Source organism: Panthera tigris, chromosome D1 (genome assembly GCF_018350195.1).
Source record: "Panthera tigris isolate Pti1 chromosome D1, P.tigris_Pti1_mat1.1, whole genome shotgun sequence".
Classification (NCBI taxonomy): Eukaryota; Metazoa; Chordata; class Mammalia; order Carnivora; family Felidae; genus Panthera; species Panthera tigris.
In genome coordinates this window covers 114,346,278-114,481,893 of record NC_056669.1, presented here as the reverse complement: position 1 = coordinate 114,481,893, position 135,616 = coordinate 114,346,278, and the positions used below count along the sequence as shown (strand labels likewise).

The 135,616-nt window shown below is 58.2% G+C and overlaps 7 protein-coding genes and 1 long non-coding RNA gene across 26 annotated transcripts; 4 read left to right on the top strand and 4 right to left on the bottom strand.

The window, feature by feature from the left end:
- Window positions 1-21,916: 21,916 nt before the first annotated feature.
- B4GALNT4 (beta-1,4-N-acetyl-galactosaminyltransferase 4) lies at window positions 21,917-34,750 on the top strand. The gene is made up of 20 exons (XM_042958122.1): window positions 21,917-22,067; window positions 25,097-25,200; window positions 25,583-25,678; window positions 25,770-25,865; window positions 25,955-26,045; window positions 26,128-26,228; window positions 26,409-26,476; window positions 26,689-26,767; window positions 27,859-27,925; window positions 28,069-28,203; window positions 28,277-28,386; window positions 28,467-28,567; window positions 28,648-28,748; window positions 28,889-29,780; window positions 32,373-32,662; window positions 32,808-32,961; window positions 33,101-33,173; window positions 33,286-33,439; window positions 33,762-33,888; window positions 34,297-34,750. Exons 1-20 carry the CDS (start codon window positions 21,917-21,919, stop codon window positions 34,418-34,420), a joined length of 3,114 nt encoding a protein of 1,037 aa, XP_042814056.1. The 3' UTR covers window positions 34,421-34,750.
- Window positions 34,751-41,752: 7,002 nt separating this feature from the next.
- On the top strand, window positions 41,753-51,675 carry PKP3 (plakophilin 3). Of its 2 annotated transcripts, XM_042958419.1 has the most exons (14): window positions 41,753-42,029; window positions 43,612-43,807; window positions 45,911-45,990; window positions 46,130-46,755; window positions 46,849-46,972; window positions 47,371-47,575; window positions 47,915-48,089; window positions 48,523-48,640; window positions 48,712-48,882; window positions 48,958-49,143; window positions 49,865-50,018; window positions 50,226-50,418; window positions 50,496-50,583; window positions 50,793-51,675. In XM_042958419.1, the coding sequence occupies exons 1-14, from the start codon at window positions 41,949-41,951 to the stop codon at window positions 50,826-50,828; spliced, it is 2,433 nt and encodes an 810-aa protein (XP_042814353.1). In that variant the 5' UTR covers window positions 41,753-41,948; the 3' UTR covers window positions 50,829-51,675. The 2 variants fall into 2 exon arrangements, with proteins under 2 accessions (XP_042814353.1, XP_042814352.1); XM_042958418.1 differs by lacking the exon at window positions 41,753-42,029 and having other exon boundaries at window positions 43,223-43,807.
- A 238-nt stretch (window positions 51,676-51,913) lies between these two features.
- Window positions 51,914-60,598, bottom strand: SIGIRR (single Ig and TIR domain containing). Of its 7 annotated transcripts, none has more exons than XM_042958424.1 (10): window positions 57,967-58,182; window positions 56,149-56,297; window positions 55,029-55,227; window positions 54,478-54,611; window positions 54,207-54,347; window positions 53,686-53,829; window positions 53,213-53,315; window positions 52,996-53,146; window positions 52,557-52,746; window positions 51,914-52,240 (listed from the first exon to the last, which is right to left on the bottom strand). In XM_042958424.1, the coding sequence occupies exons 3-10, from the start codon at window positions 55,214-55,216 to the stop codon at window positions 52,077-52,079; spliced, it is 1,215 nt and encodes a 404-aa protein (XP_042814358.1). In that variant the 5' UTR covers window positions 55,217-55,227; window positions 56,149-56,297; window positions 57,967-58,182; the 3' UTR covers window positions 51,914-52,076. The 7 variants fall into 7 exon arrangements, 6 of the variants coding, with proteins under 6 accessions (XP_042814358.1, XP_042814356.1, XP_042814357.1 ...); XM_042958422.1 differs by lacking the exon at window positions 57,967-58,182 and adding an exon at window positions 60,528-60,598 and having other exon boundaries at window positions 51,915-52,240; window positions 56,145-56,297; XM_042958423.1 differs by lacking the exon at window positions 57,967-58,182 and adding an exon at window positions 60,528-60,564 and having other exon boundaries at window positions 51,915-52,240; window positions 56,145-56,294.
- Window positions 60,599-61,279: 681 nt separating this feature from the next.
- On the bottom strand, window positions 61,280-70,918 carry ANO9 (anoctamin 9). Its single transcript, XM_042958426.1, has 23 exons — window positions 70,787-70,918; window positions 70,579-70,704; window positions 70,253-70,398; window positions 69,356-69,402; window positions 69,170-69,228; window positions 69,013-69,086; window positions 68,601-68,735; window positions 68,395-68,491; window positions 68,176-68,236; window positions 67,984-68,066; window positions 67,759-67,863; window positions 67,525-67,686; window positions 67,400-67,436; window positions 67,071-67,182; window positions 64,528-64,585; window positions 64,209-64,306; window positions 63,918-64,057; window positions 63,625-63,777; window positions 62,722-62,869; window positions 62,063-62,164; window positions 61,888-61,981; window positions 61,659-61,771; window positions 61,280-61,543 (listed from the first exon to the last, which is right to left on the bottom strand). The coding sequence occupies exons 1-23, from the start codon at window positions 70,886-70,888 to the stop codon at window positions 61,516-61,518; spliced, it is 2,280 nt and encodes a 759-aa protein (XP_042814360.1). The 5' UTR covers window positions 70,889-70,918; the 3' UTR covers window positions 61,280-61,515.
- Window positions 68,165-69,110, top strand: LOC122231163. The gene is made up of 3 exons (XR_006208335.1): window positions 68,165-68,227; window positions 68,624-68,677; window positions 69,075-69,110. It is a non-coding gene; the product is annotated as an uncharacterized LOC122231163 (long non-coding RNA).
- Window positions 70,919-80,200: 9,282 nt separating the features above from the next.
- On the bottom strand, window positions 80,201-81,686 carry LOC122231141 (dnaJ homolog subfamily A member 1-like). The gene has a single exon (XM_042958331.1). The coding sequence runs from the start codon at window positions 81,075-81,077 to the stop codon at window positions 80,355-80,357; it is 723 nt and encodes a 240-aa protein (XP_042814265.1). The 5' UTR covers window positions 81,078-81,686; the 3' UTR covers window positions 80,201-80,354.
- Window positions 81,687-92,222: 10,536 nt separating this feature from the next.
- Window positions 92,223-115,980, top strand: PTDSS2 (phosphatidylserine synthase 2). Its single transcript, XM_042957720.1, has 12 exons — window positions 92,223-92,578; window positions 99,346-99,447; window positions 106,924-107,006; window positions 110,676-110,743; window positions 112,623-112,757; window positions 113,192-113,242; window positions 113,543-113,656; window positions 113,746-113,864; window positions 114,102-114,216; window positions 114,290-114,435; window positions 114,528-114,713; window positions 114,871-115,980. Exons 1-12 carry the CDS (start codon window positions 92,397-92,399, stop codon window positions 115,028-115,030), a joined length of 1,461 nt encoding a protein of 486 aa, XP_042813654.1. The 5' UTR covers window positions 92,223-92,396; the 3' UTR covers window positions 115,031-115,980.
- On the bottom strand, window positions 115,942-126,866 carry RNH1 (ribonuclease/angiogenin inhibitor 1). 12 transcript variants are annotated; one of them, XM_042957725.1, is made up of 11 exons: window positions 122,222-122,287; window positions 122,028-122,125; window positions 120,852-120,957; window positions 119,815-119,985; window positions 119,189-119,359; window positions 118,510-118,680; window positions 118,266-118,436; window positions 117,971-118,141; window positions 117,540-117,710; window positions 116,240-116,410; window positions 115,942-116,146 (listed from the first exon to the last, which is right to left on the bottom strand). In XM_042957725.1, the coding sequence occupies exons 3-11, from the start codon at window positions 120,935-120,937 to the stop codon at window positions 116,059-116,061; spliced, it is 1,371 nt and encodes a 456-aa protein (XP_042813659.1). In that variant the 5' UTR covers window positions 120,938-120,957; window positions 122,028-122,125; window positions 122,222-122,287; the 3' UTR covers window positions 115,942-116,058. The 12 variants fall into 12 exon arrangements, with proteins under 12 accessions (XP_042813659.1, XP_042813655.1, XP_042813660.1 ...); XM_042957721.1 differs by having other exon boundaries at window positions 122,260-122,274; XM_042957726.1 differs by having other exon boundaries at window positions 120,852-120,954; window positions 122,260-122,274.
- Between the last annotated feature and the right edge of the window lie 8,750 nt (window positions 126,867-135,616).

Sequence of the window (135,616 nt, the reverse complement as noted above, 5' to 3'; positions counted from 1 at the left end):
TCTTCCAACAGCCCCTCTTTGGTTTTGTCTGTGGCTTGGGGCACTCCTTCTCGCCTGCCCTTCAATCAGCCATTTCTCCAGGATCCCTGGTTCCTTCGGGAGGATGGTTCCATCCCTGGTCTTGGGAACCAAAAAGTCCCCATCCTGCCCCAGCTGCTCTGTTTTCAAATGGATTATCTCCTGAGAGAAGTGGATTGATAAAAGGACCAAAAGTCGGGAGGGAGGCCACCTGCCTGACTGGACGTGTGGCCAGAGCTGAGCGCTTGGAAAGGACTTGGGAACAAGACTGAAAACAGAAGTCCATCAAACTTTCAGCCCTACAGCTGCAGCAGCTCCAAGGCCAGAAACCCCAACAACACCTGCGCCTCCCAGGGCGCCTTCTGGGGCTCCACCGTCAAAATGCTGGCCCAGAAATCGATGTCTGCTTGGTAATCAGCTGGGACGCTGGAAAACAGATCCTCAAAGGGTTTCTGAAAACATTTCAACACCAACACCAACTCCTACTTTTGAAGGAGGGCCCCTGCCCAAGCCGTGTAGAGCAAGGCCAACAGGCCCACAGCCACCACTGAGCTCAAAGCACACAGGCTCATTAAGTGACCATCAGCCCTATTACATCGGACCCATTACAGCCAAGCACAGTTCTTAAGATTACCATACAAGGGAGCATTCCATAGGCCCTCACAGTCCTTCACTCTGCCCCTATAACTATGTCTAGGCCATGTCTTTGAAATATAAACCTCAAGGAGATCATTATTATCAGAAGGGGAACAAAAGGAGGAAACTTTATTTGGAACTTGGGCAAATTAAAAATGTTAAGTGTTTTTTCCAAAATATTAATAAAAGGCTTTAGCCATCTGAGCAGGTGACCATAACTTATTCCATCTGCCAGAAACACAATTTGCATAAAAAATGTATTATAGCCAGTGAGTTTTGTATTACTGTACCTGATCGATGGCTACGAATTTGGAATGGAGGGGCGCTCAGGTGGCTCAGTCTGTTAAGTGTCTGATTCTTGATTTGGGCTCAGGTCATGATCTCACAGTTCATGAGTCGGAGCCTCATGTCGGGCTCTGCGCTGACAGTGTGGAGCTGGTTTGGGATTCTCTCTCTCCCTCTCTCTCTCTCTCACTCAAAATAAATAAATAAGCGATAAGATGAGAAAAGATGAGATGAGATGAGATGAGATGAGATGAGACGAGACGAGACAAGATAAGAAACTTTCGGAACGGAAGCTGTCAAGTCCTGTATGTATCTGTCTTTATACGTGTATGTTGCAGTTGCCTGGTATTTTTTTACCTCTAGATGATATCGCCAAGATTAATTTAAAAGAGATCTATTTAATTGGCTTAAAGAAAATTAAGTACTTATATAAATTAAGTATTCCTAAAATTCTCAGGTATATAATAGAAACTAACCCAAACGCTTTTCAGGTTCATGATCTGGAAAAATACTCAGTAGTGAAGCTAACTGAAGTTTGTTGGAGGCTGGCTGGTCCCGTGGACCCAGAGGGGGTCCACGGGACCAGCCAGGAGGGTCTTCGGCCTCTCTCAGGATGGAAATTAAACATGAGCCAAGAGGAAGTGAGAGCACAGTTTATTAAAGACACAAAAGAGTCTGGGAGACTCAGAAAGGAGAGGAGAGGGAGTCTCACCTTTGCTTGGGGCCTGGGGCACATGTCTTCTCAGTAACCCAGGAACAAAGATGAGCATCTAGGCATACTCCATAAGTCACTGGTGCCCTGGAGCCAGGGCTCTGGGTGCGTCGGTGGTCTTGGGAGAACGTTCCTGACACCTGCCCGGTCCCTCCTTGAGTGTTACCTGTTGTGCTGGAAGACTCCAAGGAGGTCACTACCTCCCTGACCTTCACGAGGATGTACGTTACCTGTACGAGAAGTCGTGTGTAGGGCCGGGGTACAGGTCCTAGAAGGAATAAAAGGGGGAAAGGGAGCAAAAATGAAGTTTTTCATGGGGTCCCTTCAGCTCCCCTGTGTCAGACATGTCTTCTGAACGATCAGCACTGAACGTGATGTAGACACACAACTTTCACTCCACCTGGGCTCGTTGGTCCCTAAGTGCAGGGAAGCTCTGTTACATTTGTCAGCAAGAAAAATAACTCAGGATGATGAAATTTTTGTAGGTAATCTGAACATAATTGTTGAGAACCCATGGATTAAATAGATGTAAGCGGGATAAAAGTTTTAAATAATTTCCCCAAAGCTTTTGGTAACCGGAAACCTTAAAGTTTTGCTAAGTTAAGTTAAATGATGGATAGTGACTGAATATCTAGATCATTTCCAAATAAAATAAAATATTGAAACGTTAGTTACTGAATATAGGTTTGTCCAATTTGGGTTCCTGTTACAGAGAATCTAACGATATTGGGTCTGTTAGTGCGCGTGTTTGCGCCACACTGGAAATAACACCAATGCAGGACTGTCCTCTTGAAAACATGCCCACAAACTCGCCCATCTGCAGAACCCTCGCGTCGCAATCGCTGGTTCCTTGTTTTCACCAAAAATTAGGGCTCCTAAGGGTTCAACATTCTAATTAACATCTGTGATTAAAACTGCTACAAATAAGGGAAACATCTCCATATGCAGGGAAAGTGGGATGTGCATTTTTGGTAAAAGAACACATGAGGAGGGGCGCCTGGGGAGCTCAGCCAGCTGAGTGCCTGACTTCGGCTCAGGTCGTGGTCTCACGGTTCATGGGTTTAACCCCCACAGGCTCTGTGCTGACAGTGTGGAGCCTGCTTGGGATTCTCTGTCTCCCTCCCTCTCCCTCTGCCCCTCCGCAGCCCCAACGCTCTCTCTCTCTCAAAGATAAATAAATAAATATTTAAAAATAATGATAATAATAAGTGAAATGGACAGAAAGTTGTAAAAGGTCTGTTGAAAAGGAATTTTGCGAGAGGAATTTTATGTGTGATGAACTGGAAGAGATTGAATGACTTTGTCCTCAGGGTTTGAAAAACAGCTTTAAGATCCATAGTATACTTCTGTAATTATGTAAACCTGGGACATAATTTTCTTTCATCTGCCAAAAGGCATCAGTCTGCTCCTCATAAGAGATTGTGAAATGGTTCCCTCTAATTTTCCAAATTATTTGCAGAGAAAACAAGGATTCTATCTTTTGCCAAAATAATGTCCTATGTGTCAGCCCTTTGCTCACTAGAGGAGACCTAGTCCTCTGGATATTGAGAGGGCTAAGTCTTGGGGCACCTGGGTGGCTCAGTCGGTTGGGCGTCTGACTTTGGTTCGGGTCATGATTTCACGGTTCATGAGTTCAAGCCCCGTGACAGGCTCTGCCGACAGCTCGGAGCCTCGAGCCTGCTTTGGATTCTGGGTCTCCCTCTCTCTCTGCGCCTCCCCTGCTCATGCTCTATTTCTCAAAACTTTTTCAACGTTAAGGGAGCTAAGTCTTGCTCAGGACCACGGAAGGTTCTGTGCTTGCCTGCGAAGCCTTACTCACTTTGGTTAGAGGGACAGCTAAATACTGTTTCACAGCGACCTGTGATTTTATTTGACTGTTTGAAGATCTTTTGATCTTTCTGACAAACTTTCCCAAATGCAAATTCTACGTGATGTCTTTTCGACCTTGAACTAACTTTGAGTTTTACCAGAGGGTCCCGGAAATATCTTAAGATGTGTTTTCTTTCCTTATAAAAGGGAGATCTTAAACTGATTCAGCTCATCTGATACGTTAAAATCCACAGGAAGCATTGTCAAATAAATCCTAAACCTTCTTTACGTTATGTCTGTGTAGGTACACGTTACAAATGTTCCAGAAATTATGTGAAATTTCCGGAAACCTGACCTGTCCCGATTTAATGCCATCAGTCATAATTTTAAAATGTTATGTCACAGAAATAGGCCCCCTTGTCAGCTCCACCACAGCGAGCTCCCGCCAGATATTACCAATGGGCGTTTAAGCCGTTCATCACCTGCAGACAGCTGCTGCTTTACTGCCATGCTTTTGCAACCGCAGGATCTAGAAGAAAGTCACAGAACAGACTCTGGCAAGTGCTCTGGAGTACGTGTCCCCGAGGACTCCAGGATCGCACGGCTGAACTGGCTTTCAGCACGCTATTTCTCTGGAGCTACCTATGATTATAGCAATTCAGCAAAATCTTTGTGAACAAAGCTAAAACAGTGACTTTTTCTCCCTACGCAATCCCTCCAGAATTCCGACGCTCTCGACTACTTTTCCTTGTGGCAATACACGTGCTTAGTTGCATACGTGCAATAGCCCTCTGTTGTCCTTGTAGACGTCCCGCTGCCTCCGTGGCTAAGGTCCTACTGGAAAGGGTCATTCCTTCCTGCCCCCGCCCGTTGAACTTGGTTCCCAGGGAGCCCACTCTGCTAGTTGGATTCTCTGACCAGTTTGTGCTGCTTGTTCACCCTTACAACACCCTCACTGTGCACACCACCCTCATCCTCAGGGCTAATCAAACACACTAATGACACCATTTAGACTCAGTTGGCAAAATTCATAGAGAGCCTCCAAATATCCTGGCCAGAGGCACGATCACTCGTCCTGAATGTCAGGGTTATCCCTTTTGGAACTCAGAGTCTCTCACCCTTTGAGATACCCCAGGACACCCAGTGCACCTGGTTCCTGCTTCTTCAGACCCACAGCTAATAAAGGGGGATATGCTTTAACATTGGACGGTCTCAATTGCTTCTATTAGAAATAACCATGTTTTTTTTTAATGTTTGTTTATTTTTGACAGACAGAGAGACAGAGCATGAGCAGGGGAGGGGGAGAGAGAGAGAGAGAGAGAGAGAGAGAGACCCAGAATCCAAAGCAGGCTCCAGGCTCCAAGCTGTCAGCACAGAGCCCGACGCAGGGCTCGAACTCACAGACCGTGAGATCATGAGCTGAGCCGAATTTGGATGCTCAACCGACTGAGCCACCCAGACGCCCCAAAATAATCATGTTTTGAGAGAGCAATCTTTTTACAGAGATGAAGACCTTAAGCCTCACATCTTACAACCCAGAGATTCTTCTACCAGAAAACACACCTGCTAGAAGACTCTCCAACCTCACTGGAAAGGCCCCTGTCAGGCACCACCTGCCAAATGCCAGGCAATAGACCCCCCGGGCCCACATGACGCACCGAAGACAGCACCGAACCCCGACTGGCCCTGCACACCACCTGGTGGGCTGCCAGTGAAGACTTCCCGGATTTGAAGCAGGCAACACCTCATGACACGCTTCCCCCAGGTGACCCACCAGGCCTGTGTACCCTTTCTTGCTTTGGCTCCTTGTTTTATTTTCTCTCTCTTTTGGGGGCAAGACAGGGCTCCTATCCACATTTCCTAATCTATTACAAAAAGGGAAAACCTTTCTTACTGGTGGATCTGTCACCAGAAACTCCTATGTGTTCACAAAGTCTAAGGCCTCTTGTTCTCACTTGCAACTAATTCCTCTTTAGTCCCAAAGGCCACTGCTGATTATCCACATAAGCCCACGGATGTTCCCTGCAGGCGAGACTAGGCCCAGGAAGACCTGGGACCAGGACACCTTGGTCCAGCTTCGCCCCGATCACAGCCACGCGGCTCGGCCGAGTCCCTGCGTCTTTGCCCATCAGATAGCTTCCTGATCTAAGTGTGATCTCTCTGCCCACACGCAACAGACATACAAATGAGTTTTCACATCTTTGCAAGGTTTTTAGAAAAGACACCTTTAGGAAGAAATGGCCTCACGGAGTGTCCTCCGGACTCCTCTGACCCATGGCTTGGAAGGATCAATCAGGAAATTGTGGCTAATGAACCTATCAATAACCAGATTGTAGCTGGAGTCCTCGGCGCTCCCCCTCGTTTTGGTTTCGTGTGTGGCGGACAGTGGCATACGAATTTTAAGACAGCTGGCAAGTTGGAGGTCAATAGTTATTAGGCCATTCAACGGTCCCTGCTAACAGCTACAACAAACGAGAAGCTTCCCATTGGCTTACCGCACTTAGGTGGAGGCATACCTGATTCAGTGTTGGCCTCCAGCGGGAGTGTCTTTCTTCCGTGGCTGGAACAGTGCTGACGAACACGTGGTCAGAAATCTCTCCCTGACATTGGGAGAACCGGCCAGCTCCATGGCCACAGCAGCGGCAGCCCAGCGGCCAAAGTACTTTTGGACGGCCACATAGCCTCGATCAGGATCTGCTCGATGAGCAAGGTGTTTGTGCGATAGCGAGTTCCATCCGCTGCAGGATGAATGCCTCTTGGAGAAGTGGAAATGCACGGTCAGGGAACAACCGATCTCCCCGACGTTTCGTGGTCTTGATCTATTCAGCTGCCGGCCTTCTGGTCTGGGCCCCTCCTTTAGAATCACCCTGCAAACAGGATTCGTCACGTTACTTTCAATTCTGCTTTGCATAACTATTTTTGAACTTCGTACCTGCCGCCTGTCAAGCCTCTGCAAACAGGGCCGTGGCCGCACCGCACCCGGTCCTAAGGGTCGACCTGCTGCCAGCACGTGCGCTGCCCCTTTGCGGACCTAAGGGCGGTCTGCAGCAGAACTGACCTACTGTCCTGGAGACCTGCAGACCGCAGGCCTCGAGGAGTGAAGGCCCAGACTCTCCCGGAAGAGAAGGCCTGGCCACATTTGGAAACAGCTGCCGCAGACGCCAGCCAGTCTGCCCGGGGTCATGTCCACATACGACTGCGGGCCGGGCACCTGCTTCTCCTGCACCCAGCCCCCCTCCCTCTTCCCACGCCTTCACCTGGACGGGGAAGATGGTCTTTGGGCCTTTAGTCCGTCCTCTTCCCAGGTCGCCAGCCTCCTGAATAAAGCAACCTTTCCTTCCACACATCACTTCTCTCTCGAGTGCTCATTGTCAAGCGGTGAGCAGCTGAACCTCACTGAGTTCGGAACCGGTTCTCTGTCCGGTAACAGGGCGACGCTGTCTCAGTGTTTGTGGGGGCAATGTCCATAGACTGCAGGGTCCACAGTCTCCAGCCTGTGCACCCGTCCTCTGACAGGGCACAGGGCTTCCCAGCCACCCAGGGATAAAGCCACTAAATGCAGAAAAGTTGATCCGATTAACGACGCTTTCAAGAAAGATCTTGATGGGGTACCTGGGGGGCTCAGTCGGTTGAGCGTCTGACTTCGTCTCAGGTCATGATCTCACAGTTTGTGAGTTTGAGCCCTGCCTTGGGCTCTGTGTTGACAGCTCGGAGCCTGGATCCTGCTTTGGATTCTGTGTCCCTCTCGCTCTCTGCCCCTCCCCCACTCACACTCTCACTCACTCTCTCTCGAAAATAAAATGAAAACGTTAAAAAAATTTAAAAAAAGAAAGAGCTTGATCAAAAGGGAGAAATGTTAAATAAAGGAAACCTCATTTTTTGTGTGTGATACTGATTTTTTGAATTTAATTTTTTTTTTAATTTACATCCAGGTTAGCATACAGTGCAACAATGATTTCCGGGGTAGATTCCTTTAGCCCATCCCCCCTCCCACAACCCCTCCAGTAACCCTCAGTTTGTTCTCATTATTTATGAGTCTCTTCTGTTTTGTCCCCCTCCCTGTTTTTATATTCTTTTTGTTTCCCTTCTCTTATGTTCATCTGTTTTGTCTCTTAAAGTCCTCATTTGAGTGAAGTCATGTGATTTTTGTCTTTCTCTGACTAATTTCACTTAGCATAATACCCTCCAGTTCCATCCATGTAGTTGCAAATGGCAAGATTTCATTCTTTTTGGTTGCCCAGTAATACTCCATTGTATATATAGACCACATCTTCTTTATCCATTCATCCGTCGATGGACATTTGGGCTCTTTCCATACTTTGGCTATTGTCGATAGCGTTGCTGTAAACATTGGGGTGCCTGTGTCCCTTCGAAACAGCACACCTGTATCCCTTGGATAAATGCCTAGTAGTGCGATTGCTGGGTCGTAGGGTAGTTCTATTCTTAGTTTTTTGAGGACCCTCCATACTGTTTTCCAGAGTGGCTGCACCAGCTTTCATTCTCAAAGGAAACCTCATTTAAAATGGAGTCGGTGGCACCTGGATGGCTCCGCCGGTTAAGCGCTGACTTCAGCTCAGGTCATGATCTCGCGGTTCGTGGGTTCGAGCACCGTGTCGGGTTCTGTGTTGACCGCTCAGAGCCTGGAGCCTGCTTTGGATTTTGTGTCTCCCTCTCTCTCTCTGCCCCTCCCCCACTTGTGCTCCGTTTCTCTCTGTCTCTCAAAAATAAATAAACATTAAAAAAATTTTTTTTAATAAAATGGAGTCAAGGAGCCCAGAAGGGGGGCCGCTCATGCCCACCCCTTGATGCTGCAGCCTGCGAGACGGCGCAGGAGGAAGATAATCCTGACAGGAGAGAACGTTTCTCACACCGGGTCTGCGTCTTGCCTTTAGAAAAAGCTGGAAGGTCTCGCTGCGCCCAAAAACTACACACTGACCTCCACCCAGAGCCACCAGACACTGTGCAACCTGGGGCTCGTGTTCCCCTCCAGTAACCGTCTGCCCACAGCAGCCCTGCCTGATTTGCCCTGAGCCCTGATGGCAGCGGACTTCCCTTCACTCTCAGACCTGCCTGCCACAGGTTCGCCACAGCCCTCATGCCCCAGGTCACAATTCCTCTGCTTTACCAAATAAAGTCCTTTTGCTAAAATAACTGTCTATTTTATTTTTAAGATTGACAAGCGCAAGCCCAATATTCAAATTCGGTTCCTTGCAGTCCTTCCCTCCTGCTCAGGGCTCGTATCTTTAATTCTGTTAGTCGTGCTTTCTTTTTGATGCTATGGGTGGATGTCACACACTGACTCAACCGGGTGCTGTTTAAAGTCCCCTCCACCGTGGCCATTCCCTGGGGATCCTCCAGCCCCGTGGCAGCTTCCATCCAACCCCCCCAATCTGCCAAGGCAGGCGCAGAAGTGGGGGCTCAGGTCGGAGGGGGTGTCCTTCTGGCGTCGGCCTCTCCACACCAGAGAGCTGGGGAACAGCAGAGTCACAGCACACAGTGAGGCCGCACACACGGTGTGGCTTTCCACGACATCAGCTCCGTTCGGTCCTAAAGCGGGTTCAGGATGCCAAACTCAGTGACATATTCCACCACGTGCTTAACTTGGCTTCTTATACAGCACATGGAGCCGAACACGTCACACGACACAGAAACACCAAGGGTGGGAAGTCAGTCTGTGGGTGTGAAGCCGAGATCCGGCCACAGTCGGGTCCGGATCAGCTCTCGGCACCCACCGCATGTTACGATCAGGCTGCAGAGGGTCTAGTTCTGTTCGGAGAGCCATGGGGCAGACCCTTCGGCAGCAGCCGCGTCTTTGAAGTGGTCAGACATAGAGGGGTTGTGTCTGAAGAGCCTGACAGTTTGCTGCAAAAACCATTCCTTTTTTAGGGGCACCTGGGTGGCTCAGTGGGTTAAGTGGCCGACTTCGGCTCAGGTCATGAACTCGCAGCCCGTGAGTTCGAGCCCCACGTCGGGCCCTGTGCTGACAGCTCAGAGCCTGGAGTCTGCTTCGGATTCTGTGTCTCCCTCTCTCTGTGCCCCTCCCCCTCTCACACTCTGTGTCTGTCTCTCAAAAATAAAACAAATAAACATTAAAAGAAATTTTTTTTAATTGTTCCTTTTTTAAAGGGATCTAATCAGTCTTGGGCCCCTGCAGACCCCCTCTGGTCCTGCTGGCCGTCAGTTCTGGGGCGTCATCAGCTGGTGCTGGTCTCACAGCTGCGGTGACCTAACTGCTTGCATCACTGTTGGACACAGGCCCCTGCTTGACACGAGTGACTCCATCTTGCTCTCTACAAGCACCTTGCACTGTTTCACCATCTGAACCAAGCGTGGCGTTTTCTTCTCTGTCCCTTTCTCCCTGGGCTGCCCCCAGTCTCTCTGCTCCTGGGGAGCCCCGGGTCTTCCCCCCAGAAGACCTCTGGGAAGCAGCGTGATCTGCTTCTTACTCTGTGTGGGTGCAGGCCTGGTCATGTCAAAATCCTGCTCCTCTGTGCCCTTTTCAAGGAGAGAGACTGTGGGTGTTTGCTGAAGCTGAAAGCTGCCCCCTCCGCTGGACGCCGAGAAACCGGTGCCGCCCTCCCCACCCCTCCTCAGGCCTCCAGAGGGCAGAGCCACAGAGACAAGGGGAAAGACTTCAAAGCAAACACACAAACAACTGTTGCAATGGTTGACGCTGATCCTGGAGCCAACCCAAGTCTCACGGCAGCCGGAAGCCAGTAGACAAAGGTTCCCTGTGTCTGAGCAGGTTCTGAGGGGCAGGAATCCATCCCAGCGGCCAGGGTTTCCACCTCGCCGGCCCCAAGGGGGCCCCTAGCCGGGAAGTCACGTGGGCTGGTAATCAGAAACAGAGCAACAAACTGAAGCAACAGAATCCCTTGTTTTTAGTGACTAAGTTGTTTTTCTCCAAGGACTTCCCCACGTCCTAGTACTTAGAACCTCTTTGGATGTGAACCTAGGAGTCTTAGTTCAATTTCTTTAAGGCTTAGCTTACTGAGGGAAAGGATTAACTCCCAAATGAGAATTTCTCCTGTATACTGGATATTGGAAAATGGTTTACATTCAATTCTGGGCATTTTGAACGCTGTTCTAGAATCTGAGCTTCTTCGTGCTGCCCTTGGGTCTAAAAGCAGAACTTTTGGGGCACCTGGGTAGCTCAGTTGTTCGGCTCTCGATCCCAGGGTCCTGAGTTGGGGACCTGGGTTGGGCTCCACACTGGGCATGAAGCCTACTTAAAAGTAAATAAATAAAAATTAAAAATTAATATTGCAACTTCTGTTTCAATGTTCTGGATAATGACCAGAGGAAACATTTTCTAAAGGCCTGAGGTACAAGGAAAGCCATTTCCATTTCTAAGTCAGCACGGCTGCACGTAAACTGTGTTCAGACCAAAAGCCTGATTTAAGGCCTGCCGTGCGAGCATCGTACACCAGCTTTGGGAATGTGTGGCCTACAGGAAAGCCTTCTTGTCCTGAATGAGATTTTTGGGGTGATGGTGGGGTTCGTGGGGTCTGGAGCCAATGGCCAGGAAAGAATTCTTGAAGACGTCTTTGGCGCAAAAAGGTGATTTCATTAAAGCACGGGGATAGGACCTGGGAGCAGAAAGAGCTGTGTGTATTCGGGAGCTGGGGAGAGTTCAAGTCCAGGGGGAGTTTCCAGTGAGATTTTCATATGCTAAAGACAACTCAGGATCCCGGAGGCCTGGCTATTGTCAGGCTAAGGTGGTTTTTCCCCCAGCAAAGCATTAGCATTAAGACAGTAGGAAGTTCCTGGAGGAACGTTCTATTCCGCCGGCCTCAAGTGTCGGTCAATGGGCTGCAGGTGATACGGAAATTGAGTTCTATCTGCCATTTCCTTCTGCCTTTGTTCCCCACATCACTTAAGACATCGATCAATGCCCCTGTTCCCTACAATTCTTGATGTTATAACCCGTGATTCCTGCCTGGATGCTGATCAGAAATCTTTCTGAATTTTTACAAGATGTGAGACAGTAGAGAACTCTGTGAAATATCTGTCCCTCCTCCCGAGCACTTCCTTCCTAGTGAAATCTGTCCCTCCTCCGGAGCACTTCCTTCCCTGTGAGGCATGCTTCCTGGACAGCTGGCCTAACCCGGGCTGGATGAAACGCTTTCTTCCCTGCAGAAGATTCTAAAACGCTTGTTCACTTTGTGTCAACAATAACATGGTGAACAATAACTTGGAGGGGGGTGGCAGGAAGGGAACTGGGGCCCAGGATACAATGTAAGTCTAAGGAGCAGACAGCTCTTGCCTAGGTCGGGGGTTTAGGAAGCAAGGGCTCTGACACCAGCAGCCCTGGGAGAGTACCTGCAGGGCTGATTTTGTGGGGAAGGTCTGGGCCCATCCCCAGCAGGGGCAGCCTGGTCGGCCATGGGGTCGGCATCAGGTCTAAGTGGTTGAAGCAGGAGGGGAGGAGAGGTTTTGCCGGGGGGGGGGGGGGATGGCAGGAAACCCTCCAGAACGAAGGGCCCCCAGCTTATCTCTTTGATGCACAGGGAGAATTCTCCTGCAAGAACCATAAGCATCTGCGATCACACTCACCTTGCAAGCTGCCAAATGAGCCTGCCTGTTTCAGAGGACACACCCCCTGGATCAGTTCACTTCCCCCAGCAAGAGCGGCGGCCAGATGTCACCCACAGAGGGTCATGCATAGGGCCAGGCCACGCCTGCGCAAAGCCAGGGTGCCCAGAGAGGAGGCCTGGATAGGGGGAGCCTGACTGTCTATACTGGATGCGACCTCTGCCCCAACAGGGACATCAGGAAAGCTACACCGGACCGCAGATAAACCCAGCCTCTGCTCCAGACAGCGACGCTGACTCCACCCTCCAAGCAGGTTCAGGAGGAAAACTTCCAGGAAAGGACAGTCTGGAACCAGGGGACGAGCCACGGGACAGTGCCTACCGGCGCTTCCCCTCCAGGCGGCCCCCCGTCTAGAGCCTCGAGGGCCCCTACCCAAGTCTCACTCCACAGGCAGGTCTAGGGGCCTGCCTCCACCCCACCAGGCAACTCGAGCAAGGAGTGTAAGGTTCGGGACAAGTTTGAGGGAGCCGCCCTCCGGCCGAGGGGGCTCAGAACTGAGGGAAGTGCCCGGGGCCCCACGCACGGCCGCTATTCTAAGCTGGGCTCTCTGTGGCTTCAGCCGACTTGCGTCCCTACGCCTGCCTCCCCCTCCCCGCCCCGCCCCGCCCCGGGTCTTGAGCTTTCAGCGTGTCTCACGAAAGGCTCTGCGGACAGCAGGGCTCATTTGACCCCTGAGCCAGTGCCCCTCACACTTAGTGCCTCAGCCTAGGCCTCCCGGGCTGCCCGTGTCCAGACCCCTCCCGCGCGCCCTGGCAGGAGCCGGCGGCCACCTGGGGGGATCCGAGAGGTGGGGAAGTTCGCTTGCGGTCACCGGGTTCCGACGCGGCAACAGCGCAGCCAGACCAGTCCCCGCCCCGCGAGCCCCGGCCCGGCCCCCGACTCCCCGCACCCCCCGCGCCCCTTTTCCGTCCTCCGCCCCCTCCTGCGGTCTGGAGGGTCCGGATGGCCACCCACCCGGGCTTCCCAGGAACCCTCCGGATAACCTCACCCCAGCCGGCCACCCCAGGGCACAGGGTCTCATCCTGAGCCGGGTGACCCAGGAAACATGCACACACACCCCCACCCCACCCCCACGCCCCCAGCACACCGCGGGAGCCGCTCCCTCGGACGGTTCCAGGGTCCTCTGCTGCCCGCCGGGTGCACACCCTCAACCCGGGTCGGCACCCATAGCCACCCCTCCCGCAAGAGCAGCGCGGAGGGCCTGACTCCTCGGCCGCGCATGGACCTGCGACGCCGCCTGGTGGCCGCCTGGGCAAAGCGCGACCGCAGGGAGGCGGCGAGAGGGGCGCGGAGCCGCGGAGAGAGGAGGGTGTCTCCCCCAGAGGACCCGTCACCAGGTTGCTGCCATCGGCCCCTCGATGGCGGCACTGGCTTAACCCGAATTCTGATCCCGATCGGTCCCTATCGCATGTCTGATCAGACTAAAGCACAGATTAGGACACGCTGTAACCAGGGGATGGGGAGGAGAGGCGCTGGACCCAAACCTGAGGGGTTTTGTTTTAACCTGAGGCTGTGGAGTTAGCCCAGTGCAGATGGACACAGACGCACAGGTGTGGCGGCAGGAACACGTGACTGAGAGTGAATAAAAAAATAAGTCCCAAGAGAAATTTTTAAAATAACTTGAACTAAATTAAAAGGAAAACACAACTTACCAAAATGTTTGGGATGCAGCAGTGCTTACAGGGAAATCAATAGAATTAAAAGAAGAAATTAGAAATTAATTAGAAAGAAGAAAGACCTCGTGGCGCCTGGGTGGCTCAGTCACTTAAGTCTCCCACTTCAGCTCAGGTCATGACCTCACAGTTCTTGAGTTCTAGCCCCTGGCATCCGGCTCTGTGCTGACAGCTTGGAGCCTGGAACCTGCTTCAGATTCTGTGTCACCATCTTTCTCTGCCCCTTCCCTGCCTCTCAAAAATAAACATTAAAAAAAAATTTTTTTTTTTAAATTTTTTTTTCAATGTTTTTTATTTATTTTTGGGACAGAGAGAGACAGAGCATGAACGGGGGAGGGGCAGAGAGAGAGGGAGACACAGAATCGGAAACAGGCTCCAGGCTCCGAGCCATCAGCCCAGAGCCTGATGCGGGGCTCGAACTCACAGACCGCGAGATGGTGACCTGGCTGAAGTCGGACGCTTAACCGACTGCGCCACCCAGGTGCCCCTAAAAAATTTTTTTAAAAAGCCTTAGGAATCTTAGGAAACTAGAGAAAGCAGCAAAGAGGCCTAAAGCAAACAGAAGGAAAAAAATAATAAAAATTAGAGCAGAAATCAATGAAATTGAAACCAAGAAGCAATAGGGAAAAAAACAATGAAACCAAAAGCTGTTTATATGAGGGACAAAGTCAATAAAATTGATAAACTGCTAGCCAGGCTAATAAAAACTGAAAAGAGAAAACAGATTACTACAATGAGAAATGGAAAAGGAGCCATCACTACAGATCCCACTGACATTAGAGGGATAATAGAGGAATACTATGAACAACTGTATGCTCACAAATTTGATAACTTAGATGAAACGGCCCAATTCCTTGAAAGACACATACTACAAAAACCCACATAAGGAGAAATAGGTAAACTAAATAGGTCTATGTTTATTGATAAAATTAAATCGATAATTAATAATATTCCAAACAAGAAACCACCAGGCACAGATGGCTTCACTGGTGAATTGTACCAAATATTTGAAGCGAAAAAGATGATACCAATTCTCTGCAATCTTTTCCAGAAAATAGAAACAGAAAGAATCCTTCTCAATTCATTCTGAGTCAGCATTACCCTGACAAAACCACAACCAGGTAGACATGAAAAGGAAATTGCAGATCAAATATCTCTTGAGCACAAAAGCAAAATCCTCAACAAATTATTAGTAAGTCCAATCCAACAATGAATTATACACCACAAAAGAAGTATATTCTAGTAACCAGTGGGATTTATTCTAGGTGTGCAAGGCTGGTTCAATATTTTAAAAATCAACTAGTATAATCTATCATATATGCCGGCTAAGGTAGAAAAATATGATCTTATCAATTGATGTTGAAAAAACATTTGATCAAAAGAGCTTTTTTAAAAAGCATTTTAATCATGGGAATGCAAGCTGGTGCAGCCACTCTGGAAAACAGTATGGAGGTTCCTCAAAAATCTAAAAATAGAACTACCCTATAACCCAACAATTGCACTACTAGGCATTTATCCACAGGACATAGGTGTGATGTTTCGAAGGGACACATGCACCCCCATGTTTATAGCAACACTATCAACAATAGCCAAAGTATGGGAAGAGCCCAAATGTCCATCGATGGATGAATGGATAAAGAAGAGGTGGTATACACACACACACACACACACACACACACACACACAATGGAGTATTACTCGGCAATCAAAAAGAATGAAATCTAGGAGCGCCTGAGTGGCTCAGTTGGTAAAGCATCAGACTTCGGCTCAGGTCATGATCTCATGGTTCATGAGTTTTAGCCCTGCATTGGGCTCTGTGCTAGTAGCTCAGAGCCTGGAGCCTGCTTCAGATTCTGTCTCCCTCGCTCTCTGCTCCTCCCCCACTCGTGCTCTGTCTCTCTCTCTCTCTCTGTGTCGAAAATAAAAACATTTAAAAAAAAACAATGAAATCTTGCCATTTGCAGCTACATGGATGGAACTGGAGGGTATTATGCTAGGTGAAATTAGTCAGTCAGAGAAAGACAAAAACCATATTTCATTCATATGAGGACTTTAAGAGACAAAACAGATGAACATGAGGGAAGGGAAACAAAAATAATATAAAAACAGGGAGGGGACAAAACAGAAGAGACTCATAAATATGTAGAACAAACTGAGGGTTACTGGAGGGGGGATGGACTAAATGGGTAAGGGGCACTAAGGAATCTACTCCTGAAATCATTGTTGCACTATATGCTAACTAATTTGGATGTAAATTTAAAAAAATAAAAAAATTAAATTTAAAAAAAGCATTATAGTCAAATTCATGATTAAAACACTCAACTAATTAGGGGCGCCTGGGTGGCCCAGCTGGTTGAGCATCTGACTTCGGCTCAGGTCATGATCTCACGGTCTGTGAGTTCTAGCCCTTCGTCAGGCTCTGGGCTGACAGCTCAGAGCCTGGAGCCTGTTTCAGATTCTGTGTTTCCCTCTCTCTCTGCCCCTCCCTGCTCGTGCTCTGTCACTTTCTGTCTCAAAAATAAATATATGTTAAAAAAAAAAATTAAACCTCTCAACTAACTAGGAATAGAGGGGGATTTCTTCAACTCGATTAACAATCATCTACCAAAAAATGTACAATTAACAAATTTCTTAATTGTGAGGAACTAGGTGCTCTCTCCTTAAAACCAGGAACAAGGCAAGGGTGTCCCCTCTCACCAGGGCCACTAAACAGCATACTGGGAATCTAGGGTGTGAAATAAGACAAGAAAAGTAAATAAAATATGTGCAGATTGGGAAGGAAACAATAAAACTATCTTTTGTTCACAGATGACATAACTGTTTATGTAGGAAACCCAAAGAATTAACAACAAAATTCCTGGAATTAATAAAAAATTGTTGTGAGGTTGCAGGATACAAAGTTAATATACAAAAGTCAATTGCTTTCCTATATATCAGCAATGAACAATGGAAATCTGACATTTAAAACACAATACCAATGGGGAGCCTGGATGGCTCAGTCGGTTGAGCATTTGACTCTTGATTTCAGCTCAGGTCGTGATACCAGGGTCCTCATATAGAGCCCCCAAGTGAGGCTCTGTGCTGAGTGTGGAGCCTGCTTAAGATTCTCTATCCCTCTGCCCTGCTTCCCTGCTTGCTCTTTCTCTTTCTCTCTCCCTAAAATAAAAAAATTAAAAAAAAAAAACACAATACCGTTTACATTAGCCCTGTAAAAAAATGAAACACTTAGGTATAAGCCTAACAAAATATGTACAAGACCTACATGATTAAAACAACAAAATGTTGATGAAAGAAATCAAAGTTCTAAATGAATGGAGACTCTGTGCTCATTGAGAGGAACTCAATACATTAAGATGTCAGTTCCTCCCAGCTTGATCTATATGTAATTCCAATTTAAACCCTAGCAAGTTATTTTGTAGATGTTGACAAAGTGACGCCAAAGCTTATGTGAAAAGGCAAAGGCCAGAAATTGACAACACCATACTGAAAAGAATAACGAGATTAGAGGACCGACGCTGTATGACTTCCTAGAAAGTTACAGCCTGGTGTTGACAAAAGACTAGACAAATAGATCAGTGGAACATAACAAAGAGCCCAGAAATAGATCCATACAGATACAGATCTTTGACAAAGGAGCAAAGGCAACACAATGGAGAAGGATAGTCTTTCTGACAAATGGTGGTGGAAAAGCTGAACATCCATAAACAAAAAAATGAGCCTAGGCACAGACTAAAATTAACTAAAAAATTGGTCATAGACTTAAATATAAATTGCAAAGCTTTAAGACTTCTGGGAGGTAACATAGGAGAAAATCTAAGTCAGCTTGGATTTGGCAATGATTTTTTAGATAAGAAAATCCATGAATGAAAAAATTGTTAAGCTGGACTTCATTAAAATTTTTAAATTTTGCTCTGCTAAATATACTAGCAAAACAGTAAAAAAGACAAGCCACAGATTAGAAGAAATATTTCTAAAACATATATCAAATTTTAGGGCTATATCTAAAATACACAAGGAACTCTCAAAAATCAACAATAAGAAAACAATTTTAAAATGGGCAAATGGGCAAGAGATCTGAAGAGACACCTCACCAAATATGTACAGACGTCAAATAAGAATTTGAAAAGATACTCAGCACCATGTATCATTAGGGAGTTACAAATTAAAATAATGAGATATCAATACAATGACTAAAATCCTAAAAGCCGACAACGCCAAATGCTGGCAAGGATGTGGAAGAAAAGGCAGTCTCATTCATCGCTGGAGGGAATGCAAATTGATGCAGCCATGTTAGAAGACATCTGGCAGTTTCTTCCCAAGCTAAATGTAGTCTTTGTAAAGATTCTTTCTTTCTTTCTTTCTTGAGAGAGAGCATACACACAAGCAGGGGAGAGAGGCAGAGGGAGAGGGAGAGGGAGAGGGAGAGGGAGAGGGAGAGAGAGAGAGAGAGAGAGAGAGAGAGAGAGAGAGAGAGAGAATCTTAACCAGGCTCCACGCTCAGTGTTGAGCTGGACTCAGGGCTCAATCTGAGGACCCTGGGATCACGAACTTGAAAGGGCGGGCCCACGCCGGCCAACTCCATCTTGTTCTGTGTCCTTCACCTTGACCACGCCTCCTGCCCTTGACTAACCTCCCGCTCACCTGCCTAACAGGACTCTGACCCTTCCCCAGCCAATCGGCTGAGGCCACAGCCATTACTTCACCAACTGCCCCTAGGCCCCAATAAAACCTTTGTCCTCTTGAAACTCGCTCTCTCTCCGGTGGGTATCTCACCACTGCCTCGGTGCAGGTAGGGGATTGAGCTCGAGCTAGCTCGAATAAAGGCCCATTTGCTTTTGCATCGGACTCGGCTCCCTAGTGATCTTTGGGGATCATGAATTCTGGGCATAACAACCTGAGCTGAAATCAAGAATTGGAAACTTAACGAGTTGAGCCCCCCAGACGCCCCCCAAAGCTAAGCACAGTCTTGCTATATGACCCAGTAATTGCACTCCTCGGTGTTTATCCAATCGAGTTGAAAACTTATGTCCACGCAAAAACTTGCACACAAATGTCTGTAGCAGCTTTATTCGTGATTACCAAAAACTGGGAGCGAAGAACAACCAAGGTGTCTTTCACGGGTGAATGGCTAAACTGGTACATTCATACAATGGAATATTATTCAGTGATTAAAAAGAAAATAATTACCAAAACACAAAAAGACATGGATGAACCATAAATGCATGTTGCCGAGAGAAGCCAGTTGGAAAGACCCCCAACCATACGACATTCTGATAAGGGGAAATAAGGAGACAGTAAAAAGACCAGTGTCTGCCAGGGACACAGAAGCAGGTGGATGAGATGACTGGGTGGAGCACGGGGTGTGGAGGATGTTGACGCTGTTCTGAACGCTACTGGTAACGGTAGATTTGTCAACGTGCATGGAACTCAACAACACAGAGCAAACCTAATGTTCGCGAATTAAAGAAAGATAATTTCGGACGTCGGGGACCCAGGAAGGGATGCAGACTGTGGCCAGACTCTCGGGGTGTTACAAACGCGTGAAACCCCCTCGCTGAAGGGGCGGGAGTCCGTAAGACTCAAGGCAGGGCACCCGCGCGCAAGCGCCGGGCTCCAGTTGACGAAGTCGTTCCCGGCGGGGTCAGGTGACCGGTTCGGATCCTGCGGCCCGCGCCCTGGAGTGGAACAACCGAGTATGTGGCCGGCGGCCGGTGGGAGCCCCGTGCGGTCTCACCGCTGAGTGGGAGGTTACAGGGGATCGAGGGGAGGATGGGCCCTGGGGTAACGGGTGGTGGTTGGAGACGTAGTAAGAACTCGTGTTTAGCTTAACGTAGGTACAGCTGGCTGCGCAGAGAAACATTAACAGGCTCGTGCATATACAATTGGTATAGGCATATATTTCTTTGCCTTGTCTGCTAAGGGGGCACAAAGAAACAATACTCCAGCAGCAATAAACACACCTACGTCCCAGATTTTGGTTCCTATGACCATTCTCTACTATACTTCTACGTTTAAAACACACAGTTTGATATGTTTTAATGAGTGTGCAGACAACTTAAATATGGAAGGTGAGTTGGGGGAGGGAAGGGGCAAGAACGAGGGGGGGTGGGTGAGGACATTTGAAGATGGGGGCATTGTCCACAGGGTAGGCGACAGAATGCTGTAATCGTGGGATGTGGCCAGCTTGATTCTGTGCCCCAACATTAAAATAAAAGGACAGAAAAGGAAGGGCGTGTGCATGTTACACCCAAATTGCAACTTCCCACACAATTTGTTCGGGATGAGGTGGGGTCCACGTCCCCTCTGCCCAAACCTGGGTGGCCTGTGACAGCATGTGGCAGAACTACTGTGTGGTGACCCATCAGGCGCTTTGCCCCTTTGCTGGAGCCCAGAGGCCACCTCCTGGAAGTGGCTATGTCCAGATTAACCGGTTAACCGGGCTGGCTGAGCCCAGCCGTCTCCACCAAGGCACCAACACGAGATGACTGCAGCCCAGCCATCAGTCACCCCAGCCCTTCGCATCTTCCCACCACATCATCAAGCAGAGAAAAGCTGTCCCACGAGGCCCTGTCTAAATTCCTGACCCGCAGAATCCATGAACACAGTAAGTAGGCCTTGTTTCACACCACTAATGTTGGGGTGGTTGGTTACACAGCAACACAAGACTGGAACAGGTGCAGGAAGGGGTAAAGGGAGAAGGGTCAGGCTGGCCGCTGGGCGGGTCAGAATGGCCCAGGCCAGAACTGGAACCAAGTGCACAAAGTTCACCGTCAGCTCAGCGGGAGCCGCACGCCAGACCCCAGCACTCAAGTCCACAGTGGACGTGGAAGACCTACGCTGTGCACCCCTCCTGACCCTTCCGGTCTGCGCTGCCCCATCTGTCTGTGCAACTTCTCTCCGTGTTCACTCTGCATTCGCTGGAAGCCACCACCAGGCCCCTCTGCCGCCCACCCACGTGCCTGGTTAAGACTCTGGCCCTGCAGGATGAAGCCACGTGCTTTGGAGACCCTCCTCTGTCTCACTTCCGCGGCAAGGCCCACACACCCACTCCTGCCCCCCTCACCCATCATCATTACCTACCACCTGTCTCTCTCCCGAACTTCTTTTCCTCCACTCGGAGCCCCGTTCCTTCTGGCTGCACTGTTTTCTAGAGGCTGGCTCCAACTCCAAGACCAGGCTGTACCCCTATTCCCAGCTTTCCCCCACATTCCCCAAGCCCTGGTGCCCCCCATTTCCTGTCCCTGAGTCCTCTGTTGCCTGTGTCCCGACCGTCCCCCAACCCATACAGCCTGCGCCTTCCACTGCCTCCGTCCCTACACACCCTGGTCCCCACCCCCGCGTAACCACGTCCACATCCTCCAGGGCTCTGTGTCTCCCCTACCCCGCACCTCTACACTTCCCGCGTCCCCCTGACTCTGCAGCCCGTCCCTCGGGCAACCCCAGTCCTCGGTCCTCTGCATGTCCCCTGCCTCTATGCCCGCCCCCGTCCCCACCCACCAACACCCCTGCCCCCGGCCTCTGCACCTCCCCATCCCCCGTCCCTGCTTCCCGCGTCCTTCGCACCACATTGTCCCTTGGACACCGCCTGACCTCTGTCCCGTGTCCCCGCGTCCTTCGCGCCCCCCCCCGGACCCTCGTTCCCCTGTCCCCCGCACCTCCCCGACCTCCGTGAACCCCTCCCGGGGCCCCGTCCCCGGGCCTCCGCACCTCCGGCCCCCCGCGCCCGGGAGCTGCGCGGGCCGGCGCGCCCAGGTGGATGCGCGCGCGTTGCGTGGAGACGGGCGGCGGGCACACCCTAACCCGCCGGCCCCGCCCCCCGCGCCGCCGATTGGCTCCCCGCGGGCCGGCCGGGCCCCGGTTGGCTCGCGCCGCGCGGCCGCCGGGCCCGTTTCACGGTGGGTAGCACCGCAGCGTGGATGCTGCTGGGTCCCGCCGCGGCCCCCAGGAGCGTGGAGCCCGAGCGGCCGGGCGGGGCCGGGCGGGGGCACCGCCGGGAGCCGCTCCGCCGCCCACCCCGGGCCCGCGGCCGGGGGGCGGGGGGCAGCCTGGGGTCGCGGCCGCTCGGTGTGGCCGCGGGCGGCGGACAAAGGGCCATGCGGGGCCGGGGGCCGCGGCGCGGGGCGCGCGGGAACCGGGGGCCGCAGCGGTGCCGCTGAGCGCGGCCCGAGGCGGGGCGGGGCCGGGCGCGATGCCGTGGTTCCCGGTGAAGAAGATCCGCAAACAGATCAAGCTGCTGCTGCTGCTGGTGCTGGTCACCTGCGCCGCGTGGCTCACGTACGTGCACCTGAGCCTGGTGCGCCAGGGCCGCGCGCTGCGCCAGCGCCTGGGCTACGGGCGAGGTACGGGGGCGCACCCGGGGGCGGGGGGCGGGGGCACCCCGAGGAGCGCTGGGGGGCCGGGCCTCCGCACCGCGCCCGGAGACCCCGGCCACCCGCCCTTCCCGGCTCTGCGGTATTTGGGCAGGGGGCGCGGTTCGGCCGGGCCCGGAGCCCAATGACGTCAGCAGTGACGCCCGCGACCCTCTTGGGGAGCGTCCCCGAACCCGGGCCGACTCCGGGATGTGACCTGGAGCCAGCAGTGATGGGGTGAACAGCGGGCTCTCAGGGAGATCGCCCGCAGGCCCTGCAGGCTGGGCTTTTCAGGAAGGCCTCGCACCCCCACCGCTTGTTTCCTCAGTTTACCCGTCTGCTGGGGGAGAGAGGAGGGAGGGGTCCAGCCTCCCCTCGGGGTGGGGGTCGGGGAGGGTTTGGAGGAAGCTGACTGGTGCAGTTGGAAGGCTTCCTGAGGGGTGCCCTAAGTAACCCTGTGACAGGGGGCAGGCTTTTGTGGTGGGGGTGGGGGTGGGGAGGCACAGTGATGGGGGTCCAGCCTGGGGACCCCTGAACTGCCTGGAGTAAACTTTCCCAGGCTCCTCCAGCTCACACTCCGGTGAAGACAATAAACCCACAAAGCAAATCAGTTCCTGGTGAGTGTGGTGCGAAAGAGCCAGGGCAGGGGGGGTCTGGATGGCCCCTTGAAGGTAGTGCTGCCCGCCCACGACATCTGGGGGGAGAGTGTGCCTGGCAGGAGGGATGAGCCTGTGACAACCTGGTGGGAAGGGGAGAAGCAGGGAGCCTAGAACCTGGGGAAGGGGGAGGGCATGGGAGAGAGGGAAGCACCTCAGGGAGTAACACTCCCCCCCCCCCCCCCACCTTAAACCTCCCAGCAGAGGCCGGGAGCAGAAGCCTCCTCTGCCCAGGCAGGGAAGCTCCCAGCCGGGCTGCCCCTGCCCCTTCTTAGGAAGTGTGGTGCTGGGTGCCCTTAGGGTGAGAGGTCAGGGGTGTGGGTCCTGCTTCCTCACCCTCTTCCGAACAGTGACTTTGGCCCACGGCACCCAGGGCCACTCCACTGAGGGCCTCCCTGCTCGGTCCCCTTCTGCCTCCTTTCCATGTGGCTGGACACCTGGCTCCACAGACCTCCCAGGCCAGGGGTGTGGAGCTTGTCCCAACCCCCCAGAGTCTACACCCCTCACAGCCACCACACCCATGAGGGGTCCCCAGCACAGCTCAGTCCCTAAAAGAAGCCCCCCTCCCCCAGCTGTCAGCAAATAAGGCAGGATCCCAGATCGTGACCCAGTGACACAGAAGAAAACCCACCCCCCGTCCCCAGCCACCTCTGTGGCTTTCTGAGCAACCGCAGCCTTCACCAGCTGACTTCCTGAGTAGCTGGGGAGTCTAGCTCAGCAACGGAGGGAGTAGCAGTGTGGGAACCCCATTTCTGAGGGCATCTCTGCTCTCAGCTGGACCAGCAGACTGCCCTTACGACTCCTGGGTGAGCAGGAGCTGCTCAGCGTCCTGGAAGGTCAAACTCTCATGGGGCACCTTCCAGGAAAGCCCCAGCCCATGGGTCCTGGCTCTGGGCTGCAGCCTCTTCGTCCAGCCACCTGGGCTCCCACCAGGGTAAGGCTTGTGAGAAGCGGAGCAGCTGGGCACGCCCGAGGACTTTTTGACTGTTGGGTCAGTGCTGTCTTCACTTCCAACTGGGGAGGCAGCACTGGAGCGGGACAGGGGGTCTACCTTCCTGGTATCCTGCAGGATACCCATGTGGCAGGAGCCCTCTGGGGATCTCACTGTGCTGGACAGTGGTGGAAGGCTGGGCTGGGACCCCACCACAGAAGGCTCCTGGTACCCATGGACTTAGCTTGGTGGGCAGGGAGCATAGGGCCAGGCTGGGGGGATTTGGCCAGGAGCCTCTTAGGGGCTCACCTCCCAGCTGGACAGAGGACAGTGGGGGAGGAACCCAGAAGAAGGAGCAGGTGGGCAAGTACCACAGGGGTCCTCCAGGCAGGAGACTAAGGTCAGCTCCCCTCCCCTGGAAAAGGGACTCAGGCCAATTGTGTCCACACAGGAATCTGTGGGTCTGGATTGAAGGATGGGCATGAATGTCGAAATTCCGGCTTGCCCTGGAGCAGAGGTGGTGCTCCTGGATTGGGTATCCCTGGCTGGGAGCACGGGGCTGGGGGCAGAGGTGGGATATAATAAAGCCTCCCAGAAGAGCCTTGAGTCTCAAGGTGTGGCACACCCCTCCCCCCAGAGGACAGGGTGGGATGTTCAGGTCCACAGCTTAGGCAAGAAGCCTGGGAATTTGAGGGAGTTAGGGGCACGGGGATGGCCGGCCCTAGGATAGGGGTTGTTTATAAGGGTGCCAAGCTCTGGAGAGAGCTACAGACAGACCTAGGAGGGGTTCCTCAGGGTCACAGTCGCTGGAGCCACGTTGGCCCCCGGCCCCCCAGCAGCCAGACCAGCATGTCTGTTCCTCTTCTGTCCAGGCTGGTGCCAGGACTTCTCTGGTCCTGAACCCCTCTCAAGGCCAGCAGGTGGCACATGTGCTGTGAGCAGGGGCTGGCTTAGCCTTAAGACAAAAGCACCAGCTTTCCAATAACAAGCGCTAGCACTAACCCTTAGCACACAGTTCTGATGAGGGAGGGAGACACAGAACCCTCAGGACGAGGGAAAAGTGCTGAGGGCACAGTGCAGTAGTCCTGGGGGCCTTCCTGGAGGCAGAGCCGCGGTGAGGATGGCCAGATAAGTGTGTATGTATATGCATTAGCACATGCACACACATGACTCTGCTCCCTGGCACCAGTCAGGGGGCTAGGAGAAGCCAGGTGGAGGGCTTGAGAGGGGGCTACCCACCCCAGAGGCGGAATGTGGAAGAAGGACCCAGAGAGCAATTGCACAGCCACAGGTGGGGCCCTGGGCAGCACGGGGAGCAGACTGAAGTGCGAAGGCTTCAGCAGGAGACACTGCTGTCCCCACCTGACCCCCAGCGGCAGGGGCCGCCTCGGAGAGAGCCTGGGCCCCAGTCATGCCCCACGTGCCGCCCACAGATGGTGAGAAGCTGAGCGGTGTGACGGAGGGCAGGGGCGTCCGGGCTGCGCTGTCCACACAGAGGGCGGAGGACTCCAGCGAGAGTCGGGAGGAGGAGCAGGTGGTGAGCAGGGCTGTGGGAAAGAACGCGTGTGCGGCACACACACATCCCTGAGGCCACTAGTGTGCCAGTGGCCTCGGGACCTGTGGGCTGGGTGGATGGGGGACGCGGGTGCAGGCACGGAGCACAGCCCAGCCTGCAGTTCACGTCCGGCAGGCATGGGTGTGCACGAGCGTGCTGGCCAGTGCTTGCCCGGGCAGGTGTGGTGAGGGTCCTCTGGGTGTGTGTGGTTGGGGTACCAGGGGTTCGGGATTTTATGGCTGGATGTGTACAGGGGAGTCCTTGTGAGGTGTGTCCCGGTGTGTGTGTGTGGAGGGGGGGGGGGTGACCCCTCCCTGTCTTCCCATTGCTCTGCTTTGACCCTGGTGCCTTTTCTGTCCTGTAGCCAGAAGGACGGGACCCAAACATGCTGTTTCCTGTGGGGGCTGGAAAGCCACCCCCTCTGAACCTCACCCATCAGGTTCCCCCGTGGTGGGAAGAGGTGAGCTCTGCTTGGCTTGTGATGAGCTTCAGGGGAGGGCTGGGGGGGGTGGGGGCTGTGCAGAAGGTAAGGCCCACCTCCCGCCCCCCAGTACAAGGGGCAGGTGAACCTGCATGTGTTTGAGGACTGGTGCGGAGGCGCCGTGGGCCATCTAAGGAGGAACCTGCACTTCCCGCTGTTTCCGCACGTGAGTGCCAGTGGTAGGGAGCTGGCAGGGGGTGGGGGGCAGGGCAGGACAGGGAAAGGCTTTGACGTCAGAGGCCACTGTCCCCCCAGACTCGCACCACCGTGAAGAAGTTGGCCGTGTCCCCCAAGTGGAAGAACTACGGACTACGGATTTTCGGCTTCATCCACCCGGCGAGAGATGGTGCGGGGGCGGGGATGTGCCAGGGAGGGGGCAGCAGGAGGGGCCCCACACCACCCCCCTGAGCCCCTGTCCTGTGGCCTAGGAGACGTCCAGTTCTCTGTGGCTTCGGATGACAACTCCGAGTTCTGGCTGAGCCCAGATGAGAGCCCGGCGGGTGCCCAGCTGGTGGCCTTTGTGGGCAAGGTACCCTTAACCCCACAGCCCTCCCACCCCAGCCCCTCCGCCCACACCCCCATCTGTCTTCACTGGGCCTCCTCCGCCTCCGTCACCTGTCTCCTCCAGCTTCTGAGGGACGGGGACTGGATGAGGCTGGTGCCCCCGAGGAGAGGGTGAACCCCCCCACCCTTCTGTATCGCTTCCCAGACTGGCTCAGAGTGGACAGCACCTGGGGAATTCACCAAGTTCAGCTCGCAGGTGTCCAAGCCCAAGCGGTGAGTGACTGGGAGCGTGTGTGCATCAGGGTGTATCGGGGGGTGGGGGGGAACGTGCACCAGCACACAGAAACCACCGCACCTGTACTGTCGTGGCCACACTGCCATCGCCCCGAGGGACCGCCCCCGAGCACCCCGCCTCTTCTGGGGTTTCTGTCTGGGGCTCCTGGAGCATGGTAGGAGCATGTCGCCCTGACCGCTTATGTCCCCAGGCTCATGGCCTCCCGGAGGTACTACTTTGAGCTGCTGCACAAGCAGGATGACCGAGGCTCAGACCACGTGGAAGTGGGCGTGAGTGTGGCCTGCCGTCCGTGGGCTTCTGGGGAATCCACGTCCCTTCCCCTGCTCTCTCTGCTCCCAGCACTCCCTGCAGGACAATGGTGTGGGTCCTGCCCCCTCACCCCCAGGAGTTCCCATCTAGTTAGCAAAGCAGACACTCAGGGACGGGGCGGGGGGGGGGGGGGGTGTCCCAGATCAACTCTGCCCAGGGAGGCTTCATGGAGAAGTGGCGCTTGAGTAGAGTCTTGAGAGAGGAGACATTCGTAGGGAGATCCAGTGAGGAGAGAATTGGAGTGCCTCGGGTGATCTCAAGAACAGCAGAGGAACAGCAGAGTTCTTCCAGAACTCCAGAGGATCCAGTGGCCAGACAGGGCCTGCAGCGCGAACCCTGGACAGCCCAAAGCAATTGGGTTTGCATTTCAGGAAAAACCCTTTGGCCACTGCTGCAGAGAGCCTGGGCGGGGGCGGATCTTTTAGACATGGTCCCTGAAGCGGGGAGGTGGGGCCTGAGCCTGGCTGGGGGAGATGGGGCATGTGTCGACTCTATGTGCTAGGCATCAACCCAGCTCAGCTGGCAGGGAGTCCAGGCTGGAAACGCAGGCTTGGGGTGATCTTGTGGAAGCCAAGGGGGTGCCAAGAAGACCCAGAATGAGCTAGGAAGGGAGAGGGCCTGGAACAGCTCCCAGGAACCCCAGCTTGAGGGAGGGAGGAACCGAGTCTGCAAAGGAGGAGACTGAGAAGGAGCTGCCACAGGAATGGGGAAACAGGGAGGGTGAGGTCCAGTGAGGTGAGGGGTAGGGGCCTCTAGAAGGCTGGCTGTGACCGCCAGGAAGGCGACGGCTGCAGCATGGGGAAGGAGGCCGTGGCAAAGCCATAACCAGCGGGCAAGGAAGTGCTTAGGGTGTCAGGAAAGGCCTGGAGGGAGCGTGGGAGGGGGGTGTCCCATCCACCAAGAACCCCTCTGCCATCCAACCTCCAAGCTTCCTGTGCCCTTGAAGGGGCTGTCCCCACCTGCTCCCCGTGCCCACGTTCAGAAAAGACCCGTTCCTCTCCAGCTCCAGGACCACAGAGCTTTGGTCCTGACCGCTCTCTCCCTTCCCTAGTGGCGAGCCTTCCTGCCAGGCCTGAAGTTTGAGGTCATAGGCTCTGCTCACATCTCCCTGTACACAGGTGTGGAGCCCAGTGCCTCTTTGGGGAGGGGGGCGGGCTCCTGATCTGCGGTCTCTTTAGGGTGGTCTCTGGATGTGGGTGGGGAGGGGTGAGGAGTGGTCCTTGGGTACTCCCGAGGACCCCACACATTCCTCTGTCCCCAGATGAATCGTCCCTGAAGATGGACCACGTGGCCCATGTCCCCCAGTCTCCAGCCAGCCACGTCGGGGGGCGCCTGCCACAGGAGGAGCCCAGAGCTGACATGCTGCGCCCAGACCCCCGAGACACCTTCTTCCTCAGTGAGAGGGGACCGTGGAGGGGGGTTGGGGCAGGGATACCCAGCCTGCCACTCTGTGACCACTCCTCCCACAGCACCTCGGGTGGAGCCTTCGAGTCTGGAGAACGTGCTGGAGCCCTGCGCCTACGCCCCCACCTATGTTGTCAAGGACTTTCCAATCGCGAGATACCAGGGGCTGCAGTTTGTAAGTGCCCCTCACCAAGACCTTCCCTGAGGCCCCGGCCTCCCGCCCAGGGTCCCCTGAGCCCTCTGCCCCGCCCACAGGTGTACCTGTCCTTTGTCTACCCCAATGACCACACGCGCCTCACGCACATGGAGACGGAAAACAAGTGCTTCTACCGAGAGTCGCCGCTGTACTTGGAGAGGTGGGCGGGGCAGGCAAGGGATGGGGCGGGGGCAGCGGCCGGTAGGGGGGGGTCCTCTCTGATGCCCCTCACCGCCCCAGGTTTGGGTTCTATAAATACATGAAGATGGACAGGGAGGAGGGAGAGGAAGACGAGGAGGAAGAGGTGCAGCGCCGAGCCTTCCTCTTTCTCAACCCGGATGGTGAGTACCGCCCCCGCGCGCGTGCCCCCCAGCCTGTGCCCACCTGGGCGTGGAGTGACCCCGCGCGCCCCCCAGCGTGTGCCCACCTGGGCGTGGAGTGCGCCCCCCCAGCCTGTGCCCACCTGGGCTGCTTCCCGCAGACTTCCTGGACGATGAGGAAGAGGGGGAGCTGCTAGACAGCCTGGAGCCCACGGAGGCGTCCCCCCTGCAGAGCCGCCACCACCTCCCCCTGCCCGCGGCCCCCACAGCGCCCGGAGCCACGCCCACCCCGCCGGTGCCTCCCAGCCCCGGAGACCTGCCCACCACCCGGCGCTCCCGGGCGCTGAGCTGGGCCGCCCGGGCCGCGCGCCCCCTGCCCCTCTTCTTGGGCCGCGCCCTGCGCCCCCGAGCTGCGGCTCAGCAGCAGCCCCCGAAGGTGTATGTGACGCGGGTGCGGCCGGGACTGCGGGCGCCTCTCGGCCCACGCGGCCCACCCTGGCCGCCCTTCCCCGGAGTCTTCCTCCGCCCCAGACCTCTTCCCCGGGTGCAGCTGCGGGCGCCCCCACGGCCGCCGCGGTCTCGAGGCCGCAGGACCGGTGGTTCCCCAAGCGCAGAGCTGAGGCCCCCGGCCCGGGCGCAGGCCACCCAGGGGAGCCTGGAGGGCCAGCCGCGCTTGCTGGGACTCCCAGCTCCGACCGCGGCCGCGAACCTGTCGTCGGAAGCTCAGCCCGTGACCTCCTTCCTGAGCCTGTCCCAAGTGTCCAGGGCGCAGCTGCCTGCAGCGGGCGACGAGGAGGAGGCAGACGACGACGACGGGGCGCGGGGCGAAGATGAGGACAGCGAGGAGGCCGCGGGAGCCCCCCGAGGCCGCTGGCGCGAGGACGCCATTGACTGGCAGCGCACGTTCAGCGTGGGCGCCGTGGATTTCGAGCAGCTACGCTCCGACTGGAACGACCTGCGCTGCAACGTGTCGGGGAACCTGCAGCTGCCCGAGGCCGAGGCCGTGGACGTGGTGGCCCAGTACATGGAGCGGCTCAACGCGCGCCACGGCGGGTGCGTCCGGAGTGTGCGCGTGGGAGGGGAGGCCCTAGGGGGCGTGCGCCTGGGAAGGGGAGGACCTGGGGGGTGGTGAATGTTGGGGGGGTGGCATATGGGAGGGGAGGCCCTGGAGGGAGGGCCTGGGAAGGGGAAGCCCTGGGAGGTGCGTGTGGGAGGGGAGGCCCTGGGAGGATGTGCGCCTGGGAAGGGGAGGCCCTGGGGGGGTGAGTGTGGGAGGGGAGGACTTGGGGGGGGCGGGGGGGGGTGAGTGGGAGGGTAGGCCCTGGGGAATGCGTATAGGAGGGGAGGAGGGGGGAAGGGGGGGTTCCTGGGAAGGAGAGGACCTGGGGGGTGAGTATGGGAGGGTCGGGGGGTCATGTAGGAGGGGAGGCCCTGGAGGAGGTGAGTGTGGGAGGGGAGGCCCTGGGGGGGTGGGTGCGCCTGGGAAGGGGAGGACCTGGGGGGGGCGCCTGGGAAGGGGAAGCCCTGGGAGGTGCTTGTGGGAGGGGAGGCCCTGGGAGGAAGTGCGCCTGGGAAGTGGAGGCGCTGGGGGGGGGGGGTGTGAGTGGGAGGGGAGGCCCTGGGGAATGCGAATGGGAGGGGAGGAGGGGAGGAGGGGGGTACCTGGAGGGAGAGGACCTGGGGGGTGAGTGTGGGAGGGTGTGGGGGGGTCATGTAGGAGGGGAGGCCCCGGAGGAGGTGAGTGCGGGAGGGGAGACCCTTGCGGGGGGGGGGGGGGGGTGCGCCTGGGAAGGGGAGGACCTGGGGGTTGCGTGGGAGGGGAGGCCCTGGGAAGTGTGTGCCTGGGAAGGGGAAGTCCTGGCCTCTGTGGAACCTTCAGACCTTCCCCAGGGTTTAACAGGGTGCTGGTCTGGGCATGGCACACGGACCTCCTAGGGAACAGCTGTCTCTCCCTGTCTCTTCCCTGTCTCCTGGGGCTTCTTAGTGTCCAGGGTCCCTGTGCAGTGTTAGAAGCCTCCCCTCCTCACAGGCACCCAGGGTGGGCTCCCTTGTCCTGAACCTCCAAACCCACCCTGTCACCTTGGGCCTGAACCCAAGAATGAATCTGAACCAGCCAGGGCTCTCCTCCAAGTAGAGACCCAAAGGTCAGGCTGAGAGTCCCTGGACCCCTCCTCCTCTTCTGGTACAGGGCTCCTGGGTCTTCCCAGAGGGTCTTTCTCCAGCTCAGGGGAGCGCAGGGCTCCTGCCCCATTGCTGCCTCTGATCCCCGCCCCCACCCCCCAGGAATCCAGGCCTGTCACCACCCCCATATGTAGGCTAGTGGTGGGACAGAGAATGGGAGGCCCCAAAGTTGGCCCCAAAGGAGACACTGGTGGGTTCTGTGAGCCTTAAAAGAGGAGTAGAACCAGTACAGACAGCACTGGTAGGCAAAGGCACTGGGGCAGGAGGCCAGGGGCCCGGTGTGCAGAGGACGGAGAAGGGGCCATCGTGGGCCTCGAGCAACCTGCTCAGGACTCATTTTTCTTGCAGACCGTACCAGGTTTTGAGCAAGACAGGGGCCGACCTGTTGGGGTTGCAGACAGGCCTGTTGCTGCCTTGGAGGGGAGTGGACGGGATGGGAAGCCCACAGGGGCCGTGACTGCCAGGCTTGTGCCAGGGCAGTGATGAGATGGTGTGGGAAGGGCAGGGATTTGATTCTAGGTGGCTGAGTGCTTGGCTCAAAGCTTCCTGAGAGTAGGGTGTGGGTGGGCCTAAGGACAGAGTTCAGAAAGACCCAGAGTGTTTGGGACAGAAAGTCCCTGACGCTTGGGGAGAGCACAGTGGGAATGGCGGGGTTTGCAGGGAGGAGTGGGGACTCGTTGGGGGTCACACAGGTAGGCTCCCATGGTCAGGGTCTGCAAAGGGAGGGCATTTGGAGAAAGGAAAAAGCCACTTTAGTCAAGGGCAGGGTCCCGTTTTCCCAGGATGAGAAGCCTCTGCTTGGTAACAGAGTGGAGGACGAAGACGCTCAGCAGGGCCAGAAGGAGGGAAGGGGCAGAAGAGGCTCAGGGTAGGCCCAGTGGCATCTTCCCCTGGGTCAGGATAGCCCCGGGGCTGGTGCCAGAAGAGGCAAAAGGGAGGCTCATCTGAGGAGCCTCGAAAGAGCCGGGGAGGATTGGGGCAAGCTTGCAGATTGGATACCCCAGAAAAAAGAGCCAGTGCAGGAGGAAGTCGGCTCACTCAGCACGAGGGGACATTGAAGGCAAGCTCGAGTCGGCTTGAGGCCCTAGAATGTCAGTGTAAGACCAGCGAACCTCGTCCTGTGGACAGTGGGTGGCGCCGTCATAAAGGTCACTGTGGATGCGTGAGCGGTGACACGAAGACCACAGAGGAGGCTGCCCTAGGGAGGGGAGGCACGAAATGGGCGCCCGCCCTCTCGGAGCTCCCCGGCAGGACGCGGCGTGGGGGGGGGGGGGGGGGGGGGGGGGAGGGGGCAGCCTGGGACAGAGGGAATTCACGGCAGCTGCCCCAGCCCGTCTTCTGAGTGGCCCCCTGGTTTCTGGAGCTGGGGGCGACCCGCAGGAACAGTCGGGGGGAGGGGGGCAGGGAAGAGGGAGGGCCGCAAGCTTGGAGCCCCAGCGTGCCGACGCAGCCCCCGCTTCCCAGGCGCTACGCGCTTCTGCGCATCGTGAACGTGGAGAAGCGCCGGGACTCCGCGCGCGGAAGCCGCTTCCTGCTGGAGTTGGAGCTGCAGGAGCGCGGGGGCGGCCGCCTGCGCCTGTCAGAGTACGTCTTCCTGCGACTGCCCGGAGCCCACGCGGGAGGCGCCGACGCCGACGGGGAGAGCCCGGAGCCCGCTCCCGCCGCCCCCACGCGCCCCGACGGCCGCCCCGAGCTCTGCCGGCCGCTGCGCCTGGCCTGGCGCCAGGATGTGATGGTGCACTTCATCGTGCCAGGTGCGCGGGACCGCCTCGGGCCCGGGCACCTGGGACGTGGGCTGGGCTTCCCCGAGCCCCCGCGGCCAGTGGGAACGCCGCTGGCCGTGGACCGGGTCCCGCGGAGTCAGGTCGGGGTGGGCTCAGCGGCACCACCTTCCTCCAGTGAAGAACCAGGCGCGCTGGGTGGCCCAGTTCCTGGCGGACATGGCCGCGCTGCACGCCCGCACGGGGGACTCGCACTTCAGCATCACCCTGGTGGACTTTGAGAGCGAGGACATGGACGTCGAGCAGGCGCTGCGCTCTGCCCGGCTGCCCCGGTAACCGCGCCCCCGCCAGGGGCGGCCGAGCGCGCGTTGCCTCCCCCGCCCCTTCCGGGCCGCGGGTTTTATAGCTCCGGCCCGCAGGGGTCAGGGCCTGTGACCTCCGGCCCCCTGCTCTCCTCCCCACCTCCCCCAGGTACCAGTATTTGAGGCGAACTGGAAACTTTGAGCGCTCGGCGGGCTTGCAGGCTGGAGTGGACGCGGTGGAGGTGCGTGGGAGGGTTGGGAGAGCAGGGAGAGCCCGTCCAGACCACCAAGGAAGGAACTCCGCTGGGGGAGCGGAGGGGCGTGCTCAGGCCTCCCCGTGACCTCGGCCTCCAGGATGCCAGCAGCATCGTTTTCCTCTGTGATCTGCACATCCACTTCCCGCCCAACATCCTGGACGGCATCCGCAAACACTGTGTGGAGGGCAAACTGGCCTTTGCACCCGTGGTCATGCGCCTGGGCTGTGGGAGCTCGCCGGGGGACCCGCACGGTAATGCCCTGGGTGCCTCCCCATACCCCAATAACACTGGGAGTTCCACCAAGGGCAGGGTGAGGCCCAGGCCCCTGGGGGCCTCTCCCAACCCCGGAGGTGGGCCTGGGGATCCATCAATGCCCCGCGTATTGCCTAGGACCCCAGAGCCTCCAGGGTCATGCCTGGGAACCTCCTCCAGCACCCCAGTCGTGTGCAGGGCCGCAGGTTATGACCCCACACAGAAGAGTGACTCTTGACGGGACCCTGCAGCAGACCCCCTCTGGAGGCTGGGGAGGAAGGCTTGCAGGTTCCGGTGTCTGAAGGGCACCTCCCTACCCAGGCTACTGGGAGGTGAATGGCTTCGGCCTCTTCGGGATCTACAAGTCAGACTTCGACCGCGTCGGGGGCATGAACACTGAGGAGTTCCGGGACCAGTGGGGGGGCGAGGACTGGGAGCTCCTGGACAGGTGACTGCCCCCCATCTCGGGGACTGAGGATACTTCCTCTGAGCGGGGAGGGTACCCCAGGGTCCTCACGTGCTGCAGGGACTTCTGCTTCGTATCCCAGGATCTGTGACCCTACCCCACCCCACACCTCTTCCTATCTCTAGGGTTCTGCAGACTCGGGAACAGCCTTGCACCAAATTCTGTCCCCAGATCTGTAGGCCCAGTGGTGGCCCTGAGTCCCCATCTCCCACCGGGGTCCCACAGTAGGGGAAGGCCTGACACCCCTAGCCCTTGGGCCAGGGTCCTGAGCACTTCCATGCTGCCCTGCCCCCAGGCTCCAGAAGAACCAGGGCAGCCACAACTATCCCCCTACCACCCAGATCCTATAGGCACCCCTCTCCAGGGTCCTGACACCCCCTTTCCACCCAGGGTCCTGCAGGCAGGGCTGGAGGTGGAGCGACTCCGAGTGCGGAATTTCTACCACCACTACCACTCCAAGCGGGGAATGTGGGGCGCACGTGGCCGGAAGGGCTCCCGCACCGAGGGATCCTGAAGACCAGGCAACCCCTCCCAGCCCCTGGCCGCCGTCCCGTGGTGGGGGCTGGAGGCCGGGCCCTGAGCCCGGGCCCTGGGAACCCCGGCAAGGCTTATCACAGGGGAATGGCCACCACCTGTGCCTGGCCCAGCGAGGCCACCGCCCCCTTTGTGCCCCTCCCCAGAGAGGCAGCCTTCACAGCTGGTTGGGGCCCGGGCGTGGTCTCCACACTCTGCGCGATGATTTCTGTGAAATTTTGCTGTAGCGATGACGTTGTTTTCAGGATTTCCGAGAGTTCTGTCTGTTCCGTTTTTTATTCAGAATGAAATGAAATATTTTTTTTAGTTCTGACTTGTCCTCTGCCTGGTTCTCTTGGGAGGGCAGAGATAAGCCTCAGTGACTGCCAGGAGCCCTGCCCTCACGGGCACTCTCTCTGCCCCTGAGGCCCCTTCCTGTCCCACAGCAGCAGCAGCTACCGACCCCACACTCTCCCGAGACCACTCTCTTCCTGCCCTCTCCTCTTGACCTTCAGAGGTGGGACCTGGAGGTGAAAGGGCTTCGGGCCTCTTTTCTGCTGCTCGGTGCCCGTGGAGTCATGTGGCCACCAGTGACAGACACGGGGCAGGGCCTGCACAGCTTTGAGAAAAGAACGTTCGGTCATTTCACTCCTTCTGAAAACAGAACTTGGATGTTAGCCCTACCCGGTCTTCCTAGAAGGTCAAGGTGAACTCGGCACCCATTCTGTGGCCACATTGGGAGTGGCACTCAGGGCTGAGCTGCCAGAAGCAGAAAACCCAACTCAAGCTGGTTTACGCCATAATGGGGGTGGGGGGGGTGATTATTTTACTTCTGTTCGTGTCAGTGGAAGTTCAGGGTCAGGAGCACACTAGGAGAGTGCTGACCCAGAGGCTGGATGATGCTGTCAAGGCCCAGCCCCTCCCTGGGGGTCTCAGCTGTCTGAAGATGGGTCCCAGTGCTCTGCCTGGTACTAAGCAGCTGCCTATATGAGGTCCTTGTGGCTGCCGTGACAGATTTCCAGAAACACAGAATGTATGACCTCCATGTTCTGTAGGTCAGAAGCCCAAAAACAAGGTTTCTGTGGCCCGATCTGAGGCTTTAAAAAAATTTTTTTTAACATTTATTTATTTTTGAGACAGAGAGAGACAGAGCATGAACAGGGGAGGGTCAGAGAGAGGGAGACACAGAATCCGAAGCAGGCTCCAGGCTCTGAGCTGTCAGCCCAGAGCCTGACACGGGGCTCGAACTCACGGACCGCGAGATCATGACCTGAGCCGAAGTCGGCCGCTTAACCGACTGAGCCACCCAGGCGCCCCTGGAGGCTTTAGAAATGAATCTGCCTTGTCCTGTCCCCACTTTTAGAGGCCACTTGAGTTCCTTGGCTCAGGGCTGCTGCTTATGTCAAAGCCAGCAGCTTAGCATCTTCAGAGCCCTCCCTTCCTGTGTCTGTCACCTCTGCTTCCATCATCACATCTCTCTGGCCCTCCTGCCTCCCTCTTGTAAGGACATGTGTGGTTACACTGCTCCCCTCCATTATTCCCGGATAATCTCCCCATCTCCATCAACATTCTTTACGTAATCACATCTGCAAAGTTCTTTTTGCCATGTCCGTCGACAGCCACAGGTTCCAGGGTTAGGGCCTGGATTCTTTGGGGCCATAATTCTCTGTACCTCCTCACTGACATTCAGTGGGAAGGCAATACATGCACCCAGCAGCCCAAATAACCCTTGTGAGATTGACCCCAGTTGTCTCCTTAGGTCATACCTCACCATGAACACGGGGCAGCAGGAAAGATTCCAATGAAAGAAGAACCAGATGGATACCACCATCTGGCCCTGAGAAGACTCTAGAAATGACCCTGCTGGAAGGGACATTGACCACTGCCGCTGCTGGCCAGAGTAGCCAGCAGATGTGTGTAGACACCAAGTCCCATGTAATAACGTGGGCTTCACAAGTCCTGCGGGTCCACGGAGCACAAGTGCCTGCAGGGCAGAGGACACCACCAAGCTGCCACATACCTGCTCAGAAGCTACCAGATGCCTGTAGCTCACACTGCCCACTTCTCCCCAAGTATCTGGTTCAAGTATCTAGTGAGTGGGAATTTTCTCCACTCACAGATATTTCAGAACAAGAAAAAAACGAGTGCTGGATTTAGAAATACATTCTCAGGGCGCCTGGGTGACTCTGTCAGTTAATCCCACTTCAGCTCAGGTCATGATCTTGCAGTTCATGAGTTCGAGCCCTGTGTCAGGCTCTGTGCTGAGGGTTCAGAGCCTGGAGCCCATTTAGGATTCTGTGTCTCCCTCTCTCTGCCCCTCCCTGGTTCACGCCTTGTCTCTCTCTTTCAAAAATAAATAAACATTAAAAAAAGGAATACATCCTCTAAAGGGCAGGGGACATGCAAGCAACAGGCAGATGAAGCCTCACACCGAAAACAAAAAACAAAAACAACAAAAAAAGATTACTTCCAGAAGCAGAAGAAAATCTCAAAATCACATGTAATCTGGACTATACATAAACCATAATTTATTAATCCATCTTAACAACTGCTCATTGAACACTGACTGTGTTAGGTGTTCGCCTAACAGGTGTTTCCACCTGCTGAGGAAAGGTGAACAAAAGAGACAAGAGTCTGCCCTTGTAGAACTTGGCAGATGACAGAATAAGAAAACATCTAGCATATTAGATGGTGGCAACTGTTGTAGAAAAAAGCCAGGAAAGGGAATAGTAAGTTTGAGTGAGACTGCAGTTGTAAACAGCGGTCAGAAAAAGCAAGTCTGACAAGGTGACATCCCAGAAAAGATCTGAAGGCTATAAAGCTACCAAGGATGCCACTGGGGGTACAAGGGCTCAGAGGTGACACTTGAGGACATTTTTTTTTAATTAGCAGTAAATGCCTCTCACCACTCCGTTTCAACAACATATTGGAAGTACAGCTGACTTCCAGGTTAGGGGCAAAATCTCTGCACAGTCAAACATCTGTGCATAACTTTTGACGCCCCCAAAATTTAACTACTTACAGCCTACTGTCGATGGGAAGCCTTACCGATAACATAGCCAATTGACACATGTATTTTAAATATGTGTATTATATATTGTATTCTTGAAATAAGCTAGAAAAAAATGTTACTAAGAGAATCCTAAAGAAGAGAAAATACAGCACAGAACTGTATTTTTTTAAAAATCCACCAATAAGTGGACCTGCACAGCACAAACCCATGTTGTTCAAGGGTCAACTGTACTAGCTAATGCAATAAGACAAGAAAAAGAAATAAAAAGTATACATATGGGAAATAAAAGGGTTACGTACATGAATGGCTTTGTTTGCTGATGATCATCTATGTAGAAAATCTAAAAGAATCAGCAAAAAAAAGAAAAAACAAACAAAAAGAAAAAACCCTCCTGGAATTAATAAGCAATTATAGCAATGTTGCAGGATATAATAAGGTTAATACACAAAAGTCAATTGTTTTCCTATACACCAGCAATGAACAATTGGAATTTGAAATTTAAAACACAATACCATTCACATTAATACCAAAAAAATTAGTTACTTCAGTATAAATTTAACAAAGTATGCACAAGATCTATATGAGGAAAACTACAAAACTGTAATGAACAAAATCAAAGAAAAATCAAATAAATGAAGAAATATCCGTGTTCATGAATAGGAGGACTCAATATTACCATGATGTCTGTTCTTTCCCAACTTGATCTGTAGATTCAATGCAATCCCACTTAAAATCATAGCAGGTTATTCTGTGGATATCAACAATTGATTCTAAAGTTTATATGAAGAGGCAAATGGCCCAGAATGGCCAACATAACACTGAAGGAGAAGAACAAACTTCAGTGGATGCCACCTGACTGAAAAGCTAGTGATCAAGACTGTGACGTTGATGGAAAGTAGACAAATAGGTGAATGGAACAGAACGGAGAGCTCAGAAACAGACCCACATAAACACGGTCCTTGACAAAGGAACAAAGACCGTTTCTTCAACGACATTGCTGGGCCAGCTGGACGTCCACGTGCAACAGACACAGACCTTAAACCTTCGCAAAGGTTAACTCGAAATGGATCCTAGACCTTAATGTAAAACACGAATCTATAAAACCCTTAGAAGATAACATAGGAGAAAACCTGGATGACCTGGGGCATGATGATGACTTTTAAGACATGACACGAAAGGCATGGTCCATGAGAGTAGTAATTGGTAAGCAGGACTTGATGAACTTCCGTGAAAGACAGTATCGAGAGAATGAGAAGACAAGTCACAGCCAGGGAGAAAATACTTGCAAAAGACACATCTGATAAAGGACTGTTATCCAAAATATGGAAAGAACTCTTCAGACTCAATACTAACAAAATAAACAACAAAACAAAACATTTTTAAAATGTCTTTTTGTTGTTGTTTGTTTAATTATTTTTGAGGCAGAGAGAGACAGAGCGTGAGTGTGGGAGGGGCAAGGAGAGAGGGAGACACAGAATCTGAAGCAGGCTCCAGGCTCCGAGCTGTCAGCACAGAGCCCGATTCGGGGCTTGAACCCACGAACGGTGAGATCATGACCTGGGCCGAAACCAGACGCTTAACCGACTGAGCCACCCAGGTGCCCCCAAAACAAAACATTTTTAACTAAACAGTAAAAAGTGGTCCAGAGACCTTAACAGGCGCTTCACCAAAGAAGATACACGGATGGCAAGTGATCACACGAATGGCCGCTGTGTGTCCTGCGTCATCAGGAAATGAAAATTAAAACGACGAGATCCCTCCACACGCCTGTTAGAATGGCCAAAATCTGGAACACCGACGGCAAACGCTGATGAGGACATTGGGCACCAGGAACTCTGTCACTGCTGGTGGGAATGCACACTGGTGTGGCCACCCTGCAAGACACTTGCCAGTGTCTTACACAGCTGAAAAGACCAGTGGTTATCAGGGATTGTAAGGGTGGGGGAAGGGATGACTAGGCCGAGGGTTTTAGGGCAGTGAAACCACTCTGGCTGACACAATGATGGGCACATGTCGTCACGTGTTTGTCCAAGCCCACAGAGTATACACCACCAGTGTGGACTGTGGACTTTGGCGATAATGATGTGTCCATGTAGGCTTGTGAATTGTAACGAAGGTATCACTCTGGGGGGGCATGCTGGGAAAGGGGGGAGTCTATGCATGGGGGGGCAGGGAAATCTCCGTACCTTGCTCTTAATTTTGCTGTGAACCTAAAACTGCTCTAAAAAATTCAGTCTTCTTTAAAAATCAATGATAAAAACCAGGGACACAGAAGACAAGTCCAAGAAAAGTGCACAAAATGAAATGGAAAAGAACAGAGCTAAAAGCGATTTCTGAGAAGACAAGAGAAGAAAAGTATGTGAGTGATGTAGCAGGAGAAAACTTTTCTGAAATAAATACATGCCAGGATCAAAAGTTTGAACCAACTGATGCCAGAAATTTAGCCAATGCACAGGCACAGGAGGTCAGCGGGCTTCAGAGGTGAAGATCCCCGGAGAACACGGGCCCGGGTCGGGGCGGGTCGGGGCGGGGCAGGTCAGCGCTGGTTTCTCCTGCGGGGCAGGAGAGCTCCCGGGGAAAGCTGCACACATCTGGGTCACACCTGCCTTCCCCAGAACAGCCCCAGGTGCCTAGAAGAGTTCAGGACACATCTGACCAACACACAAGGGAACCGACGGAAGGACGGACAGATGCCGGGGAACAGCCGGGTGGATGGGTGTGTAGATGCAAAGTGCCACCCCGCTCCCTGGGCCACCCGGCGCCCGTATCCTTCACCTACCTTCCACGCCAAAGGCGCAAGGCAAGAGGTGGGGGCACAGAGGATGCCAGGTCCCAAACGTCCCAACCAGGGTCCCGGGAATTAGACGCAGAGGCCACCCTGCCCACAGGGCCAGGGGGTTGGCGGCCATCGCGCTAACCCAGGTGGGCTCTGTGGACGAAGCGGGCGCAGGCTGCATTTGGCGGGGTCCCAGCCCGTGGAACGTTGGAAGCTTTGCGAGCGTGGGCACAGGCTCACAGACAGGAAGCCTGGGAGGCTGCGCCCGGGGGGGGGGGGGGGGGGGGGGGGGGCTGGAGCGGGAAGGAAACGAGACTGAGCCTTGGCCCTCCCGCTGCCAGTGAGCTGCTGCGCCCTCCCCTCCGGCCGTCAGCTCCCGCCAGGCTCGCCGATCCACCCCCACCCTTGCGGGCTGTGTGGTCCCAGGCAATCCGCTTAACCGCTCTGTGCGCCAGCGCCCACATTTTTGTCGATATTCTCTTGCCGCAAACTTTCCCCATCTTCTGCTCCCTAATAACCACCACTCCACACCCCGCTCCCGATGGTGGGGTAGGGCTGGGGTGCCCTCTGGGCCCCTCCTCCAGTTCCAGGTCACTGAAGCCAGCACTAGCGGGTCCTCCTTCCACCCCCTCCCTCCACTCTGGCACCGAGCCCTGGAGGCCTCCCCATCCCTTGCCCCCTGATTTTTGTCCCCCGCTCCTCTTCCAGAGGTTTTGCCAACAGCCGCCTGGGGGTCCCCACCTCCAGTCGACCACCCGGCACATCCTCTATGCCCAGTGCCATGGAGGAGTATAAATGCTAAGTCACCCCACTCAAGCTGCCACAGCCTTTCCTTCGAACTCCCCAGAGCAGAGTCCAGGCTCCCCCCGGAGCTGCCCACCTCCCAAGTGAGAGCCTAACTTACTCCCCCGTGGAGGCCCCAGGCCTCAGGTTCTCAACACTGATGATGCACCACAGCCATCCGGAGGGTTAGACGCGGGTTCCCAGGCCCCGCTCCACAAACGGCCCTATCTGTTTCCTAAGCTCCCTAGATGGATCTTCCATTTGCCACAAACCCACCTCCTCCAGGAAGCCTACCATCAAGCCTAGGCTTGAATCTTCGTTGCGCTACAGGGCAAGGGGAACTCTGAGGAGGACAGAGCAGAAGGCCGGTTGCAGAGGCCAGATGTGGCTCCCAGCCTGGGCTTCAGAGTGCTGGTAACAGGTCTGGGCCACAGCCAGCCCCCTGGCCCTGCGGTGGTTACAGCGCCCAGAATCCCAGACTTCCTAGGAACGCTGGGCCACAGAGGTAAGAGGTCCACGGTGGGGGAGGGGTCCACATATCCTCAGGGATGCTCAGCACAGCTTTGGGGCAGTGGGAGCCAGCCGTGCCACCCCAGCAAAGCCCCCTCCGCTCCTCTGCAGCCCCGGCTGACCCGGCTTACCCCTGGGGCTACCCCACAAGCCCTTTGAACCCCTACCTGCAGCCTCGAGGCTGGTTCCCCAGGCAGGGCCCCAGGTGGGCCCAGGTAGACCCCAGATGGAGGGCGGGCCCCAGGCCCGTGCCAGGCGTGTGCCTTCAGGTGAGCTCAGCGCCGCACAAACTTGTCTCCCAGGATTTTTCCACACAAAACACGTCTCCCAGGGAAGCAACCGGTCTGATGAGCTAGGCGTGCGGGCGTTCCCACCCCGCCCTCCTGGTGCCCCCACAGTCCCGTCCTGCAGTGAGAGGCCGCCCCAGACGGACGCGCTGGGCCTGGGATGGAGTCCAGGACCCCTCTGCCTGTAGCAGTGGCCTCCGGGTTGAGCCATGGAGCCTGCAGGATCCAGACCCCCAGCACGGTAGGTCTCCCACCCGAGCGCCCACCTCGGCCCGGCAGTCCCACCCCAGGCTTCACCTTGACCTTTCCGAGGACCCTCCCCTCCCCTTTGAGCCTGTCCCCACCCTGCCCCTTCCTCTCCAGCACTGACCTCACCCCTAGGCCTGCCTTCTGACCCTGACCTCCCTCCTCACCCCCAGGCCCCCATCCACCATCCCCACCTGGGGCTACATCCCCTGAAAAGACTGATTGCAGATTAAGGCAGTTGTCTTCAGGGGCCAGGGTAAGGGACTCCCATGGGAGAGAGGAGGCTGTTAGGGTGGGCCCCACAGTGACTCCTCAAGGGGGCCCCAGGAGGTACCTGAAGCCACTCAACCCCTCCACCCCTCCAGCCCTGCCCAGCTCACCCCTTGCCCCTACTCCATCCACCAAGGGCCTATCCTAGATTCACTCCAGGCCTACCCAGGAGGCCTTGCAGCATGCTGGTCCAGCTGGATGGGAGCACCCCAGGGAGACTTTCTGGGGGCAAACCCTGATAGGCCCGGGCCCCCCTCCCCACCCCTGATGCCGACCTCTCCTAATCACTGTTCTGCCAGACTCCTGGGTTCTTCCTCCGCTGACACAGCCTCTGCTCCTGCACCCCCAGCCTGGACGGGGGAGGGGGGGGCGGAGGGGGGGGCTCTGAGTCAATGCCTTGTGGCAGTCCTGCCTACCCTGCCCCATCAGAGCTCTGTTGAGCTGAGCCCTGACTCACATGTAGGGAATGGCCTTCTGCCTCACAGCCTGGGGGGCAGAAGCCAGGGAGGGGTGAGAGAGAGGGCCAAGCCAGCCCTTTGGAGGCCTCTGCAGAAGTTGGGGAGATGGGGGCAACTTCTGGGGTCTACAGGACAGAGATCCAGAGGGTCACAAGACTAGGGTGTGGGCCAAGTCTATCTGTATGCTTCTGGGGTCCCCCGGGCACCAAAGATCAAGGTCCATGGGGCCCTCTTCTACCCGGAAGCTCCCCCACCCCAAGCCCTTTGTCCTCAGTCCTCACCCTTAGCATCGACCCCTGACTCCTAATAGTGACCCAGGATGCTGACCCCTGCCCGGCTCAGGGCCCCCAGTCACCCGGGGAGGGAAGATCCCTCCCTTCGGACTCCGGGAGGTGGCTGGCCGTAGGTTCCCCAGTGACCTAACCTGGCCCTTCCCTGACACTCAGGACAGTGGGGCCTGATTGTCCCGCCCCTGCCCCAAAGGTCCCACTGTGGCCGGGGAACCCAGATGGGCCCGGACCCTGCCGCCCCGTCCCGGAACAGGCGGAAGGAACGGGGAGGCCAGGCCGGGACGCGGGGCCTGTTCTTCCGCCCAAATTCCACCTTAAGCTGGTGGTGGCCCCTCCCTCTCACCTGGCCCAGGTGTCCCCGCCCCCAGCCAAGCTCAGGGCTGGGCAGGCGTCTGTCTCCAGGCTGGCTCTGGGCGAGGCCAGTGGGGAGGGGACTTCGGGGACGGGACGGTGAAGACTGCTCAGGCCGAGGAGGCCCGGCGGCCCAGGCCGGGCGCACACCCAGCCCCGCACGCCTGCCGCCATGCAGGACGGTAACTTCCTGCTGTCGGCCCTGCAGCCCGAGGCCGGCGTGTGCTCCCTGGCGCTGCCCTCCGACCTGCAGCTGGACCGCCGGGGCGCAGAGGGGCCCGACGCTGAGCGGCTGCGGGCGGCCCGCGTCCAGGAGCAGGTCTGCGCCCGCCTCCTGCAGCTGGGCCGGCAGGCTCGGCACAACGGGGCGGCGGAGCCCGAGGGCACCACCGAGGTGGCCAGAGGTAAGCGGGCGCCTGCAGGGTGGGTGCCGGGCAGCGGGAACGGCAGTGGGCAGAGGTGGCCTCGGTGGGTGTGGCGGTACGAGGGCCAGAGGCCGGGGTAGAGCCGGCATGGGGTTCAGCGCCCTGACTCACCGAGGCCTCGCACTGAGTCACCCGCCCCGCCCGCCAGGTGTGGGAGAAGGCATGGGTGCGGCCTCCCACCAGCCGGCAGGGACCCCCGAGCTCGGGCCCCGCCGCCCCTTCCGCCCCGAGCGCCGCTGTCGGCACGTGGCAGGCCACCCGGGCCTGCCTCTGTCGGCAAAACGGGACCGGGCACACGTCCGGTCCCACGTAACACAGGCTCGCACGCGGCCTCGGGCGCGCAGACATACACGTCAGTCCCACTAAGACACAAACACCCTGAGACACAGACACCCAGACTCCAGCGTCCCTCCCCACCACCCTCCAGGCCCCAAGGGAATAAGCAGACAGAAACGTGAGGGGGCGGGTCTGGGAAGCCTGGACCGGAGCCACCTGCCTGTCTGGACCGGGGTCTCCCTGTGGAATTGCGGCGGGGTGGGGGTGGGGGGCCCGCAGGAGTGACCCAGATATTATTCCCGAGAACATCAGGTGGGGGAGTGCCCCCTCGGTGCGGGCAGACCGCCCTGTGTCGGAACCCCGGCTCTACCAGCGTGTGTGTGAGTTCGAGAGCAAATGCGTGAGTGTGCATGCATGTGTGTGTGGATGTGTGTGTGTGCATGTGGGCGCATGCCTGTTGAAGGATCCCACAAACACAGTGAGTTCAGAGCAGTTGTTCTAGAAATGCCATTTCCTCCCTGGCCAGACTGCAGCAACAGGGATCAAGGGTAGATAGTAAGGTGAACTTCCCAGGATGTCAGGAGCCAAGACACCAGTTCCACAGTGGTTCACGTGACCTTTAGAGGGCCCTTTCCCAGGACAGGTCTCCAGATGCTGGCCAGACACGGGGGGAGAGGGTCAGCCAGCATAGGGGCCTGCCAGAGCAGCCTGGATTCCTGGGTCCTCTCCTCCCTGGGCCTCAGCCTTGCTGGTGGCTAAGTAGTTGGGTGCCCAGGGGTCATGGGGTGGAGGAGGGAGCAGGGAAGGGTTAATTACCACCCTGGCTACCCTGCCAATTAGGGGGAGGATTATAATTTGGGGGTGGGAGTAAGGTCCCCAGGCTGGGGGTGTGTCCCCCCAGGCTGAGCCTCACTAGCGTCAAAGGGTTAATAGCCCCTGCCCAGAAGCCTCATTAACCAGGGCGGGTCTGGGGAATGTACTGGGAGGGGAGCCCCCCAGACCTAGTTGGAAGAGGCCGGGGGAGGGGCTGAGGCCCCCTCCCTTCACTCACATCATGAGTCCTTTCAGCCACTCACCCTGCCTAGGCTCTCTGGGGACATGTGACTCTTCTCCCCCAAGATATGGCCCTAGCAGGGACCCTGGCAGAGGCTGATCCCCTCCGGGCACCTCCTCCCTGTCCAGAGACGCCGGAGCCACCTCACCCCAGTCCGTCCCCCTGCTTTGCCTTGGTCTGACCTTCACCCAACCGTCCTCAGTGTTTCCAGCTCATGCACCTGTTGTCTATCAAACCAGCCATCCATCTGTCCATCCACCCCTCCTTCCAACGGTCCGACCAGCCCTCCCTCCTCCTCCTCTGCCATCTCTCCACCCTTCACCCACCCCCCCTGTCTGTCCACTCACCACAGAGTCGGGCTGGCGCCAGCAGCCTCAGTTTCTGTGTGGCTGGATGGGGCGGGCGTGGCTTTTCCAGGTGGGACAGGGAACTGTGTGTCCTTGGCGAGTGTGGCATCACTCCCGTGTGGCCACAGCAAAGGACGGGCTCACAGAGGTCAGTGTGGCTTCCTGGAGGAGGGGGTCAGGTGTGTGTCCTGGCAGGGACTAGAGAGTTGATGGAGTCCCGGCACACTTCCCAGGCAGCCAGGGGGTCGGGGGTGGGGGGTCGGGGGTGGGGGTGAGCGTGCCTATCCCCCAGCACAGCTGGAGGGGCAGGGGGCTGTGGGAGAGGTCCGAACAGGGTTGACCCACAAGCGGAGGAGACCCATGAGGCATCTGGCCCAGCCAGGCCACCACTGTCCCTGTCGGCAGGCACATCCCGCGGTCACTACCACACCCTGCAGTCTGGCTTCAGCTCGCGCTCTCAGAGCCTCGGTGGGGACAACGTCTCTGTGAGTACACTCTCTCCAGCCTCAGGAGAGGCTCGTGGGGGAGGCTCTGGGGGAAGCTGGGAGCTGCAGGGTCAGGGAGAGGGGCTGGTGCCAGGTGAGCCCCCAGCACCCACTCGCTGCTCTCCTCCCTGCCCCGCAGACCTTCCGGCCCGTTGCCAAGCCTGCCTACAGCCCGGCCTCCTGGTCCTCCCGCTCAGCTGTGGATCTGAGCTCTAGTCGGAGGCTGAGCTCTGCCCACAACGGGGGCAGCGCCTTTGGGGTCGCGGGGTACGGGGGAGCCCAGCCTGCCGCACCCATGCCTACCCGGCCCACGTCCTTCCATGAGCGTGGGGGGGCGGGGAGCCGGGTGGACTACGACACGTTGTCCCTGCGCTCGCTGAGGCTAGGGGCCGGGGGCCTGGATGACCGCTACAGCGTGGTATCCGAGCAGCTGGAGCCCCCAGCTGCCTCCGCCTACAGGGCCTTTGGCTACGAGCGCCAGGCCAGCTCCGGCCGGTCAGGGGGCTTGGACTGGCCGGGAGCCGCTGAGGGGCCGCCCAGCCGGACCATCCGTGCGCCGGCCATGCGGACCCTGCAGCGATTCCAGAGCGGCCACCGCAGCCGAGGCGTGGCCGGGGTGGCCCCAGGGGGTGTCCCGGAGCCTGTGGCCCGAGCACCGTCTGTGCGCAGCCTCAGCCTGAGCCTGGCCGACTCCAGCCACCTGCCGGATGTGCGCGGCCTGGACAGCTACGGTGGCCACCGCACCCTGCAGAGGCTCAGCAGCGGGTGAGCTGGGCCTGGCTTGGGGAGGGGACTTCTGCCACGGCCCTGGCCCGGCCCCGGGGTCAGCCTGACCCCTCCCGGCCCCCGTCCCTGCAGATTTGACGACATCGACCTGCCCTCAGCAGTCAAGTACCTCATGGCCTCAGACCCCAACCTGCAGGTGCTGGGAGCAGCCTACATCCAGCACAAGTGCTATAGCGACGCGGCAGCCAAGAAGCAGGTGACCGACCGCCCCCGCTGGTGCCACCTGTGGCCCACTGGTCCGTGAACACCCCTGCCTACCACCCTCGGTGATCCTCCCACTTGTCATTAATCTCCGGTCCCTAACCACCCCTCAACGGTCCCCACGCTGACTGGGCAGGCAGACCCCCCTTTGGCCCAGAGCCTCCCCGGCAGACGAGGGGCAGGAGGAAGTGATGTGCATACGTACAAGTACAGCTGCGTGCCTCTGCACACACCTGCGCACACCTACACGCACCCGCACGCATCTAAAGACACCTGCGCACACGCCTGCGTACACCTGCACGTCTCCGTCACCAGCACACGCCCTCCCGTACTTGCACCCGTCTGCACATGCCTGTGTGCACGTTGCTCACACCCGCGTGCCTGTGCGTGCAGGCCCGCAGCCTTCAGGCTGTGCCCAGGCTGGTGAAGCTCTTCAACCACGCCGACCAGGAGGTGCAACGCCACGCCACGGGCGCCGTGCGCAACCTCATCTACGACAACGCGGACAACAAGCTGGCCCTGGTGGAGGAGAACGGCATCTTCGAGCTGCTGCGCACGCTGCGTGAGCATGACGACGAGCTGCGCAAGAACGTCACAGGTGCCCTGCCAGCCCACGCCGGCCCTCTCCTTCCCTCCCTCCGTGCTCTGTTCCTCTGTCCCCGCCACTTCCATTGGTCCCGACTGTTCTTGTGCCGTATGTGTGCAGCTAGCCTCCAGCCCCCAGGCCCCGTGTCCCCAAGCATTGTCTCTCGGCTGTGTCACAGCCCCGTGACCTGTAGGTTGTATGCAGGCTCTCCCCATGGGGCTCTCGAGCGAGGCTCCAAACGCCAGGAGGGGCCCTGGGAGAGGTTGGGGTCCTCATCCCCACCCTCCCTGGAGGGGCTGGAGGGGACCAGTGGGCGACTGCTGACCATGGCCACGGCCCCGCCTGCCCCAGGGATCCTGTGGAACCTGTCCTCCAGCGACCATCTGAAGGATCGCCTGGCCAGGGACACACTGGAACAGCTCACCGACCTGGTGCTGAGCCCCCTCTCGGGGGCCGGAGGACCACCCCTCATCCAGCAGAATGCCTCTGAGGCTGAAATCTTCTATAATGCCACGGGCTTCCTCAGGTGCGCCGGGACGGGGGGCAGCAGAGAGAGAGGCTAAGACGGTGGCCATGGGGAAAGAACGGGGTGCCTGGAAGGGGGCAGGGGAGGCCTGGAGAAGGGGCACTTGAGTCCCAGGTCTGAATGGCAGGGTGGGGCTGGCCAGGGCGGCAGGCAGAAGCAGACCGGCCACGCAAGGTACGGGTGCTGGCACAGAAGTGGGACAGGCAGCTGGTCCCAGGCAGAGCGGTGATATGTCAGGTGGCAGCAGGCCCTGGGGTCCACAGGCTCCCCTCCACTCTGGACACTTGGCGGGAGGGGGGGATGGGCATGCAGAGGGGCTGCAGGGGCCAGAGGGCGGGGCCCAGCTCAGGGCAAGGAGGTGACTGGGGCTCAAGGGCTCGGCCCTTGGGACTGGTTCCCACTGGGGGGGTCCCCGGTCTGCCTCCGTCCGCAGGAACCTCAGCTCAGCTTCCCAGGCCACTCGCCAGAAGATGCGTGAGTGCCACGGGCTGGTGGATGCCCTGGTCACCTACATCAACCACGCCCTGGACGTGGGCAAGTGTGAGGACAAGGTGAGGGGCGGCCACTGCCGAAAGGTCCTGGGGGGTTCTGGCCCACGCTGACCACGGTCCGCCCTCTGCAGAGTGTGGAGAACGCCGTGTGCGTGCTGAGGAACCTGTCCTACCGCCTGTACGATGAGATGCCGCCCTCCGCCCTGCAGCGGCTCGAGGGCCGGGGCCGCAGGGACACGGCTGGGGCGCCACCCGGCGAGGTGGTGGGCTGCTTCACGCCGCAGAGCCGGCGGCTTCGAGAGGTGGGCGCGGGCCTGGGCAGCTGGGAGCAGGGCCCCCGGCCCGAACCCAGCTGACCCTCCACACCTCCCACCCAGCTGCCCCTCACGGCTGATGCACTGACCTTCGCCGAGGTGTCTAAGGACCCCAAGGGTCTTGAGTGGCTGTGGAGCCCCCAGATCGTGGGGCTGTACAACCGGCTGCTGCAGCGCTGTGAACTCAACCCACACACGACCGAGGCAGCCGCGGGAGCACTGCAGAACATCACTGCGGGCGACCGCAGGGTGAGGACCCACGTGTGGCCTTGCACTGGGGACACGAAGGGTGAATGAGGAGGGTGCAGGAGCTTTCCAGTTTAGTCTGTTGGAGCGGGATGAACACAGCCAGGTGAATGAGCCAAAACCCAAGACCGAGGGGACAGGACGTGCCGCCAGGGGTGCGAGAGGCAGGGGACACCGGAGGGGAGAGGACGCTGCCAGGGGTGCGAGAGGCAGGGGACACTGGAGGGGACAGGACACGCAGCCAGGGGTGTGAGAGGCAGGGGACACCGGAGGGGACAGGACACACAGCCAGGGATGCGAGAGGCAGGGGACACCGGAGGGGACAGGACGTGCCGCCAGGGGTGTGAGACGCAGGGGACACAGGAGGGGACAGGACACGCAGCCAGGGGTGCGGGAGGCAGGGGACACCGAGGAGACAGGACGCTGCCAGGGGTGCAAGAGGCAGGGGACAGGAGGGGCAGCCAGGAGTGTGAGGCCAGTGTCCCAGACGGGACAGGCCCCCAGGATCCCTGAGGGTTTAGGGAGAGGCGTGAGCTGAGAAGGGGCTGACCCAAGTCACACGTGATGAGGCTCCTGGCTGGGCTGTGAGGGCAGAAGCAGAAAGAACAGAGCAGGTGAGAGACGGTGGGGTCCAGTCCTGCCTCAGGGTTTTGGGGAGGGAGAGGGACAGGGACAGAGAAGAGCCCCAACCCGCGGCGCTCACCAGCTCCTCTCCTACCCGCAGTGGGCGGGCGTGCTGAGCCGCCTGGCTCTAGAGCAGGAGCGCGTCCTGAACCCACTGCTCGACCGGGTTCGGACCGCTGACCACCACCAGCTCCGCTCGCTGACTGGCCTCATCCGAAACCTGTCTCGGAATGCCAGAAACAAGGACGAGATGTGTGAGTCCGGCCACCCCGCAGCCCGGGCTCTGCCCTCACCGTGCCTAGCTGGGCTCACCCCCGAGTTTCTTTCCTGCTGCCCGTTTGGGCGAGCCCCTGGCAAGCTAGAGCTGAGCGGATAGATGGGGGGTGCGGAACGGGGGGTGGGCAGGCGGCCAGGAGTGGAGGCTGCCTTCCTGACCTCCCCACCTCCCGGCCTCCCGGCAGCCACCAAGGTGGTGAGTCACCTGATCGAGAAGCTGCCGGGCAGCGTGGGCGAGAAGTGTCCCCCCGCCGACGTGCTGGTCAACATCATAGCCGTGCTCAACAACCTGGTGGTGGCCAGTCCCGTCGCTGCCCGAGACTTGCTCTATTTTGACGGGCTCCGAAAGCTGGTCTTCATCAAGAAGAAGCGGGACAGGTGAGGCCCCTCCAGCACCCTCCCTCGCGGCCTCGCCTGTCCTCCTGCTGACCCCTGCCCTTCCCGCCCCACCCCAGCCCCGACAGTGAGAAGTCCTCCCGAGCAGCCTCCAGCCTCCTGGCCAACCTGTGGCAATACAGCAAGCTCCACCGAGACTTCCGGGCGGTATGTTCTGGCGACCCAGGGCAGGCAGGGCCGGCCCCGGGGGCGGGACATCGGGTGGCAGGGAACAGACCTGGCAACTCACGTGGAACAGGAGACTCGGGAAGTGGGGAACATGAGAAAGGAGACCAGAGACCCAGGGAGGAGTGGGGCATGGGGACCACAGGGCCCGCGGGCAGGAACCCTGACTCTGGGCCCCCTGTCCACTGCAGAAAGGCTATCGAAAGGAGGACTTCCTGGGCCCATAGGTGAGGCCTTCCTGGAGGAGGATGCAACGTCGCCTAGCCTCCAAGGGATAGGCTCAGCTCTGCGCTGCTCGCTGGCCAGCCTGGCGGAGAAGGCTGATGGCCCGGGGCCTCTCACGGGAGCCCCGTGTGCCACTTTGCAGGGGCCCAGGCACCAGGGAGGGCATGGGGGCGCTGTTCTAGGGATTTGGCTTCTATAGGGCAGGGGTAGGGCAGGGATTGAGGCTGCTCGGTGTGTGGGGTGGTGACCGGGTCATTGGGCAGAGGTGGTGAACTGTCAATGCTGGGAATAAAGATAGCTATGGACACAGCCCTGCAAGTTTCTTCGGCTGGCTCGACCTGGGGGTCCAAGCCAGGGACTCAGCAGCGTCCCTGAGCATAGCCGCGCCTGCCCCTGATGATACTCACCCCGAGTCACTCAGATGCTTCTCCAGGTCAGAATGCCCAGGACCAGGACAAGAGTATCCAGTGGGGAGAGAACTGGAGGGACCAGGGCAGACAGCAGAGGCAGCCCAGGGGCCAACCGAGGCACAAACGCAGCAGTGTTGGGGACCGTGTGTGCAGAGGGGTGGCCACTCCTGGGAGAGTTGTGACCTCCCCTGGCTGAGGTGCTGCCCTGCTGGGCCGTCCACACCCAACACTTGTCTCTGCCCTGCCTCGCTGGACCTGGGGGTGTCCTGACCAGGGACTTGCACCGTCTGACTGAGCCCTGGGAACCCATCTCACCAAACCAGGACATTTGGTGGCGAAGCTCCCTCCCACTCACATTTTTACAACAAAAGGCTTCTTCTGCAAAGCTCAGAACCTGCAGACTCTAAGGGGCCTGCCCCTCCTCCAGGACCTGTGTGGATCAGAGTGGGGCTGGGGACCGTCACGCCCCCAAACAGAGAGACCCAAGGAGGCTACTGTTAAGAGATGTGTCTGAGCTGGCTCAGGATGGAGGCTGGAGAGAGGGCGGGACTGCGTGGACAGCCAGACCTGTGACTGGGTGGCCGTGGGGATGAGGAAGGGGAGGGGCTGAGGGCCGTGGAGACCCTGAGATGGACGTGCCCCTTCCTGCCCCGGGAGAGGAGAGGCTGAGGCTCAGGCAGGATCTAAAAGGACTTTATTTTCTGGCACAAGGAGGCACACTAGAGTCCCCCCACTTCCCTCAAGGTCTCATGGCTGGTAGTCCTGCTGAGAGGAGAAAAAACCCCACCCCACCCTGCACCCAGCTGTCCTTGGTGATCCTGACGCTCCGGCGGGTGCAGGCTACACGTCATCCTCGGACACCAGGCAGTAGAAGTCCGTGCGGGCACTGTAGTTGCGGGAGCCGAGGTCCGAGACATCCACCTCGCTGCCCCGGCCCTCTCCAAGGGCGACCCCACTGGCATGGGGTGGAGCTAATGGCTCCCCAAAGATAGGCCCTCGGACACCTGGGAAGAGGGTACCACCGGGCCTGAGGCTGGGCTGTCCACAGCCTGACTTCTGCTAGGACCCATGAACGAGGGTCACTCCCTGCTCACCCTCCTGCATAGTGGCATCTGAGGTCCTGGAGGTTCCCAGGCAGGCCTCGGGTCCGCGTGCCTCCGGGAAAGAGGCAGTGAGGGTGTGCTGGGGGTCAAGCCCACCTATGGGCTGCAGGGAGGAAGTCCCCGCCACCTGGACCCCTTTCTGGGCTCCGCAGCCCCGTGCACCCCCTCCGCCCCAGGCCAAGCTTCTCAGGGTCGGGGTGGGACCAGGTGGGCATACCCAGGTCCCCCTCGGGGTCGGGGTCCAGCTCCAGGTGCAGGGTGCGACCCTCGGGTGGGTGGCCTTGCACGATCAGCATGGGGTCCTTGTCACCCTGCAGCCGGGTCTGGGGGTCTCCCTCCATGGCTCTGTGCCGCACCTTCCGTGGCAGTGCCAGCTGCAGCTCTTTCCAAAACTCTGAAGAAGGCGCCTGGGGGCCAGGACTGGGCTGTTAGCCTGGTCGCCTTGGCCCCAAAGGGCACCTGGAGGCATGCGTTCACCCGGCTCCAGGGGCCTCAAAAGAGGCCCCTCTTCTGGGCAGCAGCCCACAGAACCCTCACCCCCACGGGGTCCCATCCACAAGTCCCCACACCACAGAGCTGCCCACGGAGAAGCCCCTCCTTGGCGCCCGGTACCACCATCCCCATTAGGGCGCCCCTCCCCTCGCCCCTCTCCGCACCACGGAGCCGGGCTTCCAGAGCAGCAGGGTCACCAGGTGGCGGTGCTGGCGCAGCAGGCGGAGCGCGGGGTGCACGGGGTCGCGCTTCTGGCCCTCGAAGGTGATGAATATGGGCCTGCGCGTGAGCTCCAGTAGCCGGCACAAGCCCTCCCTGCGCGGGCGGGACCGTCAGGGAGGGGACGAGGCGGGGGCCCACCCCACCCTGCGCGGGACCCACCGGAAGCTGTGGCTGCACCAGGCCCGGCCCAGGAATGCTTCCGACAGCACCACGATGAGACGTCGACAGCGGCTCAGGTTCACCAGGAGATCGGCCGAGGGCTCTGCGAAAACCAGGCGTCGGCGGGGCCGAGGAAGGGCGGGGCCCGGAGGGAGATGGGGCGGGGCCCCGGGGGGCGGGCCCGGGCCCAGAACGGGGCGGGGCCACAGAGAGCCGGCCCCGTCTCGGACGGGGGCGGGGCCCGGAGATGGGGCGGGGCCACGGAGGGCGGGCCCGGTCCCGGGACGAGGGTGGTACCATGGGAGGGCGGTCCTGAGCCCAGAATGGGGCGGGGCCGCGTAGGGCGGGCCCGGTCCCGGAACGGGGGCGGTACTATGGGAGGGCGGGGCCCGGGCCCAGAACGGGGCGGGGCCATGGGAGGGCGGGCAAGGTCTCCGGACTGGAGCGAGGCCACCAGGCTGGGCCCGCGGTACCCGCGCGTGGCAGGAGGTCGCGGTCATCCAGGAAGAGCTTGTAGCCCCGACGCCGCTCTAGCTGTGGCTTCAGGATGAAGTTCACGAACTTCCGGTCCTCGGGGCTGTCGCTGTAGGAGACGTAGGCGTCGTAGAGTTTCCCGTCTGCGGACGGCAAAGGGTCAGCGCCCAGCTTTCCAGGCCCGGGCCCGCTACCCTGGCCGCCGCCCCCGCCCATTCCGGGTCCTCTAACCCCTCCCCACGAGCTTGGGGGGACCAGGCATGCCTACCTGGCAGATCCCACCCGGCAGATCCCGCACGCACGCCCACAACGCCGCCTCCAGCTCTGGATGCTGGCCGCCTATCTGGCTTCTGCCGACCCCAGCCCTCTGCCCTCTTTCCTGGACTGCGTGCTCAAGAGCCCCTGAGGGACCTCCAGGGTCCCCCCTCCACACTTACCGGGGCAACCCGCCCACCCAAAACTGAGCCTAGGGAGGTCTCATAGCTGATTCATTCTCTTCGTCCATCCTGGCCCCACGCACCGTTCATCTCCAGCTCCCCGTAGGCGTCTTGGTACCAGAGCAGCACATTCAGTCGACACTTCACATAGAGCAGGGCCGCCAGGAGCAGGGCCAGCAGGACCAGGAGTGAGGCCAGCACTGCGGCCAGGTGGCCAGCTGGGCCTGGGACAGAGCTGCAGTCTGAACCGCTGCCACCCCCACCCGGCATTTTCCAAGCCTCAAGGCTACCCAGCCCGCCCCCCCCCCCCCGCCGCCAGGCCTCCCACCTTCCACCCAGTGTACTCCCACTTACCAGCTCTCCAAAGAGTGAAGGAGGAGGAGCTGACATTCCGGATGGAGCAGGTGAAGACCCCATAGTCCTCAGCACTGGTCAGGTTGACCCCCAGAACACTGGACACAAGCACCTCTGATGAGTTGGCCTTGATCCTGGGGAGACCAGGCCCAACCCTCTTACCTGGGGCCTGAGAGCATCAGTGGATGTCCCTGGATCCCACCTGTCGGACTCACCCACGGAGGATGCAGGTGTGGGCTTCCTGAGTAGCCCTTGAGCCAAAAGCTAAGAGAAGGGGCCAAAACCTGGTGGGGGTGTGGATCTGTCTGGGGCAGTCACGTGATCTTGGGTCTGGGTTTTGGGGGGTCAGTGCCTAATTCAGGCCATAGGACTGTGCTAGCACCGTTGGCCCTGGGCTGTCTACAAGGGGCTATCTGTCCCTGCAGTCACTGACCCTTGGTCTGTGTCAGAAGTGGCACTCTGCCCATGTCCAGGTGGTTATAGACCAGGGTATAGGTGGCCACGGGTATAACCAGGGTAGTCACCTGACCCTGAACACCCCAGTCTCTTACCGGGAGTCTTCATGGAGGCCACAGTGGCTTCCATTGCCCAGCGGCAGCCCATCTTTCAGCCACTGGACTGAGGGCAGGGGACAGTGGGGCCCAGAGACCACCCAGGCCGTGCAGTTCAGGGAGACCGCACTGCCCAGGGCAGGCTCCAGGGCCTGGTTTCCAGACGGGGAGAGGAAGTTGGGGGCCATGTCACAGACACCTGCAGAGAGAGGACCCAGTGATTAGCCATGCCTGGAATGCTGGGCTCCCACCAACCACAGATGGTCTGTGGGCCAGGAAGAAAACAAGACGGTCAGTGCCATGGGATGCTTGGTGGCCTCACCATGTCCATGCACAGGTCCCACAGGGGACAGGGCCTGGCAGGGTCTTGGGTGTTCTGCCTGCCTTCGATGTGGCTGCTCTGTCCTCAGAGGACATTGGAAGGCAGGGGCCAGAGTCATAGCTGAGCTGACCCACCCCAGCTCAGGGGGCCCACCTGACTGCCCATCCACCCGGGACATGAGCCCAGCTCCCACACTTTCTGTGTGCACCTGTTGCCGGCAACTGCGACTCCCGCCCAGGTGAATGGCCAGGCACTGCACCCCTCCCCCGGCCCCTCTGCTGGGGGAGCTACGACAAATGTGAACACTAGGGGTTTGGGGGGGCACAGGTGCTGAGCGTGCCACTCCTTCCACCTGGGATGGCAGCATGGGATTCCAGGACCTTCCTCTGTTGGCCACGAGCAAGCTTTCCCACCTCCCTGAGACCTACGCTTTCTGATCTTTAAATCAGGGCGAAGAGTCCCAGGGGACGTGAGAGGAGACCACCGTCATCTCGGTGGTGTGGTCTCTCGGTAGCCCACACGTATCCATCCTGCCCCCAGGGGCCCCCCACTAGCTGCCATTTCCAGTGTCTCTTGGCTTTACTGACTTCCACGACCATAGTCTAGAGGCTTTGGGAAGGAGAAGGCGCAGGGCCTGCCCTAACTGTGGGGTCAGGACCTTGGGCTATGTGGGAGGGGTGAGTAGAGGCCTTTGTACCCCTGGCCGGAGGCCAGACAACATCACAGCATGGAGCCAGCCCGAGGGACAGGGGGTGGGAGTGGGGTCCGTGCCTGTCCCTCTCTGACCCGTCTACCTGCCATGGTCTGGCCGGGGCCTTCTCGGGGCAGGCTGGGCACTGGTGCCACCCCCCCGGCTCCTCAGGGCTCCTTGGCTGAGCAGACTGGTCCCCCGGGGCTCTCTGTCTCTGTGGCCGGTCAGTCGGGACACCAGGAGGGGTCAGAGGCTGCTGCCATCCCAAAGGAGAAAGTTAAACAAGAACAGGATGAGTTAACATGTAACCTCGCACCAGTTGCCTGGAGGGTGCCGGGCACACCAGCACAGCATCATGTGTGGCACCTCATGCTGGAGTGGGCACGGCCCAGGGGGCTCGGGGAGCCCTCAGACTTACCTTCGCCTGCTCCGGTGTCACCGCGATGGCTCAGGGAGGGCCCCCTGGCACCCCTCATAGGGTGGCACGTGGCTGTGTCCCCACTATTCCCCAGGATAGGGACGCCACAGACAAGGAGGACTGGGGTGCAGACCTCGCTTTACCCAGGCCCTGAGCGCCGAGGGTCACGTGCAACCTGCCTGCCACCACGGGGTGGGTGTGGGCTGCTGGACTCGGAGCCATACTCCCAGCTGTAGCGTTTTGTCCTGGACATGTCCCGTGTGCACGCGTGTGTGGGGACAGGGCACCTGAGCTGAGCCAGGCCACAGTCCTCAAGGCAGGAGGGAGGGGGCCTGGCTGGACTGAGTCTGCTCCGGAAGGCCTTGTGGGTCCCCCCTCCTTCCGGGTCCCGTTTGTCATGTCCAAAACCAAAGACTTTTGTCCACATTGTCTAGTTCTCCAAGGGAGGCCCCCACCCCACCACGGGTGACCCTCCTCTCCTCTGTGGGGCTGGGACCATCCGAACCCAGACTGGGAGCAGCTGCAGGTACCTCCTGACACAAAAAGCCCTGGGGCGACGTGGGCTGAAAGGAGGGGCCAAACCCCCCAGCGCAGGAGCCAGAGGCCTGGGGCCACCACCTCGAAGCTCCAGCTGATGCAGCAGGTATTTACTGAGACCTCACTCCACTCCTGCCTAGGGCTGTCCTCCCCACGCCTAGGGCCCCAAGTCTCTCAGCCTCCCCTGCATTCCTTCTGCGTGGGTGATGCCACCGTGGGCCTGGCCCAGCCTCCACACCCCCAGGAGCCCTGGGCTCGGCTGGCTCAACTTCCTCGGGGATTGCTGGAGCATCAGGCGGGGAACTGGTGAGGAGGTTCCTTCCCGAAGCCCTCTGGTGGGGGGCAGTCTCGGGAAGGTCCTTGAAGCAGAACCAGTCCACTGGGAGACTGTGGGAGACGGGGCAGCGCACACCCCCTCCCCGGGGTCCCCAGCTGGGCGGGTCCCAGGGAAACTCCTGCAGTAACACTTTCACCTTTCAAACTCTTAAGATCTTTTCCCCCCGGGGAGGCAGTCTCCCGCCCTCCTGGAAGGTCAGGCCAAACTGCACAACCTCCCCCTGCGCACCCTCCCCTGCATAGTCTGTTTTGCACACCACGTGCACACACAGCCCCCTCCCCATGCACACCTGCACTACATGCATCCCCCCCCACCCCGCACCTCCAGCACTCTTGTGGCCACACACACAGCACACACGTACTTGCAACGGCTCCCACAGGGCGCATGGCCTCGAGCATCTGTACAAACCCCACACCACCCGCTGCATCTCACACCTGCCCTTGCCACCCATGGCGCGCACACAGCCTCCCGTCACCCCCTGCTCTTACAGGCACACACAGGCTACACGTGCTGCGGGGCCTCCCCTCGGCCGGGCCGACTCTGAGGACCGGCCTCAGGTCAGAATGGTGTCCGAGGGCAGGGACACAGGCCCACGCGGAGCGGCAGGGCTGTCGGGGGAGCACACGAAGTCACCTGGTTCCGGCTCTCTCCTCCTGGGGGGGGATGGCGGTCGTCGAGGTCATTGACGCTTGCTTGGGAGCAAACTGTGTGCTCAGCTGGGCCCCGGGTCCGGCCCGCAGCACCGCGGCCCCAGAGCACATCGCCAAGCACAGTGAGGACCTGCCTTTTGTTTGTGTGTGTGTTTTAATCAGAACTTTCCCTGCAGCTTCCTGGCTTTACAGTCACATCCTCTCCTGACCCCAAACCCCACCCAGGCAGGCGCGCAGTTGGTGGTTCTCGCCCCTGCCCCGCCTGCTCTACTTCTTCCTGTTCGCTCCGGAGTCAAGCGGCTCCTTCCTCCGGGGCCCACCCCAGCCCACCGAGGCAGTGTACTTCCCGAGGCCAAGCCTGGGCGATGGAGAGGAGGCTGCGGAGAGGCTGGGGCCCCGGGTGATGTGAGGGGGTCCTAGGGAGACCCCCCAGTCAGGGTCATCCCGCACACAGTCGCATAGGGTCACCGCTTCCCAGACACAGCCTACAGAGTGACGCTCAGGATGGTGAGAGCCTCCAATGTGCATCTGGCCTGTGACCTGCTGGGGTGAGGGGAGTCCCGTGGATATTCCTGCCAGTAATGGGGCCTTGAGCAGAGCTTTTGGGCTCCCTCCCGGTCCACTTTCCCCGTACAGTGCCCAGGCAGGGGCTGTGGTATCACATGGACCTTAGTTTCAGGCCGGGATGGGAAGGCAGTCCCCCCTTTTCCAGATAAGGAAACAAGAAAAGGCCTCAATAGAGGTTCCTGGGCTCTGAGCCCAGCTCTTGGGGGGGGGGGGGAGGCGAGGCAGCTGGCATCCCCTTTTGTCACTTTCCCTCCCAGACTGACGTGGGACTCAGGGCCCAGAAATCGGTGGCTGGCATCACTACCCATAGAAACCGGGCAAGGGTCCCCTTCAGGCCCTGTCCCTGCTTGCACCTACCCAGAGCAGAGGCCCACCAGTGGGCCACCCTCAGTACTGGCTTTCATTTGTCCTTGCTCTGACCCTGCCCCAGCCCTGCTCACCCCCACCCCCACCCCATGGCTGGCAAGACCCTCAGCTGATGGTGCATCTAGGGCTCAGGGTCCCACAGAACTACCGGAAGACCTGCCCGCACCCTCTCCCCACCGAGCTGCAGCTTCCTGGATGCGCGCGGGTATTGCTACCAGCCCCTCCTGGAAGGTGCCTCAATGGGCCTGACGCCCAGAGGCGATGGCGTAAGCACCCGGCATACAGTCGTCAGTGACCGGCCTAGGGGTACCCAGGGAGGACACAGAGAGCCCCAAGCAGCCTTGCTGCCTCTCCAAGTTCCTGCCAGACTTCCTGTTGCTCAGTGTGTGTCCCCGGTGCCACCATCTCACAGCCATGACGGCCCCCGCCTTCTTCCTCTAAACTACACCCTCCTCCCCAGGCTCACGCTCCAAGGTGAGCGCCCACAAGCCCACGTCACCTCAGGCACCATCAAGAACCGCCCCTCCCCTCCCCCCACCCCCCCACCCCCATCCCCAGGGGTTCTTAGAAAGCTCCGGGTCTTCTGCTTGTGCTCTGGCCCCCTCGGCGGCGCAGGAGACGGCGGGGGGAAGGGGGGGCTATGAGGGGGGGCGGCGATCCCACCCCTCCGCCGTCTGCTTAGGACCCCACGGTCTCGTTACATCTTCCGCTCAGCGGGCCTGCAACGCTCTGTGCGCCACGCGTTTGCTGCGCCCCCCGACGTGTCTCCCGCAGGACAGAACTGCACACAAGGTCTCGGCCCCGCCGGCGAGGAGCTCTGTCCCGCTCCCCCGGGCCACACGCCCCGTTCTCCTCCGCTATACACCCCACCTCCGGCGCTCCGCCTTAGTCAGGGGCGATCCGGATTTAGCAGTCCCCCACCCTCTAGGCGCGGTGAGCACGCGGGTCGGGGTCGGGCACAGAGGGCGGGGACGCGGGTATCGCGATGGGAACGCGCACCGAGAGCCGAGGGCGGACTGGGGCGCGCACGAGGCGGCCGTGGATGGCGGGTCGGGCGCGCACGGCGGTGGCGCGGAGGGCGCGCAGGCCTAGCACGGCAGGTGGGGGCCACACACGGACGGCGGGAGCGCGCGCGTGACGGTAGCTCCGCCCGGCGACCAGCGCCGCGCACGGCCCCAGCCGGCTCCTCGGTACGCCCCGGGGGCCCTGGGAGGCCTCGCGCCTGGGATCCGAGCGGCGGGCGGCGGCGAGGGTCCCCGCGCGCCTCCGCGTCCCACCTCCCTCCCCTGGGCAAAGGTCACGAGGAAGCCACTGCCCACGTCGGGCGGAGCGGGAAACGTGGCCCTTGCGGTTCCCCTCCCCCCCCCCCCCCCTCCCCCCCCCCCCCCCCCCCCCCCCCCGCTCCGCCGCCAGGCCCACGGGGCCGGGACGCCGACAAACTCAGGCTTCCGGGCGACGGGGACAGCCGGCCCGACTCCGAGCCACTTCCTGCGGGACCGCGCCCGCCACGGCCCAGAGGCTCTTCGGGACAAGGGGCCCCCAAGCTCCGAGCCATTCCGGCTCCCAGGAGCCGGCGACCGCAACTCACCTCCGTGGGTCTGAGCCACTCACCTGCTGCCAAGACCTGGGGATCGCGCCGACCGCGGGGGCGGGGCAGCTCACCTGAGCCAGGTGCGCAGCGGCGAAGATCCCGGCGGCGGCGGCAGGTGCAGCCCCGCCCAGCAGCCAGGGCCTGAGGGCGGACCCGAGAGTCCCCGTTGTGCGCCCAAGTCCGGCGCTTAAGACCGTCCTGCTCTCAGGCGCCGGGAAGCCTCGGAACTGCAGCCACGCAGCCTGGGGGCAGAGGGCGAACCGGCCCAACCAGCCGGCAGAGTCTTGGACCTGGGGGACTCCTCAGAGTTTCCACTGTCCCCCGGGGCACCGTTCTGGTTCTGCCCCTCCTCCCCAGCTCTTCCTCCGGGAAGCCTGCCCCTGACCCTCCCGTGCAGGGACGGTAGGATCTCAACACGGCGCTGCTCGCTTGGAAACCCACGGAAAACCAGAGGAGGACCAGGAGGCTACCACATTCCAGACTTTTCTCCATCTGGGAGAATTTCCCATCTAGCCCTGAGGACAGACACAATCCACAAGAGGCCCAGAACTGACATGAAAAAGTTTGTATTTTATTATAGAAAGTTCTTCAGGCTGAGGAGAGCCAGAGAGGTGGGGTCAGGGCCCCCTGACCAGCCAGAATTGGGGTGGGGTGGGGAGGGTAGGATATGGGTCCCACAAGTCAGAGAGAGGCTCAGGAGACTGGGCTGGTTTTCCTGTGTTCTGACCGCTGAGAAGCACTCCCCCCCCCCCCCAGTTCTGTGAGCGTTAGGAGTCACTCAGAGTTCAAGTCAGGGCTGTACCAAGCCTGAGCCCTAACACGTGAAACAGGCCTCCTAGACCACAGAGTGCTGCTCACCAACACCTCAAACGCACGCAGGCCCTCCAAGACCCCGCGTATACACCGGCCTCCCGGGACCCCACACGTAAGCGGTGGGTGGGTGGGGAGGTGGTGGTGGCTCTGAGTCCCAGCTCCGGGCACCGGTCTTCTTGGCCAGCTCTGGGTCTCCTACACATCTGTGCTCTTGCGGCTGGAGCTGGAGGCAGGACCGGGATTGTTGGGGATCAGGGCGAAGTGTTGGGGTTCAGGGTGAGGTCCTACCTCGGGCCTGGGGCCCGGCCCCACCCCCGCCTGGCCTCAGCCTCCCATACCATATCTTTTCCCGGAGTGTCCGGTACTTGTCTTCCAGAACCTTGTTCTTTACCGACTGGGGGACATCGGGCACGAACCAGGCGGCAATGAGCTTGATGCACAAGGCCACGTGCTGGGCGTGGGGGGACGGGACAAGGGCTGAGCAGGCATTTTAGGGGCTGGGGGCCAGGGAGAAGGGCTGGAGAGAGCCGCCTCCGTTGTGGGGCCCCTCCCCCGGTTCTGGCCCACCTCAAACAGGATAAGGAAGACCAGGCGGATGGCCAGCAGGACCCAGAACTGCTCGGATAAGTTGTAGTCCTGAGCGTTGCGATAGTCCCGGTACCTGGCAGGGGGAAGCACCTGAGGTCAGGGGGCCGAGGGCAGGAATTCAGAGGTTGCTCATGGGGGCCGGGGGAATCCAGACCTGCACTCAGTCACGTTCTCTGAGCCCTCTATCCGGATGGGGTCCTGGAAGTCCTTGGTGTGGAACACGGACAGACTGTGGTTGATGTAACCCGTGAGGCAGCTGGGGGAGGGAGAGAAGGGCAGAGGCAGGTGTGGGCTGCAGAGCGTGGCCTCTTCTGGCTTCCAGGGTGCTTTCCTGGAGCTAATCCCTGTGTGGTGGGGGCTGTCAGGGTGGAGCACAGCACGGAACCCCCTTCACTTCTCTGCGTGGGAGAGGGGCCTCTGGGGGTGACTGAAGGGACTCAGAGGGCCCCCCGCCTTCCGTGGCAAAAACCGAGGGGAGCCTTCCGGAGGGAGACCCCTGCAAACCCCATCTGTAGGAGCAGCGGTCCCCTGTTCGGCCCTCTTCTGTGGAGCAGACCCCAGAGGATCTGACTTTTGGGAGGGAGTCATTCTGGTGGTGGCTGCTCAGAAAACAGCTCCTGCTGGGACCTTAATTCCCCCATGGGGGTTCCTAGCAGATTGTCATGGGAGGGCAGGACCCCCCTCAGGCCCAGATTCATGACAACCACAGACACATCAAGCCCTTCCCCTGCGCTCCCCTAGGGCTGCGCTGTGGTTGGGCCAGTTTTCCCAGGCGTCTCTGGACAGTTTGAGGCTCCCCTGGCGCCCCCTTACTCGACTGCAGGGTCGGCCCCCTTTCGGCACGGGCCATAGTGGTACTTGTACACCACTCGGGGGATGAACTCTGATGTGAAGGCGATGACCATTCCGTTGGCAATGACCGCCAGCACGCCGATGGTCTCCAGCACCTGCAGCCAGGTCCCTGGGCCACAGCAGTGGGGTGAAGCAGTCTGCTTCCTCAAACCCTGATCCTCTGGCACTGCCCGCCCCACCTCCACCCATGGTCCCCCAAGGCTGGGAGCTTGGATGGTCATGGGGCCTTGTCACCTCTGCCCATGCCTCTGTTCAGTGGGCAGCATTCACTGACGAGGAAAACCTGGGCCGTGGCGGACATAGACCAGGAGGGGCTCAGGTCCCCCTGGCCCCCATCTTCTGCCTGAACCCCTCAGCTGCCCCAAGCTTGCCCCACTCCCGGGTCAGAACACCTTAACCTGGGCCCTAGAGTGGGGCCTCTCCCCCCCCCCCCGACCTCTCCCTCTGCCCACACCCAGCACCCAGTCCCCTCTGCTCTTCCCTGATACCCGGCCATCTCGGCAAGGGCAGTCTGGGTGACGGAGGCCACCTCTTAGTCCCTGCCCCCAGCTGCTGGACCCCTCCCTCCCTCAGGTCCGGGCTCTCAGAGCCCAGCTCCTCTGCCTGCCCGCCCCCCCCCCAAGTTGGATCCTCCTCTGGGAGGGAGGCAGGGGCCTGCGGGTGCACACCAGCCCCGCCTCTTCCCGGGGCCTGAGCACCACTCTCCAAGGCCAGCTCTCAGCCTAGGCAGAACCTGGGGAAGGGCTGGGGGGAGGGGGCTTATCTTGGGATCATTTCGAGGGCACCACCTGGTCCCAGCACCCCTCGCCACCCCGCCCCCGGCTGGAGTGCCCGTGCTCCTCGCCACCGAGTCGGGCCCCTGACCGATGTCCTTGGCCTTGCGGGGCACCAGGCGCCGCTGCAGCCTGACCATCTTGATGGCGTCCAGGCGGATCTCCACGAGGTTGCTGAAGAGCGCCAGCAGCGGGGCGAGCGGGAAGGCCGCCACGAAGATGGTCGTGAAGCCGTACTGGATCACTGGGGGGTGTGGAGATGTCCCCTTGTGCCGTGGGGCAGCCACCCGCCAGAACGCCCGCCCCCAGTGCCCGCCCCCTCGGCCAGTCCCCCAGTACCTGCCCCTGAGACTCGCGTTCAGGCCCCCAACTCCACCCACGTACTCATCTCCATGAACTCGTCAAACAGGCTGAAGGTGTTGACTGGGTTGAGGAGGTAGTTGCGCCGCCAGTCCCTGAGCTCAGGGTCCTCGGATGCGTGGCCCAGCTTGACCCGTATTAGGCGACACTTGTGGGCCAGCCACCTGGGGGTGATGAGAACAAGTGGGGAACAGGGAGGGGAACTGGGGGCTGAGGACCCTTTGGGACTGCTGGCTCTGGGAGATGTGGAGATGGGGGGGCTCCCTGGGGTGGGGGGGAAGCGGGAGGGCCCTAGGGAAGGAGGGAGGTCCTCACGGGCCCAGGTACTCCATGCAGTTGCTGAGTGTTTGTTTCAGACCCATGATAATGGCCATCTGCAGGAACAGGTCCATCATGCAGCCACTGAGATGGCACTGTGGGGGGATGGGGGGGTCAGGGGGTCAGGGGTGGGGAGTGGGAGATCAGGGGTGGGGATGGGAGGTCAGGTATGGGGAGGCAGGGCTGTGGGGGATGGGAGGTCAGGGGTGGAGAGGTCAGGGGTGGGGATGGGAGGTCAGGTATGGGGAGGCAGGGCTGTTGGGGGGGGGGGGCGGTGCTCAGGGACAGCATGACAAAGTGTACCGGACAGACTGACCTCCTCCAGCCTCCACAGCCCCGCCAGGCGCACAGACTTCCCGGGGTGACCATTGATCCTAGGAAGGACAGTTAGGCTAGAGGAGGGGCAGACCTTGCTTCTGACTGGGTGGGGGTGGGGGACCTGCCCACATCCAGACACATCCCTCCACACGCACTCGCACACACACACAAGCAGCCCGGCCATCCCAGGCGCAGACAGGTGCTTGACAAGACCTGTTAGGAGTGGCCTGTTTCTCCCCATTGAAACCGTGCACATAGGATTACTTTGTGCTTAAAATCACCTCCTTTCCCTTACATGATAAAAAAAATACAAACTGCATTAAACCAAAAATCAGGTTCCTGGCCAACGGTCAGGAAGACAGAGTCTCACTTCTAGGGGGCTGGACCACTGCATACTGAGACCCCCATACTGTCTCTCCCCCACTGAGCTCCCAGCAACACTGACAAGCTTCCTTCTGCCACCAGGCAGGATGCAGGGACTGACAGAGCAAAAGCCCCTCGCGGGAGAGATGTGGCCCAGAGCAAAGCCACTGGCACGCGCCTTTCTCACTGATGGACGGGGGCCAAGAACATCTAAGGAGGACATCTAAGGAGGCCGCTAACATCCAAATCGGAGACCATTAGGGAAAGAGTAAAAGAAACGTGGAAAGCACAGAAGGAATCGCAGAGCAGAAGGGGAAAAAAGAGGAAGCTCCTCAGACAAGAAAAGCCATGGGGTCAGGGGGCATGAGAAGGAGGCTGTGAAGGAACTGTCCAAAGGAGGGCCCTGAGGGGAAGTGCGTGTACAGAAGTAAAACATTCAATCAAAGGGTTGGGAAACAGTGCCGAGAAGAACTCCCAGAAGCTGGAGCAAAAACGGGAGGAAAAAAAGCAAAAGCAATTAGGCGGTCCATTCAGAAGGTCCCATTTCCAAACAAAAGGAATGGCGTCTGTGTCCAAAGACACAAGATGCATGAAAGCCACTCGCGACTGAAGGACCCGAGGCTCCGGGCCCTGCAAGTGCCTGGTCATTTCTGTCCACTTGACTGAGGTCGATTCTACAGGCCAAGCCTGCTGTGGTTGCCCGCTCGGCAAAGACCCCTCAGGGAGCTGCGGTCCCGTAAGAGAGACTGCAAGCAAAGAGAGCGTGGGGCCAGAGGGAAAGTGGGGAATGTGGGGGGACCAGGGCTCTGGGCGCAGGAGGGACGGCGTGGACAAGCGGGCGGTAAGGCCGGCGTGCCGCCGGGGCATCTGAGGGGGAACGAGAGGCAGCCGGACCCGTGAGTCTGGACTTCAGGGAGAGCTCTGTGCTGGAGACAGGAACGTGGGCCTCACTGATGTGTCTAGATGACGTCAGGTCATGAGGACAGATACCGGGGCGTTGGCATGTTTAGAGGTCGGGAGAAGAGGAGAAGTGGGCATCCAGGGAAGGGCCGGCAGGCCTGGGGAGGGGAGAGGCAGGAGCAGGGAGGCCCAGACATCGGGCGCACTGCTGAGAGCACTCCTGGAAAGGAATAGGGCAGGATACTTGTGTGGAGGTGGAGATGATCCTGGACAGAGATCGCCGTGGACGAGGCAGAGGAGAGAGGCGAACCGCTCAAGCCCGTCCAGTGAAAACACCCACCAAGACAGTCTGCTGAGAGATTTCAGAAGCCAGCGTAGCCGAGGTTAGAGCAGGGAGAGGTCTGCCTCCAGCAGCAGGGGCCTCCGATCTCCTACGGACCCTTCCTCAGGAAGCCTGGGAAACCTGGGGTCCCACACGGCAGACCACAAGGGGCTCCTGGACCCAGCGTGAGCACACACGGCCGCAAGGGGAGGGGCAGGCCCCTACGCGGGGGCATCTCCAGGGACGGCCCAGGTCTAGGCACCGCCTGATGTCTTTGAACGTACTTGGAGGACTCGGCGTGGTTTGGGTTGGTTTTGTAAGTTCTGCTGGAGTCTGGAACTAACTGGCAATATGTTTGTGTCTTGTGCTATTTAAACACACAGAACAGGTGAAGCAATTATTTTTTTCAGGAGAGACCAAAAAGTGTATGTTGGTTGAACCGAAAACATGTCCATTTTGCCAGAAGGAGAGGGAATGGGGGGTGCATGTGTGTTACACGGGATGCAGCTTTATGAAGCTCAAACATTGGAGATGAGCCAAACGTCCACCGGCTGAACTGAGAAAACAAATTCCAGCACGTTCCACAAAATAGCGCTCATAGCGTGGTTTTAAAAATGAGGCCTCAGCATCCATGCGGATGTGGGAGGTGCCCATGGTAAGTTTTCAGCGTAAAGAGAAGATAGGATTATTTACAGGAGACAGCAGTGTATGTCAACAGGTGTATATGCGTGGGTACTTCAATGTGTAAAAAGCTCTGGAAAGACCCACCGAACGGTTACAGGGTCACCTCGAGGGCAGGGAGCAGAGAGCCGGGGGTTCACCGTGAGCTCTTGTACGTGTTTTCACATTGGGCTCCAACTGCTCTGAGCACAAACTGTTTTAAAAATTAAGATGAGCAGGTATTTCCTTTAAAGGGGAAAGAGTTGAAGGCCGGCGGTGGGAGGGGCCGCCCCTACCTGCCCAGGATGAAGGCGATGTAGACGAGGGAGGAGAAGTGGGCAAAGAACTGCAGAGTGAAGAACTTGACGGTGAACTTGCTCTCCCGCTCTGAGAACGTCCTGGGCTTCTCTAGAATGAGACGGAGGCTGTCCCTCTCCCGTCCCCAACCTGTCCCTCTCCCGACAACTCAGAGACACCGCCAGCCCTCACCTGTCTGCCAGCTGTGAGAGGCGGCGGAGACACAGAGGATCCAGGGACCCAGGCTCCCAGCCCTGAAGGGTCCTGTCCCTCCCCCGCACACCCCTCCCCCCAAGGCCAGAGAGGCGCCGGACGCCTCCTCTCTCACCAAAGTCACAGAGCTTGAGGGCCACACGCTTGTTGACCTGCAGGATGGGAGACCAGACGGCTCACTTGGGGCCTCGGTGGAGACCCCCGCCCCGCCCTCCCTCTGTCCGCCCCCCCTCCAGCCACCTTGGTCATGATGAGGATGGCCACGTAGTGGACCAGGGCCCCGGTCACCACCACGGCCGTGGTCACCTGCTCTTCCTGGAAGAGCAGGGCGGAGTTGAAGAGGGCGGCGGCCAGGACGCGGTAGACCACCAGGACGTGGGCCATGCCGATCATGAGGCAGATCTGCGGGGAGGGTCCTCAGGAGGGCTGTCGCCGGCCCAGGTCTCCAGCCCCCGGCAGGCCCCCCAGGAGTACCATCAAGAGACACAGAGTGAGGATGGCCGTGCTTCTCAGGTAGGAGTGCTGGTGTGGCCGGAGCTTGTAATCAGGGCAGTTAATGAGCTCAAGTGCCATTTCCTCCTGTGGAGGGAACGCACCACTCAGTCGGGGGACGGCCTGCCACACAGGGACACCCGCGTCCCACGCGCTGTGGGGGCCGCACGGGGCGCTGGAAAGAGCCCTGCACGGCCGGCCGCTCACCTGGTCCTCGTCCCACCCATACAGGTCCCAGTGCAGGACCACTCGGGCTCGTTGCCGCTTCCAGATCTCCAGGAACACCGTGGCTGAGTGGGGGGAAGAGGGGGCAGGGCTGGGGTGGTGGCAGGGGGCGGGGAGTGGCCCCGGGGCTCAGGCCGCCCCCCCCACCTCCCTCCCAGCACCCCAGCGACTCACCCCACAGAGCCATGAAGATGGCAAAGAGCACGGTGCCCTCGTTGTCGAAGAGGTGAGTGAGCTGGGGAGAGCGGCAGCCAGGCTGGGGACAGCCTTCTGTGGCCTGCCGCCCCCCACCCCACGGCCCTGCAGGGGCAGACCCTCCGCCCTGCTCGTGGGAGAGGATGGCCGGAGGGGACCCCCGGGTGGGGGGGAGCAGAACCCCCAGGAGCCGCAAACCTTGGCAAACACGCAGGTGTCCGAGAGCCGTTGGTACTTGCGGCCGTGGTCCCCGCGAGGACACAGCAGGATGTCGTCCGCCTCACAGATCTCCTTGCTGAGGGCGCAGAGACGGGCTGGTGGCGGCTCTCCCCTGACTCGGGGAGGAGGGGTCCCCGAGGGGCCCTGTCCCCCCCCCCCCCCCGCCCCAGGTCTCCCATCCCCACCTGATCTGACTGGCGTTGAACAGGGAGAAGCCGCTCAGGAAGATGACGAGGCCGGCCACCGCAGCGGGCACCAGCATGTACGTGTACCAGCCCAGCCAGGCGAAGTACAGGGCCACCTTCTCGCCAAAGTAGTCCCTGTGGGGAGGCTGCCCCGTCAGGCCGCCCCTCCCCACCGCCGGATGTGACCCCACAGGCCAGTGCCGGGGTCCAGGTGGCACATGGGGAGACCAGACTGCTGTGTCCCACCCAGGAGCACAGACACATCTGTTTGCCGTGGACACGGGTGTGTCTGTGCCTGTGGGGACACGGGTGTGTCTGGGGATCTTGGGTGTGTAGGTGGGCACATGCATGTGTCTGTGGGGCCACGGGTGCGTCTGTGGGGACGCAGGTGATTTGTCTGAGGCAGTGTCACCTGATGTCATCAATCGGCTGCTTGTTGACCATGTTTCTCCACTGGGCCCATTTCTTCTTCAGGTCGTCCTCCCCCTGGGCACAGGTGACAGACAGCGAGGGCTCCCTGCCTCCGGTCCCGCCCTCAGGCCTTCTCCCAGCCCGGGCCCACCCCTCACCTTGTGCAGGGCGAATCTGGTCTCAAAGACCCCATCCTTCACCAAATCCTCTAACGTGTCTGGAGGTCACAGGGAGTGTCAGGTCAGAGGGGTGAGGGGGGACCCTGCCCTGCTCTCCCCACATCGACACTGCTCCCGGGGCAGGGGTGGGGCGCCGCACAGGCCACCTGCCCACCCCATCCTTACCACCAGCTGCTGTCTTGCTGTTCAGTACAAAGTTGACAATTCGGATTCTGGAACACAAGAGCTCCTCAGGGGACCCCATCCTCTGTCTGGCCAGGTCCCAGGCCCCTCTGTGTCCCTAGTGGAGCCTCCAGCCTGCCTGCCTTGATTGCCTGACCGGAGCCCAGAATCTAAGACTCACCTGGGAGCCCGACCCCCACCTCTTAAGTCCTCCTGTGGCCTGTGCCCCACGGCTCCAGGATGGGGCTCTCTCAGGGTAGGCCCTCCCCTCCCAGGACCCCTCCCAGGGCTCAGGCCTGCACCGTTCCCTCCCAGATACTGGGCCTGGACCTCCCCCCCCCGCCTCCAATCACACCTCCCACCTGGAGCCCCCGCACATTCAGAGCACACTCTACGCCTTTACATGCACAAATCCCCCTCGCACCCCGTGAGCCATGTTGCATACAGGGAGACTGAGGCTCAGAGAGGCCTGTGCCAAGGCCAGGCAGGTGACAGAGGAGGGATATGGGGAGCGAGGGTAGAGTGGTGTGGAAGGTGGAGTCTCAGCAGGGGAAGCAGATGCTTGCAGAGAAGAGGCTGGGAGGCCTGGGAGGCTGAGGAGAGAGGTCCGGGGAGGGGCAGCTGGTCTGGAGAGGGGAGGTGGGGACCCGCATCCCAGGTCGGCGGGGATGGGGGAAGGGCTGGCTGGGAGGGTCCTCCCGGCCTGTCCAAGTCCCGCCCTCCCTTCGGGGAACACACGTAACCTTCAGAACTCTCCTAGAAGCAAGAACTAAATTGTCCCTTATCACAGACAGACACGGACACCGAGTCACAGAGCCCGGCCCCTGGGACCTCTGACACGAGACCACGCCTGGAAGCCTGACCGGACCAGGGACACGGCGTTCTGGGCCAGCCTCTCACCTGGTGGTGGCTGGGATGGGGGCTGGCCTGGCAGGCTGCGCTCTGGCGGCAGGACCCTCAGGCTCCATGAGGAGTGTGCGGTACAGATCAAAGATCCTGCTGTCGGCTCGGACCCCAAAGAACACCTTCTCGCGGTCCTCCATCATCTGGGGGGCGGGAGGGCGCTTGGGGACCTCCGCTCCACTTTGGAAACCATCCCCTTCGTCCTTTTTTGACACTGGCCTGTCCCTTCCACCTCAGGCACAAGGCCCCAGCCGTGTCTCCGGGCCCCCGGGACACACTTGTCCCCTGTGCCCCACACCAAGCCAGGCGCTCAGCCAGCACACCTTGTAATGGAAGCCCTTTGTCCTGAGCTCCTCCAGGAACCGTCGCTGCTGGCAGGCCTGCCTGGGGTTTCTCTGGGTGCGGCGGTCAGCCACGAGGACGTAATCCCACTGCTCGGAGGCCTCGGTCTGGAGGTAGGAGGCGCGAGGCTGGGGCCGGCACAGGGCCCGGGGATGGGTGGGACCCATCTCCCCTCACCAGGGGACTCACCTCACCGGCGTTGATCTCCATCAGCGGGAAGCTGTCTCCTTCGGTCCCCACCAGGATCCGGAGGCTCTCCTCAGCCTGGGAGTAGAGGAGGGTGGGGCTCATTCCTGCGGGGAGAGCCCTCCCGGCCGGGGCGCCTCGGCACCGAGGGGACAGCACGGGGCAACACGTAAAGCAAGGGTGCAGGAAAACGAGCGGACGAGGGGGAAGCTGCAAGCGGGCTGGGACCACAAGGAGCAAGGATGGCTGGAGAGGCGTCGGGGCCTCCGGCAAAGGTCTGTTCAAAAACATAAGCAAACAGCTCCTCAAATCCTTGAGAAAAGACAAGCAGCAGAGAGGGGTTTCGCAGAAGAGGAAGACACGGGAACTCTAGACGGTCAGGGAAACACGGGTCAGGTCACCGGAGGCATCCCCTCTACCCACTGGGTTACGGGCGTATCAGTGGCCCTTCCGCGTCAAACAGGTTCCCTGCGCACGAATTTGCGAAACAAAGCTGAACATCCTAGACTGTACAGCCGGGCCACCTACCCCTGAACGGGATGCTCCCGGTAGCATATTGCATACAGAAATTGTGGCGATAACCCGAGTTCCCACCAGCGGGTGGCTGGATGAAGTTATCCCGCACACGGTGGACAATCACGCAGCAGAGACGTGAACGGGCTGCGACACACGGAGCCCTGGGGACCAATGTGACAGGGCTCTGAGCTCAGTCAAAGTCGATGAGAAGCCCCAGAGGTACGTACTGCAGGACGTCCAGACGGACGGATCATAAGTCAGGGGCAGAACCTCAAGGAGGAGGCAGACGAGTGCACAGCCCCCGGGGCCCCTCCTGGGCCCCCGTTACTGTGGCGGCGTTTATGGACAGCACGGGGCCTTCTCTCTTCCTCCTTCGGTGCTCCCCCTTGTGAGTGCGCTCCAGCCTTCCCGGCCGAGAAAGGACGTGTGGGAAGGGGAAGGAGAGGAGCCCAGCGGCGGCCCCCACCCTACATGATGAAGGTCTAGGTCACAGTGGTATGGGTTAGCTGTTAGGGACCCCCCACCCCCAAAACACGGAGTCCTGGGTCAGCTTGAGAAAACAGCAGACTTTCTCCAGAGCCTGAGCAGACTCAAAGCCGGATGGCCAGGGACAAGGAGGGAGAGAGGGAACGTCACGGACGGGAGGTGCCCAAGGAGACGTGAGGATAAGTGCCACGTGGGATCCCGCAAGGACCCGGGAACAGGAAGGACACAAGTGGGGCAGCTGGTGACATCGGAGTCCAGGTGCCCGTGTCGGGCTCTAGGTTCTGGCCAGATGCCCAGCCACGGGGCTGTGGCATCGGAGCAGCAGGGCGAGGGGCGCTGAGAAGCCTCGTGCTGTCTCTGTACACCTCAGGAATCTTTACAGAGGCGCTAAACGTGCACAGGTGGGGAGGGGGCGGGCTCAGGCCTCACTCACTCCTCATGAGCAGACAGACAGCAGGCTGCGAGGCAGACCTGGGCCCTTTCGCCACGGGGCCGGGCAGCCGAGGGAGTGGAGGTGCGGGAGGCGGGCGACGAGGGCAGACAGTCACAGTGGGTCCCAAGGGGGGAGCTCCAGGCTGAGATGTGGAGGGGACCTTGGCCTTGGAGCCCAGAGCCTGGGTTGCCAACCCTGTGCGCCCTCAGGCAAGACTGCCCACCTCTTCCGGCCTGGCTGCAGGACGCGCCCTGCACCCCAGTGTGGCCCTAAGCGTGCTTCCCAGCCGGCAGCTCTCCGGGGAGGCGCAGGGACCCTGCAGCTTCCCAGGGATGAGGGTGCGGGGGACGCCCTGGGGGCTGGGCCCACAGAGCACCCACCTCGCTCCTGCTGGGCTCTTGCCGTGGCCTCCTGCCAGCCCACCACCCCTGCCGCCCTTCTCCTGGCTTACGAGCTCAGTGTGGCCCGTGGCTGTCTGGCACCACATCACACCCTCCTCTCTATCCTGCCCGCTGCCAGGCCTTCCCCCTGCCGGTCCGCCCACCTCCTACCCCTTCCCTTCCACAGCCACTTTCCACCCAGCTCAAGACCTGCCTCCTTCAGAAAGCCTCCCTGGACTGCTCCAGCCAGTCCGCCCTGAAGGGCTGTCAGGAAGAATGCAGGCTGCCCGGTCCCAGTTGAATCCGAGACGAACAACAGATGCTTTGTGGTATAAGTATGTCCCAATTATTGCATGGGACACACTTATACCTAAAAAGAAAGTTTTCGTGTAAAATTCAATTTAACTGGGCATCTGTGTTTTATTTGTTTCAAAACCTGCAACCCCACCCAGGCACACCAGGAACTACTGGCCCCAGGGTGGGACCCGGGTCGGCCCCACTCTCCCCGTGTCCATCTCAGAAGCCTGGGCTAACACAGACAACAAGCCTCTAGCGCTCGGATGTGGCTTACGGTGTCTGAAACTCCTGTCCCATCTTGGGCCAGAGGAGAAACCTGCCGTTCACAGAATTGCAGGGACGGGGAGAGCCCCTGGGCTGACGTGCCTCTGTCTCGGGGAAGAGAGTAAAGTCTCAGCTGGATGGGAACAGGGACATCCAGGTCATCAGCCTCGGGTTCTGTGACTCGCCCACCACAGGCTCAGCAAGTGCCGTGTTGGACGATGACCCGTGCACCGACGGGACCTCATGTGCTTGACCTCAGACGCGGGAGGGGGCTCTCCCTGTCCACCCCCAACCCCGAACTGAGCGCCTCTGGCAGATCCTGCGAGGAGAGACCCCAGCTTCAGTGGGAAGAACAGGCAGGACAACCAGGGGTGGGAGATGGGACCCCAGGTGGTGAAGGGTTAGCACGGGGAAACCAGACTGGGCAGAACACTGGGGTCCGAGCAGGAGGATGGAGCCTGGGGAGGAGGGACTGTCCTAGAGGCACCTCAAAGCTCAGGCTTTTGGCGGGGGGCCCTTACTGAATCCCAGAAAATGAGGCTGCTGGGCCTGGTACAGCTCCCGATTTGGACAGCGCCTTCCCCTACCAGAGACATTGCACAGCTTTGGGACAGTTGCCCAGAGCAACTGGGAAAGGCTGACTCGGCCTCTCCTGGGGGCCTGGCGTGTGACCTGGACAGTGGGGAGTGATGCACCTAAGGTATCTGATTCCCGCCACTGGACAGAGATCCCCCCCCCCCCAGGTCACTGCCTGGTCACCCCCGACAATGGGCAGGCACCCACAGGAGCCGTCAGGTCAGGGTCCCCCCTCCCATTTGGCCGTCCTCCTCCCCACAGCCAGACAGGGACCAGGTTCTGAGAATCTGCTTCCCATGTACTCTGGGCTCACCATCCCTGAGGTCACTCACTGGATGCAAGTCCCTTCTGTGGGCCACAGCCACAGCCACGGCCTCCAGGACGAGGCTGTCCATCGGTCCATCTGTCCTCCAGGGTGACAGGCCTTCACACGTGGGGACTGGGCTTATGTGAAGTCGCCCCCACCTTCAGCAAGCTCCACCTCCAGGAAGCTGCGTGTGCCCATCAGGCCCCCAGGCCCCCGGGGCAGAGACAGGGGCTGTCCCTACACACTTGGCCTCGGCCATGTGCAGACCCCAGGCAAGTCCCTGCACAGATGAGGGGTGCAGGCTCGGAGACCCATATTGTTCTCCCTTTAGTCCTTCCAGCTTCCACCCCCGGCGAGCCGCACACCTAGTGGGCCAGGGCCCACGGCGTAACACGGGCCAGAGTGGCTCCAAACGAGGAAACTTCTGGAGACACCACGACTCCTGGGAGACATTCCCGCCCCGACAGCACAGGACACGAACAGTTAGAGCTGGGGAAGTCCTTCCCAGTTTGGCCTCTAGGTCACCAGTGAGACTGAGGACACTGCTGTGCAGGTGGGACTGCCACCCAGCTCCTGATCAGGTGGGCCACATGGAGCACACACGGGTGACACCCCAGCTGCACAAGGAATACGTTTGGACCGCCCCTCACTCTCCGTGGCACATCTCACCCTGGGGTCACAGCACACCTCTGCCTGGGCCCCATGGGCATCCTGGACTTCCATCATCCAGCAGGGGACCCTCCTGCCCCCACTAAAGTGTACAAACACAGAGAAGCCCACCCTCGCTTACTCAGCCCAGATGCCCTGGGTCCACCCTTCCTGAGCGAATCTCCCCACACCTGCTTCTCTCTTCAACTTCTGAAGCTAGTCATCTGCACCCCCCAGCTCCCCTCCACCTCCTCAGCTGTCCGTCTGTCTTCTGTCAGTTCCTCATTGCATGTGTCCATCCACCCATCCCCAGACCCTTTATGATGCAACCTGCTACAGAGCAGGCTTGAGGGTGATGTGCGGTGTAAGTAGACACGGGGGCCTGGAGAGGCGGCCCGGAGCTTGGCCTTGTAGGGCAACAGGCTGGCAGGAGGCAAAAAAGTAGGGGCAGCGTTCCTGGGAGAGGGAAACATGTAGGGACAGGCCCTGAGGGGCAGCATGCAATCAGTGTCCGGGGACTTAGTACTCAGGACCTCCCAGGGACTCAGTACTCAGCACCTCCCAGGGACTCAGTACTCAGCACATCCAAAGACTTGGTACTCAGTACCTCCCAGAGACTCAGTGCTCAGCATCAACAAGGACTTGGTAGTTAGTATTCCCAGGGACTCAGAACTCAGCACTTGAGCTTGGCAGAAGCATAAAGAGCAAGAAGGGAGCTGCCAGGAAGTGAGGCTGGGGGTTGGCAGAAGAGGGATTATGGAAGCTGCTCAGGCAGCTGGGGCCATGGGGAGCCATGGACGGGATTGGAGTGGAAGGGTGTGTTCAGATCTCGCTCGTGGCTGGGGCCACCAAGTCCTCCCTGCTGTCTGCATCTGCGTACGTCCCTTTCAAGGCATTGATTCTCGAGCCTAAGCCAAACCCCGTGCCACCTCCCCACCCGCCCCTAGGCAGCCCCGAGTGTCTCCCTCACCCCAGCTTGGGACTGGCATGAGGGGAAAGGGCTGGCAGAGGAAGCTGGGGTCAGGCTAAGGTGTGCCCGTGTGCTAGCCTGAGCAGCCAGGTGCCAGAGTTGGCTCTGGAAGGGCCGAGGAGGCCCTGGGCAAAGGTGGGGCAGGAGGCCGCCTGCTTGGCCCACACCTGGGAGAGCCCCAGGGAGGCTGAGTGGGAGGCTGGTTTCGCTCTCATCCTCGGCATGGGTCTCCTCCCAGAGCTACCCAGTCGTTGGCCCAGGCCCGGATGACCTTCCCTGGCAGAGGGGAGAAACGATGTCTTCCCAGGATGTTTTCCTGCCCACCTCCCTGGGACCCCCACAGCCTCCTACTCTGCCTCCCAGAATCAGAGTCCAACATCCCCCAGCCGGCCACCAACCCGCCTGGGGCAGGACTCCCAGGGAGCAGAGGGCCCAGTCGGCCACCCTGGAGGCCAGAGCCCCCTCTCCCTCTGCAGGGCAGAGCTGCAAGGTCTAGGGATGGACAAGCTCTCCTCTTGTAGGCCCTACATATGCACTAAAGGCCTGGCCCTGGGGTCCCCAGAATCCCTGGCTGGGCAGGAGGAAATCTGCCCTCTGTCCCGCTCCAACCCCCAGCCAACCCAGGGGCTCCGTCTGAGCTCTGGCCACCCTCACCTCAGCCTTGAGGGCTCCAGGGAACCTCCACAGGCACTTTCCAGGTGAGGCTGGCAGGGCTGGCCGGAGGGGCCCACGGGGTGGGCGTGGCCTGGCCACAAGCGTGGACCCCGCCCGGCCCGACTCACCTGCATGCTGGTCCCAGAGTCTGGCGAGGGGCTAGCGATCGCGGTGCCCGCAGAGCTGGACCGAAGTGTGGCAGCAAGGCAGCTGGGCGCGTCCTACCTGACTTCCGCGTGGGACTCACCCCTCCCTCCTTCTTCCTCCTTCTCCTGGCTGATCCTTCTGCTGCCACTCCTGTGCTGGAAGACACACCCCTCCCTGTGTGTGTGTGTGTGGGGGGTGTTGACACCTTCCTGAGGACCTGGTCGGGTGGGGACCCCTCCCCCCACCTGAGGGCATTGCCCTCACCTGCAGGGGGGTTCCCCTATGAGTTAGATTGGCACTTCCCTCCCGGGGTACAGCATGAGTGGAGCACATGAGCACTCCCCACTATCCCAGGCTTCACTCTTCCAGATCCCAGGACACACTTTCCCCAGCCCCCCGCCCCCAGAGCATCCAGCCCTTGACTCCCACCCCCAAGTCCAGTGTTTGTTCCCTTAGAGGAGAAATGGGCAGGAAGGACTGAAGATGAAGAAGAAACTGCTGCCCTGAGCCCGTGCTTTGTGGACCCCAACTGGGAGAGGCGAGGACCTTTGGGATCCCGAGGGCACACGCTGGCCCCGGGCCGCATGGATCCTGTGGTTCTAGGGCAGCAGTTGGGGAAGGCTCTGGGCCACCAGAGAGCAGAGTGCCCCCAACAGGGACGTGGGGCACCCGGCTCGGAAGCTGAGGACTCGGAGCGGAACTGCAGCAGGGCGAGGCACGTGGAAACATGGGACAGCATTAGTGGGCACCTGAGGTCACGGGGGGCAGGCAGCACCCACAGCGTCAGGGCACACCCTCATGCAGCCCATGTGACCCTGTGGTCCAGGCCCAGCGTTGACACACATTCGCTCTGGGATTATGTGGCTCCATCTCACCCACATTTCTGCCTCGGGAACCCCATGGCAGGCTGTGACAGTAGCAGGGGCCAGGACCAAACTGTGACAAAGAGGGACCGAGAGAGGGACCTAGCGGCACAGAGCCTGTGCGGGTGTGATGGCGCAAACCCAGACACGTGCACTAAGACTGAGGCCGTGGAGTCCCCGTGGCAGGGTTAGTCCAGGACTAGTATTAATTGTTGTTCTGCCACTGTAAACACTTGGTCTCACCACATGGCTCAAAGTGGCTGCTAAACCACCAGGCATCACAGCCACATTCAAGCCAGCAGGGAGAGAAAAGTGAAGGAGGGGTGCTCCACCTGTCACATAGTTGGTCACTTGCCCACAACTTCCTGCAAGGTAGCCTGGGAACTATGATCACTTTTCCTGAGAAGGTAGAAGGACGCTAGGGTCACACAGCAGTGTGCGCAGGCCAACGGGCCTCAAATGGCCCATTAGAGTTCAGGGAACAGAGGCAAGGGCTTTTGAGCACGAGTAATGCGAACTCATGGTCCACACTGCCAGCCAGCTCCTGGGCTCGGTCTCCTCCTGGTCTCCAACTCCACCGGCGCAGGGGGGTCTGTCTGCATTTACATTCGCATCATGTTAAAACAACCAATAGATTTCCCCTGACACAGGCGTCATTGCAGGCGTCTCCAGCCCAGGTGGGGGAGGAATGCCTGGCCCGACAGGGACAGGTGTCCTACTCTCAGTGAAGGATGTAAGATAAAGGCCGATCTCATCACCCGGTCCCATCTGGCACAGCCCTTTGGGAAAGCAATTCAGCAAAAAGAATCGGAAGCCTTAAAACTGCTTATGCTTTATTAACTTAACTTTTTATAAACTATCCTCAGGAAAAAACCCCAAAATAATGACAATGTATATGAATCTGTCCTTTGAGGCAAAAATTATAAACCACCTACATGTCCAACTGCAGGGAGACGTCTGAGAAAGCACCTCTGAGCTGTTACAAAGTATTCTTTCAAAGTGCTACGAGCATATGGGAAAATGCTTATGTTACACAGTTAAGTGAAAAAATACAGATTAAAAACACATATGCATTTTTTTGTCTCAACTGAGTGAAAATGCCTTAAAATAACTGAAGAGTAGGTTGAATATATATAACTGTGAATGGAGGGATACGCTTTTCTTCCCTCAGCTTGCTTTCCTCAAGAAATGTGTGTTTTCTATAACACACATCATTTTTACAAACTGAATCATTACGGGGCGCCTGCGGGGCTCAGTCCACTGGGCGTCTGACTCTTGATTTCAGCTCAGGTCATGATCCCAGAGTCGCAGGATGGAACCCGTGTCGGGCTCCATGCTGCCCTGTCTTGGGGAGAGCACGAGGCCTCCGTGGGCCACGGACCCTGGACCCTGCTCCCTTTTCCTTCCTCCTCCAAGCTCCAGAGCACCCTGCCCAGCCGTCGTCCTCCGTGAGGCCAAAGTACAGCAGGAGGCGGGCCTCCCGTTCCCACTGTCTCCAGGCTGCCTCGACTCCTTGTTGTTTTTTTTTTAATGTTTTTATTTATTTTTGAAACAGAGAGAGGCAGAGCACGAGCGGGGGAGGGGCAGAGAGAGAGGGAGACACAGAATCCCAAGCAGGCTCCAGGCTCCGAGCTGTCAGCACAGAGCCCGACTCGGGGCTCGAACTCACCGACCGTGAGATCATGACCTGATCCGAAGTCGGACGCTCAACCGACTGAGCCACCCAGGTGCCCCATGCCTCGACTCCTTTTAACTGGGGGCTGGTGGCCACGCTGTGGAGAGGGTCAGGATGACAAAGCCACCGGGAGTGCCCCAGGTAAAATCCCACAAGCAGGAACTGGCATGTCCTCACCTTGGGAATCTGCCCTCCCAGCCCCAGTGGCCTGTCTTGTGGCCCAAAGATACTCTGATGTCTCAGTGAGGACAGTTCTCAGAGGCTCACAGCCAGGTCAGCTGGAGTCAGGGCCTCCCAAGCTCTCTCTGGGCTGGTCCCAGATGCCCCTGGCCCTCGTCTGGCCTCTCTGGCTCACAGCGCCTGTCTGGGGCAGCAGACACCCCCACCCCACCCCCACCCCACCCCCACCCCACCCCCATCCTCAGGCCCCTGCAGGGAAGATTCCTCTCCCAGGCTGGGCCTCTGCTCCTGGGATCGGCCAGACACAGGTCCTTGCCTGTCAGACCAGGGCTTCAGGGTGGGGACCCCAGGCCCTGATGTCCTCGCCCCGGGGGCAGCTCTGTCTCCCTGATGCTCCCCTAGCCAACGCCTCTGGGCCTTAAATTCCCAGCAGCTCCTGTTTTTAAGGAGCAGAGAGTCGTTCTTGCCTGGGCTGACAGTCCCGTAGCCCCAACCTCTCCGTCAGCCCTCAGAAAACAGAATGTGGTGGAGTGCTCCGCAGTCTGTTCACCTTTACAGACTTACAGGCGTCGTCCCGAAACCCGCAGATTTCTCTCCCTTCCCTGTAAGGGTATTTTACGAGAGCATTTCTGTCAATACTTTCAGTATTCACCACCATGAATGTGAGTCCTTCGGGCCTCGGGAAACCTTGGGATCTGAGGCCAGGACACACGCCACCCAGACCTGTGTCTCCATGTGCTGTGCTCACAGGACCAGCTATGCCTGAGAGAGGCCAGAATCGGCCGCCTTCACAGCCCCTGGTGCCTGGGCCTTCAGGCAATCACCTGTGTGGCTGAGGAAGCTCAGGGCCGCTGGGCCCTTCCCCAGGCGGGGTGAGTCCTGCTGACTCGGGCCCCCCGCGAGCCCCAGGCACGGGGTGTTGGACCACGTCGTCAGAGCCGCTCTGCTAAGTGCTCTGACCTGCCACCAGGCCACCTGAGCCACAAAGTGCTGGGCTTCTTTTTTTTTTTTTTTTTTGAGCTTTTATATTTTTTATTCTTCATTTAACTTTTAAAACACTACTATAGTTGAATATTAAAACAAAAACAATAATAGCAAGTAGTGAGCTATGATTATAGTCCTTCATTCGTTCACTACTGCATATAAAATGCCAGCAGTGTTCTTCACTGGCCCCATTAAGAGGTCTGACACTGAACACCTCCCCTAGGGCGATGTTCATCATCCTCATACGCTTCTCCATTGTAATGGCGCCTTCTTTCCTGATTTGGATCAAAGTCCACCAATTCTACCTGGTCCATTTCATCAGTCTCTTCTACTTCCTTCCTCTCAGGTAGGAGCTTTTCCAGCAAAGACAGTTTATCAGGAGAGAGAAAGCCATTCTCAGGGAAGTTTACCTTAAATTCGATGATTAGGCGACCCTTTTCGTATGGTCTACGATAAATTGGCATGCCTTCATTCAGCACACACTTGATATCTGCATGCTTGACAATCTGACCTGGACGAGAGGTAAAGACAATGGTTCTGTTGTCTAGAGTAGATATTGGCTTTTGAAAGCCGCACAGTGCTTCAACCAGCTGTATGTCCATACACATGAAAAGATCCTCTCCTCGTCTAGTAAAAACAGCATGGTCCTTCTGATCTAAAACAATGATAATATCTCCTGGTTCCAGTCCAGGTTCTTGGTCTCCTTCACCATGGAATGTTATCTTCTGGCCATCTTTCATGCCTTTGTCAATATGAACTTCTAGAATCTTCTTTTCTCGAACTATCTTCCTTCCATTGCAGCTTGTACATCTATCTTTAGGACTGATCCATTCCCCATGGCCCTGGCACTCCATGCACACAGACTGAATTTGCTGAACCATTCCAGGTCCTATCTGATGAATTCTTATTTGCATTCCAGTACCTCGGCAATTGGGACAACATTCTACCGCTCCTTTCTTACCACCTCGGCCTTCACATTTGTCTCAAATCACATTCTTTTGCAGAGCTGGTTTTCTTGTTGCACCATTATATAAATCTTCTAAGGTTACAGAGAGCTGATGCACAACATTTTTACCTCTCCTCTCTCTCTGCATCCTTCCTCCTCCTCCAAAAAACATATCAAAGATGTCCATGGGGGAGCCAAAACCACCACCTGCTCCACCTTTTTTAATTGCCTGTTCTCCTCCTTTGTCATATAATTCCCTTTTCTTCGCATCAGAGAGCACTTCATAAGCTTGAGAAATCTGTTTAAACTTCTCTCCTTCATTTGGATTTTTGTCAGGGTGGTACTTCAAAGCCAATTTCCTGTAAGCCTTTTTCAATTCTTCCTGGGTGGCATTGGGTTTGACCCCCAAAACATCATAGTAAGTAGTTTCTTTCACCATTTTCTACAGCCGGTGAGGGGGCCGAGGCCGGTGTGGGGGAGCGGGAAGGAGCGCGTTGCTGGGCGCAGCTCGGGCAGCCGCCGCTCCTCCGCTTTTCAGCGAGCGTTCTGGAAAGTTCCCCAAAGTGCTGGGCTTCTGAGACAACTTCCCCGCTCCTGAGTCCCATGGTGGACCCTGCCAGGCCACGTGTATCTGCAGGGAGGGTTGAGCCAGGCTGTACCCAGAGTGAAGGGTAGTGATCCAGGCGGGGACACGGTGGAGGTGAGCTCAGGCTCAGGGGCGAGGCCACAGGTGGACCGCTCCTTGCAGAGCAGGGGGTGTCGGGAGAAGCTCTAGGTTCCAATGGGGACAGAAGAGCTGAGAGTAGGGGGTTCACCAACATTCTGTGCCTCAGCATCTCCGTCTCTCGGCCAGAGATGAAAAATAGAACCCAAGAGGGTGTGGAGGTCACAGTAGTTAGCATTTGTTTTTTGTTTTTAATGTTCTTATTTATTTTTGAGACACAGAGAGAGCACGCATGAACGGGGGGAGGGCAGAGAGAGACGGAGACACAGAATCCCATGGAGGCTCCAGGCTCCAAGCTGTCAGCACAGAGCCCGATGTGGGGCTTGAACCCACAAGCCATGAGATCATGACCTGAGCAGGGGTCAGATGCTCAACCGACTGAGCCCCCCCAGGTGCCCCACAATAGTTAGCGCCTGTAAAGCTTTGGGAATTCTCACTGGCATGTGGCCAGAGCTTGGTGGCAACTGTTAACTAACATGTGGTCTGCACTCAGGGCAGAGGGCACCCCCCGGGGGTCTGGCTCAGCCCCTGTCCAGTGTTCCACTCCGGCCCCCAAACCTGACAGACCCTATCCAGCTCCACCCCCGCCCAGCCCTATCCTGTCCAGTATCTGTGCCTTGGAGAGGCAGTGGCCCCCTTCACGTAGGAGGGGGGTGGCTCCCAGCACAGTTTGGGAGAAATACCCATATCCAAGAAGTTATCCCTACAGCAGAGGGCAGCACTGGGAATTTGGGCGGAACAGAGCTGGGGTGGAGAAAAGGGGCCTTGAGGATGGCTCTGAGGGGCCCTCAGGGCAGAGTGAGGAACCAGCCTGTGGGGTGCTTGCTGGAAAGAAGGGGGGGGTGGGAGCTGACCTGCTCTAGGCACCCGGGTCCAGCATCGCTTCCCTGGATAAAGCAAGTCTCGGCGTGTCAGTCTGTGCAGGCCAGTGCAGTGGGGACCACGGTCCTAGTTCGGGTGAAAGTGACCTTGTGTGACTCCTTGTGGCCTTTGGGACGGAGACCAAGGTGCAGCCCTAGCCTCACACTCGCACGTGCACTGGACGGTGGCCACAGAGAATTTGGCAGCCCAGGCCCGTGTGGGTGGGGTCAGGGCCTGGGGTGTGGAGTTGGCCCAGGGCTGGACAGAGGGCATCCTGGAAGGCCTGTTAACCTTAAAAATAACACCGTCAACCATAGTTACCAGCAAAATGAGTTTATCTGGGAATAGCAGAGAATTAAAATCTGGGACACGAAAGTTACAGCAAAACCACAGGCAAGTTCCCAGAACAGAGGAAGGGGGTGGTTAGGGGCCTGTTGTGAACCAGAAGTCCCCTGGAGTAAACTGGGAGCTGGGAGTGTAGTGGCCTCTCGCTGGCTAGGCTATTGCCTAAGAGGAAAGCTCGCTTCCTCCTCCTGGGGTTGTAAAGTGGCATCCACCTGCGAGGTGTGTCTCTTCCTGTTGGCTCTACAGTTGACAACTCGTGAGCATGCCTCCTGCTGGTCTCCCAACTCCGTTCTAAACAAGGGTTCCTTTATTCGGTTTCACAAGCCAGAGAGCACACCTCCTGGGGCCAGCATTTCTTTGCACATCTACTGGTGCCTGGCCTATTGGGAGGCTCAGCATAGTGGTCAGGGACTGTGACTTGGAGTCACATCACAATCAGGCCCCATGCTTGGTGGGTGGGCCTGGGAAAGGGCGCCAGGTGAGTACATCTCTATATAGATATCTATACAGTGAAACAGAATAAAGGAAACCTGACTCACACTCAGTGGAGACCAACAGGAGGAGCTCTCATGTGCATCCCTCACTCCCGCAGCCCTTTGCATTCCCAATGGGCTTCACAGCCCCAGGGAAGGAAGGAGGGTTTTCTCCCCTCCCTCTCCCTCAACAACCCAGCCAACGGGGGGCCATCACGGCCCAGCCAATGAGAAGTCACTACACTTCCAGCTCTTAGTCCAATGGACTTCTAGTTTATAAGAGGTCCTCCCAACTCCCCCACTTGCTCTATAAAAGAGCATTTCTCTCTTCTGTTCTAGGGAACTCTCTATGGTTTGGTCACAGCTTGCTTGTCCCAAATAGCAATTTTCTACTATTCCTGAATAAACAAACCCATTTCGCTGGTAAAATAACTGGCAGATCTATTTTTAAGGAAAACATTACTAGGTGTCAGAAGTGGGATGCAGGCAGGACGCACACACACACCGCCCCCCCCCCAACCCCACCCAGCGACTGAGGCTGGTGAGCAAACAGGTGCCAGCACCCTCAGCGCCAGCTGGGCTCACTGATTCCTGGCCAACCCTGGGGTTTGAATGTGAGTTTTTGCCTGGATTTGTGCTTCACTCTATGTTTTGAGCTCTCCAGGCTTTATTCAGGATCTGTTTTAGGCTTTATCCTTTCAGAGAGTACTCGTTTGGCCTTTGTCTGACTCCTTTCTAGAGCCCAGCCATTCCTACTGGGGCTGTGCTGTTCAGGAATTTTCCTCTTCACTCTGGAGAAAAGCCTCTGGGAAATGGGACCCCAGTGATCAAAATGCTTTGAGCGTGCCCCTGCCCCCACTCTTCTGGGAGCCCCGCCGGTCCCATGATTAAAAATTGTGGTCCCTCCTCACGTGCATTCTTATATGGACTAACTTAACAAAAAACAATTTACAACTTCAATGGCCATTATGGGGAACTTTCGAGCTCCCCAAATTTCCCTTCCTCACAACTCAATCGGACAGCCATGGGCTCTAAAATTGTCAAAACTGAATTGGATGCTTATTTTCATTGATACCTTGAGGCTTCCAAACAGTTTCTGGATTCAAAGTCTGCCTTTTTGCAAAGTACTATTTATAAACTAACTGAGGCAGGCAAACAATTGAAAGACGTCCACATGGCTTCTGAGGCCTTGTCCCCTCCCCATCTTCTTTGTCTCCTGACAGGTGGGGCGGCCTTGCGCTCAGGCCCCGCCTCTGGCACTATTTCCCTCTCTTCTCTCCTCACTGCCCCCAACACCCCCTCTACCCATCTCTCATTCTAACCCTTTTGCTGAGCTTCCTTTTCCCTCCAAACTTCTCCTCACTCCTCCTCTCCCAAACATATTAATACCTACCCCTCTACAGTTTACTCTGCTGGGGGTCCCGAAGAATGCCACATTGCTTACGTTGCCTGGATTAAGGCTGAGTTTTGAGCCGTAGTGAAAGAGTTTCCTAAAGTGACTGAGACCCCATAAATTTGCTGAAGAATTTAACATAGTTATTCAGATTTACTAATCTGAGTGCTCAGATTTATATCAATGGGTCCACACGCTTGTTGGTGAGGGTCGGGCCAAACACTGGATGAAAACATCCTAATAGGAACATCCTAGAAGGGATTTAAAGAAACAGATGCCTAAATTTTGGCAAGATGCTAGAACATTCACTGGAAATCTCCACTGAATGCTTACAGCTTTTCCTAAGCCTGTCGATCAGAACAAGATCCAGGCTTGCACACAAAAGCCTGACGAACCTGTTCATGACTATCACCATCTAGTCCAGATTATCTTCGAAGGCCATTCTGGATTGCTGTAGATGCTGAATCCACCTTGGTAGCACTTAACTCCATGTCCATTGACAGGCTGAACTGGGGTTGTTCTCTTCTAGTTAAAAGGACCAAGATATAATGGGAAACTATGTCCACTCCGGATTTAGTTAATTTGGCAAACCAGCTCGCTGGCATCCTCGAGGAGTCACCTAAAGGAAAGACCACTACAATCCTCAATTTTCAGCTCCAGCAAATGAAGGCCCCTCAACAAACCCAACCCCTGCCTCCTGTTTCTGCTGTTACTACAAAGAGCCAAGGCACTGGGGAAGACGGAGTGCTCCCGTGAGGCTGTCCCAGTGTCCTCCTAATTCCTACTGATGGGGCTCTGGTCCTTTCTCTCCAGATTGGAAGAGAACCTCTCTGTGTCCTTATTGGCCCTGGAACTGTGCGCCTGGTGCCCAGCCCACAGCTATGATGCAGCCCCTGCTGCAACGTATTAACACGGTTCCAATGGTGGGGTTCTCTCAGAAACCCCAACAGGTTCCTGTCTCTGAGCCTACTCCTCCTGTCTGGCCCTTTGAGGGGTATGCACGCTTTTCTCCTTAGTTCCTCTGCCTCTAGCCCTCCTTTATTGGGTTGAGATTTCTTAGAAAAGCATCATGTCAGAATTTGCTTCTCCCAAAAGGAGGAGACAATTCTAGAATTTGACAATAGTAGTCAAAATAGGCAACCAGGGAAAATTAAATGATTCTTCAGTATCTTTTTTATGCTGTGTCTTCGATGGCACTATAGCTGAGTCTGAGGACACTGGCTATTGGCCCCTAGTAGGTCATCTATCATCCTCTCTATGGGCAAAATCTTCAGCTGATACAGGCAGAGTGCAGTATCGGTGCACCTCCCAACAAGAAAGAATGAATACCCTGTCAATAAGCACGACCTTCAAGGCATCAAGCCTGTTACAGAGGACTACAAGGCTTGGGGCTTCACTGCCTCCCGTACTAGTCCCCGGAACACCTACTCTGAGAAAACTCGTGACTGAGGTGGGAGTTTTGTCCGGGACCTCCAAGCAATAAACAGCATCCTTATTCCTCAGCAGCCTCCCACCCTACGGACACCATTGCCACTGGAAGAGAAGTTTCCATGCAACTGCCCTATGTGGTGCATTTTGTAGCGTTCCGGCAGGTAAGGACGGCCAGCATCTTTTTGCTTCCTTTGGGAATAACGGCAAAACTTCTGCACAATCAATTCCCAGGGTTTCTCAGAGTCCCGCTTACTTTGCACAAACCTTAGAAGTGGATTCAGATGACGGGAAGTTTTCTTCAGGCTCTACTTTGCTACAGGACACAGATGATTTCATTCTCTGCCCCCCTTCTCCAACTTCTTCACAGGAAGACAGCATCCACCCACTAAGCCTCTTAGCCTTGAAGGGACCTAGTCTCCAAAGACAAATTCTCAGGTTCGATACTCATGGCATTCTATCTCAGAACAAGGACTGCATTTGGACCCAGATGAAACCCCTCACAACTGCTTGATGCGGACGGACCACATTTTGACTCCTTGTGACAATTTATAGGAAATTCCTCTAACCAATGCAGATTTTTCATGGTTTGCTGATGGTTCTTATTTGAAGGATGAAAACGGCGAGGCACCTGGGTGGCTCAGTTGGTTGAGCGGCTGACCTCGGCTCAGGTCATGATCTCGTGGTTCGTGGGTTCAGGCCCCGAGTCGGGCTCTGTGCTGACAGCTCGGAGCCCGGAGCCTGCTTCGGATTCTGTGTCTCCCTCTCTCTCTGCCCCTCCCCTGCTCACGCTCTGTATCTCTCTGTCTCTCAATAATAAATAACTGTTTAAAAAAACTTAAAAAAAAATAAAAGATGAAAACGGTACATATGGTGTTGGGGGTGCTACAGCAACTCCTTTTGAAATCATTGAGGCAGAACCTTTACTTTGGCTACTTTGGCCAAGAGGCTACATTACATGCCCTCATTCGAGTGGTTCCTTAGCCAAGGGTAAAACCTCAAACATTTGAACCTACGGCTGGCACGTTTGGGGGCATAGTTCATGATTTTGGAATATTACGGAAACAATGAAGTGTCCTTACCTCCAATGGGGATAAGATTAAAAATGGCTCCTATGTGCCATACTTTTGCCAGTGGCTCTGGTTATTTTGAAGGTGCCTGAACATTCCGGACTCAGCTCCCTGAAAGCCAGAGAAAACTACCTCACTGATATTTACACACACACACACACACACACACACACACACACACACACACGCGACAGCTCGCTGTTCCCAAGGCCAATCTGGTCCGAAGGGTGCTCTTTCATATGATAATGTGGATGCCCAGCAATTGGTCCCAGAGGGGGAAATCTAAGAACCGTTGGCTGGAAAGGAAGAGAGCTCTGGTTTGGACCAAATAATAATCTGGCCCTATCAGAAATTCTAAAACTCCCACTACTTACCCCTGGGCGAGCATTTAACCTACTGACAAAGTGATAGCACTCGTGACCCAACACTGGTGGGGAAATATTAATGAGGCAACATGAAGTGCCCACCTTCCTGTCCTAACTGTCCGAAGTGCCATCCACAGAATCCCATTCACACAAATGGATTTCACACAGCTTGCCCATCTCGTGGACATAAATATGTTTTTGTCACGGTTTGTATGTTTTCTCGCTGGGCCAAAGTTTTCTCTTACAGACAGGCCACTGCTTCTTCTGTGGCTAAAATTCTGTTAGAAAAGATTATCCCTACCTGGGAACCCCTCTTGAACTGCATAGGACCAGGCAATCCATTTTACTGGCCGGTCGGTGGCTTTGGCAAGTCTGTGCTGTTTAGCCGGTTTTATAGCACTGTCACCATGCATTTCATCCCCAATCCTCAGAGTTTGTCAGATGCACAAATAACACTTTTAAGACTTAATTGGACAGTTTGTAGAGACCCTCCAAACACCTTGGTCAGAAGAACTGCCGTTGGTCCGTCTAAACCTCAGATCCACTCCCTTGGAAACTCATAGACTCTCACCCTTTGAGGCAGTCACAAGATGCCCAGTGCACTTGGCCCTGCCTCCCTGACCCACAATTGCTAAAAGGAGATACACGTCAGTACTGTAAAGGCCTAATTGCTTCCATTGAAAGTAACCGTGATTTGGGGCGTCTGGGTGGCTCAGTCCATTGAGCATCCATCCACCTTCAGCTCAGGTCATGATCTCATGGTTTGTGGGTTCCAGCCCCACATCAGGCTTTGTGCTGATGGCGGGGAGCCTGCTTCAGATTCTCTGTCTCCCTCTGTGCCCCTCCCCTGCTAGCTCTCTCTCTCTCTCTCTCTCTCTCTCTCTCTCTCTCTCTCAAAAATAAATAAACATTAAAAAGCAAGTAACCATGCTTTGGTAGAGCAATCTTTTTCACAGTGGGCTCCTGGAGACAACGACCTGAAGCATCATAGCTTGCAATCTGGAGACTTCATTTGTGGGAAAATGACACATCCAGAAAGGCTCTCTTCAACCTCACCGGAAAGGCCCTTATCAGGAACTTTGAACCAACCCTCATGCTGCCAAACTCCAGGGAATAGACCCTTGGACTCACACGACGCATCTGAAGACAGCACCAAACCCCGACTGGCCCTGCACACCAGCTGGTGTCCTGAGAGTGGACTTCCCAGAATTGAAGCACAGGACATCTGACGAGACACTGTCCCGAGACGTCCAGACAGGCCCCTGTACCTTTTCTCACTGCTGCCGCTTCTCTCTTTCACAGAAAGACAATGCCCTTGTCTGCATTTCCCAAAACCTTGAGAAAGACAAAATCTATTTTGATTATGGCCTTTTGTAAACAGCCTCATCACGAACCTGTGACAAATTCACCTTTTCAGCTGTTTTTTCTGGATGGTTAGAAGGCTCAGGATTCACAAGTCTTTCCTTCATCTGAACGAGTATCTGGCTCTGGATTCCTATCCAGATTCATAGCTTCTGAATTTGCAACCTTACAGGCTGTCTGATTGGTATATGTGCTGCTGAAGCGAGCACACAGGCCGTCTGATTGGGTAACAGTTGTTTCCAATCAGTTCTTTTGGGATAACAACATAGTTTTTTCTTTAATTTTTTAAAATGTTTTTATTATTTATTTTTGAGACAGAGAGAGACAGAGCAAGAGTGGGGGAGGGGCAGAGAGAGAGACGGAGACACAGAATCTGAAGCAGGCTCCAGGCCCTGAGCTGTCAGCACAGAGCCCGACGTGGGGCTGGAACTCACGGACTGTGAGATCATGACCTGAGCCGAAGTCAGACGCTCAACCGACTGAGCCACCCAGGCGCCCCAAGATAACAACATAGTTTTAATACATCCTTGAGGTTTTGCTATTGCAAAGAGTTCATCAGTCATTGCATCATGTTTATACCTGCACTCTAACCCCCCAAACGCACCTGATCCTGTGTGCTCTCATGGCGTTCACTATTCTGCTTTTGTGGCTGCTTCAAGTGGGGACCTCCAGGAGGCATATGTGACTTCAGGTTTGCCTTTGTGGGGAGAACTCTTCTCCCCTAAGTCAGAACAGGGGCCAATAAATATTTCAGTTGGCTACTTTCAGACCTAGGGTCCTAGTTTAGAAGCATCACACGATTTGGAATTGTAGTGTTACTTCTGTTTTGTCTAAGTTTTGCATTTTGTCACCTGTCAAACTTTTGTAAAAATGGTGTACCAAAGCCATGATCTCCAATGCTTATGATCTTGATAAACACGCACAAGAGATGGGGAGCACCTGGGAGTCCTCCCTCCTGACCTTCCTTGTTACTCAGCGTGGCCTTAAGTGGTTTCCAACTGCTGTGCACTTTCCCTCCATCACGGAACATGACAACCAGAAAAGGTCCTCCCTAGCACCGAGAGACAAAAGCATTAAATATGGAAAACCTGACTCTTGATCAGGATGCTTTCAAAGAACGATCTTGATCAAAAGGGGAAAATGTGAAAATAAAAGGAAATCGCGTTTAGAATGGAGTCAGGAGGGTGGGCACCTGGGTGGCTCAGTCAGTTGAGCGTCTGACTTCAGCTCAGGTCATGATCTCGAGGTTCGTGAGTTTGAGCCCCACGTCAGGCTCTCTGCTGTCAGCGTGTCAGCACAGAGCCTGCTTCCGATCCTCTGTCCCCTCTCTGCCTCTCCCCCACTTGCACACGCTAAAATAAATAAATATTTTTTGGGGCACCTGGGTGGCTCAGTCGGTTGAGCGACGGACTTCAGCTCAGGTCATGATCTCACAGTTCGTGGGTTCGGGTCCCATGTCGGGCTCTGTGCTGACAGCTCAGAGCCTGGAGCCTGCTTCGGATTCTGCGTCTCCCTCGCTCTCTGCCCCTCCCCGGCTCAAGCTCTGTCTCTCTCTCTCTCTGTCAAAAATAAACATTAAAAAAAATTTTTTTTAATATTTTAAAATAATGGAGTTAGGAGGCCAGCAGGGGGAGCGCTCACGCACAGCACTAGTCAACACAGCCAACAGGAAGGTAGACACCTTGCAGGTGGATAGTACTTCAGAACCCCAGCAAGAGGAAGCAAGATTTTCTCTTCCTGGGGCAACAGCTCAGCCAATAAGAAGCCACTATACTTCCAACTCTCGGTTTACTCGAATGGACTTTTAGTTTATAACAGCTCCCTCCCCCAACTCTTCCCTCCCTCTGTAAAAGAGCTCTCCTCCCTTCTGTTCCCAAGACGTGCCTATGGTTTTCTTGTGGCTAGCTTGTCCTAGGTTGCGATGTTATTCCAGAATAAACCCATTTTGCTTGCAAAGTAACTGACAGTTTCATTTTTAGGGTTCACAAGGTAAACACATACATATACATTAAACACAGTTTTGAGGTGTAGTTCACATATCACACAATTCAGCCATTTGGAGTGTGCAGTTCAGTAGATTTTAGTGAATTCACAGATGTGTGCAACCATCACCGCAATTTTAGAATATTTCCATGGCCCTTTAAAGAAACCCAGTACCCTTTAGCAATCACCTCCCCCAGCCCCCTTCCCTTTCCCAGCCCGTGGTAACTATTAATCTTAATGTCTCCATGAATTTGCCTATTCTGGATATTTCGTGTAAATGGATCATATAATATGTAATCTTCTGGGACTGGCTTCTTTCACTGAGCATAATGCTTTCCAGGTTCACCTTGTTCCTCGTTTAGGGCCGAGTGAGTTCCCATGATTGGACGGACAGACCACACTTTGGGTAGCCATCCACCAGTTCTGGGACCTCAGCTTGCTTGCCCCTCTGGCTACTGCGAATCATGTTGCCACGGACATCTGTGTCCTGTTCTGTATCCTCCCTTGGGCACACACCTAGTGTCACATGTAACTGCGCGGGAAGCTTCAAAGGAGCTGCCACTGTTCTTCAAAGCAAAGAGCTTCGGGGCCTTTTTTTTTTTCTTCTTTTTTTTCTGCGGGGGCCCTCACCGTATTAACAATTTGAGCCAACCCAAACCAGCAAATCCACGGCATTGCGACCGCGGAGACCCCGTGAAAGAACCACCCGCCTGCCCGCGGACCCTGCGGACTAGAGCCCCGAGCGGCTGGCGGCACCTGGCCCCTCGCACTTCGGATAGAGGGTGGAGAGGCGCCCCAAAGGGACGCGGGTGCGACCACGCGGCGGGAAGACGCTCCAAGGCAGCGCGGGCGAGGCTGCGGCGCGGCCAGGGCCGGCGCTCGGAAAGGCGAAGGGGTCGAGAGGCTCGGGGCCCGCCGCCGGGGCAGGAGGGTCTGGCGGTGCCCCTACGCGCCAGGACGCGGGGAGACGCCAGCTCACCCGGCCCGCGGGCTCCGGTTTCCTAGCAACGAGGCGGCATCCTTCCCAGCAAGCACTGCTTCTGACCCGCGGCGTCGGAGACTACGAGACCCAGCGTGCCCCGCGGCCCGGCCGCAGGGACTACAAGTCCCACAACGCACCGCCCACCCTTTCCTAGCCGCCCCCAACCCCTGCTCTCCCAAGACCCCGCCGTGGGAGCGCCGCGACCCCTTCCCGGCGCTCCTCGCGCCGTGCGCAGCGCGCCCTCGCGGTGACCCGCTGTGCGTGGGGTCAAGGCGCGGGGCGGAGCGGCTGGGCTGGCGCCATGCGGAGGGGTGAGCGCAGAGGCGCGGGGGGACCGCGGCAGGGGTCCCCTGTGCCGGCGGGCAAGGCCTCGCTGGAGGAGCCGCCCGACGGCGCGACCGCAGGCCGAGCGAGCGGGCCGGGCGCGGGCCGCCGCAGCACGGAGTCCGAGGTCTACGACGACGGCACCAACACCTTTTTCTGGTGAGGGGCGGCGGTCGGCGGGGGGGCCCGGGGGGCGCGAGGGTGATGGGCACGTCGCGCTGGGATGGAGGGGCGCCTGCGAGACCCGCCCGGCCGCGGCTGGTCCCTCGCGGCGGTCCCGCCCGGCACCTGTGGCCCCTGCCCCATATCCCGGGAGGAGTAGGCTCCAGAGTCATGTCGGAGAGGCTTTTCCTGTCCCAAATTCACCTGTGCCCGCTGTCATCTTGTTTCTTCGCAGCGCCTGCGTCGTGCGGAATCGGCTTCTCCCCCCAGCGCGTAGCAGTAACGTTAGCGCGAGCACCTTCCCACGTGCCAGGAGTTGAGCGGCTGTTTGTCAAATAAGGGTTCTGACTCTTTTCAGGGGCTTCTCGCGGAGCCTGCTCTTCGACCCCCGTACCGCTGTCTGCAAGCCAGGCCCCGGCGTCAGGCTGCTCGCAGTCTGCCTCAACGGGTGTTGGGGAGGGAGAGGCCCCCGGGAGCATCCTGACCGCCCCCCCCGCCCCGAGCCTGTGTTGGAAGAGTTCACGCTCTTGCTTTATGCTGAATTGGGCACTTCTGTATGTGAGGTCCCAGGCGTGGCTCCTACGCCACATGGCTCTGTGACCTTGGACTAGCCCTTCACCTTCCCCAGCCTCCTTGCTGCTCTGTAAGAGAGAGAAACCCCGTGTACTAGACAGCATGCTTCTTGAGGGCTGGGGTTTGGTTTTCTTTGCTGGATGCTGAGTTCCTGTCAAGAATACAGTGCCTGCATTTGAGGCCTGCGGTAGGCCCTGGGGGACAGAGGGAGGTAGATGTGGCCTCCAGCTGCAAAGGGAATGCCACGTGGAGGCAGCTTTTCAGAGAACCGGACTGTGGGATTGTCACGGAAGGTCTGATCGGGGAATGCGGAGAGCCTGACGGGAGTAATTGGACGTTTCAGGGGAGGGTGCCGCAGCAGGGACAGAAACCGAAGAGGAGGCGCGCGTGGGGCCGAATGGCTGTCGTGGTTTTTTTCAGATTCGGGAGAGGTGCAGGGTGGTGGTGGGTGTTGATAGGGCTGCAGCCCTGCATCTGGACGACGTTGGTGTCTTCCCTGTGGGTGCTGGCCGCTGCCGTGCAGGGTCGGCTTTCAGCCTTGCTTTGGGGACACGGTGCATTCAGGTGGCCTCGGAGCCCGTGGGAGCGAGACAGGGATGGCATGCCTCATCCAGGGCGTTGTGGCCCCTGAGCTAGAGACCGGAGCACCCTTGGACCTGCTGGGCCTGCGGCATGCAGGCCAGGCCTCTCCACCAGCTGTGTCTGTGAGCACGCCCCTTCGGGCTGCAGGAGGGAGGGCTTCATCCTAGGACACGGCGGCTGTCCTTGTTTCCTGCTCGTGCACATATTTGGGGGCCCCAACTGGGTGCCCGTTGCTGTTCTAGGGACTGCAGCACAGAACCAAACAGGAAGCTTAGACTTTGGCGTAAGCCTGGGGCCTCAGAATCACGAGATATACTGGCTGAAGGGGATGCGCCAGCAGGAACCGGGGAGCACACGCCTCACCTCGTGCAGTGAAAGGCAGACGCCCACGAGAGCCCTCGGGTCCTGTGCACAAAGGTGCTTGGTCAGTCGGGTACTGGACACACAGGTGCCTGCTATAGCCGAGTTTACCTATGAGGAGGGCTGCTGGGGGCCTGGAAGGCTTTCCAGGAGGAAGTGTGACAGGGCTGGCTAGCTTCAGGGGCCTGCCTCGTGGATCTCCTGGGTGGAGGGCTCCTGCCTCCCCACCGCGGGTGTGAGGGGTGCTGTGCTTTGTGGTCCGTGCAGGCCCTTGCTGCGTCCCAAGCCCCCCATCACCTGTACAGGGGAAGGAACTTCTCGTTTCTCCTGGCAGGTAACCAGATGCCTGCTTGGTGAGAATTACTCATTCTTGCCTGTAGAGCTTAGCCACTCGCCACCTTTTTAGTCTCTCCTCACTGACTTGATGTGTTACGGTTTTGAAAACTTTTATTTTGTGTTTGAGAGAGTTTTAATAACGAATGGTACAAAACCTCCTGTGAAGACTAAAAGTTAGTATTTGTGGAAATGATTTTTTTGTTCCAGAATTACTCAAAGGAACTTTTGCAGGATTCGAAACCTTACTTTTAGGGTTTTCCCCAAAGATGCCCAGTGATGGTGGTTGTGCACGGCCACGTAGGAGGACTCTGGAGTGTCTTTGTTATCCCTTGTCGGCCAGGGGCTGTGTAATTCGGTTCAGGGTTTGCCTGCGCCTTGGAGCTTGAGGCTGGCCTCCCGGAAACAAGGCCCAAGGGGGCGGGCGTGAGGACTGCCGGGGTCTGTGGTGGCAAGGACACCAAGTCTTCTACTGGTTGTGGTGGTCCTCTGGTGCAGAACATCCAGGGGGAAGCAGGACCGCAGACTCAGAGGGACGGCACAAAGATGTGTCAGCCCTCGTTTTCTAAAGATTCTCTGGGAGCCACTTGGAGACTTGATGTCCTGGAGAGGTGCTACTGAACGCTGCCACCTGTGGATGGAAGGTGGGTGAATTGCCACCGGATTGGCACACTTCCTAACCAGCTCCTAAAGCAGGGAGGGGAGGGACGGTTGTGACATTGTGGGAGTGCTTGCCGTGTGCTTGTGTCTTGTAACACTGGGCCTTGGGTGAGCACTCTCGGCGACCCCAGGACTCTTGTCCACAGTGTCCGATAGTAGCAGCAAGAGTGCGCAGGGGTGATCTCGGTGCCCCGGGTTCTGGAAAATGCCTTTCTCAGTCATTGTGGGGTAGGGGTTTGCCAGCTCTGCCCGGATCTGGAAAGCTTGACTCTGCAGCAGATTCCTCTTTGGTCATGTTGATCAGCAGCCGGGGAGGGTCAGTGTCATGGCCGCAGGCACTTCTGGCACACCTGGGGCAGGCCCTCTGGTCTTGGCCTTTCCTGGCCGAGGCTGCCTTGTGCTCTCAGTGTGCCAGCCACACCTTCGTGTTTTCTCTAATTGGTTTGGCGGGCCTGCCTTCCTGCCCACTTGGCATAATGAGCGTGGTCATCTCGAGAGAGGGACTGACGGCTGGGTATTTTCCACTCATCGTGGCAGGGAGCCAGCTGTCCTCACGCCCTCGCCCTTGCTGAGTGACTGGAGAGTCACGGGATTTACGGCCGCTCAGAGCTCCCTGAGTTCTCTATTAGCCACTGACCCAGAGGATGTGCTGGTCTTCCCAGCACCAGGGAGGGGGGACAGGGGGCGTCTGGGAGGGACAGGAGGTCTCCCCGAGCGTTCCACACGTGGAAATGGTGCTCTGAAAGACGAAGAAAGCTGCTCAAGACCGCAAGTCTACTGAGTGGCAAAGCTGATGACCAAAATCCGTGTTTTCCCACTGGGTCCCGTTGCCTCTCCAGGGAAAACTGTCAGAACAGGAAACGTAGACTTCACAGGGAAAAATGGGAGGAAAGCGCGGGCCGTGGATTGAGCGGTGGTCTGAAAGAATTCTCGGCATTCTGTGTCCTGGGCGCCGACCTGGCATTTCCCTTTACCGCTGCCGGCTGCCCGTAGTGACTGCTGTGTCAGGGATCGAGTCCTGACCATGCAAACCCCACTTCGTCTTCCTGACAGCAGGTAGTCTGCACCTACGTTTGTGCCTTCATCCAGAGTGCCTCTGTATCTATCTGTGAGTTTGGGTTTTGTGTCTAGATTCTGTGCGTAGGAGAGATCACGTGGTGTTTGTCTTTCTCCGACTGATCTCAGCACGATGCCCTCGAGGGCCACCTGTGTTGCCGATGGCAAGATTTCATTCCTGGGTGTGGTTGGGTAACATTCCTTTCCGTCCAGTCCGGTCGGTGGGCACTTGGGCTGTTTGAGTAACGCAGCAGTTCCCTAGGGGAGCGTGTGTCTTTCCAACTTGGCGTCTTGTTCCCTCCAGTCCCCAGTGGTGGGATGGCTGAGTCTTACGGCAACTTTATTCTTGTCCCTCGAGGAACCTCCATACTGTTTGCAGAGGCTGCACCAGTTCGCGCCACCGACAGCGCATGGGGCCCCCTTCTCCTCATCCTCTCCGACACTGGTGGTTTGTCTTTTTGACGCTAGTCATTCTGACAGGTGTCAGGTGACAGCTCACTGGTTTTGATTTGCATTTCCCCGATAATGAGTACCGTCGAGCACCTTTCCACGTGTCTGTTGGCCATTGTGTCTTTGGAAAAGCGTCTGCTCAGGTCCCCTTGCTGTACAGAAGGAGGGAGCCTTCGTAAAGATGCATTTCATCATAATTTAGTAATGAAAATTTTACTTTCTAGTAGCACTTGACCTTAGCAGTTCTGAAGTCTGTTGTTCTGCGAGACTTTGGTGCCCTGTGCTCTACCTCTGGGTCCTGGACTTTGTGCTCCTTCCTGCCTCGGATGGGACAGAGGGAGGCCTACTTATTCCTTATTCCTGTTTCCACAGGGCCGGGGGTGACTGACCGAGTGACAGTGGGAACATTTATTTCAAAGGACAAGAAGTTGTTTTTCATTTTCAGATAATCCTTGTGTTTTTTCGGAGGATGGAAAGATCTGTGACTGGAGCTGTCTGGGGCTCCTCAGGGAATGTGTCTTAGCCCAGAGAAACGATAGGAAGATTATCGTGTTTGTGGAAATTAATACGAAAGAAGCCAGAGGGTTGAAGTCATTTTTTAAGTCCTGGGACAAAAGCTTCTGTGCTCCAGAGATGCGGTTTCGGTGGGGCACCTGCAGGGTGCCTCTCGTGCTGTGTGTTTCTTAGATCCTGGCAGGACCCGGTGCCTGTGTGTGAAGTTGGGGGGGTGGGGGGTGCCCAGCGGGCCCCTGCACAGCACCTTGGCGTCCTGATGTCCCTGAAGCCACGTGGACGGGTCCTGGGCCACAGCGGATCAACGAGGTGTTCCCTTTGCCCCTCGGGTCTCTTCCAGACCATGTGGTCGTCTCTCCTCAAACTGACTAGCTTGTTTTTCCTTCTGCAAGTCTGATGCCAGTTGGTGGGCTGTTAATCTAGTTTACTCTCCTTCCTCCCTGAGGCTGGGGCTCCTTCCCATCCCTTTTCTCATAGACACTTGCCTTGCTGGGAACCCTCTGGGCCAGGTGGCCGCGCAGGCCCATGGCCAGGCCCCTGGGACAGTCCCGTCCCTTTCCGAGGCAGATGGCTCCCAGCAGGTGCTCCCATGAACCCTGCACACTGTTGGTCTGCCTGCTGTGGGCGCTTCTCCCAGTTCTGGAGGCCTGGAGCCCCTTGGTCCGACCTGTCACTGGTGGGGAAACAACTTGCCACTTCGGAAACATGCACCCTTTGGAGAAACCCGTTGAGAACTCCTGGGACAGGAATTGGGCCCAGCGGGTTCTTGCTCTGTGCTCCTTACCTGTGCTGGTCTCTGGGTGGTGTCTTCTCGAAGGTACACGGGACGGGCGTTCTGCCCCGTGCCCTGTAGACCGCTCCGGCTCTCCCGGCATGCTTCCCTGGATCCTGACCTTGCACCAGCAATGGTCGATTCGTAACGTTTTGTTGTAAGTTGCTGTACAGTGAATCTGTTTGTAGCTTTGGTGCGCGTAGCTTCCTGGAACCGCCGTCACGGGCCAGGCACAGAACAGGACCTCACTCCGGCCTCTGGCCCGGTCTCTGTCCTCGTAGCTTGGCCTTGGAGAAGGCCACGTAAGTGGGGTCGTGTGGTGCGTGCGTCCCGGAGACGGGCCTCTCGGCGTGCCTGAGGCCCCCACAGCCGAGCGGTATTGTGTGTGGCACAGCCTCCATCATCCAGGTGTTTTAGGGATGTCCGGTCAGTTAGTGATGAGTCTGCAGTGGGGTCTGCCGGTTTCCGGTCTCTGCTTCCGTCCCCGTCCCCTCCGCGCCTCGGGTGGGTTATGCGCGCTCCCCGCCAGCCAACGTGTCGGTTTGGGTTACGTCTCCGCTGTTGCCGCAGGGATGCAGCGAGCCTTCTCCGCTTCCCGGTCTCCGCGTCCGGGAGACCACATCTGCCACGTGGAGTCCATGTTGATCCGTGCAGCGTCTCCTTCGGCCGCGGCGGCCCCATCACGGTGGTACGGTGGCCGCTTGCCGTGGGCAGACACGTTTTGAAGAGCCGGGGCGGAGAACAGTCTGTTTGGCCGTTTCTCTTGCCCTTCTTCCGTTCGCGGCAGCCTGGTTTCTCTCTGCCTCCGGCAGCACTCTTGGAGCAGCCCTGCTTCTCTCCTTACTGTCTCCTCTTTCCTGCCCAGAGAGTGTTCAGTTCATTCCTGAAAGACGTCTGTGCTGGATGTGGAAGCATCCTCACTCAGGGATGAGGACACGAGGCGCGGAGGGGTCGCGTCCTCCCCAAGGACTCGCAGGTGTCAGATGCGGAGAGCCAGGGTAGTGCCTGGAGTCTCGGTGTCAGCCGCTCGCCCCGCAGTCCGGGTGCCTGCCCGGTGCGGGCCCTGTTTCCCGGGGAGGCCGTCCGCTGGCTCACGGACGGGGCCGGAGCCCGTGTCTCTCCGCGGCGGACACGCACCGTCTCGCTTTGGGTCCGGGGGTCCCTTTCTCCGTGTTCTTGGGCTGTCCTTCCGGAGCTCCCGGATGTGGTCGCTTCACGAATTGCGAGGCTGGTCGTATCTTGCTCAGTGGAAACCGCCGCGTTTACCTGCTGCCCGCCGCCTCCACCCCGGACCCCGCGGGGCCGCAGCCTCCTCTGAGCCACAGCCCGCGGCGCCCACCGCGCCACCGCTCTTCCCGCCCGGCCGCCGGCTCCCAGCCGGGGTTTCCGAGCTGCGGCTGTGCCCGCGCGTCCCAGGTGCGGTAGCGCTCCGGGCTCTGACGCCAGCCGTGTGTTTGGGTTTCAGGCGTGCCCACACCCTGACGGTGCTCTTCATCCTCACCTGTGTGCTCGGCTACGTGACTCTGCTGGAGGAGACGCCTCGGGACACGGCCTATAACACCAAGAGGTAACACGGCCCCCGGCCTGGCGGGTGCAGGCACCTGGCGTGCTTGGGTGGGGGGGTCCCTGCTCTCCGCGGGCTGGCCTGTGGCTCGCGGGGCCAGTATGCACTCGCGGGCTGGCCGGGCTCCCGGTGTCCCCGCCGCGTGTGCCCGAAGCGTCTCTCCCAGGCGGCCTCCTGGAGCTCTGTGCTGTGTTTACCCCTCCTCCACCTGTCTCAGGACTCCTGAGGGTGCTGCCCCTCGTGGACCTGCAGCCAGTGAGGGATTCGCGCGAGTAACAGACCAGAATGTGCCTCAGCGCCTCCAGGGGTGGAGCCCAAGAGGGGTCCTGGTCACTAGTTCTGGCGGGAGGGATGGTTTCCCTACACATCCCACCAGCAGTGCCCTGGACCCTGCCCGAGTGTCCTACGGTTCAGTTCAGTCCTGCAAGATCACCCCCCATCACCCCTGCAGGTGCCAGCCACATGCCCCAGTTGTCACCGGTGCTTCTGACCAAATGGCTGCAAATCAGAGGTTTCTGTGACCCCCTTCTTGGTACTATTAAGTTGCTAGAGCGGCTCACAGAACTCGGGGAAGCGTGTTGCTAGATCACCGGTTGATTAAAAAGGAAGTAAGTGAGGGACAGCCAGGGGTGAGAGGTGCCCGAGGCGAGGTCTGAGGGCTTGGGGCGTCTGAGCCCGCTCCAGGCACGCCACTCTCCCCTGACCTACACCTGTTCACCAACCCAGAAGTTCTCAAAACTTGGTGCCCTGGGTCTTGTGGAGGATGAGTGACTGTCCCGTTGCCTTTGGTGATTTGACTCAGCCTTCAGCGCCTCTCCCATCCCCGGAGGTCAGGGGGTGGGACAGAGAGTTCCAGCCCTCCAGTCCCGCGGCTGGTTCTCCTGACGGCCAGTCCTCACCCTCAGGTGAGGGTCCGAGACTCGCCTCAGTAACATAACACAAGAAACCTTTAGCCCTTCAGAAATCCCTGCGGTTTTAGGGGCTCTGTGCCAGGGGTGGGGCGGGGCGGGGGGTGGAGGCCAAGTGTTTCTTATTATAAATCACGGGACCACAGAGCCTGTGAGTTTGGGCGTCTGAGAGTGTACAGATTTGCGTGTGCTCCTGCTGCGCTGAGCTCTGATACTGCTGCTTTTGGAAAATTTTAAGTGGGCTTCTCGGGCATGATGCCGTTGTGCGGGTCAGGAAGCGGGTGCTGCCTTTGCGGTATTATTTCCAGACTCGCTGGCCGGTTGTGTCCCTTGCTGGAATCCCACGGATTCTGAGGCCACTCTCAGAAGTGTGTGAGGAAGATTGGCTGGCTTTAGAGCAGATTCCCGTGAGGTTTCTGCACTGGATGGACTCCCCCAGGCTCGGGAAGCCCCTGTTGCAACTCTGACCCACTTGCCCTGGTGTGACGGGCACCAGGGCAGGGACAGAGGCAGAGGGCAGCGCCGGAGGACCGGAGGTCAGATTTGGTTGGTGGGGCCAGGCTTGTAAAGTAGGGGTGTTAGCGCCGGCCCAGAAGTGCGTCCTGAGCACCGTTCTTTGCTCTCAGGCATCAGTAGCCCGTGAGGACGCCGGGTGCTCTCTCAGCTGTGTGCGGCCGCCCATGAGTGCACGCGCTTCAGAGCCCCCAGTTTGTCTCCCAGGCCCCAGCCAGAGGGTGGGGGCTCTGCCCCTGCGCCCTGTCCCTGCGCCGTGTCCCTGGCTCCTGGTTGCACGCCCTGTGGGCCGCCTTCCTGCATCTCTCACGCTGTCCCCCGGGCGGCTTTGCCGGGTCTATCTCTTGTTTTCTGAGCCCTGGGTGTCAGCCTGGGGCCCAGCACGTCTGCACACGGCACTGCCCATTACTTGGTGTCCCACTGGTGCAGGGGGGCTGCTCGGTGCAGCATGTGTGGGTGATGGGGTCCAGAAGTACAGGGAGCTTGGCCCTTCTGGGGGGCCCCAGGTTGCCCTCACTGTGGCGGGTCCCTCATCAGGGACACTGAACCTGTGGTTGTAGGAGACAGGGAGGCTGTGGTGGGAGCCCGAGTGTGCTCAGCGGGCATTTCCAAGTAGAAGGTGGCCTTCTCTGTGCTTTTGTCTGTTAGTGCCAGGTGTCTGCTGGGCCCAGATGGGCAGAGACCAGAAAGAAAGCGGGACTTGGTCACATTCAAGAGGTGTCCCCCCTTGGCTGTGGGGTCAGGCCAGAAGTGAGCAGTTCCAATGACACCAGGCAAGAGTTGTCACAGGTAGGGCACAACCCCAGCCACAGTGGGCCCATGCAGGGCACCCTCGGAGTGCCCTCCAAGGGCAAGGCCTGGGTTCTGACTCATCGGACACCTGCCAGGGAGCCCCTCCAGCCTAGACCCAGGGGCACGTCCCACCTCTTGGCCCCGTACCGGCTCCTATCCTGAGCCGCCCCTGCACGCGAGTGGCTGGGACAGTGAGCAGCAGGTGCCTGGGCCCTCGCCCAGCAGCCCCTGTGCACGGTCACTGAAGGAGAGGCCTTGAGGGGGGTGGGGATGTGAGGGCTCCTGGACACTTTGCTGCTCTGAAGTTATGTGTCCTGGGGACACTGGAGGTCTTCGTAGCTCACAGTCTCTGTCCTTCCTGGGACAGAGAAGAGCCACCTTCCTGGCCCCGTAATTCTGCACGTGGTGCCTGGAACCTACTCCTGGCTCATCCCTGGAGGCCTTGCTTCGGCCCCATTCTCGCGCCACTCGTGGCTCTGCTGCTGCTTCCCAGGATCTCCTGGGTGTGTGGACGCATGGGCACACAGCCTGCCTCCAGCTCAGCACGCCTGCCTGGCTGAGGCTGGCACTTCCGGGCAGCCCCCCAGCCCCAGCCCCAGCCCCGCCCCTTGGTAGCACATCAGAGCTTTCGATGCGCTCGGGCTTATGTCTTGTGTAAAGGAAGAGCTTCTAAAAATTATGCTGTTAAAAAAAACCCAATGAGTACGTCGTTAAAAAAGTAGGAAGTTGGCTTGTGTTCTGTAAGCTCTCCATTTCAGCTTGTGTGTATTGTTCTTTTTATGGGTCTAACAAGTCCTGTTACTTTGGGGGAGTAGGTTTTGTTTTTCTCTTGAAGTCAAGTTTATCGACCAGTAATTTAATGCAACATGTGTCTAACCAGAGCACGGCTCGGTGAGTTTCCACAGATGCACACACCTGTGGAGATACAGCCCTCCGCACGGGCCGTCTGTCCCCACAGGTTTCTCTTGTCTCCTGTACCGTTTCGTGTACACGGAGTCACCCACCCTGCACACTGTGTCTGGCTTCTTCCGCTGGGCATGATGGTCTCGTGACGTCCGCGTTGCGGTGTCCATCGGTGGGGCAGGATTGCTGGGGGTGTATGCTGTGTGGATGGGCTTCACCCTATCGTCACCATTTACCCATCGGCAACATTTGGGACGATGGCATGCATGTACACAGTGTATACACAGAGATACGTAAGTTATTACATGTAAAATGTGAACGTACTTTGCGTATTAGAACACACAGGAGATACAACGTACTCCGAACACTGAGGAGGAACAAAGCTGGAGGAACGACACCAGCTGGCCTCGCTATGAGGCTGCAGTGACGAGGCCAGTGTGGTGTCGGCAGAGCGTTCGGCTGGGACGGACTGGGGGGTGCAGGTACGTGCCCACGTCAATGCAGTCGCCTCGTCGCTGCACAGGAGCAAAGGCATCAGGGGAGAGCCTTCTCAACAGACGGTCCCGGAACAGCGGAGAGTTCCCTGCGAGAAAGGAGACTGGATACGGGCTCTTCACTTCTCACGATAATTCATTGAGAAGGTTTATAGACCAAAGTGTAAAATATGAAGCTGTACAACTTCCTGAAAAGACAGTAGAAAATCTGGCGATCTTGGGTTTTCAAAGATGACACCAGAAGTTTGACAGTCTCTTGTAGAACTAAAGTTATTCTAACCATGGAATCCGGTAATTGGACTTGTAGGTGTTTATCGAAATTAAAGTGAAAACTCGTGTCTACACAAAAACCTGCACGTGGATGTTGTACCAGCTTTATTCTAATTGTCCAAATGTGGAAGTGGCCAGCGTGCCCTCCAGTAGGTAAACGGATAAACAGAAACAGGTACATCCAGACGATGAAATGTTATTAAGCAGCAAAATGAAATGAGGTATGAAGCCATTGTCAGATAACAAAAATTGAAGTAAATTTAAAGATCAAGTTGGCTTTGTTCAGTGATTGATGGATGGGCGGTGTCCCATCCAGCAGTAGAAGGGACTCTGCCAGGCTTTTTAAAGACAGAAGGGTGGCAGTGAAGGAAGTCATTAACAGAGACCACATGGTTTGGGGCAGGGTCACCCTCCTGAGGGGGCAGAAGGGGGCTGCGGGCCAGCTAGTCCCATGTGGGCCGGTTAAAGGTTGCGCTCCTGGGACCGATACTACACTTTGTTTGGGTGGGGATTGAGTCGTGCTTTGCTGACATGGGGCTCAGCCCAAGTGACTTTGTTTTGGGCCTGCTGTCTCCTTTTTTAACACTGCAAAGACGTAGGTGAAACTCAGACGCGTCTTACTAAGTGAAAGAAGCTATGTGGAAAGGCCACGCACACTGCAACCGTGTGACTCTGGTAAAGGTGAAGTGGTGGTAAGGTCACTGGTTTCTAGGGCAGTGGGGGAGCCAGTGGTAGAGCGCTGGGGAGTGTGGGGAGTGTTTTGAGTGTTCTGTACGATAACTATGATGGTAGACCTGTGACTGCGTTGGTCAGTGTCCACAGGACTCAACAACACAGAGTAAACCTAATGTTCACAAGTGAAGGAAAGATAATTTCGGACGTCGGGGACCCAGGAAGGGATGCAGACTGTGGCCAGACTCTCGGGGTGTTACAAACGCGTGAAACCCCCTCGCTGAAGGGGCGGGAGTCCGTAAGACTCAAGGCAGGGCACCCGCCCGCGAGCGCCGGGCTCCAGTTGACGAAGTCGTTCCCGGCGGGGTCAGGTGACCGGTTCTGATCCTGCGGCCCGCGTCCTGGAGTGGAACAACCGAGTACGTGGCCGGCGGCCGGTGGGAGCCCCGTGCGGTCTCACCGCTGAGTGGGAGGTTACAGGGGATCGAGGGGAGGATGGGCCCTGGGGTAACGGGTGGTGGTTGGAGACGTAGTAAGAACTCGTGTTTAGCTTAACGTAGGTACAGCTGGCTGCGCAGAGAAACATTTCTCATTTGTGTGTTTGCACGGTTTGTACACACAGCTCTGACTATCGGCCGAGAGGCCCAGAAGCTATAATGCCCGAGTGGCAAGGAGCACGTCACCCCCCAGAACGTGGCTCCCAAGACCATCCTCCAGGGAAGGAGCCCAGAGAAATGGCTGGGCTCTGGGAAGGGGCTCCCAGAGAAATGGCTGAACCCAGGCCTGGGGCAGGAGATGCCAGGAAGGTCTGGGAGGGTCGTCTAGCGCCAGAAAGAAAGTGCTCAGAAAAAAGCACAACGCCCCACAGATGGGGTTATGTTAAAGCTCTGATACAGGAGACCATCGAAAGGGCTCCCAATGGTCAAAGTAGGTAAATGGATACAATTTGAGCAAAAAAAAAAAAAAAAAAATCTATAAATTATTACCACATTATAATCCAAAGTATAAAATGCATATCCGTGAGTCTGTGCCAATATAAATGATAAAGTAAGTGAGGGAGAAGAGACAAGTAGCCCGTGTAGATCAATTCCAGATAAACATAGGTGCTCCCCAGCCCTTGCGTGCAGGCTGTGTAGAGGGACCCCTCCCCCCAAGAGCAGAGCAGGGAGGGCACCTGACAGGTGTGTCCCAGCCAGGGGACGTCAGAGATCATGTCGGTGTGATGTGATCTTACTCCCAAAAACAAGATCGAAATCACAGAAAGCGGCAGATGGCATTCGGTAAGGGTCGTCCTCCAGAGCACCTGACCGGTCTTCAAACTGCAGGCCATCCAAAACAACGCCTGAGGCTCTGTCACAGCCCAGGGGGGTTTTGACCCCGAATGTCACGGGGGTCCTGGTGGGGTCCTGGGCCAGGAAAGGGACTTTGGATGAAAAGTGAGAAAGTCTGAAAACAGTGGACTGTGGTTAATGTACCGGTGTGGATTCGTAAATTGTGACAGACGCCCCATCCTCACGTCGGGTGTTAACGCAGACCTGGGTGCAGGGAGTGGGGGGGATACTGTACATCCTTCACCTGACTCACGGATCTTGCCAAGTGACCCTAAACACTGCCTTAAGATGTACAACCGAGGTTGGAATTGAGAGTCTGACCTGGTGAGGGCAGGTGGGGCACAGGCGCCCTGAGACTTCACCTCCCTCGTTCTGTTCTGGTGGTGACTTCTCTGGGAGTCACCCGTGGCTCCAAAGCTATCTCTCGGTCGTGCCAGGAGGGGCCTCTCCTGGGGGTGGAGGGTGTCACACTGGGAGCGCTGCCTAGTGGGGGTCTGTGTGCCCCTCCAGGCAGCCCCTTGCAGACTTCCCGCCTCCCCACACCCTGCCCTGAGCAGTGGGCACCTCACGGGCCCTCTGTGTCAGCCCCTGTGATGGGGATGTGGGTCCCGCCCTGCTGAGCACAGTGGCCAGTGTCCGTCTGTCCCTCCACACTTACTGTGGTCCGGAGGCCGGCAGGAGCAGGGAGCCTGTCCTACTCGGGACAGGACCACTCTGCACACCCACAGCAGCATGCTGCCCGGTGCGATCGGAACACACCCTGGCCACACGGGGGTGGGCAGGAGCGGAGGGGCTGGCAGGCGGTGTCCTGTGGGGCCCGGCCTCATGGGTGCCTGCCCTGGACCCTGGGCGCTCTTAGCGGGGGGGGGGGGGGGGCGGGGGGGGGAGCAGGTGCTTCCAGGCCGACGCCTCCGGCCTCCCGTGTGGCGTGTGGTGTCGCATCGTGCGTGTTGGAGGACAGCAGCCCAGCTGCAAACTACGATGTGCGTCCCTGCCAAGGGACTGCCGGCAGTGGGGAGGGCAGGCGGCACTGCCCCCCTCAGACCCTGCACTGGGCGGGCGGTGGCCATGTGAATGGAGCGTGAGCACCGCTGTCTGCGTGTCCTCCTTGCTCCTGTCCCCCCCCCCCCCCCGTGCAGGCACGTGTCTGTGTGTCTGTGCACATGTGGTTGCAGCACGTCCGCTTGGTCCTGTTGTGAATTAGCCCCGTGGGGACTGCGTGGGGGGTGCTGCCCTTGCCTTGCGGGAGCAGAGAGCCTTCCGACCCTGGCATCCTTCTGTCTTCGGCGGGCCCTCGGTGCCCTGGGTGGTCACGTGTGGAATTTCAGGGGCTCTTTCAATGGGAAGCACACACACTAGTGGGCACCGCTTTGCCACCTAGACGACGCACAGCCTCCACCAAGGGTCTCGTCCCAAGGGCGGGTCTGCCTCTGGCAGTTGGCCTGGGCGCCCCCCCCCCCCCCCCCCGCGAGGCCCGGCCTCCTCCCTCCCTGGGGACAGGGGCTGTCGCTGCAGAGGGCATCCTGGGGTCCCTCCTACCCCCAACCTCCCGCCTGGGAGACACACACTGAGGGGCTGTTTGTTCTTTGTTTGCAGAGGTATTGTGGCCAGTATTTTGGTTTTCTTATGTTTTGGAGTCACACAAGCTAAAGACGGGCCATTTTCCAGACCTCATCCAGGTAACTCGCCCTTTCTCTTTCCGTGTGTGCCCATGTGACGGTTCTGTCCCGAGCAGTCGCTCCGTGTCTGTGCTGCTGGGTGTGAATGTCCTGTCCTCCTCTTCCCAGCCCCTCCCGCCAGCCAGGGCGCACTGTCACAGCTGAGGGCGAGGGCTGGGTTTCCTGCAGCCCCTTCTCCCGTCTCTCCGCTCCTCACCTTGTCCCGCAGCTGTCCTTACCCCCTGTGCGCCTTCCACCCACTGTGTCTCAGGGGGCCGCTTCTACAGACCTTGGTGCCCCAGGACTGGCCAGCGGGGTCGGCATGGGCTTCAGCTGGTGGCCCTGCCATTGGCCTGCTCACTGGGTGCCATCTGCAATGAGTTCTCCTGTCTCTAACCCCCAACCCCCAAGTTGAGGGAGTTCCAACAACCCCCTGGGCCTCGGAGCTGCAGAGCAATGCTCAAGCTGCCCCCTAGTCCTGCCCCCCTGCCCCCCCCCCCGCCCCACTGCTGGTCCTGCCCCCTAGCCCTGCCCCTGCCCCCCCCCACTGCTGGTCCTCTTCCCTAGCCCTGCCCCTGCCCCCCACCTCTGGTCCTGCCCCCTGCCCTGCCCCAGCCCCAGTGTGTCTAGGGCTCCAGCCTCATTGAGGGGCTGCCTCTAAAGGCAAGGCATGGTTGGTTTCCTGAAATGTTACAACTTAGTAACCTTTGTAATCTTAGAACCTTTGTTTCTTTTCTGTCTTAATAGGGGTGTGTATTCATTGTAGAATACTTGGAGAGTACAAAAAGTATTTTAAAATAGAAACAAAAGCCACTCACAGGAAGAAGCCACTGTTAAGGTTTAGTGTGTTTCTGCACATGGTACACACGTAGCATTTAAACATGGGATCCTACTCTGTGTGGTTTTATATCAGAGTTCCTCACTTCAGGGAAACACAAAGACCCCCTTACTAATTTTTTACTTGACAACTAGATATTTAATGGCTGCTCGTTTGGTGGTCATCTGAACGCACTCCGGTTTGTTTACCAGTCGTATCATTGCCTGTGTCCGATCATTCGTGTAGCACAAAGTCCTGGGAGGAGAAGCAGCAGCTTAAAGGGCGGGACTATTTTAGGCCGTGCTGGAGGTGACCGGACTGCCCTGGGGAAGGGGTCGGTGAGCGCTGTGGCTGTGAGCTAGTCCCCGGGTGCTCCGAGCGGTACGGGGGCACCTGCCTGGGGAACCTGCGCTGGCTGGTCTCACCGGCCACTCTGCCCCCCTCGATGCCTGGTTGGGACGCTGACACTGGGTGACACCGCCTGGTGCCTGCCGGAGGGGCAGTGGTGAGTGCACGCAGCTGCACGGCCTGGCCCCGCGGCTCCCCACCTGCTCAGTCTTCTGGGCCTCAGAAGGGTCTGAACTAGCCAGAGTGAGAGAACAATTTAAAACCCACCAAAAGTCATGACAAAAGTCCGGGTGCCTGTTGGATCGGCCGGGAAGAGTTCTAGAGAGTCAGCGGACGGAGGGGGGGGCAGAGCAGGTCGCTTGTGGGCGCTGGGCCCAGCCTGGGATCGGACAGCGGTGGGCAGCTGCTTGGCCTCTGGGCTCCTGGGAGGCCCTGCATCCCGTCCAATCTGGGGTGCCGGTCACCCGCTCCCATGTCGCGTGCTGGGCTCTGCTGCGCCTGCCTTTCGGTTTGGTTGCTGGGTGTGAGCGGCTTCCCTGCCGGTCTGTGATTTACCGAATGCAGAGGCCCGCTCTGGGGCACCTGCTCCTTCGTGGCGGGCAGGACGCCTCAAACTTGTCAAGTCAGAGCACATGGGAAGTGGTCCCCTCAATCCTGGGCAGCACGCCATGGGGACGGTGGGGAGGGTTTTCTGGCCCAGAAACAAGGTGCTTTGTTGGGAAACTTGAATTGGCTACAGTTCCAGTTGAAACTGGCCCGTGAAAAAGGCACCCTTCTCTTCACGATTTCTGTTTTCATGCGTGGCTCCCTCTGGAAGCTGGAGTAAACAGAATATTGTGAGGGCTGCGGGGGCCGCTGGATTTGATGCGCAGGAAGAAAGTGGGTGTGCAGGTGGGGCGGGTGCTCGGGGAAACCAGGGGCGCACCCGCTGCGTGTTTGGGGGCGGGGCGGGCCCTGGGGGTTCTACAGGTGGAGGGGGATGGGCAGTGGGGCATGGCCAGCTGGAGGCCCTCTGATGGGGGAGGGGAGCAGACGAGCTCAGTGTCACAGGGCCCGTGAGGAAGGTGCCCTCGCATGGCCGTGGGGCGAGCGCTCCGGGGAAGCACCCTGAGTCGCTTTACCGCAGGCCCTTTTAGATCCTGCTGCAGCCTTGACCAGAGAACTTTCCAGGCTCTTCCCAGACTCCACGGCAGCAAGGCTAGTTTGTCACGTCCACTGTTTACCCCACTCCCGGAGGCACTTGAGCAAAGCGTCCTTCGGGCTTTGTGCTTCCTGCCTGCGTGAGCTGCAAGCGGAGGTTTCACAAGCCCGAGGGTGCCGGCTGGGCCCCGGAGCCCCACACCAGCGCCTCCTTACCAGCTGCCCTCCCTCCCCCTGCCGGCGGCTGGGATCCCCAGGGCCAGCGGGGCCAAGGTCTCTTCCACATTTGTAAGCACCACCGTTGTTATTCAAGGAAAATCGTTTTTAAAACTAAGCTGGTGGTGTTTCTTTAAGCAGACACAAGCAACGGGAAAGTAGATAGTTTAGGCCGGTATTAAACAGGATTGTCAGGATTGTTGGAAGGTGAAAGTTGTCATTTGTGGTTTTTTTAATTTATTTTGAGAGGGCGTGCACGTGAGTGGGGGGCGGGGCAGAGGGAGAGAATCCCAAGCCGACTCCAGGCTGCCGGCGCAGAGCCCCCTGTGGGGCTTGGTCTCATGGACCCTGAGGTCGCGACCTGAGCCGAAGCCAAGAGCCACGTGCTCCCCGTCATTTGTCTCAGACGATGGTTTTAGATGCTTCCTCTGCTGCTCTTTCCTCCCCTGGTGACAATCTGAGCCTCCCCTTTCAAGGGATGAAAACCAGGTGGCCGATAAAAGGAATTTGGGGGACAGGTGGTTTTTTTCCCTGCTTTACTAAGATTTCATTGGCCCAGAACAACGTGTGGGTTTAAGGTAGACCAGGTGATTGACAGCCCCCCGTCACCCCCGCAGAATTAGTTTCTTTTTTGTGGTGAGGACACTGAAGATCGCCCTCAGCAGCTGTGAAGTGTGTATTCCGGGGACCCGCGGTGCGGGTGGAGATGGGAGTCTCCTGAAGGTTCGACAGAAGCAGGGTCGGTCTAGCCTCCGGCTTGGCATTGGAGACCGTTGTCAGTGCAACTCACCGCGTTAGCGCTGAAGGAAGACGAAGTCTCCTCCGCATTCGTGGTGAAAACTTAGCATGCTGGGATTCCTAGGTTTTCTTAACTCTCCACAAGGCATCCGGCAGAAACCCACTGCAGGTTTCCTCAGCGGTAAAGGTCAGAGGTCTCGCCGGTACACACGCGCAAGGGCGCTGGCTGCCCCTGCTTCTGGCCCCGGGGGGGGGGGTGGGGGGTGGGGGGGGAAGCTGGGAGCACTGGCCGGAGGCATCGGGGCCGGAGGCATCGGGGCCGGAGGCATGGGCACAGCCCAAGCTCGCTTCTGAGTGAGGCCTCGCGCAGGCGTGCTGCCGGCCAGCGGCGGGGCTGGCGCCCCTGACGCTCGTGTTCTGTGTCTCTGTAGCTTACTGGAGGTTCTGGCTCTGCGTCAGCGTGGTCTATGAGCTGTTCCTCATCTTCATACTCTTCCAGGTGAGCGGGTTTTCTCGGATAATCTGGGGGTGTGGGCGGTGCCGCGGCCCCGGTAAGCGAAGGGTGTCCGAGCGGGCTTTGCCCACCAGCCCCTCGGGAGCTTTGGCAGGAAGCGAGGCTGTGAGGGGGGCCCTCCAGAAGGGTCCGCTTGGGGAAGGCTGCGGGCACCGCGTCTCAGCAGGGTCTCTGCCCTGAGCCGCGTGTGGGCCCTGCCCCGACGGCCCCCGCTGGCGAGCGGGGACGGGGCCCAGTGGGACGGTCGGCTCGGGTGGGACGCCTGCCTGTCCCCTGAGCAGCAGGGTCCCACCCCTGGGGAGGGCGGCACCCCCACTAGCTGGTCCTGGGGTTTAGTCCTCGGGGCTTCTCCCTCCGAGTGCACCTTGTGCAGCAGGATGGTCCGGAGGGAGGCCGGAACGTTCTCCGTAGTAAACCGTGGCTCCCCACTTGCTGGCACTGGTGTCTCTTTACTAAAGCTTTTCCTTCTGCTCAACCCCACGTGCACCTAGACGGTGACCTTCAGTTTACAAAGTACTTTCTTATTCACAAGCTCACAGCTCCCGTCAGTTCTGTCTCTCGTGGTTTATCGCCACGTGATGAGATTCACTCTTAGCGCGGTGTATGGTTCTGAGTGTTGACAGCTGTATGTGTAAACCCATGTCTAGGACACAACAGTGGCTCGTGTCCCCCAGAGCGCCGACCTGCTCTCCCTCCACCACCAAGTCCTGCCCTGTGGGAACCCCCTGGGGGCGCGCTCGCTTGTGCCTCCTGGGCCCTTGGAGGGCGTGGGGTCATCGGGGTCGTGGGGGTCGTGGGCCATCTCCTGCTGGGCGGGGCGGCCTTGACCTCGAGCGGGAGCCGTTTCCTGAGCGGGGCTGCTGGTGACAGGCCCGCGGGCACCCGAGCACGTGTTAGGTCTGCTCGCACTGCTTCCCGGCACGACTGGCCAGTGGCTCCCTCCAGGAGAGAGCTCCTGCCACCAGACCCTGGGCGGCACCCGCGCTTGTCGGGACCCTTACCGTGGCCGCCTCTCCTGGCCTTGTTTGCGTTTCTGGGTCAGCCAAGTGTCCTCCGTGGTGCGGTGCTCGGCGCCGCGGGACCGTCCTGCTCGGGGTCTGCAGCCTGCACCTGGCACAGCTGTGCCCGAACGTCTGGGTTCCTGCTCTCTGGATACAGCAGTGCCCAGCCTCCGATCCTGTGGCTGATGTCACGGTCTGAGGGTCACTTCCACAGACCCCAAGCTGGGGACAGGTCGAGTTGCAGGACAAGGCAGTGCGTCTGTCTGGCACAGATGTGACGCGGGTCTGAGGCCAGAAGACGTCTGTCACCCGACCTCATCCTCTGCCCTGCTTCGTCCCTTGTCTGGTACTTGGGGCAGGAGTGAGGGGATGGTGTCCTGACCGCAGGCCTCCCGGGGCCACTCCCTGTGGGCTGGTGGCCACAGGGGGCCCGAGGGAGGGGTGAGGCTGTGTCTGCTGCAGGCAGCCTTCCGTCTGTCGACCCCAGAAGTCTCCTTAGCGCTAAGGCCAGAAAGGGCGGTTTGCTGCTGTTGGTATCCGTGTCTGGGAAGGCTGACCTGATGTCGTGTTTCTTCTGGGAGGGCCTGTGGAGAGGGGCAGTAGCAAGAGCGGTGACCTGTGACCCCACCTGTGTCCCCACCCACACAGCCTCCACGTGGGGAGCGTGGCGCATCTCCTTGGACTCGGGGCCTCCCCACCCCCACCACGTCTGCCCGTCCCTGCACTGCAGGGTGTTTGTCCCTACTCGGCAGAGGCGTCATCCACACACCCCAGGCCACACGCACGCTTTCGGGACTTTAGCCGAGCTCTCCCGTCGCCACCAGCAGCATGTGGCCTCACTGACCAGGGCGCTGGCCTTGCAGACTGTCCAGGACGGCCGCCAGTTTCTGAAGTATGTGGACCCCAAGCTGGGAGTCCCACTGCCGGAGAGGGACTACGGGGGAAACTGCCTCATCTACGACGCAGACAACGAGAGTGACCCCTTCCACAACGTCTGGGTACAGGCGGGCCCTAGGAGCTCCGTGCTCGGGGTGGGGCCAGGAGTCACGTGCTTAATCAGCTCCCCAGGTGCTGACCTGTCCTGCATGTTTCTGGAACCCCGGTCGTTCTGCAGATCAGACAGGGTGGGGTTGGCGTGGGCCCTGCCAGGCGCTGACCTCCCTCCTGCCTGACCCAGGGCTCCCTTCAGCTTAGCCCACTTGGCGAAGGGTCCGTGCAGCCCCATTGTGGGGCAGGTCCCTGCCTCTCAGCCTGGAGACCTGCTCTCCTCTGTGGTCAGGGCGTGCTGTCCGCCTGCGTGCAGGATCCCAGCTTTGTCCCTGGGATCCAGTCAGCACAGCTCAGAGAGGCAGGAACCGGGCCCAGGTGCTCATGGAGAAGGAGGGACCAGTGGCTTTGGGCCGCACACGAGGCCAGTGTCCTGTCCCCATAGGACAAGCTGGACGGCTTTGTGCCTGCGCACTTTATTGGCTGGTACCTGAAGGTAAGGTGACCTCGTCGTCAGAAGGACACCCTCGTTTTCAGGTCTGCCTTGTGCTCTGAAGCCACTTCCCAGCCACAGGCTGATGTTCAGAGTGGTTGCCCGTGGTGGGCGAGGGTCTGGGGGCCATGGCTCAGGCCAGGCAGCTGTCCAGAGAGTTGGCACAACTGCTTGGGCACCCTGGGTCCTGCCCCGACCCGCACTTGTCCTTGGTGTCGTGGCCTCCAACTAGTGCCTCGCCCCGCTCCTGAGGGGGTCAGGGGTGTCGCCCTGGAGCGGCTGACGCTCTGCCGCGGCCTGCAGACCCTGATGATTCGTGACTGGTGGATGTGCACGATCGTGAGTGTGATGTTCGAGTTCCTCGAGTACAGCCTAGAGCACCAGCTGCCCAACTTCAGCGAGTGCTGGTGGGATCACGTAAGTGCCAGCATCTGCCCTGGGGGGTCGAGGGCAGGATGGGACTGGGGACCACAGGCGCCCACCACCTCCCTGGCTCCCGCCCCCAGTGGATCATGGATGTGCTCGTTTGCAATGGGCTGGGCATCTACTGCGGCATGAAGACTCTTGAGTGGCTGTCTCTGAAGACGTACAAGTGGCAGGGCCTCTGGAACATTCCGACCTACAAGTACGGCTCTCGAGCTGCCCTGGTCCATGGGGGGAGGGATGTCAGCCCGACCCCAGCCTGTCTAATCAGGTTCTCCTCATCCCCTGCCAGCATTTTTCAGAGGCTCTCCAGGAGCTGCCCCCGTTAGGTGACCCGGGAGGGCGCTGGGGAGTGGGGTCTCCCGCCCATCACGGGCCCCCGGCACGGCTGCCGGGTGGAGCAGAGGGGCCCCGGGCTGACGGGCACCTGTGCTCCCAGGGGCAAGATGAAGAGAATCGCCTTCCAGTTCACGCCCTACAGCTGGGTCCGCTTCGAGTGGAAGCCCGCCTCCAGCCTGCGCCGCTGGCTGGCCGTGTGCGGCATCATCCTGGTGGTAAGGCTGGCCAGTCTCGTGTGCGCGCCTGCTGGGCAGCCCGGCTCGCCACCCACCCTCCTCTGTCCCCCAGTTTCTGTTGGCAGAGCTGAACACGTTCTACCTGAAGTTCGTGCTGTGGATGCCCCCCGAGCACTACCTGGTCCTCCTGCGGCTGGTCTTCTTTGTGAACGTGGGCGGCGTGGCCATGCGGGAGATCTATGACTTCATGGATGACCCGTGAGAGCCGGGGGGGCGGGCCTGGGCACACTGGGCGTCGCTGCCCCTGGGGCACAGCCGCAGCGCCCTCAGCCGAGTGCCCTCCCCCGCAGGAAGCTCCACAAGAAGCTGGGCCAGCAGGCCTGGCTGGTGGCGGCCATCACGGTCACAGAGCTGCTCATCGTGGTGAAGTACGACCCACATACGCTCACGCTGTCGCTGCCCTTCTACATCTCCCAGTGCTGGACGCTCGGCTCTGTGCTCGTGCTCACCTGGACCATCTGGCGCTTCTTCTTGCGGTGAGTGCCGTGCTCCCGGTGGCCTCGACACCAGCTCGGGGGCCGTGTTCGGCTGGTGTCTGCGTCCCGCGGCCCCTGCCTGTAGCTGGGTGGGGGCGTCCCTGTGAGGGGACTGCCAGGGGCCGGCCGGTGGTGACTCGGCCCCCACCGTCCCCAGGGACATCACCCTGAGGTACAAGGAGACTCGACGGCAGAAGCAGCAGAGCCGGGGGGACCAGGGCAGAGCCGGGGGCGACATGGATGGACACCTGCCTGGGCCGGAAGACCCCCCAGGGCCTGCGGAGCCTGAGAGGGAGGGGGTGCCAGCCCCAAACTGATGCACCTCACGACTGCCCAGAGCCCGGGCCTGCTGGAACCTTCCGACAGGCCTCAGCCCTTGTGGTTTTATTTTCCCTTTCTCCCATGCACATAGCTGGGCTCTGTGGGATGCAGGTGGCCCCTGACCCAGGCGTGTGTGTGTGTGTGTGTGTGTGTGTGTGCGCGCGCGCGTGCGCGCGCCCGTGCACATGTGCTCCTGGGGCTCCTCTCAGCCTGACCCGTGTGGCTGGGCTTGCTCCGGGCAGCTGGTCCCCTCCCCTTTCTGCACAGTCAGCCCGCCGGCCTCTGGGCCACAGCGAGCCCTCAGCACCCAGATGGACGGCTCAGGCCCAGCAGAGGCATCACGGTGCCTTCCTCTGCTCCCTGGGCCCCCAGCCACTCTGAAGCCCTGACTGCACCTCACTGGACCCCCATTAGCCCCTCGACGGCACATGTGAAGGATGACCATCCAGTGATACCCTGAGACAGCTGAGAAGGGGCAGGTCTAAGCAGGCAGCCCTGAGCCACTTCCTGGGGAGGCTTCATCTGACCCAGCAAACCTGGGGGTGTGAACGGGGCCGGAGGTCACCGGATTGGCTCCTTGAGGGACATGGAGTCAGAAACTCAAAGGCCCTGGGCCTGAGGCTGGGAGGAGGGGCAGAGGGTCTTCGAGAGCTAACAGAACAAGTAAAGCAGGTCCTTACCAGCTCCCGGCCCTGTGGGCCCTGTGCATCGTGTGCCCAGTGCTGGTGCTGCCCAGAGGGCTGGGGGGACGGGGGCAGGTGTGCAGATGGGCCGCCCCGGAGCTGCTTCCAGTGGGGGTGATGGGCCGCTGCACGAACCCAGTGGGGGAGCCCTAACAGAAGCGTTACACTTGCGACACGGACACCGTGCCTGGTGGAGACCCCACAAGAAGGACAAGCACTCCTCCTGCCAAAAAAAGTGCTTTAATAAAAGTGTCTGAAACTTTCCCACAGAAGTCCATCGATTTGAACACTTCTCTTCATTCTCAGCCAGGAGGTCCGGAGGGGGAGGGGCAGGAGGCCTCTCAGGAGATAATCCGCAGGCCTGGCTTGCGTTCTCCCAGGGCCTGGAGGAGGTCCTCGGTCTGCTGCGTCCAGTAGATGTCGTACAGGCTGCGGCGCGGGGAGGCGGCGGGGTCACGGCCTCACGGGCCATCCCCCAGCTCCCGCCCCCCCTCCCGCGTCCCCCCACCACGCCCCACTCACACCAGCTGCTCCAGCGCACAGTCAGGCCGCTCCAGGCTCTCCATCAGCCGAAGGATGCCCCGGTCGTCCATGCAGTTGTTGCTGAGGTCCAGCTCCCGCAGGCTGCGGTTGACCACCAGGAGCGAGGCCAGGCTGTTACAGCCGCCGTTGGCCACGTCGCAGTCCCCCAGCCTGGGCAGACAGCAGGGCACGGGTCACGACGAGAGGATCCGCCACAGAACAGGGTGCTGGCAGGGCTGTCCCCGCACCGCGATATTCGTGGAGCCCTGAGGCACGTGTGCGTGCACACCGTGCGCCGAGACCTCGGGGTCGTAGCCGTTCCCCAGACCTCGGACTCGGGAGCACGTCTGTCTCTGGCCCAGTGGCCAGCCCCAGGCAGACACCCCAACCAGAGAGGGAAAGAAGGTGCACACGGCTGCCCTCCAGGCTGAGCGGTCAGACGGACCCGAGGCGGGCACACCCTGGCCACAACCTCCCCGGGGCCAACTCGGGTCACCAGAGGGCCTCCTACAGCTGCTTGCTTGCTCACCGCCAGGTGCTGGAGCCTGGCTGGGCTGCCAAGGAGGCACCCAGAGGCCAAAGGTGGGAGGGAGGAGGGTGGCCGGAGGCACAAAGTACACAGGCTTCCAGCCTCCAGAGCAAGGACACCTAGGTGGGGGGTGGAGCTGTGGACCCAAGCCACGCCCCCTGCCCCACCTGCCCCCAGAGCACCCCAAGGAGCTGGCAGCAGACCAGGCCCTCTGGATAGAAAAGCAGGGGACCCTGTCGGGCTCAGCCTGCAGGGCCAGCTGTCCAGGGCTTCTTCAGCCACACCCTTCACCTGTGTCCCGCCCAGCATGGCCAGGCATCCCCAGAAGCCACAGTGAGAAGCAGAGATCCAGAGGCCGCCAACAAAGCCAAAACCTGCGACACCAGAAGCAAACGGCTGACGGGCCAAAAGAGAGAACAGAAACAACGGGGTGTCGGGCTACAGGGCGGTCGGTGAGACCCAGCAGTGGGTTCCTGAGAGCTCCAGGAAGGAAGAAACAAGTTCGGGAAAATCCTCAAAGGCTCGACACTGGAGCACAAGCAGGCGTCCAGCACAACAAAGGAACCAGGACCCCGGAACACAGCCGTGCAGGGCAGGGGCCAGGGGTCCCAGCGCACAAAGCAGGTGCTGCCAGGCCTTTGGGAGCCCGCGGGTTCCGGGAGTTGCCAGACGTGGCCGTCAGGAGTAGGGAGGGGCCCCGGGGGGATGCGCGGGACCCCGGACTTGGACCCATCAGACTGAGACGTGCCAGGCACGCCCGTGCTCGCTCACCAGAGCACCCGCAGCGTGGCGCTAGGCTGGCTCAGGCCCTGGCACAGCTCCTGGACGCCGGAGTCGCCCAGCTTGTTGTCACTCATCTGCAGCTCCACGAGGTGCTTGTTGTGGGTCAGCATCGCGCTGACGTGGGGGCAGCACGCGGCCGTGAGGCCACAGGACTTCACCCTGGGAGAGAAACAGCACTAGGGCCTGGCCACGCCCACACCTCCGGGGTGCGGAGGCCCCGAGCCCCTCAACGCCCGCCCTCCAGGGACACACGGCACCCCCTCCCGCACGCCTCCCCCCCCCCCCCCCCCCGCAGGCACAGAAGCTGACCTGGGGCCTGGGCCCCGGGGCACCAGCACCACCGTCATCCCTGAGGTGTCCCCAGGCGCCACGCTCCTCACAGGCCCACCGTCCCCCGGCTGCCATCGGGCTGCGCTCACCACAGGGACTGCAGCTGGCATCCAGGCTCCAGCAGGCTCTCGCACAGCAGCCGGGCACCCTCGTCCCCCAGCGCATTGCCTGCCAGGCTCAGCTCCTTCAGGCTCTCCTTGGCCCTGAGCACTTGGCACAGGTCTCTGCAGCCCGTGGTGGTGATGTCACAGTCCCAGAGCCTGCAGAGCCGGGGCCGCATCACTGCAGGGCCCCCAGGGGACACACAGCCAATCTTCTCAGATACTCCCCACCTGCCCGCTGGGGCCACGGCTCTCTGAGGAAGCAGGGCGGGCGCAAACTCACCACAGGACCCTGAGCCGGGAGCTGGGGTGCAGCAGCGCGGGGCACAGTGTGGCGATGCCCTGGTCACCCAGCTTGTTGTCACCCAGGTCCAGCTCCTGCAGCGAGGCCTTGGAGGCCACGACACCGCACAGGTCCTTACAGCTGGCCGGCGTGAGGCCGCAGTTCTCCAGTCTGGGGGCACAGGGGGGCCGGCAGAACTGGGAAGCCCCCGTGGTCCCGTCCCCCCGCCAGACCCCACACTTACTTGAGCGTCTCCAGCTGGCAGGCAGAGTCCACCAGGCCCCGACACAGCACCTGCACGCCAGCCTCGCCGATGTCGTTGTTGCTCACCACAAGCTCCTTGACGTGCCTCCAGGCCCTGAGCACTGCGGCCAGGGGCTCACAGCTGGCGGCCGTCAGGTTGCAGTACTCCAGCCTGGGGACAGGTGGGTGTTGGGAACTCTGGCCAAGGGAGCTCGGTCCGGGTCTCCTCTCTCGCCCCGGGCTGCAGGGCGCATGAGACTAGAGGGCTGCTGGGCTAAGGGGCCATCTCCTTGCACGGTGGGCGCTCAGGGCCGCTTGGAAGCCGGCCGCCAACCACGAGCCCCACCCTGAGCTTGGGGGTCACTGGACCCGGGAGAAAGATGCCAGTCTCCCGATCTGGGTCTGCCTGTCTTCCTCCATCGCTGAGCCCATCAGCACACTTCTGGTGGCCAGGCCGCCCCACACGTGATGTGGGGCTACAGGCCACCTTTTAGCTTTTGGACCACAGCCCCAGCATCACACACAAGGACCATCGGCAGGTCCCCCAGAGCTCCCTCTTCAAAGCTCCCTGCGGCCAACACGCTGAGGCAAGGGCTTGCCCAGGGCAGTCCTCAGCCAAAACCACAGTGACCCGGAAGTGTAGGGCTGGGGGCGGCCTGGGTGGCAGGCCCCACACTCACTGAAGCTTCTCCAGGTGGCACTGGGGGTCCAGGAGTCCTTTGCAGAGCAGCTGCAGGCCCGCGTCCCCCAGCGGGTTGTCGCTGAGCTGCAGCTCGCGCAGGGTAGGCAGGGAGCGCAGCGCGTCGGGCAGGACCTCGCAGCCGGTGTTCGTCAGGCAGCAGTTCCGGAGGCTGGAGCACACCCAGCCAGCCATCAGCAGGGTCCCCGCCAGCCAGGCCATGGCCCCCAGGGAAAGTGCCCCTCTGTCCTCAGGAGCCGGGGTGAAGCAGACACAGCACCAGCACCTCTCCCCCACCCCGGCCCCCTCGCCTGGGAGAGCCCTGGGCCTGGCCTTGCAAGAGGGCCGCCACCTCCTCTGGGGTCTCCAGGCAAAGGAATAGAGGGCAGGAGGGGATGCACCTCGGGGCCTAGAGGACACTGGGTCGCGAGCCCAGGAACAGCAGGCAGGGCCGTGGCGTGAACAGACCCCACAGGGGGACAGGGGCCCGAGACAAGGCGGGAGGAGCCCCCACCCTCCAGGACCTGCTGCTGCCTCCCGCCCCCCTTCCCCAGGCTGACCCAGTAGGTCCACACCTGAGCTCGGGGTGGGGCAAGCACCTGGGCCGTGTGGATCATACAGGCTCACCTGAGCTTCTGGATCCTGCAGCTGGGGCTCTGCAGGCCCTGGAGCACCAGCCGCACCCCGGCATCGTGCAGCTCATTCGTGCAAAGGCTCAGCTCGGTCAGCGAGGGGTTGGCCTGGAGGGCAGAGCAGATGTCCTTGCACCGCACCTCCGTGAGGCCACAGTCATCCAGCCTGTGGACGGGAGCGTACGGGTCACCTCACGAAGCTTCCGCCGAAGACACCAGCACGTACACAGGTGACGTCTGGGCCCCCACACCCTCCACGCCGCACCGCGGGGGCACAGTCGGCACGTGAGAGCTCTCGTCTGCCTCCCGGGAAACACCAGACCGGCACCAGGCGGCAGCTCTGAGAAGTGCCACAGAAAGGGCACAGCACCTCGGAGGGGCCGGCCAACCGGAGGGGCTCGCCAGGACGGGCACGAACGGCAGGGGCCACCCCGACCAGTGAGAACTGAACGCTGGTGGGAGGAAAACCAGCTGTCGCTCACAGGAGAATGACAGCTGATAAATGTGAACGGAATGAGGGGATTAAAAATCCCCATTAGACAAAGGCCCAGTAATAACTGTTCTGGCAAGATCCACCGACGGATGACAAAATCAGGAGGCGAAAGTCTGAGCAGAAGCAGGATGTTAGCAGTCTCTGCGTATCTCACCCAAGATATTTACCAATTACAAAGAGGAAACAGGAACTCTGTAGTGGGGACAGCTGGCAGACGCCGCCCTCACAGGTGGCCACGGTGACCAGAGGTGGCCGTCGGGTGCCATGGCGGTCGGTAGGATACAACATACCCCGCAGACACAACAGCATTTCTGCATATTCTCGTGAAAAGCTCGTGACTCAGCCCTGACGGGAAGTCAGAAAGACTTCCCAGAGCCTGAGCAGGCTCAAGAGTCGGGTGGCCGAGGACAAGAAGGGACAGAGGGACCATGTGAAGTGTGCACTGTGCATCAGAAGCCCCGCCCACTGTGGTGCTGGGGAAGGCAGCAGAGCGGCCGGCCGGGGGTGGGGGCCCGCCTGCCGCCTCCGTGTGCACCTACCTGACCACCTGGTACTGCTGGATCAGAGGCAGGAGCTCCGTCCACCGGGCGTCACTCAGCTGCTGACCCTGGATGTCGAGATTCATGGTTCGAGGTGAAGTGTCTTCTAGACAGAAGGTGGACGGAGAACACTGTAGCCAGACTCCCTCAACGCCTGATGGGCCAGGGACCCCGCAGAGGGAAAAAAGCCCTAATAGGACCCCCAAGTGGGGGCCGATGGTTCAGAAGCCACGGCCCCTCCCTTGGCCAGTGAGCACCAGCTTTGTTTCCTTTCTTCAGCACCCTTATACACCACAGCCTCCAGGAGCAAGATCGGGGGTGGGCGGGGGGAGGCTGCACCTGCTGGGCTCCCCTGACAAAGGCCACCGCAGAGCTTGGGGACAATGCTGTGGGCCTCACCTCTCAGCCTCCCACGCTCCGCCTTTATGGGCCCCTCCTGCCCAGCCGGGCCAGGACCTGCGCTGGCCATCGGCAGCCCCTGCTTCTCACTTGCCTGGGTGACGCCACAGTTTAAGGACCCCAGCAGGTGGAGTACGGGGACCAGCGATCCGTGCAGTGCCATGGACACTCTGCCTGCCAGCTCAGCCAGCTTCTCCCCTCTTAGAACCAGAGGGCTGCACTGGCTGGGCAGGCAGTGCCACAGCCCCACCTGGCTAGAGAAGGCTAGAGAAGCCCCACCCTGGCATTCCAGGACCCTGGGCCTGAGCTGCCTGTGCTCAGCTAACAGTTCTCCGAGGGGTATCAGCCCCAGATGCCCTGGAAAGGGCTGAGTAGGTGGGGGGTGGGACCCCAGGCCCACTGGCCCGCACTCTGGGTGGTGCACTCATGGATGGTCACTCTGGTGCCCATGTCCACAGTCCCTTTCTGGGGGCTGAAGACTCCAAACAGGCCGGGGCACATCCTCAGCCCCACCCTGGGTCAACCCAGGGCCACGGAGAAATCAGGCCATCAGGCAGGACTTTGGCAAAGCAGTCTGGCATGGGAGCAGCTCACCAGGGACAGCACAGAGCCTGAGTAAACGGTTAACTGCCTGCTGGAGCTTTAGGGGAGCACTGACTGTGGCAGGGGGGCCGCTGGCAGGCGAGAGCAAGGGCATCCTGCTGGGGTGGGGGTGGAGGCAGGGAAGGGAGCTGGGTTTCACTCAAATGCAACAGCAAGCCCAGGAAGGACCCACACCTGGAAACAATGAATTCCTGCTGCCTTCCAGAAAGGTCAGGACAAACAGGATGACTCAACCCCATGTAAGGCTCCTGGTGCCACGACACCCCAACTTCCTGCAAAAACTGCCTCATTCGTGTCCCTGGCCGAAGGCAGGAGTCCCCCTCCCAACCCCGGCAGGTTCAGGGCCAAAGTCCCTGGGAGGCGCGGACCAGGTAAAGGCTCCCGCCAACCAGCAGGCAAGGTTTACGTGTGCATGTCCTGGCGGATGAGCCCGCGGAGGAAGCTGGCTCCCACAACCGTCCAAAGGCGGAACCCAGAGCTCGCCCAGCCCGCTGCCCAGGCCGCGCGAGCAAACCGGCTCCGCCCCCGCGCGTCCCAGGGTGTGGTCAGTAAACCCTGAATCCAGAATCCTTAGTCATCACGGGAGAAAGGGAGTGGGAGGCGGGGCTTCAGAGGGACCCTCTCTCCGAATCCTGTCTGACATCCAGGGCCCGGGCTCTCCCGAGGTGATCTGCAGTGCAGAACAAGGAAACCCGAAGCGAGCAGCTGAGTTCCCCCCCCCCCCCCCCCCCCCCCCCCCCCCCGCCAACACCCTCCCAGGGCTTGACCAGACCCTGGGAGAACCCCTTGGTTGGGCTGTGGCACTAGGAGGACACTTCTTAACGTCTGTGGGCCACGGATCCCTTTGAGAACCCCAGGAAAACCTGTAATGCCCGCAAAGACGCCATATCTCCCTGCTTCTCCCGGAATCAGGACCCCCACCAGCTCGGCTGCTCCCTAGGGTCCCAAGAGGGCACTTAATGCTTTCGCGTGTGACAAATGGCCGCTGCGCAGGGCCGTGCCCGGAGGACAGGAGCCGGGGGGTTGCGTCCCCCGCCTGGGCCCACCCGAACCGGACCGGAAGGCTGAAGCGCGTCCCGGGCCCACTGAGCCCCAAGCCCGGCGGCCCCGCACCGCGCGGTTACCTGCGCGAGGCGCGGGGGGCGCCCAGGGGTGAGCCGGGGTCCGCACGAGGCCTCCCGGGGCCGCGGCCGCCGCCCTCCCCGCACGCCGGAGGCCGCGAATGTGTCCGGGGCCCGCGCGGGATTGCTCTGCGGGGCGGCGGCCTCTCGGGGCTCGCGCGCGAGGGGCCCCGCGGAGGGTCCGGACGCGGGTCGCCCCAGCCCCCGCTCCCGCCCCCGGCCCGCTCGCCGCGCAGCTCACCTCGGGCCGAGCCGCTGCTTCCGCGGGGGCCTGGGGCGTGGTCCGGGCCCTGTCCTGGGGGTGGGGCCACGTCCTGGGCCGCAGCCCGAGCGGCGCGACTCACCCGCGCGCCGCCACCCCGCCACCCCGCCTCGTCTCCCGGGGCACCCTAGCCCCAGACGGGGGCCCGCCCTCCATCCCTCGCGGGCAGCGTTTCTAGGCGAGGGCCGTTTGGGAGCGGGTGCTCCGCAGGCAAAACCGAACTCGGGCGCTTGCATTACAAAGAAGGGGAGGCCCGACCGTCAGGGCTTCTCTGCAGCACCCCGACTCTGCCCGTGAGAACCATCACTGACGGGGAAAGGTCTTCAGGAGGACCTTGTTAAGGTTTTCAGACACGCGGAACGAGGCACACTGTGTTTCAAAAAGGCCGGGGGGCGGCGCTTTACGCCTCGCTCTCGGCCCGCGTGGGCCACCTCCTGGGGCGCGCGCGCCTGGAGCTCGTGTGTCAGCTCTCTCGCTTGGACGCGCTGCGGTGATCGGTTCAAGGGCGTCCCTCACGGACCCGTACGCTCGTTAGATCAGGGATGATGGGTGCGTTCTCATCACACTGGCCTCCGTCACTTCGACCACTGCTTACCGACCACCTACTGAGTGCCAGGCGCTATGGTGGGCGCTCGGGCTGCAGGCCAAGCAGAGCAACGTCTCAGGCCTCACGGAGCTGTGAGTAAATTCATAGCATTTAGAATGTGGAAAGTGCAAAGGTGGGGAGGAGGGTGGATGATGCAGGATAAAAGCGAGTCAGGAGTGAGTGCTGGAGGGGCAGGCCGGAGGTCACTTCCCCAGTGAGAGCAGGTCTCTTGAGGCTGAGGCCCAGAGGCTGCGGCAGGCCGGAGGGAGACGGGTTGGAGTGTTCAGTTGCGCAAACATTGGAGAGTGCCCGCTGCAGACCTAGCGTGAACTCTGTGGCCACCAGGGGACAGCACAGTATGGGTAGGGGATGAGGGACCTGGGAGGTGGGGAGTCTGTCCTTTGAGGGGAATAAGGCGAAGGGTTATTCAATTTGGCGAGAATATTTGCCTGGGCCGGTCCTTCCTTGGGCAGCTTGCTGGGCGCCAACAGACAAGGGGGTCAGGGCCACCACCGTGGGGCGCCAGGGGTCCCAAGCGGGTTCGCAGAGGTGGGCCAGAGCAGAGCCCCCCACCCCACCCCCAGAGCAGGTGCAAGTTGTCAGGCTGTCATCAAGCGAAGGCAGCAGAGCAGCTCCCTTCCACCTCGATGCAGGGAGGGGAGAGTGGAGCTGGGAACTGGGTTTCTGAGTTTCTTGCAGAAGCTTCTGAAGGCTGCGGGCGGCTGAGAGTGGAGGGGCCTCTGGGTGCAACAGTGTTCCAGCCAACTTCCACAGGGTTTTGTTTGTTTTCTTCAGGCAGATACCCAGAAATGAAATTAAAGGATCATTTGGGATTTTTAACTCTCTGAGGAACCTCCCTACTGTTCTCCAGTTACATCCCCACCCACGGTGCCTGAGTGTTCCCTTTTCCCCACATCCTCACCAATAAATCTTACCCGTTCTGACAGGCGTGAGGTGGCATCTCGTTGTGGTTTTGATTTGCGTTTCCCTGACGAGTGATGGTGAGTGCTTTTCATGTGTCTGCTGGATAGCTGGTGTCTTCTTAGGAGAAATGTCTGTTTAGGTCCTCTGCTCATTTTTAACCAGACTGTTTTGGGTTTTTTGTTTTTTGGTGTTGTGTTGTAAGAGTTCTTTATGTTTTTTTGGATATTAACCCCTTATCAGATATATCATTTGCAAATATCTTCTCCCAATCAGTAGTTTGTCCTCTCATTTTGTTGACGGTTTCCTTTGCTATAAAACGATTTTTGTCACAGGAGCGGTATGTGGTCTTTGTAGAAAAACCAGAAGATACAGATGAGAAAATGAAAAGCCCTAATATGCCGCCTTCCAGACACAAAGGCTCTGACATCTCTGGATATGCTCCTACTTCTCTGAATGCACGACACACGTATTCTTAACAAAAAACGAGATATTAGTAACGGTAGGCAGGATAATAACCAAAGATGACCAGGTCCTGATCCCTACCTTATGTGGCAAAGGGGTCTTTGCAGATGTGACTGAGTTAAAGGTTTTGAGATGGAGAGACTGTCCTGCATTACTTGGATAGGCCCAAAGTAATCACGAGGGTCTGTATAAGAGGGACGCAAAAGGGTGAAAATCAGAGATATGACAATGGAAGCAGAGGTTGGAGTGGCTGTGTTTTGAAGAGGGAAGAAGGCAGCCTCTAGAAGCTGGAAAAGGCCAAGAAGCAGATTCTCCCCTGCAACCCTCTGGAAGGAACCAGGCCGGTGGATAGTTCGATTTGACCCCTAGGGCCCATTTCCCACTTCCAGTCTTAAGAGCTGTAAAATAAATCTGCGGCAATGTGTTACAGCAGCAGTAGGAAATTAAAGCATTATGGAGCTGCTGTATTTTTAAGAGTACTTGTGTATACCCTGTATACGCAAACATACAGGTACACTAATCAGTATGTAATACAATCTTTTAATGACCACATTGTGCAACTGAATGTATCCAGTTCGCTCAACCAGTATCTACAGGCTGACATTGACTGTTTTCAGGTTTTTCAGGCTTTGCAGCATATTTTCCTACCTGGTTACCTTCTTGGCACACCATCCAAGAGGGTGGCTTGCCTGGTCGTGAGGTCCTTCCAACACACTGCCCACCTGGCGACCTGAAACGCTGCAGAAGTCCACTGGCTTTCCCCACACTCGCAAGTCTCCACACCCGAGTGCCAATGATGCCAGCCCAACAATGCAAAGTGCCTGGACGCCCTTTTTAAATTTCAGCCAATCCTCTGACAACCCTGACCCCTCCGAGGTGCCGTCCCATTTACGTTTTGTCTTCCCCACGTGAGCCTTCCAAACAGCTCTCCCCAGGGTTCTCGGGTGACTTGACACGGGCAGAGTTGCCGGGCGGGGAGATGGCCAGGCCCAGTATCCTGTGGGGGTGACCCGGGCAACTCCCCTCTGCCAGGGCCGTCCTCCTTGGAGGGGCGGTTCTTTGGGGAACAAGGTCCAGGATTACTCCGGGGAAAATGTCGGCTGAGCCAGTCCCTGCTTGTGTAGCTCGCTGGGCGCCAAAAGACCAGAGATCAAGTCGGGCCCCAACAAGGAAAGGACAGAACTACCAAGACTCCGACAGCACAAGCGCACACCCATCGCCCCAGAGCAGGGACTCCCAGCGTGCCCCGGGAAGTGGGCCGGCGGCAAGGGCGCACGCGCGGAGGGCGCACACGGATGCCCTGACGTCATCGGGACGCGCGGACGCCCGCGGGGCCCCGCCCCGACCCCCAGTCCAGACGGCTCCCCCCACGACCCCGTCCCCGCCCCCAGCACCCCCGGCTCCAGCACCCAGCCCCCCAGTGTCGCTTCAATAGCGCACGTCTCTCCCGGGCAGCATGGCCGCAGCAGGGCCCGGCGCGAATCCACAGTCGACCCAAGGCCGGCGCTGGTAAGAGCTGACCCCGGGCGCGGACCCTTGCAGTGACTGACCTCCAGACGACGGACTGGGAGGCGGCCCACTTCCGACGGTGGGGGGGCCTGGCCGGGGCGCCGCGCCGGGGCGCCGCGTAGCTGCCGCGTCGGGACCGATGGTGGGGCGGGGTCTAGGCCGAGGGGCGGGACCTAGGCGGTAGGGGGCCGGGCCTAGACGGCCTCACTAGTGCCGGCGGGGCGGGGCTTCGTGTGGGGCGGGGCCCTGGGGCGGGGGCGGGGCCTCGTATGAGGCGGGGCCCGGGCAGCTTTTCTCCGAGGCGGAGCACCTGGTCTCCGAGGTCTCACGTGGCCGCAGGGCGGAATGGGTGGTCCCGGCTCGACCCTCACGGCTCCCCGGCCGGGGCAGAAGGCGCGTGCCGTGGCGTGTCTCGGACGCCGGGTCCAGGCAGTGACATTAACGTGATGGGGCTGGGGGCTCGGTTCGTAGGTTGTGTACGGCGGTGCTCTGCGGAGCATCGACTGCGCGTTAGAGCTGGAGAGTATACACGAGTAGAGAGACAGAAAAGATGATTTTGTAGGAAAGAGTGTTATTCACAAGGCGACGTTTGTAATCTGTGCGCAGTGTTTCATTTGTCTAACCCTGTCAAGAGCTGTTCTAATTCTGTGCCCCACTCAAGTGCATTCATTCAATAAATGTTTATTATATAACCCCTTGTGCCCGGCTGTGCTGTAGGTGCTGAGGGTTGGACATCGAGCAGACCAGGCAGAAATCCCTGGTGGAGGGAACCGTGGGAGCCGAGGCCCGGCCTGGGAAGGTTCCCTGCGGGACCACGGGTTGATGAGGGGCGTGGCCAGGTGTCCACAGACTGAAACAAGTGGCGCTCAATCGGGGGCATAAAATTGAAAGCTGAGAGTTTTACGGAGGAGGGGAAGAAAGGTCTGGAAGCAGCAGTCAGGAGCAAGGAGGACAGGGACCCGCCCTCCAGGAGAGAAAGCAGCTGTGCTTGACAGGCTGGTAGGGGAAGCCGGCTCCGGCTCCCAGAGCAAAAGGGATGGGAGGGTGCTCAGGAAAAAACTGGCTTTCCTCGAGAACTTACTCCTTAAGCGCCAGAATTTTATTTTAACAGTTTTAATATGAATTGATTATTTAATTATACTACGCACTTTCCTGTTCTACAGACATAGCATACTGACCTTGATGAACTTTTCTAAAATTAGTTTCAGCAAACTTTGGGAGACCTTCTGTGAGCCAGCACCTCTGCAGGTGCCTGGGAGGAAGGAGGGGTAAGCAAGGCCAAGGCCTGCCACCTGGAGCCACACGTGGGGCAGCAGTGAAGGCCTCAGGGGTCACAGATGCCCTACAGGTATTACAAAGCTGGGTGGATTCGAGGAGGGAGAAGAAATCTGGGCACTTGTTTTTGCCGAAACATGGTGATACTCACGTGATATCTTGAGATTACGTGCTGGTGCCAGATGTACCCGTCTTGTTGTCTCTGTTTTAGTTCATTTCTGTGTTTACTGGGAAATAATAGTCTAAGACTGTTGGAATTGGGCCTAAAGTGAGTACATGTCTGAGCGGGGATCAGAAATGTTCTCACGGGAATAGACATCACGAACTTTAGTCCATAAATGTTACGACTTACATTTCGGGTGCTTATCCATGAAGAAGTTGTGGACTAGTCCTCATTTCTCAGAATTGACATTTTGGCAGATGAGGTTTGCAAATACGGGAACTATGTGTCAGAGTTGATCTTTGGCATTTTATTAAACTGCTCTACTGGTTGTCTTCAAAGGAGATGGTTGAGCCCAGGGCCTGGAACCAGCTGACCTGGGCGTGACCTTGCCCTGTGGTGACCACAGGCAGACACCGTGCCCCTCTAAGCTTGGTCATTTTCACGTGTGCACTAGTGCCACCAGCTACCTCCCTCCAGGTGGTGCGGGTTCCGTGACATAATGCAGGTCAGTGCTCACACGCGTGGGCTCTAAACATTGCTTATGCGAGTGTGCAATGCAGAAACAGGGCCCTTTAGCTGGACTCTGGGTGTGAGGTTTCGACTTCATCCCGGGACACCGGACACCAGCTCTCCCAGGCTGACTGTGGGAGTGGCTCCCTCGCCTACCACAAGAGTCACATTCTTGGAAAGCTGCTAAAATGGTCTACTTTCATTTTATTCTTTTCTGTGCCATAACCTCTTAGATTTGTTTCCTGAAATTCTTGTAAGGATAAAGAAAACTGTTTAAAACAAGGGTTTGGCCCTGTTTGGTCCCCTTTGTGACATCCATGCGGATGTGAGGACTTGGCTGCTGTGAGGACCAGTGAAGCTGAACTTGAAGGTCACCACCGCTCGTGCGTCCCAGACAAAGGGGGCCACGTGGGATTCACCGAGACTTAGGTCTTTATTTGTGAACTCACCTGATTCTCCCAGCTAAGTCTTTATCTTCATCCTTAAACTGAGTTCAGCTGCCGCGGGATCTTTGCTGCATAGAGGCACCCCGGCTGCAGTTTCGTATCGTCCCTCCTGCAGGTGACCACTCTCGTCCGCTTCCAGCGTGCACTGTCGTCTCGATCCAGCCCCAGACAGGCGTCCGACGGACATGAGTTCTCGGCCCCTTCCCACCTGCTCCCACCCTTATGCCTCTGTCCCCACCAGACTCCATGTTTCCTGAAGTAGAAAGCCTTTGGATTCTTCTTGCCACTTCCTCGAGCCCGTTGCAGGGTCCCGACATAGAGGGTCTCAGGAAACAGGAGCGGAGGGGCTGAGGAGGGAGACCCCAGTGTGTGTTTCTGAGATGCCATCCCGAAGAGACTGTAGCGCCACCAGCCAAGCAGTCAGACACGCTTAACCAGACGCGTCTTCGGGTGGGGCCCCGCGGCTTTTGTACTTTCGTAAACATTTTCCGTTAGAAAAATACCTTGCTTATTGAAACGCAAGACACGGAAAAGTGCACGTGGTGGACGCAGGGAGCGCGCTGGATTTCCCCAGCCTCGCCCCCGGTGAGACAGAAGCCATTCAGAGCGAGGTAGCGGGGGTTTGAGAACCGAGCTGGGTCTGCGGCTGCTCTGCGTTCCCGTGTGAGCAGTCACGCCACTGACAGCTTTCACCTTACGCTAGAGAGGGCCCGCCGGGTTGTGTTCTCCACTTTCCGTAGGGTACCCTCTGATCTCCGGGCGGAGTTCTGTCATTTGGCGGGAGGAAGTTCACGCTGAAGCAGGGGTAGGGGAGCCTTTGCATACCCTGGTCAGCTCCTTGCCCTGAGGGAGAAAATTTGGGCTTTAAGGAGCAGATTTCAGTCCTGTAGTAAGGAAGCAGGCCAGTCACGGGGGGCAGTGCGCACTCCGAGAGTCCTGCGTTCCGTGCTGGCAGGGTGGCGTGGGCGCAGGAGTGACCTCCTCCCTCCTGCACGTAAACACTACAAGGATTGGACATTCCTATAGGACCCCGGGTCGGACCCTGAGCCAGCCTCTGAGAACCGAACAACATTAAAAACAAGAGCCTGCCCACAGGAGCTGGTGGGACAGCTGTGCAGTGGTGGGCACCAAAGGCCTTGGTCAGTTACCGTGGTGAGGCCAGGCGGGCGGCTTCGTACAGGAGATATTTGATGCCTCCATACCTAACGTGGTATGGAGCAAAGCATATGCGAAGGCACGGGGGTTTCAAATAACCTCTCTTCTGATCTCCTTCTGCCTGTTTTTGAGATTTATATAAATGGAATTTGGGGTGCCTGGGTGGCTCAGTCAGTTAAGCGTTCGACTTCAGCTCGGGTGATGATCTCACAGTTCGTGGGTTCAAGCCCCACATCAGGCTCTGTGCTGATGGCTCAGAGCCCAGGACCTGGTTTGGATTCTGTGTCTCCCTCTCTGTCTGCCCCTCCCCCACTCACATGCTGTCTCTCTCTCTCTCTCGAAAATAAATATCAAAAAATTAATAAAAATAAATTCTATATTGCATGATACCTTTTCTTTGCTGAACGGCTGTGTGAGTAACCGCCATCATTTCGTTGTGAGCGGCAGTGGTCTGTGGTCCACACTGTATTGTTTTCTACTGCGTGGACAGACCACACTCTACCTACCCATTCCTTCTTGGTGTACGACTCTTTCCAAACCAGTAGGTTTTCGCATTGCTGTGAATGTACGTGCCGTTTGCTGAATGTATGTGAGCGTTTCTGTTGAGTGGGAGGGGACTGTAGTTTCGGTACCAAGGTTGTGGTGGCCTCTTAAAGTTAGTTGGGAAATGTTTCCCCTTTTCTGTCTTTTCAAAGCATTTGTGTAATATTGGTGTTAATTATTCCTTAAATGTTTGATAGAATCTGTCAGTGAATTCTTTTATTTCTTTGTAGGAAGTTTTTACATCATGGATGCTCTTTCTTTAGTAGTTCTAGAACTACCTAGACTTTTCTTTTCTTCCTGGGACGGTTTTTGTAAGATAACAGTCAGCCGTGTCAGGTTTGTTAATCTTTTTGTTGTTGTTGTTGTTGTTCCTCTACACCTTTCGTGGATCCTTTTGTCTCGTCGAGTAGTTGCTTAAGAGAGGAGTGTTGGCCCTCTGGCCACGATCGTGTGTCTCTTTTCAGTTCTGTTAGGTTTGTGCTCTTCTGTCTCCAGACTGTGTTACCAGCACCATGTTTGAAGTCACCTTAGCATCCCAGCAAAGAGATTCCTTTTCCTTGGAGATGCTCCCTCTCTGTTAGCAAGCCCTGCTGCTCAACAACAGACCAAGCGCAGCAGTGAAAACCACACACAGGCAAGACCACTTAACTCATGCTCGGACTGAAACCCATTTTTCTGGTTTCTTTTTGCACTTTGTTGAGGCATTGATGAGGATGTTCTGCAGTGACTGGAACATTCCAACCGCCAGGCTAGAAAAGCCCTGATGTCAATGGAATGCCTAGAAGACCACACCTCACGTGTCCCCTCCCCAACCCGTGACCACACACTGAACACAGACCGACCCTGCCCTGATGGTGAGCTCCCTGCCTGCCCTGAACCTTTCCCTGTGAAACTGGAGGTGTCCCTCTTGCTGGCAGAGAGGTTGGTTGGTAAGGCCTGAGCCTGCCACCTCCCCTCACTGCCAGCACCCAAAATAAATCTCTCCCTCTCGCTTTTCTTTTCTTTTCTCTCTTTTTCTTTCTTTTTTTTTTTTTGAGTTTACCTGTTTATTTATTTTTCTAATATAATTTATTGTCAGATTGGCTTCCATACAACACCCAGTACTCATCCCAACAAGCGCCCTCCCCTCCCTGTCTCTTTTCTGACCCCTCGTCCCTTGAGTTACTGGCTTCTCTTGCTATGAGTTTAGCCAAGTGTGGTCAGCAACAGTATTGGCAAACCTGGAGGGACCGTGCCTTCCATTTTTCCAGCCAGCTGTCTGGGGTGGTTGTGACCGTGGCTGTGCACCTGAGCTTCCCCTGTGCATCTCCTGACTTTGTGGCTATGATCCAGCGGTGACATTTCTCTCTTGTGAGGCTTCTCCCAGAGTTGATTCTGTTGGATAATTCAGCCATGCCAGCTTTTTTTGGGATGGTGCTTACACGGTATGCTCCTTTCCATTCTCTTACTTTTAACATTTCTAGATTCTTTCATTTAAGGTGTTCCTTGTAAGCACAATGTACTTGACATTTGGTGGGGTTTCCTAGTCTGATGATCTCTCTTTTCATTGGAAAATTTAGACTGTTTACGTGTAATCACTGATATATTTTGGGCTTTCTGTTGTATCTGCCTGTTCTGTTTCTGTTTCTCTCTTTTTTCCTTTTGCCTTTTTCTGGATTTTTTAAATTATTTTCTCTGGTTCGGTAGTTTTGCATTCTTTTAGTATTATTTTAGTAGTTACCTGAGAGATTATATGTACGTCTGTGACTTATTAAAGCTTAATAGAAGTATATACTTCAGCACTTCCTGGACAATACAGGAACCTTAGGGCATGTTTGTCTCTATCTGTGAATAATCATTAATTATTATTAACTCATGCAGTCAGTATTCATTTAGAATTTTGTTGCTCTTCAATCTTGGCATCTTCCTACTTCCGTCTGGGGTTACTTTTTTTTTTTTCTGCCTGGAGAAGCCCTAGTATTTCATTTGACGTGAGTTTACCGGTGATGGATTCTGCCAGAGTTTTTGCTTTTCTGAAAATTTCTTTGTATGTCCTCTCTTTTTGAAGGATATTTTTGCTGAGTATAGAATTATAGCTTGGCGGTTCTGTCAGCGATCTCAAAATGTGACTTCATTGTCTTCTGGCTTTTATACTTTCTGTCCGTTTTATTGTCACTCCTTTGAAGGTAGCATGTCTTCACAGGTGTTTGGAAGAATCCCTCTATTTTCAGTAGAGGTTTTGTTGTACTGTGCCTCAGTGTGTGTTTGTCCATCTTGGTGCTCATAGTGCTTCCAGAATGTACGGCTTGATACCCTTCATCAGTGTGGGGAAATTCTCAGATTTCTTATTTCTTTAGATATTTTGGATGCCCCTTCTCTTTCTGATCACATGTGTGACCAACCTTTCACTCTGTCCCACATGTTTCTTGCACTCTTTACTAGAGTTTGTATCCTTTTGACTCTCTGTTTCAGTCTAGGTAATTTCTTTTCACCTGCCTTCTAAATCACAAATTCTCTCTTTCTCTGTATCAAATCTGTTGTCAACCCCATCCATTGCGTCCTTAAATCTAGTTATTCTGTTTTTCTCTTTCAGAGTTTCCATTTACTTTTTTGGTTTTGTTTCCAGGTCTCCCCTTAACCAAATTAATCTTGTCTTTTGACAATGTACTTGATTGAGTACGTTAAGTACAGTTATTTAAAGTCCTTACCTGATAATGCCAGTATCTACGTCTCTCTTGGGTCATTTCTGTTGCCCGTTCCTTGTCATCACATCTTATGTCCTGGTATGCCAAATTACTTTTGATCGAGTGTTGTATATTTCCTACTTAAGAAATCCTAGAGAATCCGATGATTGGCTGATGCATCAGATAACCTGTCTTCTGTCGGAGCAGACCGTTAGGCCAGGAGTGCCGGCGATCCCCGGGTCATCCTAATCCTGGTGGTGAGTTGGGGTCACTTGGAGGTTGAGCTCCAGTTCATACCATGGCCGGTCCCTTTTCTGCTTACTCTTGATCTGGGGTGTAGCCCTTCCAGGACCCAACCCAAAGCCTGGAGGATGTAGTGGGGCCCATCTTCCTCAGCACAGTTCCTGAAATCCACTCTTTTCTCACATCCCTGGGACTCTGTAGAAAGTTCCAGTCAGCCTGCTGGCTGTTGTCTTCTGAATCAGCAGATGCTTCTGGTGATTTATCTCTTGGGCTGAGCCGCCTTCTGGTTCTTACCCTCACAGTTCCTCACTGACTTGGCAGCAGGTTAATAGGTTTGTGTATTTTGTCTTAATCCAGTGCCTAGCTCTAATTCTCAGGGGCTTATCTGAGCCTCTACTCACCGTCTCAGGTTATGGGACCACCTTCCTCATTTCAAGATTACAAAATGCAACCTGTACTTGGGATTATACTCTAAGTCCTTGGGAGGCCCAGAAATAGGTATTTCTGAGAAATAGATATGACTCACATCATTTATACCTTTGGGAGTTATTGATTTAGGGTTAGCAACTCAGAGTAGACCCCAGGTATCTAGGCTGGAGTGGGCTCATACCCAACTTCTTAGGTTGGAAAGGAGACCAGAAAGGGGATTACATTTTCCGTTCAGGACACAAGGAGTTACTGAAGGTGTTAATGACACCGATATGTAAGAAACATTACATTGATTTACTGTCCCAACTAAAATCAGATCTGCTCCGAGCTGCCACTTGCCAGGGTGCAGGTGCTCTGCACAGGTGGACCACTCCAGTTTCGGTGCAGCATCACTGTGATGGTCAGGGGACCTCATGAAGCCACGGATCCCCCCAACTCGGGATGGGAAAGAGGAAATGGAGGCGGAGACAAGTGTGGCACCCTGGTTGGGTGCCTGGTTGGGTTGGAGCCTGTGGCACTCTCCACTGGCTTCCCCTTGGTGCCCTGGTGGGCTTCTGGGGCACAGCCCCATCCTCTTGGAACCCCTACCGTCCCTTCAAATCCCCCCACTTCCCCGGGGGCCCCCCTCATCCCCTGGGAGCCATCCTATCCCCCCAGAGCCCTGCTTGTTCCCCAGGAGCTACTCCTCCCTCTGGGAGCCCCCTGTCCTTCTGGAGCCCCACCTCATCCCCCTAGGAACCCCCTATCCCTCTGGAGCCCCCCAGTTCCCCCAAAGTAACCTGTCCCCTGGGAGCCCCCGGGGTCCAGTAAGGGTAGAAGCGGGACAGTCGGGCCTGCAAGTTGTACAGACTGCCTCTCAGCCCCTGACACGCAGCCCAGCTCGGCTCTGTCTGAGAGCAGGGGACCCCTCAGGAGTAAAGGTCATGGTGGTCTGGACCGGGATGTCCAGTGGGCTTTTGGAGGCACAGGTGAGTGACAGTGGTGAAGGGCTGGCAGTCAGGGCGAGAGGAAGGGGCACTCCGGGTGTCAGCTGTGGTAGCTGAGAGCATTGTCGGGCCGTTTACCGAGTGGGAGGGCCAAGCAAAACCACCTTGAGGTGGGGTAGAGTTACTTCAGGCGTGGTGATTTGGGGATGCCCACGAGACACCCGGAGATTTAGCCGACTGGCCTTTGAGACAGCTGGGTAGGGACTGACCACGACCTGGTGCGTATTTAACCCTGTGGGGAGCAGGCCCAGAGCTGACTCCTGGACAGGCCTGTCCTTCACTGTCAGCCAGAAGGGAAAGCTCATCATGGGGGCCGGGGCCAGTTGCTCGTGGCTCAGGGAGGCCAGGCGAGAGTGTCGGTTTGGCCTGAAGCCAGTGGGGCTCGGTACCCCTCACTTGCTTAGTCCCCCCGGGGCCCCAGAATAGACCCAGAATGGCTCTGTTGTCACACGTTGTGAACTTTGTCAATTTAAAGCCTTTTGATTG

Coding starts and splice junctions, on each gene's coding strand:
- B4GALNT4 (XM_042958122.1), top strand. CDS start 21,917: ATGCCGTGGTTCCCGGTGAAGAAGATCCGCAAACAGATCAAGCTGCTG. Junction 28,568..28,647: donor TCGCCGCTGTACTTGGAGAG/GTGGGCGGGGCA, acceptor TCACCGCCCCAG/GTTTGGGTTCTATAAATACA. Junction 29,781..32,372: donor CTCAACGCGCGCCACGGCGG/GTGCGTCCGGAG, acceptor CCCGCTTCCCAG/GCGCTACGCGCTTCTGCGCA.
- PKP3 (XM_042958419.1), top strand. CDS start 41,949: ATGGAGTCCAGGACCCCTCTGCCTGTAGCAGTGGCCTCCGGGTTGAGC. Junction 43,808..45,910: donor CACCACCGAGGTGGCCAGAG/GTAAGCGGGCGC, acceptor CCCTGTCGGCAG/GCACATCCCGCGGTCACTAC. Junction 46,756..46,848: donor CTGCAGAGGCTCAGCAGCGG/GTGAGCTGGGCC, acceptor CCGTCCCTGCAG/ATTTGACGACATCGACCTGC.
- SIGIRR (XM_042958422.1), bottom strand. Junction 53,830..54,206: donor CGGGGAGCTGGAGATGAACG/GTGCGTGGGGCC, acceptor TGCCGTCCGCAG/ACGGGAAACTCTACGACGCC. Junction 53,316..53,685: donor CGACCTCCTGCCACGCGCGG/GTACCGCGGGCC, acceptor TGGTTTTCGCAG/AGCCCTCGGCCGATCTCCTG.
- ANO9 (XM_042958426.1), bottom strand. CDS start 70,888: ATGAGCCCCACCCTCCTCTACTCCCAGGCTGAGGAGAGCCTCCGGATC. Junction 69,087..69,169: donor CCAGATTCGCCCTGCACAAG/GTGAGGGGTGGG, acceptor ACCTGTGCCCAG/GGGGAGGACGACCTGAAGAA. Junction 67,864..67,983: donor ATGGGTGGGACGAGGACCAG/GTGAGCGGCCGG, acceptor TTCCCTCCACAG/GAGGAAATGGCACTTGAGCT.
- LOC122231141 (XM_042958331.1), bottom strand. CDS start 81,077: ATGCAAATAAGAATTCATCAGATAGGACCTGGAATGGTTCAGCAAATT.
- PTDSS2 (XM_042957720.1), top strand. CDS start 92,397: ATGCGGAGGGGTGAGCGCAGAGGCGCGGGGGGACCGCGGCAGGGGTCC. Junction 110,744..112,622: donor TCATCTTCATACTCTTCCAG/GTGAGCGGGTTT, acceptor CTGGCCTTGCAG/ACTGTCCAGGACGGCCGCCA. Junction 112,758..113,191: donor ACCCCTTCCACAACGTCTGG/GTACAGGCGGGC, acceptor CTGTCCCCATAG/GACAAGCTGGACGGCTTTGT.
- RNH1 (XM_042957732.1), bottom strand. CDS start 120,937: ATGAATCTCGACATCCAGGGTCAGCAGCTGAGTGACGCCCGGTGGACG. Junction 118,437..118,509: donor TGCCAGCTGGAGACGCTCAA/GTAAGTGTGGGG, acceptor CTGTGCCCCCAG/ACTGGAGAACTGCGGCCTCA. Junction 116,411..117,539: donor GCCACGCTGCGGGTGCTCTG/GTGAGCGAGCAC, acceptor CTGTCTGCCCAG/GCTGGGGGACTGCGACGTGG.